The sequence below is a fragment of the Muntiacus reevesi genome, chromosome 12 (assembly GCF_963930625.1).
Source record: "Muntiacus reevesi chromosome 12, mMunRee1.1, whole genome shotgun sequence".
Classification (NCBI taxonomy): Eukaryota; Metazoa; Chordata; class Mammalia; order Artiodactyla; family Cervidae; genus Muntiacus; species Muntiacus reevesi.
The window spans coordinates 61,709,040-61,853,218 of NC_089260.1; the positions used below are offsets into that span (position 1 = coordinate 61,709,040).

Genomic DNA, 144,179 nt, shown 5'->3' on the forward strand with positions numbered 1-144,179 from the left:
ACTGAGGAGCTAGGTGGCTCTGCAGTTAAAACATAATTAAAGTGAAATCTGCCCATAAAAGGAAAAAACTATACACTTTACGCGTATAGCACTGTAAATACAATTATGTTTGAACACCATTTTCAATAGAGAAAGATGTTAAAAAATAATCAAATCCATTATACTGCCATTAAAAATGACATTCAAAAAAGTAAAGGATATGGCAAAGTATCCATTTACTGTTAAATTTTAATAATCAGAACAAAATCTTCACACTAACTATAAAATAACTATGGGAGACTATGTATGCATGGTGGACAAAGACTAGATGAAAACATTAAAAAATGAAATTTTCACATGAGATTATGGGTGAAATTTTTATGGTGTGTGTGGTATTTACATTTTCTTTAATAGCGTTATGACATTGCTTGATTACAAAATACAACAAACAGGGACTTCCCTGGTGGTACAGTGGCTAAGATTCCATGTTCCCAACACAAGGGGCCCGGGTTTGATCCCTGGTCAGGGAAATAGAGCCCACATGCCACAACTAAAGATCCTGCAAGACTGGAAGCAGCCAAATAAATGAGTAAATATTCTAAAAACAAACAAACAAACAAACCAAAACAAAACAATAGTTCCAAGGTCTTAAAATTGCAAATAGGCTAAACTATTTTTGGGGTCATTTGTCTCAAGCTGGAAACAAAATTTACTTTCTGTTTTTAAAGCAAAAACACGTGCTACCTAAACGTTTTTTCAGGGGGAGGAGGAATCTCTGAGTATGTAGAGCATTCAGGTGTATTCCTGACATTCTGGAGGGCTGCTGTCCCATGATAGAGAAATCAGACTGGTTCTAACAGCCCGCAAGAGCACCTCTAGTCTCCAGAGAATAGATTTAGGCCAAGCCAATTTCCATGGTTCTGTGTACTGGCTCTTGTACTGAAGGTCAGATGCTCCTTAATCAATTCACGATTCTCTCTTAATTCATCAAAAGAATTACATCATATTTTCTCTGCATAAAAGCATTTAATGGAAACAAAATTTATTTCATCACAGTATAAAACTACTAAAAGTAGTTCTTCTTACATGATCGGTAAGAATGTCCATTTAGCTCTTTACTATATCCCCAGGGCCAAACACAGTGCCTATTAATATTTGTTGGGGGGGGAAAGCTTTAAAATATATCTATATTTTGTATTATAGCATACATTTTCCTTCATTAAGCACTCATTTACTGAGGAGCTACACAAAACAACTGAGTTCGTTTTCACTGGTAAAATCCTAACTAACAAAGTACTTTAGTCATTAAAACATTAACACATGCTCAAAAACATTCTCATATAAAACATTTTGTTTATTAAAATACAGCAATGGATGTTCAACAAATATTTACCAATTTATCTGTAATTCTATTGTAACAAATCAGTTTTATGTATGAATAGGGTAAACCTAAATTTGTAGACTATATACAAACAAAACAAATTTGTAGACTATATAGGTGATAAATTCATTTCAAAGAATTAGTTTTGCGGTGGAATTCAGGAGAAAATGGCATACTTCTTATAAAGATAGACAAGTGCAAATCTGAACTTAGAACCATTATTTCTCTATAAGAGAAAACTATATTTTAATGATGTTCTGTATTTTAAAAGAGACTTAAAAACAGGTTCTCAGTGTAATACACTCTATAAAGTTAATGGATTGTTTCAAATTGTATGCTTGGCACAGAAAAAAAAAAGTCTAAAAAATTTTATAATTATACAGGGCCATAGCTACATTGAATTTCTAAGCCTCTATTTTTTGGCTGTCTTGTACTTTAAATTAAATGATTAACAGTTTATTGGCCTAGTTAGCCACAAAAGCATGTTATTTTGGTAAGATTTTATGTTTAGAAAAACAGACTTTGTTTTTTATGCTAATTCTGGGTCAAATAAGAACATTTAGAAGATTTTACAAGATAACTATAATTTTTAAGTATCATGTTAGTTTTGACCTAGTACCAACTAAATAAACCGTTCTTAAGGCCGCTAAAATACACAAACTGAGAATCCTTTGAAATTTGTATTCATACATATACTGAGAACTCTTAGGACTCTGTATTCAATTTAGTTTCACTTCTCCCTCTGTGAGTCAGAGTTCTGTTTAGCCAGCTGAAAATACTTACTTTTACGTGTTTGTATTCAAACTAAAAGTTACAAATCTACCAAAATCACAGAATGCCTGAAATATTAGTAGCAACAAAGAATAATGAATCCAAATGAAAACAAGAACATCTACCACTTTTTTTAAAAAAGGTATCCAAGAGAATACTTTTCTTAATTACAAATTTTTTTGGTCTTTACATAGCAGAGGCATTTTTCAAAGCGTTAATGTTAAAATATTTAGAAACAATAGTCAAGTTCTTAAAAAAAATTAAGTGAGAAATCTGACAACCCAAATTTGTACCCAAAACAAGAGTTTGTAAAAATTACTGTAAGCTGGAATCATTACCTGAGAGACAAGTTTCAATAAAATTGCCAAAATGGTCTCAAAATAATACAGATTCAAGTATCGAGGTGAATACAGACAGGAGTGAATGTGATCCAAGTAACAACACCTAAGAAACTGTGGCCAAAGATAATCTAATTTCAGAAGATCCCTTTGCTAATGCTAATTGAGGCTTAGAGGCTTAGAAACTCTATCCTCTCTACCTGTTTTTTCTACCTGAGAAAGCGGACTTCAATGCTGCTAAAGATTAAAAGCCTCTAAGTTGGACAGATTTCTCCAGGCAAGCTCTGACCCCAGATTTGAGGAGTGAAATGTTTTTTTGAAACATTTTTAGGCCACTAACATCCTGGTGGTGTACCTTCTGCTGGCATATAGGTAAGTATGTAACATAACCTGACAGTGAAACACAAACTAGTCATATAATGAAATATCTTATCTTTATCATTAAAGTTTGTGAATATGATCCAAAAGTAATTTTTGGCTGAAAGCAATTTCCCCCTTCTTTTCTCAAGGTAGTGTATTAAATCTTTAACAGAAGTCTAACACAAGAATGCTATTCTTGATCCCAAGTGACATTATCACTGAAAGGCTGAAAAGTCATTCATCTGTCCATTATCTTTCGCATTTGTAAAATAAAGTAACTGCTACCTACTTTACTCAGGATACAATAATTCAATTTGAGGGATAATAGTAATTAGTACTGGTAATGTCAACTCATAAAAAAACACAAAAATGAAAGTGAACTATCACATTAATAGTTATGGAATCTTTCCTAGTACTTCCTGGAATCATCTGCAATAACAAATGGACTAAAGTATAAGTATTTCAAACAGCATAACATGTAATCTAATGCTTCTCAAAAAGTCAATTTATATCAAGTAAGTAAATATAAAAGTAATTATGTACAAATATATTTAAATAGTGGTATGCTTAACCTAAATCAAAGTATTTAGTTATTAATATTTTAAATTTTATCATTGTAATTAACTATTATTAAAGATCTGTATACTAAAAATGTGTTTTCAGGAATTGTTCTTGACGTCTTGAAGCATTTTTCTGGATATAGGAAAAGAACAGCAAAATTTCCCCCCACAAAAGGTCTCTACCCTTCATTTGTCTGGTTTACCACTGTAATTACCACAGGTACAGTGCCTGATACACAATGGATTTCAGCAAATGTTAATTGAAAAATCACTTCTAAATATACCACATAGATTTATTAAGAAGTGTGATGCTGTTTCCTTTCAAATTAAAGCAGCCAATACTCCTACATTTTTAAAGTTTGAAAATACATTTCTTAAAAAATAGTTAAGAATATATCTGCTGCTTTTTAAAGGAAACCTTTTAAGACTTTAGCCAAATATAGTATCACTATATTAACTAAGCAATTCCGTCTCCAAGTTTTACCACAACAGAAGGATGGAACACATACCTGCCACAGTCTCCTCCCCATTCTGTTCTTTGACATGGAAGGGGGTCCCTTCAAATTAGGAGGTGTTTAGCTCAGGCCATCATTACCAATAGGTCCAAAGTACCTATCTGCCATCACCTACAAAAAAAGCAATACTGCTTTACTATTATAGATATGATTCAGTCTTATTAGGAAACTTAAAGCCTATGCCTTGGGTTTTTAAAAGCAAACATAACTTAAAAAAATTATTTTCCTCTTAGAAATTTTAAAAGAATCATCGAAATGCCAAACTCAGTAAGATATGCAAAACTGAAAACTTTATATTTTATAAAATAATAAAGTCACTATTATCCTGTCTTCAATACAGATTTTCAAAATGTGAAAAAAAATTTCAAAATGTGACTATATGCAGGGTATAATATGAAAGCTGAGATGAAGAAATTGAGAATTGTAAAAAATTAGTACCACACAAGTTATGAAAGAAAACTTAGTTAAACTAAGAGGTGGGAGAAGGTGTGTTTATATGTTTATATATAAGACTCACTAGGCTTATATTTATATCCTAATTTACTATGTATTAAGTGGAATGGATCATTAATGCTAGGGACAAGCCAATACTACTTAAATAAACTAGTGGTATCCCACTCCTAAACATATGGTATATCTGATACAATGATTGGTATTTGTTTTTGCAAGAAAGTTACTACTAAATGATTTTTTAATCAGTGCATTGTGAAACATTAGATGGTACAAGCTGAAAATCATTCTCTGAAAACTCAGATCTGTGTGTAAAAATGCTGTGGTATATTACTCAGAGGAGGTAAACCAATCAGGAGAATTAAATAAAAATTATCATTATTTGTCATATTCAATAACAGTAAATCATGCTTTTGAAGAGTTGAAGGATTTCTGTTATTGTTCTTGAAGCCCTGAAGCTCTGTAAACCACAGTGAATGAATATGAAGTAGGGTGATTTCCCTCAGTACCTATTCTTTTTGATTCCTGCCATTATGACACACAACTTTATGAAGAGCCCTTTTAAGATAAGAAATCATGTAAACACACTAGTCCTTCAGTAAAATACTTGTACGGTGAGTTAAAACTTCGACTGAAACACTGCTTTCATGAAAGCAAGAGAGCATTCTCTTGGTGGGTCCAGTGGAGCAATCCTGTTCTGTTTGTAGCCTAGGACTCTACAATTTCATTTCCTGGTGTCTCCTTGTTCGGACACTCCTTAGCCAGCCATCTACAGGACGTGGAGTAGAAGAAAGGATAGGAAACAGCTGCCAAAAGTAGGGAGGTTATTGTCCAAAACGAGTTATTGATAATATTATAGGAAACTGATAACCTATTTGAATCCATTCTTAAATCACACAGTAATCGCAAGATGTTTTACCAAACGAGAGTCTCCTGAGAAGAGCTGCCAAGACATGCACACGGCAAGCAGAGAATCAACAAACGAGTTCCTCAGTGTTTCTGGATGAAAAGCATACTTAACCTGATGTTATTTCAGTTTCTGATACTTGGATTACTTTAGGGCACCTCTCTAATTCAAAGTATCTTTTTAAAATTTGGGATTAAACTTCAAAAATTAAAGAAGTCATCTTGACCATATACATTATGTAATAAAACAGATTGGTTACTTTGGCACGAAAGGATGGACAGGAAATAAAGATGAAGGATTTGGGCTTTGGAATCACAGTGAATGGATTCAAATCCCAGTTCTGTCACTTACTAGCTGTGTGGTCTTGGATAAGCCACTTAGCCTCTCTGTGGCATAGCCCCCTTATCTGTAAAATGGGACTAATGATATTATCTACTTAATAGGGGTGCTATAGGCATTGAAAGGAATCATACATGTAAAGTGCTTGGAATATTTGCTGGCACATGATATACCTACAAATTAGACTTTTTCTGACTCTTATTTAAATTATACAACAAAGAAAGTCTTTGTTTAAATTTTGCTAAATTTTGAGATTGGCATAGTGTTCTGGGTCAGTTATACTTCAAAAAACAAACAAACCCATAGAAAAAAAGGTCAGATTTGTAGTTGTTGAGGCAGGGTAGGGAACTCAGGGAGGGGAATTGGATGAAGGTAGTCAAAATCTACAATCTTGCAGTTTTAAAATGTGCCATGTGCTCAGTCATGTCTTACTCTTTGCGGCTCCATGGACTGTAGCCCGCCAGGCTCCTCTGTCCATGGAATTCTCCAGCCAAGAATACTGGAGTGGGTTGCCATTTCCTTCTCCAGGGGATCTTCCTGACTCAGAGATCAAACCCCTGTTCTGTGCTCCTGCATTACAGGCATATACTTTACCCGCTGAGCCATTAAGTACTAAGGATATACTGTACAACATGATAGATATTAACATTGTTGTATGTACATGAAAGTTGTCAAAAGACTGAATCCTAAGTGTTCTCATCACATATACACACACTTTGCTAAATGCTGAAACAGTATAAACTCTTTCAAAGTCCACAAAACAATTTTATTTTCCATTTCATAGCTTTGAGCATATTAAGCAGTGTTAGAATAAGCTGGCTTTAACACTTAGACATTGATCAATCATAATTTATGCCTCTAACTCCAACATACACATATTTTCTGTGATTTAAGCCTCAAGATGAATCATTAATATATGACACATTTAAGGGGTGTTTCATAGAATGAACAAGCTTTTGATATAAATAATCTTATCATAGTAATAAAGAGAATTTTTCCTTTTTCACCAACCCCCACTCCCAAGTATAGTCTAAGTCCAGCCAAGTTTTAACAAGCTTCTTTTTTTTTTTTTACAATGTTCGAAGGTAAAGGGAATAAACTTAGTAAAGAAGGAAAACATAGTTATTAGTGAAGTGCTTAGAAATATCAGAATACTCCTATGTCTTTTCATTCTTCACAACAAAAAAGGGAAAGACCTTTAAAAAGGGGAAAAATGGAGCCAGAAATACTAAGAGAAATATTAAATCACTAAAATTTAATGACAAAGTTATTTTATTTTAAATGATAAATATGTATACGATATATCAACTTTAATGTTTTAATTTTTTAGATAAGCTTTGTTAATATGATTTTTAAATCTAAATTTCAAAGCTGAAAACAAAAATTCTGCATAAAAAATGATTTATTCAATTTTGACTCCCTTGAATAAATGTCATTCTTAATTTGCTCACACATACTTCTTTTTTCAAAGTATATCATCTTATTTGTTTAGACCAAAGGTACATAAGACCATGTTTATAACTTTTAAATACATTACAGGATACTGATTATATAAACTGCAAAGATCAAGTACCCTTTAAGACCAAAACCTGGCAACCTACATAAAAACTTACCTAAGTATTTGCTTTAAAAATAAATTAACTGTATAAAATACAAATCTCCAAAATATAAATGCAAATGTGTATATCCTGATTGGTAATCTAAATCAGCAGCTTCAGTCATACAACTCTTGTTACTTACCACTATGACTATATTAGAGCAACAGGATACAATAATATTAAGAACTAAAGGCTAGTACCATAGTTTTTTTCCTTCAAATAAATGTAATTCGAATTACTTTTGAAATTACACAAAATGATTTAAGAGGATTTTAAGTCAGAAAAAATTTAAACATACAAATGAATGTGCCATACTATTACTACAAACAGTATAATAGGTATTTCTGGACATCTCCCTGAATTGATCGAATACAATTAGATTAAAAACTAGTTTAGGCACTGAAATTTCTACACTGTTAATATTCAAATAAGAAGTCTTTTGAGTCCAAATCCACAATGCTGTAATATACATAAAGAGGTTATTTCCTAAGCTACACTTGAAATAATTTTAGTAATTTTTGGAGTACTTCCATTTGAGTATAAAGCAATAACTGAAAGCAAACTAGGTCCCAAATATCACATTTTTGTGCCTATTTAACATTACAAGAAAGAAAACGTATAGTATGTCATATATCACCTTTCAGTCTCAATGTGAAATATAATAATAGGGAAAAAAAACCTCCAAAGTGAGCCACCCACCTCACCTACTAACAAAAGAATTGTAAACCCCCCAAAAAACAATAACAACAAAACAACATAAAGAATTGTAAAACTTAATTCACATTTATTGAAAAAAAAAGAACTCAGAAGTATCCTTAAGGTGAAATAGTTGGACATCATTCATGAACTGTCCTCCAGTCCAGTGAAATAATCAACTCACTTGATTGGAGTGACGTCTACTAAGGAGAGCTCACCAGCACAGGGACATTTATGTTTTCAGCCTTACCATATTTTGAAACCATCTGGCAGCAATGCCTTTCTGGTTCACCCAGCTTAATCTGTTCAGAACTGAATATAAAACTAGACCTAAAAAAAACCCCAAAAAACTAGACCTACGTGCACTTTGGGGAAACCAAAGAACAGCACACATGAATAATAATGTTCTAAATGTGCAGCTCTAAACTAGTTTATACTTGAAAGGTGTTTTTAAAAACATTTCTATTGAAGATGTTAAAGCTCTTTTAAAAATACTAGAATGGTTCAAGAAATCTGTATGAATCATTGCTGCCGTCAGTTACCCAAGTCTTAAATTCTTTTTTTCTGATTTTAATCCTGAACACTAAATAAACCATTTGAAGAGGTTCCTCTACAAAGAGAGTTACTGATAAATGAAACACTATCAATTCTATAATGAAAGGACCCAAGGTTTTTTACAACTTACTTTGCACAAAATTAGTCTGCTTAGCCCTAAAATGCTCAGAGGAAGGAGGGGGAAACTAAGAGAAAAAAATACTCATGAAAGCCCTTTTTTCTCTTACATCCTGTTACGGCATTACTGTTTCTGGCAGCACTTACATTTCTTTTGCTTAAAATCAAGAGTCAGAATTGCTACTCAAGACATTTAAAAAAAAAAAAATCTAAGAATGTGCTAGGGTCAATATCCCTGTTAGAACCAAATTCCATCACCCTCACCAACTGGCATAAAAACAAACGACTTTTTCAGGATAATTTTTCAGAAGCAAGGATAATTCACACAGCACCATGTAACACAAGTTAAAGCTTTCAGACAAAGACTGAGAAACAATGACCAATACCAACAAATCTTAAGGTGCGTGCCTGTAGGTTAGGCACACACAAACACTCCAACCCAACAAACCACCACTGTTCCTGGGATAAAGCTGCTTCTCCCTCCCTCACTGGGAACCACTCTATTTCTCAATCCTGTGATTTTCCCTTTTCAGATAAACTCTCACTCTCCAAGAGAACTGCTTCTTCCTTTCAAGTTACATGGAACCTCAACTTAAACACGTTATATACAAATTCTCTATCAGTAGTGTTCCAGGCATGTTTTCTCCTAGCAGAGATGAGTCCCTTCTCATGTTTTTCTTTAGAGCTGGGGTGAGATGACAGAAAAGCGCGGTGGCATTCCCGCTCTGCCCAATCTCTTCCCCACATCCCTCCTCTATCCATCCGCTTTCCCGCTTCTTAATCCTCCTATCCCGAATCTCTCACTGAAGCCTTGCCAGAGAGTTTGATCCTTTTCTAACCTAAACTAAGGATACGCAACGGAACCTTTTTCTTCTTGGGTTTCTGCTTTTCCCTTACTATTACCCACAGAGAGATGGGGAGGGATATATTGGAACAAAGAATTTCAAGTCCCTTTCTCTAGAACTTTGGTGTAAATACACAGGGAAAGGGCAGCCCCCAGGGCTCTTCTTTCCTGCCACTTGACCCCCTTCCTCTCAGAGCTGCTTCCTAGCCCCTCATTCCCCGCAAAGGTCAGGAGCATGTTCCCTACAGGCCCTAAGGCTCGCAGCAGTTCCTGGTCAGCTTCCCAGTATCCCTCCCGAAAGGGACGGATAACATTTCCATTCTCTTTCATCAACTTCTCCTTAAGTCCCAGGGCTTCTTCAAAACATAATATAGTTAAGGACCCAACTCTGAGTCTTGCCCTGAAATGGGTGCCCAGTCTTCCCTGAAGTGGGGTACAGCCTCTCCCCGAAGGGTTTCTGGGGGGCTCCAACCCCAATGCCAGTGCGCTCAGCTCCGGCAAGAGAACCTCTCCTCTCAGGGAGACTGAGTCCCCACGAGGCCACATGCCTCCGCAGGTCAGGACTCCCGATCTCCCTCCCCTAGGACCCTCAACACTGCTGGGGTGGTCCACATCCCTGCGGCGCCTGCCCCCCTTCTAAGGAGACCCCGTTCTCACTCCCGTCAACAATCCCAAGTTGCTCAGTCTTCTCGTACGCAGGCGGGCTGAGAATTTTTCCTTACAGAGCCCACCCCCAGCTCCTTCCACGGCCGCAGAGACCCCGAGAGCGCAAAGGAGGCTCGGGGTCTGTCCCCCGACGGCGATCCCGGCCCAGGCAGGCCCGGTCCTTGCCCCTCGGACGCCCCGCGCCGGTCCGTCCTGCCACCCGCCTCGCTGAGCGCGCTCAGCCCCCCGGGGGCTCTGCCCCGGGGCCGCCCTCCTCCGTCCCGCCCGCGCGCCGCTCGCCTTCCCGGCCCGCCGCGCCGGCCGCGAGCTCTGCGCTGCCGGTTCCCACCCATAGCCCCGGACTCCCTGGGCCGCTCGTCGCGGCGCCCGCTCGGGCCGCTACCTGCAGGGGCCGCCGCGGCTCTCAGAGCCCCGCCGCCGCCATCTTGCATTTCAAACCGGCTGCACTTTTCAGGGAGTCAACTCTGACCTGTGAACCCTATACCCGGAACCGCTCGGTGGGCCGGCTCACGGCTTCGGCAGCGCGGCGGACCCGGCGGAGCGCGGAGAGTCGGGGGTGGGGGTGCGAGGCGAGGCGCGCGCCCCAGCAGCCGACCGGGGGCGGGAGGGGGGAGGGGAAGAGCCGGCCGAGGCGGGGCTCTCCCGCGCGCGCGCCCTCCGCGCGCCCCCACCCCGCTCCACGCCTGGCTCTCCACCCTGGGACCCTGCTGCTCCCCTGGGGTTCGACCCGGGTCTCTGCCCCCGGGATTGGCTCACGGCGGGAGGTAGGGAGCCGCCCCGCCCCTCTGTCAACAGAAGCCCCGCCCCCGTCTACAGAAGCTCCACCCTCTGTCAACAGAAGCCCCTCCTTCTCCAGGTCTCGGAGCGGCCCCACCCCCTGCCGGTGATAGCTCCGCCCGCTATTGGCAGAAGCCTGGTCTTCACTCAGGTCAATCCAGAAGGCACCTCGCCTTCTGCCAGTTGTGGCCCCGCCCCCTGGGCGCTTCGCCTTCCTAGTGTCACCGCTGAATCGAGAGAAACGCCCCTTGTCATCATGAGCTCCATTTGGTGGCAATACTACCCTAAGCCCCGCCCCTTTCGGCGGGAGCCCCACCTCCTGTCAATTGCCGCCCCGCCTCCCCTTGCCTCCTATTCGGCCAAAAGCCGCCCCTCCACCGTCTGACACCGAAAGTTCGATTCAACCTCACTTGGAACCGCCGTTCAAGACCAAGCCACCCTCTGCTCCCGAAAGCCCTCCTTTGCCTTCTCACGAGTCACTCTTCTGAAGGGCTTTCTTTTCAAGCTGTGGTCGTCAAATCCCGACAGCTTCAATGGGAACGAGCCCCGCAGCGAGGGACCCAGGCTTTGGGGAAAATGGCCCCTCCCCACCCCTCTCCTTCCCTCCGCCCCCCACATCATTTTTAAAATGGAGAAAAGTCAGACCAAAGCAAAGAGAAATGGCTCACCCTCAAGCTAGTCGGCTCAGATTCACGGACCAGAACGTGTGAGAACTCTGGTGGCTTAGTGTTCATTCCCCGTCGCCACCCCAGTCCTGGACCCTCTGTGCTTTGACAGCAGCGCTCCGCTGAGCCACATTAATCCCCAAACATGCAGTTGCTTAAAGTGAAAGCTTGATGGCTGAAATCAATGTACACCAGCTTTTTTCCCACTTATATGGTTCGTCTTAGAACCCCAGAACTTGTGGAAGCAGAAGCAAGCAAATCTTAATCTTGTAAACGTAGGCATTCAATCCTGCCATAGTCCACACCCTGTATGCAACAAAACAAAAATTTAACATTACTCTCCTGGAATTCAATTTATTGACATGTAAACTATGTACAAGAAACCACTGTAATAGTCTAATAATATAAAGGTGAGATAAGCAAAAGTAATGTACTTTTAAATATTATACTAGTTTCAGTAAAAATCAGAAAATATTTTTCACTGTGGGAAAACCGGGCACCAGTATGAGAACTACAATACAAAACATGCCCCCACAAAATTTCAACACGCCCCCTAGGGGGCAGTACTCTACCCGCCCCCCCCCCCCCGCCCCCCCCGAGACCTGTTTAGGCTTTATCTGAGGAAAGGAAATGCTTCAGAAAGGGAAATTCATCTTTTGTTGGAGCATTTAACAACTAGGTTTTTGAGTACCAGTGTATGCCAGGCACTGTGGAAGCTGAAAAGTTGAGTCAGGCAACGTTTCTGTCTTCAAGTAGATTACAGTTTAGTAACCAAGCAAAAAACGTTGAGCATAAAAACATCAAGCAAGGTGAGCAGTCAGAAAGATCAAGGAGAAATACATCAAGAGACCCCTTTAAGGGTATGAATTAATGAATATAAATCTTACCTTTCTCTCTTTCCCTCTCTCTCTCCCTCTCTTCCCCCCTTCTCTCTTTTCTCCCACTCCCCCTCCCCCTCTTCTTTAGCATCAATTTAAAGTAGCCTTCTTCTCTCTATAAGCTGTCTGCCTGGTTCACTGCCCAGTGCCAGCAGCCCAGAGTTCTCCCAATTTAGGGCCATGCCCAGAGGGCAGTTCTGTCCAGGAAAACAATTTCAATAGCTCAGTGCTGAGAACAGTGTCCTTAGCTGAATTGCTGCCAATTATTTGGTATCCTTGTACAAAGCAAGACTGTTATCATCACTCAAAAAAGAAAAAACTGGTTGCAGACCTAAGCAATATGAATATATGTTTAGCATAGCAGATTGTGCCAACCCACATAAATCTGTTTAGAGATCATGTTCACAGAGTAACTTGTTTTTATTAAAATAAACTCATTTGTAAAAATTGTAAATATGACTGATTTCAACAGCTGTGTGGCTCCAGAAGTAAGTTTTTTACCCATGGATTGGCACAATTAGAAGAGTCTAGATTTCTTTATGCATATGTTTTGTGATTGTTATACACAGTCTGGTATGACAAAACTTCAGTACTCTTATCCAGCAGGTTTTAAAAAGCACAGAATTTTTGCTATTCAGAGCTTCTTCCACCTTTGGAACAGTGGAAAAAAAGTATTGGTAGGAAATGAAGAGCTTTGAGTCAAAAGTTCTAAGCACTGGTGTCATCTGAAGAGGAACAGACTTCCAACACTACTTTTTGAAGTAGTTTCCTTCTGTTATTATTTTTCCTTTTTCTACTTTTGGCGAGAAAGTCTTCTTAAAAAAACATGATACCATGAAACAGATCGGCCAAAAAGACATCAAACCAAGACACTTCAAACTTTTAACTAGAGCCAGGTGAACCTGAGAATTTAGCCCTAGTGAAATACTCCCACTATTCCCTCTAAGGGCTACTTCAGAAGGTGAACAAAAACATTTCTACTTGAAGGTAGTTCAGACTGAACAAACTTTCAAAGTCCATTTAGGGTCAAGTCCTATTCCTATTAGAGAGTGCTTTGTGAAAATAATATTATTGATAACAACAGTAAAAACAAGTTACTATATTTGTAAATGCCCTCTCCACTATTCTGCTCCCCTATTTCTGTATCTGGCGGAAGTCCATATATAAAGATTATAAATGCAAAACAAAAAACAAAACCAAAAAAATAGGAAAAACTGATTTCCCAGTATTTTTTCAAAGAGCTAAATGTTGATACACTTAAAAAAATCATGGTGTCATCTGGGTTGGTTCATTCATTGGTGTGTACTCTATTTCCACCAAAAAGTGAATGTTTATGTCAACACTACTTCTGAAAAATGTGCTAGTGTATCTTTTTTGACCTAAAATCTTAGGACACAGATAACCCTAGGGGAACACCCAGAAACCAATAATAGAGAAAATGCAATGCATCCTGTTTTTAAAGTCATAGCAGAGGAATTTTAATATGCATTGAAATTATTGGGGAACTTTGATTAAAATGTAGATTCTAGACCCTGCTCCCAGTAATGTCTCATTCTGTAGGTCTGGAATGAGGCCATGAATCTTCATTTGACAGGCAGCTGGTGACTCTTATGTGAATGACCTGTAGACTTTACTTTGAGAAATACTGATCTTGAAAAAAGCTTATAATTGGGAAAAAACTTAACTGCATTCTTATAGAACTAAGAGTTATAAGCATGTAAAAAGTCACTATCTCTAAGAAGAGATAACCATTCCTAAAAATGTCAGTTGGTTGAACATCAACACTGAAAGTAAAACTCTATTTGAATTATCAAGAAATTTTGGACCCATTGCAAACTTCCGTCTTCCAGGAAACTTTAAGACCTGCTAAACTCTAGACACTGTTTTATTTTTCCTCTTTTTTTTCTTTTTCTATTTATGTATTTAATTTTGGTTGTACTAGGTCTTCATTGCTATAGTTGTAGAGTCACTAGGCATTCTCTAGTTGTAGCGAGTACTACTCTGTAGTTGGGATGCAAGGGCTTCTTATTGTGGTGGCTTCTCTTATTGTGGAGCCCGGGCTGTAGGCTCACGGGCTTCAGTAGTTGCAGCACGTGGGCTCAGTAATTGTGGCTTGAGGGCTCTAGACTCAGGCTCAGTAGTTGTGGCGCATAGGCTTAACTGCCTTGTGGCATGCAGAATCTTACCGGACCAGGGATTGAATCCGCGTGCCCTGCACTGCCAGGTGGATTCTCAACAACTGGACCACCAGGGAAGTCCAACTGTGGACACTTTAGATGTACTGTTTCATTTTACCTTTCTGGTGTCTCTGTGAGGCAGTTGGTATTGTTTGCAGTTAACAAAATGCCCAGTAACCTGCGAAGGAAAAGTGGGTTTTGAACGGAGACCAATCCCACAATCTAATGAAGATGCTACATATGGGGATTCTCAGCAGGAAGGTATTGCATTGGCCAGGCTACAGGGTGCTCAGCATATGACAGAATTCACTGGCGTGGAAGTCAGATGCTCTTCTGTTCAGGTCCCAGACCCTCCACACCAGTGGAGTGTTGTTGCTGCATAACAAGCCCACTGAAACATAAAGGCTTAAAAGCCTAAGTAATTATTTTGTTCATAACTCTGTGTGTTGGCTGGCTGGTTTGGCTGATCTTGGCTGGTCTCATTCATGCATCTGTAGTCAGCAGGTAGGTTGTCTGGGTGCTGCCTAGTCCAGGATAGACTCATTCATACACCTGGCAGTTGGCTGAGTGTCAGAGGAACATCTAGGATGGCCTCAGTCACACCACAGTGGTTGGCTGTTGATCACAGGGGTTATTGGACCACATGTGTCTCAGCTTTCATTACAGTAGCCTTCACATGCTCCTTCACATGCTCAGAGGTCTAAGAAATCAAGAAGCAGTACTGAAGACCTCTAAAGCCTAGCATCAGAACTGACAATGTCATTTACGCCACAATAATGCCAAAAGAAGTTGCAGGGCCAGCTCAGATTCCACCTCTTGTTGGGAGCAGCTATAAAGTCACAATGCAAAGGAGGAGGATACAAGAAGGGCAAATAATTGTGGCATATTTGTAATCAATTTACCACAATATGACTGAGGGCAGGTTTCTTAACATCTCTTTTCACTCATCTGTTGTGCCTTATCTCAAAAGCTTGATAGTACATGCAAAGGGCCTGGCTTTTCTCTTTTAAAAAACATTTATTTTTATTTATTTGGTTACACTATGTCTTCTTTGCAGCACATGGGATCTTTAGTCACTGAGTGTGGGATTTAGTCCCCTGCATTGGGAGCATAGAGTCTTAGCCACTGGACCACCAGCAAAGTCCCCTGGCTTATCTTAATTTCTCAGAAAATATTAGCCATGCTGCTGTCCTGTAGGGTTTTCCAGCCTGGAAGTCTTCTGGGTCTTCATGGAAGACAGGTTAGACTGATTTTTTTGGTGGCCCCTCAGGGCAGAACTTTGGCCTCAAGGTCCTCACTCTTTTTATTTCATGATGTTCTAGTTTATACCCTTCTGGTTGTGGTACAGAAACTCATTCAAGCTGGCTCCAGTGAAGAAGTCAAACCTACTGTTAGTCCCTGCGGGTCTACTTTTTCCTCTCCTCCTTCAACTCACTTTTTAAGACTCCTCTAGATCATGGTCCAGCCAGTGGCCTGAGCCAAGGAGTCCAATGTGACCATTCAGCTCTGTTCATTAGAGCTAAATGGTCTGGTTCTCAGTGTCCCAATTCCAAAATAAGAGAGAATCTGATTGGTCCAGCACATCTTTTCTTGAAGGTCAGCTTAGCCCAGTCTACCATGGCAGAAGGGGTGGGCAGTCCACCCCTTCTGGGTGAGAAAAGGCAACTGTATGTGGGCAACAGAGGCTGTGGGCAAGAGTGATCCCTTCAGAAGACGGCCATGAGCCAGAGGACACAATGACTTACATTTCCTGGACACAGACAGCCTTCTCTATTATTTTAAATTACATAGCTTCCCTGGTGGCTCAGACTAAGTAAAGAATACATCTGCGATGCAGGAGACACAGGAGACGGGGGTTTGATCCCTGGGCTGGGAAGATCCCCTGGAGAAGGAAATGGCAACCCACTCTAGTTTTCTTGCCTGGAGAATTTCATGGACAGAGGAGCCTGACAAGCTCAGACAAGACTGAGCGCGACTAACATAAACAAACATCAAATAGTCAAAGTACTCAAGTTTAAGGGCTTACAAAAACCCATCTTCTCTCTGAACATCTCAATAAAACAGAGGCAGTGTGGTTGTTTCTCCCACCCACTCACCAAAATCCTACCACACACTTTAGCTGTAACACAGGTACATTAGTGTTGTATGGCTGTTGTGATAAAGTAGGACAGACGAGGTGGCTTAAACAACAGAGATTTCTTTTTCTCACAGTTCCAGAGGCTGTATAAGTTCAAGATCAAGATCACGGGTGTCTTGTCCCAGTGAATTCATGTCATCTTCCATCTGTACATATCTGTGTTCAGATTCCTCTCTTACAGGACTTGCCGGGCACTGGTTAAGACTGTGCTTCCATTGAGGGGGGCACAGATTCAATCCCTGGTTGGGGAGCTAAGATCTGGAATGCAGTGCCGTGTAGCCAAAGTAAAACCAAAACAAACCCTCTCTAATATGGATATCAATCATATAGGATTAGGGCCCACTCTGAAAACTTCATTTTAATTCCCTCTTCAAAGACTCTATCTCCAGATACAAATTCAGAAGTACTGGGGTTAGGACCTCAACATATGAATTCAGAGAGACACACAGTTCAGCCCGTAACAACAGAAAAAGTCATCACCATAAACAACAGAAATGGTATCTGAGCCCATTCTTTCGACTGCAACATCACTGGGCTTATCGGAATGCCCTTCAGCCCCTGAGAGCGTCTAGCAACTACTTACTGACTCTTTGTGTCATTTATAAATAAGCCTTTTTTAAAGCTCCAAGTCTATGAAGTAGTCATCCTCGTATTGTTTGAAGGTTTTTTTTTTTTTTAATTATTAAGGCTTTATTTTAAATTAGGTGTAACCAAATAGTTTGTTTACACATTGCCTAAGGCAATCGTTCTCAACTCTGGCTCAACAGAATCACCTGGTATTTCTTTTTTAAATATTTATTTGGCTGCACTGCGTCTTAGTTGTGGCATGCGGAATCTTTAGTTTTGGCATGTGAGATCTAGCTCCCTGACCAGGGATTGAACTCAGGCCTCCTACATTGGGAGTATTGTCTTTGCCACTGGACCACCAGGGAAATCCCTCACCTGGTGCTGTCTAAAAAATGTCTATGCCCCAGTCTCACCTCTACAGATTCTGATTATTTGGTTTAGGGTGGGATACAGGTTGATTTTTTTCTTAAAGCTTCCCAAATGATTTTAAAATGCAGTCAGTGTGGGGAAGTACTGTCCTCAGATAAAGGACAGGGGAGGGAAACAACTCTTGTGAAGCACCTCTACCTGCCAGGTCCTGAGCTAAGTGCTTTGCAGTTCAATTTACTTTCAGAACAATCTTATGAGTATAGTATGATATGACCCATTTTATAGACAAGGAGACTGAGGCTCAAGATTATTTTGATCAAGTCCTACAAGTTGTGGAGACAAAAGTTTATTCTGGCGTAAATATTGGATAAGACTTATCTGATGTTCCAGTGGTCTGGAATCTGCCTGCCAATGCAGGGGACGCAGGTTTGATCCCTGATCCAGGAAGATTCCACTTACCACAACAGAGTCTGCCAGCTGCAGCTACTAGTAAAGCCCGTGCTCTAGAACCTGTGCTCCGAAACATGGAAATCCACTGCAATGAGAAGCCTGTGCACTGCAATAAATAGCAGCCTCTTGCTGAAACTAGAGAAACCACACGTGCAGTAATGAAGACCCAGCAGAGCCAAAAATACATAAATTCTGGGTAGCAGGGACTGGTAAGGCTAGGTCTGGAGGTTGGGCAGGTCTTTCCCACTGTTAGTGAAGTGAAAGACTTCAGAAAGACACATCCATTTTGGCTTTCTTTTGGCCACGCCATGAGGCATGCAGGATCCTAGTTCCCTGACCAGGAATCGAACCTGTGCTCCTCAAATTGGAAGGAAGGAGTCTTAACCACTAGATGGCCAGGGAAGTCCCAATTTTGGGCTACTTTTAAAAGCATATCTCATAGTCTTGCCTTCAAACTGATTCTTCCATCATGGGTTTAAGAACCCATCAACTGAATCTATTACCTCTATTTGTCAGAACAGACTAGGTTTAGCTGCTGTAACAAATACCTTCTGTTTAACATATAATGACTAGGACATCTCTGGTGGTCCAGTGGCTAAGACGCTGAGCTCCCGATGCTCAGTTAAAGGATCGGGACTGAGAGTTCAAGCAGGGGACCAGGGTTCAACCCCCGGTTGGGGAACTAGATCCCACGTACCACAACTAAAGATTCTGCATGCCACATCTAAGACCCGGTGCAGCCAAATAACTAAATAAACAAATACTTTAAAAATATATAATGACATTGATTTTTCTTCAAGGTTTCTTGTAGTTTTTTGTGACTCTCTGGGGCAACTCCCACCAAATGGTGACTCAGGGATCCAGCCTGCTTCCTCTCTTTGGCTCGTGTATCATTTGGAATATACATCTTGTAAGGGGCTGAGGACAACAAAGGTCCGTCTGGTCAAGGCTATGGTTTTTCCAGTGGTCATGTATGGATGTGAGAGTTGGACTGTGAAGAAAGCTGAGTGCCGAAAAATTGATGCTTTTGAACTGTGGTGTTGGAGAAGACTCTTGAGAGTCCCTTGGACTGCAAGGAGATCCAACCAGTCCATCCTGAAGGAGATCAGTCCTGGGTGTTCATTGGAAGGACTGACACTGAAGCTGAAACTCCAGTACTTTGGCCACCTCGTGCAAAGAGTTGATTCATTGGAAAAGACCCTGATGCTGGGAGGGATTGGGGGCAGAAGGGAACGACAGAGGATGAGATGGCTGGATGGCAGCACCAACTCAATGGGCATGAGTTTGAGTAAACTCTGGGAGTTGGTGATGGACAGGGAGGCCTGGTGTGCTGCGATTCATGGGGTCACAAAGAGTTGGACACGACTGAGCGACTGAACTGAACTGAACTGAACTGGCTGAGGAAGAGGGAAGAGAGATACCCACGTTATTAAAAGCTTTGGTTTAGAAGCGACACATGGTACTTCTGCTTATGGTTCTTTGATCAGCCCTAGCACAGGAAATATGGGGGAGCACAAGGACACTTTGGTGAGCAGCAAACTCCCTGCCATGTTACTGTAACGAAAGGCATCATGTTTGGAGAACATGTTCAAGAGGACATTTGACTCCACAGGCTCTGCTCCTCCACTGCACAGTGAAGCCTCTAGTCAGTCCTTCTATACCATGAATGATAAAGGCAAACACATCTTCTTTAATGAGGTATAAGGCAACTGAGGTGTGTTAACATGTAACTTTACCACTTTGCCCATTCTGTAGGGAGCAGGACATATCTCATTCTTTTTGTTTGTTTGTTTTTAATCTATCCTAGTGCCTTATAGGTTTTAGGACACATAAATATATAAATTCGGCAAATATTAACTGGACAAGACACAGTCCCTGCCCTCATGACTACGATTAAAACAGCCTAATAAGGACTTCCCTGGTGGTCAAGTGGTTAAGAATCCGCCTGCCAATGCAGGAGATATGGGTCAATTCCTGATCCTGGAAGATCCCACATGTCACAGAGCAACTAAGCCCTTGCACCACAACCCCTGAGCCCACGTGCCACAACTACTGAAGCCCTCACATCCTAGAACCTGCGCCCTGCAAGTAGAGAAGCCACCGCAATGAGAAGCCTCTGCTCGCTGCAACTAGAGCAAGCCCGCACACAGCAACAAAGACCCAGTGCCGCCAAAAATAACCAAAATGTTAAAAATCTTAATAATAACATCTTCAAGTTGTGTGCAACTACATTTGCAATGCAGTTTAACTACCACCATCTCATTTTAACAGATGAATGATATAAACTGAAAATGTGATTAGCTTGGATTTCACTTTGTCAATTTTTTAGTTATTTTGTAGCTAGCTCAGGTATTTTGTAACTTACTTCCTGCTTACATATTTCTTTGCCTCCTGTTTCATAGCTGGATGAGGTATACAGTTTGCAGCCAGCAAAGTGATAAACTGCTAGACTTATATAATGCATGTACCCAAAGGTTAAAATAGGTTAAGTATTTTCTTTCTGATTGCACAGATGGGATTTGCAGACTTTTAACAACCTTTTTGAGAAATATTTGCCCAAAGACAGTAGTGGGACAATATAACAATATATAAAACATGTGATTTTTCAGTTTAAGACACATAGGTTTTGTTTTCTGATCTTTTTTGCCTTTCATTAGATATTAACTTCCACAACTAGAATAAGAATTATAGCTTAAAAGCAACTTTTATATTTTTATAAATATTTTTGCTGCCAAAGAAATATAATCATTTTACAGAAATTAAAAAAAAAAAATAGAGGTAAGAATTCATTCATGTTTCTGCCTTCCTAACCACTATTAGCATCTGGTGTAATTCCAGATGAGCTATTTTCAGATGAAAAAAAAATGTGTTTAATTATCTGTTTATTCTCCTGCAAAGTTATTTGTTATAAGAATATTAGAAAACTGTCATTTTAGATAGACATTTTCATTTAGCTAATACTCTAGTGACTGTATTTCATGCAACAGCTGTGAGGTGAAGGTTCAGAAGAAACTACGGAATTCATCTGAGTGATGGTGGTAATTTACATTTTCTCCTTGGTGGGGTGGGCAAGGACTCTTAAGAAAAATTTAAGGAAGAAACAGAAAAGAGACATATGCTGTGGTCCTAAATATAAAATACGTAAACTGAATGAAAGAAATAATTACAGTATATAAGATTGGGGTAACTTATTTTTCTTCCTAAATAATTAAAGCAGGAACTAGAGTCTTTTTTGAGACCTTGATTTTCCTAAATATTCACCACAGTAAATAGCTATAATTAGGATTCATCACACGTAATCAGTTTCCAAATTATTTCATGAATACATTATCTATTGCAATGAGCACACCCCCTCCCCTTCTCCTCAAGTCAATCTTTAAGCCAGTTGAAGTTTCACAATAGGCCTTTAAACCAATGCTTGTAGCTCACAATGTCTGCATGTCCAGGGTACCCATGTTTGGCACTCTTTGATCCATTAAATGTTTTAGTCTCGTATCTTTTGGATGTTTAAATCATTTTGATTTGGCGTGTGCTCTGAAGGTAGTAGTATTCCAAGAGCCCTCTCACTGCATGTTAAGTGCTATTCTCTGACTCCCAGCCAAAGCTCGGATGTTGGCAGGGCTGACTGCTCAAATATAGTGATTTCAATTCCAACCTTTGCATACTAAAATTACATAGCCTAAACACAAAGCTTCCAGATTTTTTCTCTTAAAAACAGAGTAAAAACATAATTTAACATTGCTACAAGATAATTAAGACAATCTTTAAAATGGGAAAGAAACCGAAAAGGAAATGGTTAGGCTTTCACAAAAATATTGAGGAAATTAATGTTGGCTTGTGAGTTTGATAATTCTTGGGAAAACTAAAAAAATTTTATAACTATTGTTGGGGCATTTCGCATTTTTCTACTTTTATTTTGTAAAGGGAGCAAGTGTCTTAGGTTGTGTTCTTCCTAAAGCAGACGTGGAATAAAGGATGTGAGGAAGTGATTATTTGGGAGGTACTGCCAAAAGTACAGGCAAGCTAGCAAAGTGAAACAGAAAGAAAGGGAATTCATAGTCAGTTTCAAGCCCGTTACTGCTCTGAGACCTAGGGCTGAACCCTCATGGAGAACCTAAATGGTAGAACACACCTCAGAGTTGTCCCATAAGTGAGGGTGCTGGGGTATTCTTCATTGACTCCTGCCTATCTTTGTCTGAAAATGTTAGCTGCTCAGTGCACTCTTTGCGACCGCCATGGACTGTCAGGCTCCTCTGTCCATGGACTTTTCCAGGCAAGAATACTGGAGTGGGTTGCCATTTCCTTCTCCAGGGGAACTTCCAGACCCAGGGACTGAACCTGGGTCTCCTGCATTGCCGGCAGACTCTACCATCTGAACCACCAGGGAAGCCCCTGCCTTTGTCTGGTTGGCAGCTATCCCCAGGGATGTTAATGTCCTATTGTTTTCAGTCCACATCCAGCAAGGATCATGAGAACATCCTCAGATGGGGCTACAGGTATTTGCATTGGCACAAACCAGAATGTTGAATGCCAAAAGCCTACAAGGAGGGCACCTACAGTGTGCTCAGGGGAGGTGATTAAGAACATGGATTTCAATCACAGAGACCTAGTAGAGTCCTGCTTCTGTCACTTATCTGTGAAGCTGAGTAAATTAGCTAATCTCAGCCTCAATTTCTTTTTCTGACTATGCAAAGCTAAGACTGTACAATCATTAACTGGATGGGTTTCAATTTCATGAGGATGCCCAATATGTGGACAACTATTAGCAAACTGCAGTAAAAAACTGTTCTTTTTATAACCTTGAAATGGGATAAATCTAACAGAAGCAGCTTCTAAAACTATGACTTTGTATTTTTTTTTTAATTAGATGCTATTAGCTAGATTCCACTCTGCTTTTCTGAACTACAGGCTTTCACTCACAATAACCCCCTCTATTTCTAATAACTTCACTCACAATAACCCTCCTCTATTTCTAATAACTTCATCTCTTCCTGTCCTGCTCCCTTCATCCACTATGTAATCATTAAGTTGTGATATTTATTTAGTGTCAACTATGAATCTACTATGTAAGTGCTAGATCTATAATGATAAAAATGAAACAAACTTAGCTCCTAACTTAAAAAAGCCTATGACCTTGTGGTGAGGTAAATATTAAATAAACATTAGAGAATACATAGTAAAATATTATGATCAGTGTCATGTAAGACTATTAGCGATTAAATGAGATGAATGTAAGGAACTGGATTTACATTGAGAGGGAGTAACTTCTCTTAATTTTTTATTTTATGCTGAAAATAAAGGATAGGAGTAGGAGTTCGATAGGCACTGGGGAGAGGAAGGGCATTCTAGACAAGGAACAATAACATGAAAAAGTCCAGAGGTAGAAAAAAAGAACTGAAAAAAGTCTAAGTGTGGCTAGAGTGTCATGAACCAGAAGAGTAGGGAGAGGAAGCTGAGAGATAGGTGGGAGCTGTAACAAGGATCTGTAATGGGAAACAGTGAGTATGAGAAAATGGTGCTATCACACCTGAGTTCCTTCAAAGAATATTTTGGCTACTGAGTGGAGAATGGATGGCAGAGGGCAAAGAGCAGAAAACGAACCAGTCAGGAGCTCTTGCTGCATTCCTCCTCCAGAGGATCTCCCCAACCTAGGGACTGAACCTGTATCTCTTAATGTCTCCAGCATTGGCTGGCAAGTTCTTTACCACTAGCGCCACCAGGGAAGCCACAATGGAATTATCTTATTTAATATGCACTGTATTACTAAGCAAGGTCTTACTAAGTCTTTACAAAAATGCCTCCTAGGTTGTTCTTTTGACTCTTCTGTCTCTAGCCGGTCATTTCTCTAGATCATCTAAGAAAAGCTTTTAAGTCCATTTGGCCACGCCACCTTTGTGTTCAAGGACTCAGTGGTTCCTTCCTTTTTCAGCTTTTGCTTCCCATAAGCAACAAGCAACAAGATCTAGAGAAGATCCTAAGCATTAAAAACATTATTGTCCCTGAATCTTCCCATCATTAAGGTCACCTCACAGCCCCAAGATAGCCCCAAGATCCCAAAGAGGGGGATCTTCCAAAATATCTGACCAGTACTCCTCAAAACTGTTAAGTCATAATAAACAGCCATTACTGGATGGTCTTTTTCTTGTTGAGTTTTAAGATAGTATTATATTAAATTACATAATTATGTAATAATTATAACATAGATACTATATGTAGAACCATGAACATTTTTAATTTTGATGAATTTGATTTTCCTTCAGTTGCTAGAGTATTTTTTGAGCCACATTTAAGAAATCATCATCAAATCTGAGGTCATGTTTTCATCTTAAGAATTTTACAGTTTTACCTCTTAATTTAGGTCTTCTATCCATTTTGTGTTAAGTTTTAAATATGGTGTGGGGTAGATGTCCAACCTCATCCCTTGGCATGTGAATATTGCTTTCCCAGCACCATCTGTTGAAGACACTATTCTCTCCCCATTGAATGGTCTGGTGCACCATTGTCAGAATCAACTGACCACAGATATACACTTCTTTCTGAACTCTCAACTCTACTCCGTTGATCTGTATGTCGATCCTTTATGCCAACACCACACTGTCTTATTAATGTAACTTCCTGTAAAGTTTGGAGTAAAAAAGTATGAGTCTTCCAACTTCCTCTTCTTTTTTCAAGTTTGTTTTGGCTGTTCAGGGTCCCCTGCAGTTTCATTATGAATTTTGGATTGACTTTCCCATTTCTGCAAAAAGGCCATTGGGGTTTTGAAAGGTATTGCATGGAATCTGCAGACTGTTTTGGGAAATACCATTATTTTAACATTAAGTCTTCCAATACAGGAGTACAGGATCTCCTTCCATTTACTTAGGTCTTATTTAATTTCTTTCAGCAACATTTTGTAGTTACCAGTGTCCAAGTTTGCACCTCCTTGGTTAAATTTATTCCTAGGTGTCTTACTGACTTAGATGCTATTGTAAATGGAATTTATTTCTTAGTTTCCTTTTTTGCATCATTTGTTGCTAGCATACAGAAATACAACAGATTTCTATATTGATTTCTATCCTGCAACTTTGACAAATTTATTAGCTCTAACCAATATTTTGTGGATACTTTAGGGCTTTCCATATGTAAGATAACCTGTGAATATAGTTTTACTTCTTCCTTTTAAATTTGGATGCCTTCTGTTTCTTTTTCCTGCCTAAATTACTGATTATACTTTTAAATATAAGTGTATATATATATATTTATATATAATAGCCTGATTATATATAAATCTATAAAATACATATAAATTTACATATATATAAAATATAAATATATAATATGAAATATATTATAAAATATAATACATAAACATAATACAATATAAATATAACATAGTCATATTTATAACATATATCATAAAATATAATATATAAACATTTTATAATATAAATATATATTATAAAATGTTTTATATATCATAAAACATAAAATATATCATATATAAATTAAATATAAATATAAATATATATATATAGCCTTATTATACTTTTAAGCAAAAAAAAAAAGAAGAGAGAAAGACATTCTAGGTTTGCAATTTCAGCATGGTTTTGGAAGCCTACATAGCAATGTAGATACATTATTGTCCAAGTGTATACACAGTGTGTCATGCAAAGGACAGGAGCAGATTAGTCTTTGTAACTAAAGAATATATACATTCTAGTGTCAACAGCATTTTAAATTATGCATAGTAATAAAACAGATTTTTGCACTTGTTTCGCACTGAATTATTTTTAGGATATTATAAAATAATTAAGAAATAGAACTGAGAAGCAATTTTTACCTTTACAATTTATTACAGAAGCTATACATACAAAATAAAATCCTAATTACAAAAGAGGAATCTAGAATAAGTTACAATAAATTTCACTAAAAATGAAGACGTGTGTGTGTATGAGAATCCAGGAATATACATACACTTATATATTTTCAGTGACTAGTATTCCATTATGCATTACAATAGACAGTATCTACTAATTAAGGTATCTGAAATACTGAGTTTTAGAAGGCTTTAAATAAAATATCCAGATAAAACAACAACAAAAAGCAGTTTAGCTCAGAAACTGTATTAGAATCCAGAATATCTCATGAGATCATTATCCCCTATTACCCTCAAAAGAAGTTTTGCAAAGTAATACTAGAATGTCTCAAAGAAAAAGAAAATGGGGGAGGGGGAGAAATGCATGATGGTGAATGCTTTTATTGCTTTAAGAAATGCATTTTTGGTATCATTAATACAAAATTCATAATATTTACATTTATATAATTGTATACAAAAGGCATCTATAGAATACAACCTAAGAAGGATATAAATAGCTTTCATATATAAAAATTTTGCATTGTTAAAAAGATATTTAACAAAGTAGTCATTAATACATTTGTTGTATGTATAACCATAAAAGTAAAACAAAAATTTAAAATTTTTTATTAATCCAAATTAAATGATAAAAAATGTTTATCTAAAAAGCATTAATTTTGATAGTCAAGTACAGAACTGTGGTTCACCTAGAAGTTATTCAGGGGACCTCCTGCAAATCATGACTCAAGCATGAGCTTTTAAGTGAATCTGCAGAGGATGCTAAAGGCAGAAACGACGGCAAAGACACAATGGTTAACTAGTTTCTATCTAGTCTGACACAATAAACTATTTTTAGGAAGGATAAAATTAAAAGTGCTTAAAATAAAAACTATCAGTGTCACTAATTACTCCTAAGTTTCCATAAACATTAATTATCAAAATAAACTTTATTAGGAGTTGGCCACACTTTACTGATAACAATAGCAATAGTATTACTACAATGACTTGTTCAATCAAATATTTATCAGTTATCTCTGTAATTTATCTTACACATGTATATAAATACTAGAAAAGTTTAAATATTTTTAATTACTATTTTACTCCTTTCCTTAGAGATTCAGGATTTCATCTTGAAAAAATAAAAAATACTTGGTACCATGACATCATGATCTGGAACAACTGAAGTTTTCTACTTCTTGCTCCATTTTCTAGATAAAGGATAGGAGGGAAAAACAGTAAGTTTCAATGCAGAAAACACTAAAGAACATCACTCCACTGCTGGTTTTCTTTCGCAGCGAACAACCTTAAGGACATCATTACCCATGTATATAACTGAGAGAGAAACAAATTTTGCTCAGTATTTATGGCTATCACATAGACTGCTAACACTGATGGGACTTCATTATTAAATCCCTTTGAATTAAAGTCTGAGATGATTCCATCTTACATTAAATTATATAGTTATTAACCAAGGCACTGGTGTACTTACAGATATTAACAGTTTATAGTACTACTGTTACATATATTTATGCTATATAGATACCACAGTATACTTTACTAGATATACTAAATACTATATATATTACATACTAGTAGGTATATAGTAGGTACAAGTTATGAGTTACGTGTGTGTGTGTATATATATATTAAATACTATATAGGTATCAGTCAATATCTATTTTTTAAACATCAGTACTCAAATATCTACTATAAGGGCTTCCCTGGTAGCTCAGACGGTAAAGAATCCACCTAGCTGAGCAGGAGACCTGGGTTCGATCCCTGGCCTGGGAAGATCCCCTGGAGGAGAGCATGGCAACCCACTCCAGTATTCTTGCCTGGAGAATCTCATGGATGAGGAGCCTGGCAGGCTACGGTCCATGGGGTTACCAAGAGTCGGACATGACTGAGTGACTAAGCACACACATCCACTATAAAGCAGATTAAATAAAGACAAATAGGCCTATCTTAAGTCTATCTTAAAAATGAGCTATATATTTTCATTCATACACACACAAAACAGATTTTTCATAATTTACAGACACTACAGTGTTTCACTCCTTATTAAAGAAACACAAGCTAATTTAGGTGCTAGATTTTAAAAAGTACAAAACATGGTTGTACCAGAAATAATTCATAATCCCACACATTAAAAAATGGCATTTAGAAATTTTTATAATCAGTTAATTTCTCAAATAGATGAATTTACCTGAATAAGTGCTGTTTTGTCATAATCCCTGCGATGCTGATAAATACACTGGCTGATTACAGCATATAAATTTTCCAACTGAAAAATATTGTATTCTTGACTTTTTTTAACAACAATCTTCAAAAGATTCTAAAAGAAAATATAAGTGTTTACATATATGAGAGAAATTCCCAGAGACATTTTAATTTTGAAGATTTAGGGACATTTTTTAGCATATAAGCTACAGAGAAGGCAGATCAAGTCATCTGATAAGACACTGCAGTCTCTAACAGTGATTCTGACATTCAACTGCAAACTACCTTTATCAACATTCTATGACTCTGGCCTCTCATCCTAATACTACAGCTGAGGAGGTTGCCAATTTCAATTATAGCCATCAATCTCTTCAGACAAGTTAAAAAATAATCTCACACTAGACTAACAAGAAAAAAGGCACTTTTGTAGAATATTTTATGTCACTATGATTAATATATGCTAGAATTAATTGTTATGTGAAACAAAAAGAGACAGGATATAAATGATGAACTACTGCACCACTTCAAGGCTCTTTTCTTCAAAAAAGGTTTTCCATCTGATCAGGGTTTTTTCTCATGACTGAAACGGACCTACTGAATTTCTGTGATTCCTCAAGTCTGGTCCTATCATGATATTCCATTGCCTTGTAGTCAACAAAAACATGCAACCATGGTTAAGTAAAAACCAACTAAAATGGTCATAGGTATGGTCATACAAACGATATATTGGATAAGTGGTACAGACAAGTATTGATATGTTGAAAACAGTAATGCTAATATACTAGTCATCTTCAATCACTGCCTTAATGAAAGTTACCAAGTTTCACTGATAATGTCAAACTATACCAAGTTTATCTTTCTATAAAATATATTTATTGCAAGCCAAATTGAAATAATGTACTATTACAATCCCGCTTTTGGTGAGTTGTTTCTAATTCAACAATGAAAGCACTGTGATTTTAATTTACATACTTTCAGTCGCTCATGGTTCACAACAAGTGAGGGTGTAGGCTGAGAAAGAATTGCCAAAGCCTTTTCAACACTGATGAGCTGCTGTTGCTCTACTTGGGAACGTCTAGCTCGAGTCATTCGCAGAACACACATTTCTAGAATGAAAAAATAACTATTTGTTTGTTTCACAGACATTTTATAATGCCTAAAATAAACATTAGGCTGATTAAGTAGCAGGGCATATTTACTTAAACACAAATCCCTGTTCTCATTTATTAACTCTACTGTAAGATTAAGATGCTACCATTTACACACTCAAAAATGAAGGACCGGGAATTGCCTGGCAGTCCAGTGGTAAGGTGGAGAAGGAAATTCAAATTACTCCAGTATTCTTGCCTGGAGAAACCCATGGACAGAGGAGCCTAGCAGGCTATAGTCCATTGGGTCACAAAGACTGAGCATGCATATATGTAAGCCAATGCTTAGGACTATGAGCTTCCCTTGCAGGAGGCAGAGGTTCAGCCCCTAGTCACCGGGATTGAACTAAGATTCCTGCATGCTGTGTAGCACGTTAAAAAAAAAATTAAGGATATTTAAGAGTTGGAAGGGGCTTCAGTACGGACTACTACACATAAGCTAACCTGGCCTACCGCCACAATTCAAGTTCTATCAGAACACAGCCACACCCACTTCACAGTAAGTGTGTCAGTATGGCTTTTCCAGCAGGATTGAGTAGCTGTGACTATCTGCCCTTCATCCCTGATCTAGAACAATCTACTTGATTAAGAGGCCAAAAAACAAGGCCAAAGAAAGGTGAAGAGGTTTTTCTAAGGTCAACATACCTAACTGTTCTCAGAGCCAGGACAAGAACCCAAATCTCCTGACAAGTGTAAATAGGTGCCTGGTCTCACTAAATAGTGTTCTTATAGAAAAGATAATGATAAATGAAAAATAAATGCTGAACTTAAATAGAACATACAAAACTTTACAGTCAGAGGATTAACATTTTAAATATTTACACTCAAAAAGGTATATCCTAAACCACTCTAAGATTACTCAAACACACTAGAACTCATTTCAAGCAAGTCCTCGAAAAAGATTAACCTCCAGCATATAAGCCACTGAAGGAAACTAGTCTCATTAACTTAGTCAATACTTGTTTTTGACCAAAACAAATTCTTGACCTTGTTACCCTTCTTTTTGCTTTGTAAGACTAAATGTTCGGCTTTTCCAAAAACCAAACAAATCTAAGGTCAAAGGTTCAAGAAGATGCCGACAGAAGACAATTCTAAATGAAAATCTTTGGGAGCAGGACCATTAGAATAAATACAGTATAAATGATCTGGGATTTCAGCTACAATAGGGATAGAGGAATGATGGGGATGAGTAACAGTTGTTTCACATCACTCAGCAAGAAATCACAGGAAACTGCTTATCCTGCTTAAAATGAGAGTGTATCCTGCCAGGTTTTAAAAATTGTATAGCCAAGCACTTTGCTACATGCTTTAGATGGATTACTTTATTCAATCCTCAGAATACCTTATTACCTAGCACTATCTACCCCCAATCTCACAAATGAGAAAACTGAGGTTGATGGGGCAAGAATCTTAACCAAGGTCACAAGCTACTACGCAGTAGACTAGAGGCTCAAATCCAGGTCTGTTTGATGCTAAGTTGGGTTTTTTAAAAGAATGTTTTAGGTATTTGGCTGCGCCAGGTCTTAGTTGTGGCATGTGGGATCTTTCAGTTGCGGCATATGGGATCAGTTTCCTGTCCTGGGATCAAACCGGGGCTGCCTGTGTTGGGAACACAGTTTCAGCCACTGGACCAGCAGGGAAATCCCACTATAGTCTGCTTTTAACTACAGTCATTTACTGTTATTTAATAAAATAATGATATCTTATTACTATTTAATACTAATAATTTATCTTATTATTAATAAAATAACGCCACCTTCCCTAATTAACTCTTGTACTCTGAAAGACAAGGAAAAAGAGTAAACTGAGATGCAATTAACTGTTAAAGAACCTTGAATGAAACATCTTTTAAAATTAGTAAGTTGCTTCACTGACACTTACCTTTTGCTTCATTTTCATCAGAAATGTCTATTATCCGAGAGCTAGAAGCATCTCCATTACAAGCAATCTTATCTTTCCTCAATTCTGTACATGCTGTAGTCTTTCCAGATTCTTCAGGTTCATTCTCAATACAAGTACCTGAATTCTTATTTTCCAATTCTATTTTGCTTTTAGAAGCATTTTGCTGCTTTTCATTTACTTCCATCGAAGACTCCCCTGTGTTTCCGGTCTCATTATGGTCTACACTTGTATCTTGATTTTCCTCTGTATCACTCTCAACTCTGTCACTTGTGACATTTTGGCTGTCATTTTTTGCCTGTGAGATCTTCCTTCGTTTTGTTATGGTGCCCAAGTACCACTTTGATTTTTTGCGGATTTTTCTCTTCAACTGAGCTTCAAAGAATTTAAGAAAAAGAGTAAGAGAACACTCAACAACTTTTTAAAGCCTAAGTTAAGTGGAGGAAAAAATACCTCCTGAGATATTAAGAGGAAAATCTGAGATATCACCACAGTATGATATGGCTGGAATAGATGAACAAAAGTAGTACTGTGAGAAGGCAGAAAGTGGGTAAAGACTTGTCATTCTAAGGTATCTGGATTTTATCCTGAATAATTTTTTTAAAAGTTCAATAATTTTAAGGAGAGCAAAGGCAAGAGTTTTTTTTTCTTTAATTAATTTATTTTTCAATTGAAGGATAATTGCTTTACAGAATTTTGTTGTTTTCTATCAAACATGAAATCAGCCATAGGTATACATACATCCTCATTCTCTTGAACCTCCCTTCCATCTCAGGAAACTCAAACAATGGTATGAATTTTTAATGCACATATTGCAAAAGTAATTTCGGCAGTAGTATGAGGAATGAACCGAAGAAAGGGCAAGACTAAAAACAGCCTACACGTATCGAGTGCTTAGCATGAAGTAGGAACTCTTCTAAGGCCTTCATATGTGCTGACTCATTGAAATTCCACTTTAACCTGATCAGGTGTGCTACCAGTCCTCAACATCATTTTATAGATGAAGAAACTATGGTACATAGATATTAAAAATTCTGCCTAGACACAGTATAACCACTCTGCAATTTCATGTTTGGGAAAGTCATCCATAGTGTTGTATTTACTTGAAGTTTAATAATTCTCACTTCTGTATAATAATCCGTATTTTTCCATTCTTCTAGTTGATCGGCATTAGTTGGGCTAGTATGAATAGTTTCTATAAACATTCTGTTTAAAAGCACTGAGGAATTATGGCACCCAAATCTGGGAAAACAGATGAATAACTGGGAGGCTAAGAAGCTGAGGACAGTCTGATATTCACAGAGTTTTAAAAGCAAAAACTGGAAGTAGGAGCCTGCCAAGGAAGAGGCCTTAGGAAACCCACAGAATCTGGGTGGGTACTCTGTGGAGTTATACCCTAAGAATAAAGAGGGAACAGGAAATAGACTAGGATTATAGGAAGCAAAAATCAGTTTCACATCAAGTCAACCCACAATTAGACTGTAAACTGAAAGGTGAACTGGGATGGCAAACGGTACCTCACTGCAAGCATGGATTTATTTAAAGAATGCAAAGTTGCCTTAATATAAATGAAATCAATGTAATGAGTGGCATCAATATGGACAAAGGAAACTGAGGGAGAAAAGTAAACAGCATCAGAAAAGAATAAAGGCTAGAGTTTCCTAAGTAAAAATCGCCCAAGTGCACTTACCAGGAGTGCTGCAAGCCACAGGAGTACTGGGCGTCTTTGGCTTTTCACTTTGCTCTGGATCTGATTTTTTATCACCAGCAGGAGTGGAATTTTGCTTTGGCATTACATGGTAGTAAGATGGGGCATATCTGGAAGAGCTACAACCTTATAAATAGATATGCAGAATATCAAATAAAATTTTCAGATATAAAAATTACATGGAGAATTATGAGTACTCAATATATTTAAAGCATCTTTTTCTGATGTCAAATCATTTTTCTACCTCTTTTCTTTCTAGATTCCTGAATTTCTTCACAAAGCTGCTCAAAGTCTTCATCAAGTTCTTCTTTAATTATTGCATAAGCAGTATCTCTTAAAGCACAGGCTCTATGCCTAATAAGACGATCTACAGAATAAAGAAAGAACTTTAAAATGGTTTCCTTTTAATAATTTAACAAAAATTAATATTACATGTTGGGCTAAGATTACAGCCAATACTGTTTGTTTTTTACTTCCACCATGAATGGTAAAAGTTATTGGAACTGTGTTATTTCTGGTTTTGATGCTCATCTAATGTTCTGGACATTTGATTCCACACAGCAGACTAAACCCAATTTCATTGTCCTGTCCTACCTAAATCCCTTTGAAACACCAGGGAAAATGTAAGAATCAGTCAACAGCAAAACTAAACAACAATACGATGACACAAAAACAGCAAGGAAGGCAATCAGTGTCATGAGTGAACCGGGGATGTAAAACAATTTTGGAAGAGATATAGAGGAAGAAGTTATGACACTGACTTGAGAAACTAAACAAAGACAGTGAAACAGCAACACTACACAGGAAGCACTGGAAAAACTCCTAAACTGAGTCTAAGTGCCATGAACGGGAATACGTCTCAAGGTAAAGGCGGATCAGAAGTGAATGTAAATTTGCTTGAGCAGTTGATCAGTGCCCCCTCGCAGGGCAGGAGGCTGCTGCAGCATTCACACAACATTCAGTTTACAGTAGACAGGAAGGGCTGTTACAGCAGAAGGGATGCTGCCAGGGACTTCTAACATGACCTGAAGAAAGGCCGCGCCAAGTTCATTCACGGCAGCAGCCTTGGCACCATGTGGGAATTTGTCAGGATGCACATTCTCCAGTCCTGAATCTAAAGAATCAAAACCTGCAGAGGTGAGGCCCGGCCAGCTGCACCTTAGTATGTCCTGAAGGAGATGTTGGTGCTATCTCAAGTGTGAACACCACTGCCCAGAAGTAATTTTACATTTGTCAGAACGGTCAGAACGGGAAACAGCAGCAGTATGACTGCAAGGAAACAGAACAAGCCCACTTCCTCCAGAAGAAGCTTCCTTCTTTCTACAATTAAGGGGTTTTCCCAACTTGGCAGCCTGTTGCCCACTGCTACCTCCAGAACTCTGAACTGTGGGACAGAGCCTAGGGAAGGTAGGATAGAAGACTGGTGAGGGAAGAACAGTGGGCTTTTAAATCATTGGGTAAAGTCTCAGTGATAAAAATCGATCTAATTTTTAAGCACGACAAATTTAAAAACAGAATGCCAATGTTACAGAGTCAACACAGAAAACAGAAATATTAAAAAATATTATCCACCAAGACAGTTGAGGATAGGGCATTCATAAAGCAGCTAAGAAAAAGAACCTGAAAGAGTATTTTTTCAAAATCAGTAAGTTTATAACAAATATATTTGAATATATCATTATACATATAAACAAATCTATCACCTAAAAATCTTACTTTATACATTTTATTTAATAGCCTGCGTAGGTGAGGTAGATTGTGGATACATTCTATGCATAGAAAAGATCTGGAAAGATAGCCTTAAACTTAACAGCATCCACCTTTGGAGATAGGGCTTCCCTTGTAGCTCAGTCAGTAAAGAATCTGCCTGCAGTGCAGGAGACCTGGGTTTGATCCCTGGGTTGGGGAGATCTCCTGGAGAAGGAAATGGCAACCCACTCCAGTATCATTGCCTGGTAAACCTCATGGACACAGGAGCCTAGTGGGCTGCAGTCCATGGGGTCGCAAAGAGTCGGGCATGACTGAGCCACTAACACTTACTTACACTTACCTTAGGAGAAAGGAAATGGGGGACTTAGTCTGTTAGCAAGTATCATATTACTTTGTTGTAATAAAAACTGTAATGGTCTTAACTAAAAAAATCCTTTCAAACTTATTAAAAAGAGTTTTTATTTTCCTATTTTGAGAAAGAACATTGACATACAAAAAAAACCAAGCTAAATTGTTAGGCAATTACGTGTCTCATTAGAGGTTGTATCATATAATTGTTTGGGAGTGAAAGAAACTTGCACCCAAATTCTACCCTTGCCATTTCCTGGGAGTATGACCTTGTTGAGGACTGAATGGCACTGTGAATGTAAAATGCTTCTAATACAGCACCGAGTATGAAATCACCCTTCACTAAGTGTTAGCAGCCCTCATTCCACTCCTTGAGGTTAAAAAAACCAAACCAAACCAAACCAAACCAAACCCACTAGATGCTCACCTCCAGGATCTCTATCTGGATTGTATTCTAAAGCATTACTACAGATCAGATCAATATCACTCAAATAGTCTTTCACAGTTAGATACTTGTGGAGATCAATTTTACTGATTACAGATGAAAGGTCCATTGGTTGCTTTATTACGGTGACATAATCAGGAACCTAAAATTCAAACAAATGACCAAATCACAAACACTGAAAAATTTGAGTCAAGTTTTTCTTCCAGGCAAAACAGGAGAAAATATATACGTAAGAGATAATGAAAATATATTAATGTGAAACTCTGCATTTAAGGTGGCTTTTGTTTTGTATTCATTCTCATTCTTGGGCACCTATAGCTCTAGTAACACCTTAAGCCTCTTTGCTCATCCAAATGCCACCCACCCTTCAACGCCAACTTAGGACCGCATTCTTTACTGTGAAGGTCACAGGAATGTCACGTAGCATTAAGACATTCTCAAGTTACTTCTAGAACATTTGAGCTGGGCAAAGTTAATTGTCTAGGCTCTGCAGGAAAGGAAAACACCTTACATAACTCTTGAAGCCTCTATGTGCTGAGAACACTACTTGATGCTTCCAAATAAGAAAGCAAGTTCAGAGTGTACAGCGGGACGCACACAAAACTATTCAAATATTCTCTAAGTCTGAAGCATTCTGATCCAAAGACTAAATTAATACCTCATCAGGGTCAACAGGTTTAGTAAATATTCTGAATCGCTTGTCAATAGCAAGCCTATGTGTAACATTTCTTAAAAAAATCCTCAGTTCTCTAAATGTATCTTCCTCTTGCTCTTCTAGTCGTTTCAGTTCTTCTGCTGTCAGTGGTCTTGGCTCAGGTGGTGGTGCCACAGGGAGTACCTCCAGGGCCTGCAAAACTTTACGTGAACAGAAGTTAGTTATGCTCTCCCACCAGGTCAAGGGTGACAACATCAGTACACCAAGCAGACAAGCTTTCAGGGGTTATCCTCCTCCTATCTGTCAGGAGCCAAGGGATTTGGAATACTAAGTGCTACCATAATCTCACCCTCTACATCTCCTCCAGCAGTAACTGGCAGTTTGTAACTGGGAATGTGAATTGCTGAGTCATTATCATTTTAAAATCATTTAAGAGGCTATTAAAATCTTGAAAATGCCTATTTCCAGGACAAGAATATCCTAATTACTAAAAATGTCTTTCTCAAGAAGGCAGAGTAGAAGGACGTATACTCATCTCCTCCTGCAAGAGCACCAAAATCACAACTAGCTGTTGAACAACCACTGACAGGAGGATTCTGGAACCACCAAAAAAAGATACCACAAGTTCAAACACAAAGAAGTTGAAACAAGATGGTAGGAGCAGGCACAAACACAATAAAATCAAACCCCATACCTTCCAGGTGGGCAACCCACAATCTGGAGAACAACAATACCAAAGAATTTCTCCTATTGTTGTGAAGGTTCTGAGTCTCATGTCAGGCCTCCCAACTTGAGAATCCAGCAAAAGGATGGGGGATCCCAAGGGAATCTGACTTTGATGGCCAGCGGGATTTGATTACAAGACTTTCACAGGACTGGGAAAAACAGACTCCACTCTTGGAGGGCATGAACAAAATCTTGTGAATGCCAAGATCCAGGAGAAAGGAGCAGTAACTCCACAGGAGATTGAACCAGACCCACCTGCTAGGGAAGAGTGTCTCCTGTGGAGGTATGGGTGGGCCATGGCTTGGGGTCCCTGGCAGTAGCAGTCCTGGAAGGGGCCCCTTGGCCTAAGTCCTACTGGAGGTCGCCATTAACCCTACCAGGGCGCGCACAGACCCCAGGGCTAGGTCACCTCAGGTCAAACAACTAACAAGGAGGGAGCACAATGCCACTCATCAGTGGATAACTGGATTAGTTTTACTGAACACAGTCCTGTCCACCAGAGCAAGACTCAGTTTCCCCCACCACCACTCCCTCCCATCAGGAATCTTATACAAGCATCTCAGCCTCCTCCACCAGAGGGCAGACAGAAGAAGCAAGAAGAACCACAATCCCACAGTAGCTGGAACCAAAACCACACTACAGAAAGTTAACCAGGATGAAAAAGCAGAGTTTTGTCCCAGATGAAGGGACACGTTAAGACTGCAGAAAAACATCCAAATAAAGTGGATGTTTACTGGCAACTTTCCAGAAAAAGAATTCAGAATAAGTATAGTGATGATGATCCAGAATCTCGGAAAAAGAATGGAGAGAAAGATTGAGAAGATGCAAGAAAGACCTAGAAGAACTAAAGAAGAAACAGAAGAACAATTCCTACTGCTACAGAAGGAATCAACAGCAGAATAACTGAGACAAAAGAATGGCTAAGACCTGGAGGACCTAAGAATGGAGGACAGATGATGGAAATCACTGCCACAGAACAGAATAGAAAAAAGAATAACAAAAAAAATGAAGGCAGCCTTAGAGACCTCTGGGACAACACTGAACACACCAACATTCACATTATACAGGTCCTAGGAGAAGAGAGAGAGAGAAAGGACCCAAGAAAATATCTGAAGAAATAACAGCTGAAAAATTCTCTAACATGGGAAAGGAAATAGTCAACTAAGTCCAGGAAGCAGAGAGTCCCAGGCAGGATAAACCCAAGGAGGAATACACCAAGACACATAGTAATCAAAATGATGAAAATTAAAGACAAAGATAAAATATTAAAAGCAACAAGGGAAAAACAACAAATAACATACAAGGGAACTCCTATAGCTTACCAGCTGATTTCTCAACAGAAATTCTACGAGCCAGAAGGGAATGGCATGATACATTTAAAGTGATGAAAGGGAAGAACCTACAACCAAGGATACTCTACACAGCAAGACTCTCATTCAGATTTGATGGAGAAATCAAATGCTTTCTAGACATGCAAAAGTTAAGAGAACTCAGCGCCACCAAACCAGCTTTACAACAAAAACTAAAGGAACTTTTCTAGGCAGGAGACACAAGAGAAGAAAAAGACCTACACAAAGTAAACCCCAAACAATTAAGAAAATGGTAACAGGATCACACATACTGATGATTACCTTAACTATAAGTGGATTAAATGCACCAACCAAAAGACACAGAGTGGCTGGGCAGATCAGAACATGTGCTTACATGCACTTTCACTTACCACTTATCACTCTACTTAATCCCTAAATTGTACGAAATTATTTTAAAGTGTTAGGCTAATCCTTTATGGCTTGCAACTGTAATTATCTTTTATTTTTTGTCTGGCTCTTGACTGTGAAAACTGATAAACATCTTTTACTATTATGGTTATGTACTATTGTATCAAGATTGGTCAACAGAAAATAATAGAATTCTGTTATCACTAAACTGACCACTTTAATAGAAAAACCTGTAACTACTTTTTAATATCCAGATGTGTAACAGAATTACCTTAGAATTTTTTGAAAAATACAAATGCCCAGTTACTGCTATTCTTCTCTGAAGCTATAGATGTGCTTCTAATGAGCAGCCACGTTTAAAAACAACTGGACTATATATTTTATTTATCTAATTTTACTTCTTCTATTTCATATTCAGTGTTCTCATTTCATTTAGTTATGTTCTCCAATTTCTCCATCTCTCTTTTTGTTGTTGTTATTCTTTCTCAGGGCTTCCCTGGTGGCTCAGAGGTTAAAGTGTCTGCTCGCAATGCGGGAGACCTGGGTTTGATCCCTGGGTAAGGAAGATCCCCTGGAGAAGGAAATGGCAACCCACTCCAGTATTCTTGCCTGGAGAATCCCATGGACGAAGGAACCTGGTGGGCTACAGTCCCTGGGGCCGCAAAGAGTCGGACACAACTGAGCGACTTCACTTCACTTCATTCTTTCTCAAGCCTTTATCAAGTGTAGTAGAAAAGCTTTTGTATACACACATATATAGTATATATTTTAGAGAATTTATGAATTTTTGCCTAGATAAAAAAGTTTACGACAATTTGATTCCACTTGTTTGACTTAGTATGAACAGAATGCCAGATTTCTAATTTATATTCACTCAAAACTTTGATACAGTTCCATGCAGTTTAGTATCTAGTATTACTGCTAAAAGCCTAGAAAATTAATTATCTTAGTGATTTAAAAAAAAAATTGAATGAGGCTTGAAACATCTAATCCAATTCTGAGAATATAAAGAAATATTATGTTGTACAAAAAAACAAAAACCAGGAAATTAACATGTGATACAGTATTACTAACTACAGATTTTGTTCAAATTTCACAAAATTTCATGCTAGTGTCCATTATTTGTTTTCATATCTTATTTTAAGACTCCACATTGTATTTAACTGCATTGAGCAGCTTCAGTTGCATGCAACAAATTCTGGTAAATTCTCTTTTTGTCTTTATTCTATTACAAATATTTTGTAATTTTCCTTGTTATGGTTTCTTAGATATACCCATCATTTAAAAGTAGACATTTAATTTCCAAATACATGTGATTTTGTTTAAAGTATCTTTAATACTAATTTCTCATTAAAATGCTTTCTTCTCTGCAATCACCCTCTGTGTTTTTTTCAGCCTAACTTTATCGAGGCTTTTGATGGCTAAGTTGAAGATCTCTCTTGGTACATGTCACATCACACTTAAAAGTACATTCAAATATCTTTTGATACTGATCTCTAACATAATTCCACAGTGTTAAGAAAACAAACTCTGTATGATTTCAATACCTTTAGACCATGAAATTTTTGCACCGTGTTTTATGTCGCTGCATATGTTCCAATGTCTCATAGTTTACAGTCTATGGGAACCTGAACAGAATTTGTATCTTATCATTGTGTGAAAACTGTATAAATCTTCATTATGCTGACAGTGCTTTTCAGGTCTTCTATATCCTTCTACTTCTCTGTATATTCATTCTATTAGCTTTTGAGAGTTTGATATTGAAACTCCAATTAAAAATCTTAATTTACCTTACCTACTCAAAAAAAAATAACTGTATATATAATGGAACTCTATGTAACTATTCATAACCTTGTTCTGTATTTTCCAAGTTTCCTGTAAATGTGTTATCATACTTCCAAAATTTAAAAAAATTAAAATAAAAAAAAATTGAATTTCCCTGTGTGCGTGGGAGGAAGTCATTTCGACTAGTTGATTTTTTAGCTAATGAAAAATTGTGGTATGTTTCAAATATGACAAAAGTTTGAGTTTGTTTAAACAGAAATGCACTAATAATTACTCAGGATTAAAAAGGGAATATGAGAGTGCTGCCCCCATAAGTTGGCAATTTATTAAGGTAGTAAGAGATAATTATAACATCACCACAATGTCTTATCAGTAGTATGAAAAAAGTACAGAACATCATAAAGGTAGTCAATTAATTCTGTCTGATGTTAAGGAAGGAAAACATAAATTATACTAGAAGGAAAAGTAGTTCGATAGACAGAGACAAGGTTGAGGACAGACGCATTACTGACAGAGAACAAGCATGAATTAAATTATGAAAAGACACAAATATGCACTGAATGGTTTAAAGACAGAGTGCTTTGTAAGGAAAAAGACAGAAGAGAGCAAAGTATCAAAGATGGGCTTGGAAAGACAGACTGGGGCTATACTATGAATTCCAGCCCAAATTCCACAATGATTAGGGTTATACTATGAAAGGCCTTGTATGCTTTAAGAACTTTAGTCTATTTTAATAGGAAATACAAGGAAATATAGGTAAGAGGTATCAACCTTAGAAGCTTCCCTGGTGGCTCAGGTAGTAAAAAATCTTCCTGCAAAGCAGAAGACCTGGGTTTGATTCCTGGGTCAGAAAGATCCCCTGCAGAATGGAATGTCTATCCACTCCAGAATTCTTGTTTACAGAATTCCATGGACAAAGGAGCCTAGCGGGCTACAGTTCATGAGGTCACAGAGTTGGACACAACTGAGTGACTATTAGAAGATGGCAATGTCATTAACTGATATTTCATTTCCACTTTCTCAAAATGATTATATATTAACCTTGATACAGAAACTAACCTGCTTTCTTTTTGGATACAGGAGGCTTAGCAGCTTGCTTCAGAATTAAATCTTCAAAAAACTGTGTCCGTTCTTCTTTACTAGGTAACTGGACATTAAAAATTTCTCCATAGTCATGGATAAATAATTCTTGTACCTTAAAAAAAAAAAAACAAAAAACAGATGCATTATATATGTGTGTGTGTGTGTGTGTGTATATATGTTTGTATACACATACATACTATGTATCAATCATTCAATGCAACAGTAGATTATTGTAATGACAACCTAAGTTGTGTAATGAGCAATTTCTTAAATCTTTTACTTATGCTGAACTTACATATACATCACATATGCAGTGGATAAGGAACTAAAACCATGGGGTCTTCTTTAGAACTCAAGACTCCAAACATAATTCATACAGTAACTGATACAGTGATATTTTACTTAAAGGGTTTTGTAGTCATGTATGGATGAGACAGTTGGACTATAAAGAAAGCTGAGTGCTGAAGAATTGATGCTTTTGAACTGTGGTGTTGGGGAAGACTCTTCAGAGTCCCTTGAACAGCAAGGAGATCAAACCCGTCCATCCTAAAGGAAATCAGTCCTGAATATTCACTGGAAGGACTGATGATGAAGCTGAAACTCCAATACTTTGGCCATCTGGTGTGAAGAACTGACCCGGAAAAAACCCTGAAGCTGGAAAAGGCTGAAGGCGGAAGGAGACGGGGATGACAGAGGATGATGAGATGGTTGGATGGCATCACCAACTCAACGGACATGAGTTGAATAAACTCTGGGAGTTGGTGATGGACAGTGAGGCCTGGAGTGCTGCAGTCCATGGTGCTGCAAAGAGTCCGAGAGTGACTCAACTGAACTGAGATCAATTAATTCACTTTCACAACCCAAAGTGAGATATGAGAATGAGTGGTTGTTCAGTAAGAATAAAGGCTGGAAAATAGTAAGAACTGGTAAAAATATGGAGAAATTAGATCTCCTGAGCCAGTAGGAATTAAAAGGGTGCAGCCACTGTGGAAAACAGTACGCTGGTCCTTCAAAAAAGTTAAACACAGAATTACCATGTAACCCAGTATACATATCCAAAAAAATAAAAGACTCAAGAGGTACTTGCATAGCAATAACCATAGCAGGATTATTCAGGAGTTAGGCACGAGGTAAAGACAACTCAAATGTTCATCATCAGATGAGCAGATAAACAAAATGTGGTACAGACATATAACAGAATATTATTCAGCTTAAAAAGGAATGAAATTTGAACATAGGCTACAACACAGATGAACACTGAAAACACTATGCTAAGGGAAATAAGCCAGTCACAAAAGGAAAGATATTTTATGTATTTTTTCTATGCTGTATTTCTGTTCTTTCACTGTTACAAGTTTTAACAGACATATCTTTAAGCTTTTTTTTCCCCTATCAAACTGTAAAGTTAATCAACATCTACATACCAGATCTGAAGGTGCTTTTACTTCCTGATTCTCCTTCACGATATCCTTTCTGCCTGCCATTCTGAGTTCAGAAGCAAGGTCAATGTAGTTTCACATAACTTAAAAAAATGTTACTTGTTGGCAACTTCCTTCCTTGGATATCTGAGTGACCCAAGATCTTAAAGGTAACTTAAATACATTTTTGTGTATTTAGTGTCTATCATATCGATTGCATCAGGCTTAAAGAGTCTTCTGTTCGAAAAACCTGAGGCAATATTTTTCCTCTTCCTCAAAAAAAAGTTAACAAGCACAATTTTGTGACAAGTTTTAACTGTTTTCTTTGTGCACTGCTTCTTATATGCCACTTATGCAAAAACAACAACAACAACAAAAAATCCAAGAGGAGAAATTGTCTTTTAATAATTCTTTCAGTCAGAGGTTTGTGGGTAATAGTTTCTTAGGCACTATATGGTCAAAAATATATTTTGCTCTTTCACTCAAATGCTAACTTTGTTGGGAAGAAAATTACAGATTCAAAATTACTTTTCTTCTAACTTTGAAAATATTGCTCAGTAGCCTCCATAGTAGCTGGTGTCACCAGTGAAAATGTAGAAGCAATTTGATTTTCAGTCCTTTCTAGTAATGTTTTATTCTCTGGGAAGATTTTTAGATTTTTCTCTGTATTTTTGATGTTCTAAAATTTTATCTAGATATGGTTCTTTCTATATCCATCAGTTAGAACAGGGGACCTTTTAAAACTGAAGATTATGGTGTTCTTTAATTCTATGAAATGTTGTATTATTTGACTATTTTTTTCTTCTACATTTCTTTTCTCTGCCCATAAATCCCATTAAATAGATGTTAGACTTGAATCTATCATCTCCTCTATTTCCTTTAATTTTTTCCTCACTTTTTAAATCTCTCTGTCCTATTGTATTATGTAAGAATTCCTGACATCATGATCCCTCATCTTGCTAATTCACTCTTCATCTGTGTCTTTCTAGCCCTGCAGGGTTTTATATTTGGGAGGAGCTACTTCATTTGTAATGTCTTCAAAATGGTTCTTTTCCATAACAATCTGTTGCTGATGCATGGATATAATTTTCTATAGCACTGTCCTTCCTCAAATGCTTATTCATAAATTATCTCTGCCTTTCAAATATGACTGTTCATAGATGCTTTTCCTGTTTATTCTAGTTTCTATTTTCAGTGATTATTAAAGAAGGTAGGCTATATTAGAAACAGAATGTGCCTGTAATTTGTTTCCTGGACACAGGGTCTTCCCACTCCTCCCGTTCAGTACCTAGAGGCAAGTTACTGCCTTGCCACACTAGTCCTTGGTCCACCTTTATTGATTCAGCTGATGACAGACTCTGCCGACTACTATCTGGAATGGCCAGAAGTGAAGAAAGCCAAAAAACACAAAGTTGTTCAAGGACTCTCTTAATTCCCTCCGGGCACTGATCTAGGGCTAGAAATCACTCCCATTTTTCAAAGCAGCCCTTTGATGCACATACTCTGAAATGTGGTTACCCACATCCATCTAATCCTCACTGCTTGTGTTTCACAATTCACCCTAATTTCTAATCTATTACTGACATTCTTCCTCATTTTTTCATGAGTTGTCAGGGTCTACCAGTGCTTGTGCATACAGGTACTCTGACTGCAGCTTCGAGACGGACAAATTGTAATACATAATACTTCTCATACACACTACAGCCCAATGCTACATACACAATATCACTAGCTCACCAAGGAAAACAGAGACTACATAAGGCTGAAAGCAGACTTGCTTACTTGTATCCATAAAGACTATTCATTTTATGAAACCAGCAATTCTGGTCCAGTGCCCATTCCACCCTCCCGGATAGGGTGATGCTGGGCTACTTGACCCAGTTTACAATGACATACTTAGGAAATATTATCATAAAAAAGAAGCTATAGCAAAAAAAAAAGCCAAAATGTTTTAAGTACAGAGTTTCCACATTCTTGATAAAGTTATGCCAGATTAAACTGATTATGGCTTTTCAACCTCCCTGCTGCTGCTAAGTCACTTCAGTCGTGTCCGACTCCGTGACGCCACAGACGGCAGCCCACCAGGCTCCCCCGTCCCTGGGATTCTCCAGGTAAGAACACTGGAGTGGGGGGACTTCCCTCGTGGGCCAGTGGCTAAGACTCTGGCTTCCAATGCAAGGGGCCTGGGTTCAATCCCTGGTCAGGGAACTAGACCCCACATGCCACAACTAACAGTTCATATGCTGCAACTAAGACCCAGTTCAGTCAAAAACAAACAAACAAACAAACAAAAAAAAACACTGGAGTGGGTTGCCATTTCCTTCTCCAATGTGTGAAAGTGAAAAGTGAAAATGAAGTCACTCAGTCGTGTCCGACTCTTAGCAACCCCATGGACTGCAGCCCACCAGGCTCCTCCGTCCCTGGGATTCTCCAGGCAAGAGCACTGAAGTGGGGTGCCATTGCCTTCTCCGTTCAACCTCCCTCCATCCATATAAAGTTCAGCTAGTCTCCCTTATTACGAAGAGTATAAACTTAATTTGTTTTAAACCTTGAAATAATGTTTTAATTGACAGTAAGTACAATACATAAATGGTTAATGTGGCTACTAAATAGCAAGTCTCCTTTACTCTGTTAATCAGAACACTGCTAGAGTACTTAATTCATTCTGGGTACAGCCTTTCAAAAGGAATATAAAGAGAAAGACATTCAGGCGAGTGACTAGAATTTTGAAGAAACTAAAAATGTGTGATGTGCAGCAGAGCTTGCTCTTGTCACAGTTCATGTTCTCTTCCTTTTGGGCCCAGTGCTATGTCATATTCCCTAGTCTCCCTTGCAGTATGGTTCAGCCAATGGAGGTATGATTCAGCCAGCCAATGGAGCGTGAAAGGAAATGATGTATATCACTTTCAGACCAGGCACAAGAAAGGGCCAATCCTTTCAGCTGGGTGGAATGAAAACAATCTGGAGAGCCACGTGATGAAAATGAGCATGCTCTCCTAGTCTGAATGTCTGGAATAACTGCATGGCGGAGGGTACACCCATCACTCCAGTCATTTACCTGATATTGTAAGTGAGCAAGAAATAAACTTCCACTGTATTTAAGAATCCTAAGAAGTATATCTTATCATAGAAGAACTGTTTAGTGTGAAGAAGCCTGGGTTAAAGTGAGGAAATAGAAATGAATACAAAAGCATGTTCAAACATACAAAGAGCTTGCCATGATGAAGACAGATTAGACAAATTCTCTATTGTACCTGGGAAACAAATGGAGATTAAGAAATGGAAGCCTCTCAAAATAAGCTGATTTTTTTAGGAGTCAGAACTAACAAAATGAATTGTGAAGGTGTTATTACACAAAAGATAGAATTTAGGGTCCAGAACTAGGTGATTAAATTAGAAACTTTTAAGGACTCTTACCACCCTAAGACTTCCTTGGTGGCTAAAGCATCTGCCTACAATGAGGGAGACCTGGGTTCAATCCCTGGGTCGGGAAGATCCCCTGGAGAAAGAAATGACAACCCACTCCAGTACTCTTTCCTGGAGAATCCCACGGATGGAGGAGCCTGGTGGGCTACAGTCCATGGGGTCACAAAGAGTCGGACACAACTAAGTGACTTTACTTTCACCACCCTAAGAATCTAGACTTAACATACACTTAACATTCATTTCCCAATTTATTTAGTTTTTAGTTGAATAATTCACAACTACTAGAGCTGCCATTGGGAACATAACCTGGCCCCTTGATAGCTCCCTGGCATCAATCACTTCTCGGCCCTTCACTCCCTCTGCCCTAGTCACTCTAGACTTTCTGTGATTTTTCTAACACATCAGACTCACTTTTGCTCTGGGGCTTTTATACTTGCAAAGGCAAGAAACCTTTGTCCCTCAGATACCCAAATGGGCCACTACTTCACCTTTTCCAGGTATTTGCTCAAATGCCATCTTCTTAGTGAGGCCAACCCAGCAAATTTAACACTGTGACCATACCACACTCTTTTGGCACTGCTTAGCTACATTTTTCTCCATAGCAATAGGTTAGTATTGTATTTTATTTTTGTTTGTCTTTTCCCCAACTAAAATGTAAGCCCTAGGAGGATATAGATTTTTGTCTAAATCGCTCAGTGCTGTATTTCCAATGCCTATAACCATGTCTGTTGTAGAATAAGTGCTCAAAAGTATTTTTAGGTTAAACATTTGAATTTATCTTCCTACTAGTGTTCTAAAAACTGTACATCAATTCTGTTAAAGGTATGGAAAAACCACACACACATACTCACACACAAAGAAGCCTACAATATGTTTATTAAGAACTCTGGGGATAGAAAAGTGGAAAAAAAGTCCCTGACTTCACATATTTAACATTCTGCTAGGAGAGACAGAGTCAAACAAATTAATACGTTATGCCAAGTAGTGACAAAAACAAACCAGAGGGGTGGGATGAGGGTGGGCAGGAGGCTTAAAAGGGAAGGGATGTACGTATACATATAGCGGATTCATGTTGCTGTACAGCAGAAACTAACACAACACTGAAAAGCAATTATACTCCAATTGAAAAATAAACAAACTAATTGAAAAAAAAAGCAGAGTAAGGGAAAAGACAGTGGTGGGCAGAGGTGTTCCTGCCATAGGAGAACTGTATTATAAGCAGAAACAGAACAAACCTGGTCACTGGCAGTTGCCGAAATTGGTACAAATTTGAACGACAGTAATTTGGTACTATTAAAAATGTCAAGTGTGCATACCCTTCAAATAAGCTACAGTTTTTCCACTTTTAGGAATGCATGTTAAAAAATCCACATGGTAATGTTTATATGATTAAAAAACCCAAAATGCTCACTGTAGCAGTTCAACAGAAAAAAATTAGAAAATAGCTGAAATTTTATCAATAAGGACTTGGGTAAATAAAATTATGGTATACCAATACAACAGCAAAGGCTATGGTGCTCTTAAAATATAAATAAGACTTATGTATTAGAAAAACACATAAGATACATAAAGCAAGTTATGGAATAGTAATGTATCATATTCCATTTAGAGAAAAAAAATTTATAAAGTGGTCTCACTATGTGTGCTAAGTCACTGCAGTCATGTCCTACTCTGTGCGACCCTATGGACTATAGCCCGGCAGGCTCCTCTGTCCATGGGATTCTCCAGGCAAAAACAGTGGAGTGGGTTGCCATGCTCTCCTCCAGGGGCTTTTCCTGACCCAGGAATCGAACCTACATCTCTCACGTCTCCTGCACTGGCAGGCAGGTTCCTTACCACTAGCGCCACCTGGTCTCACTATACACACACACATATCCACAAGTGCTGACACATGTGCTGCCCAACAAACACATGTATCAAATAGCTAGCAATGGTATCTTTAATAGGAAAACTTTTCCTTATAATTTTATTCACCTCTTCAGTTTCTGAATATCTCTTTTAAAAATATAATGATTATGAATATCCCATTCTAAAGCATAATGATTTCTCCCACAAATTACCTCTTCTGGTAGAGTGGAATGGGGTTTGTCAGAAGTGGCAAGTAGTAAAACTGGAGCAAAAGAAGGAATATTCTGTAATAATGTGGTAAACGTGGCTTTGAGTGTTGGTCCAACTATTTCCCACCACAAGTGAATGTGAGGAACATACACTATACTTGGTGCTGTTCTCTTAGCTTCACGAATCACCTAGTAGAGAGAGAAAACAATTACATACACTTATAGAGTCAGCACATTAGCAGTGTGCTTTTTAAATCTGGAACAATTTAACTTCCAAGAACTGTCATATAAAACCCTTAAGTTTAAAAAATGCTTCCCCCAGTCCCACCATCTTGTTTTTAAATGTTTTCATAAAAGTTTCATTTTTAGAAAAACATAATTGCTTCAAGGAATTAGAAAACAGCTCAAGAAATCTAAAAGACTTTTCTGTTATGGCAACCAAGGTTAAATATAAAAATACATAAAACACTTTTACAAACTTTTAATATAACTATAGCAAAAACAGAAGCAGCAGAATATTTGCATACTTTTTGCATAGCCATCACTGTTTTAAGTACTTCACTCATTTAATTCTCACAACAGTCATGTAAGTAAAGTATTGATTTTTCCATTTTGCAAATGGGGAAAATGGGGCAGAGAGATTTAATAAACTTTCCCAAGTCTATATGAGGTGGAATAGGATTTAAAGTCATACTTTTTAATAACTAAGCAGTTAGGCATGGTTCTAATTTGAAAACCTGACGTCAGAAATCAGAAAGACCAAAAAAACACAGTACAAAAAGAATGAAGCAATTCTAGACTTTGTCTCTGGAAGACTACTTCACCTTACAGCTTATTTGTCTGGGCAACAATGAATTACCTGGGCACATGTTTCTTCAGGAGATGTAGCACTAACTCCAAAAAGAACAGGAATGTCTAAAGTGTATACTGCAAATTTTTCCAAAGCATGGATGACAGCTGGTGCTAAATGAGAACCCTGCCCAAATCCTGGTTCGCCCACTATCAGCATTCTTGGTCGAAAAGACATAGGTTGATAACAAGCATTTCTGAAAGAAATGAGTAATAACCTATGTTTTAGGAAAAAAAAGTTCAAATTTCTCTCCCAATTATCAATTATGAACTTTTATAAGCCAAAAGTTTTGACAATATGGCCAGTCAATCATAGCAGCATGGTTCATGTGGTTTTTGGAAACAATCGAACTTTACAGAAGTTTAGGAATACTTTATAGTTTCTAACATCATGAAAACTATAACAAAATATTTTCTAATATCTTAATTTTAAAAAAAGGAAATTAGCTGGCATCCTTTATCTTCTCAAGCATAATTTCATTTAGTTTCAGGGAATTCACACAAGAATGAATATATATAAATTTTCAAGGGAAACATACCTATTCAAATGAAGAAAATTAAAATTTTCTTTTGCCTTATTAAAGGATTTTTGAGAAAGTCCATTTTCGTACACTGATGGAACATCATCATCACTGTATGCCAAGTCACTTTCTAAGAGAGGACAAGAAATATCTGTAAAGCAAGCAAAAAAAGTGTACATTAGCAGCTTTTCTCAATTATAAAGTGGATCTTCACATAATGCTTCACTTTGCAACTCCAATGAGATTTTTTTTCAAAAAAGTTTGTGTACGTATAAATAACAAGTGAATTTTTAAAACGCACTTCAAACCTAAAATAGAGGAACTCTAGGGCAATCTGTGAAGTAAACTTCCTTCATATATCTAGGAAATGCAAGACCAAATTCCTTTCAAGAGGCTCTTTCACAAAGAAACACTACCGAGATGTACGAACTATTTAGCTTCACTGCCTGTGAAAGCTAAACAATCAGCTGAGTCTCCTACCAGAGCCCAACGCGCTCCGTGTCCCGGTTTCCGCGTGTGGAAACACCCTCTGCAGGGCGTCCAGGATCATGCGCACGGTGCTCTGCAGCAGAGGTTTCACAACGGTGGGCAGTGCCTGCCCCGGTGACGTCACAGCTCTCTGGGAGGCTGGTGTCATCTTTTGCATAGCTACCTCAAAGTCCTTAGCGGAGATATTAATTGAAGAGAGATCCAACTGCAGTTTCTCACTAGTGGTATAGATCTGTGGGTAGCGTCGACGCAGAGCACATAAAGCAGCTTCAGAGCATATTGACTTAATATCTGCACCACAGTATCCTATCAAAGGCAACCAAAAAAGAAAAAAAAAAAAAAAATTAAAAGTAAATCACCACTGTATTAAGCAAGATGAGGGCTAAAAGAAAATTTAAAGATCAGCCTAGCAATGTAGTAGCAAAATATTTAGGAGTAGCAAGGCTAAAATGTCTCTCATCCCCTCAGTGAACTCACATGGTTGACAATAACCCCTAACAAATCAATCAACTTTTGAGAGTGAAATACGCAAGCACTAAAAGCAGAGCGCAGGGCTCAAGAGCATGAGTTTTGAAATCAGATCATCAGGATCAAATTCCAGTTTGTCATTTACTGGATGTGTGATCTTTTCAGAGAATCATCTATGCTTTCTCAGCCATTTCTCTATCTGTAAAATAGGGATAAAGCTACCTACTTTACAGGATTGATGTAAGAGTTACCTGAAATAGCATATGTAGAATGCGTAACAGAATAATTAGAAAAATGTAAACAGATCTAACTTCATTCTCAAATTCTTTGACAGTCAAGATGTTAAGTACTATGTTAAGTACTATGTTAAGTACTACCTAGATATGGTATCTAGGACTTTATAAGAAAACATGTCACAAATTATAAATAAGAAACAAATCTAACTTTGTATTTCTTTAAACAAGAAACAAGGTTTCTTTAAACCTTGCCAAAACTCCAACTTATTCCATCTTTGAAAGGCATGTAATATTTCTTTTAATGCCTAAAACAGTGTTTACCAACACAGTTTTCTGCGAGTTCTTCCAGAAATATGTCCAGTGGTTTAGGATTCCAATTCCTCGTGTGAATTTTTAGAATTTCTTTTCGAGCCTACAAACAAAAACAATTTAATTTTTCTATAATACAGTGCTATTCAGATTAGAGTAACTTTAAGTTAATTGGGTTATCTAAAAATGTAAAGCTGTCAATACCTAATATAAACAGAAATATGAAACAGTAAAAATGGAAAAAAAATGATATATTTGTATGAGCTTAAGAAATTTATATTAAATAAGACTGCATTTTTAGTGCTCAAGTTCTAGTCATTACAAATGTGAATGAGAAAAATTAACGACCTACTGGATTATTGTTTATTCTGGTACATATTAAAAACTGTTGAGTACTGACAGCTCTACCCATATTTTCATACTTGGTTCTCAAAATATTCAGCAGCTTTAAAGTAACTGGGTAGAATTACATGGTTGTATCCATGAAAAAGTCAAGTCTAATGAACTGGCTAAGGACTGACTGTTAGGCCACATGTTCTGAATCAAAATAAAGTTATATGATTAACAAGCAAAGGCTCTGCTTGGGGTGGCGGGGAGGGCGCAGAGGTGTACGTCTAGGGATTCCCTGGTCCAGTGTTTGGGACTCAGCACTTTCACTGTCATGAGCCTGGGTTAAAATCCTGGGTGGAGAACCAAGATGCCACAAGGTACGCATTCCCAAAATAATAAATAAATAAATAAATAATTATCTGAGTTCTTTTCTTTAAATAATGCCTCTCTAAAAATACATACATACCTATTTGAATGTTAATTATACAACTTTGCTTCAGAACATACAAAACTCAACCTTCAAATTTGTACTGTACTAAGACTTGTTCAAGATAAGCACAATCAATTTTGTCAAAATTTGAGTGATGTTAAATTCTTACATCTTTATCAGGTAGGCTAAAAAGGAATTCTCTGTCAAAACGACCAGGCCTTCGTAAAGCAGGATCAATAGAATCCAGTCTGTTGGTAGCACCAATGACCACAATTTCTCCTCTGCTGTCCAATCCATCCATCAGAGCTAGTAAGGTGGAAACAACTGAACTAAATTTAAAAATAAGAGAGACGAGATTAACTATATAGAAGCCAAATACATCATTTCTTTTTTGTGAAGATTTAATACATTAAATGTGTGAATAAATCTTCTCAGAGCATCCCACTATTTTCAAGACTTTTAAAAAAGAAAATCTGTAAAATAGCATACTACATGGCACACAGACATTTAAAATCAATGGGAAACACACTTAATATGCTACAAATGGATCCTGGAAGCCACTTCATAAAATACAATTTCACATAGAACTTTGGAGTTCTCAAACAAGGATGCAACATCAAAAGAAAAAAAAAAAAATACAAGTATTAGGCAGATAAACAGAAACTTAAAAAAAAAAAGTTTCAAAAGTTTCATTGTGTACACTTTATCAAAGGATGCCAAAGTAAGACAGAATACAGAATATACTGGACTATGATTGTTTCTAGGGCTTTTTAGTGCCCAGAGACAGGAATTATTTTTTCTTTAAAAATAAATTTCATCATGAGTTCATACTGATACTCCAATTCAAATAAAGATGCAAGGGTTTTAATTTAACTTATTTTATATTTGCATCCCCTTTCTCTTAGGCTAAAAATCTTATTTTCTAATGTGTTCACATAATTACTTATTTGCACTATCCTACAATATTATCAGAAACAGTAAGATACAGAATACAGTTTAATCATGGCCAATGTGCTAACTTTTAAAAAAGCTTAATTTAGCAAAAACGTTTTTCTCTAAAATTTTTTAAGTCTTTGGAAGAAAACAAAAAAACTTGTATGATAAAATTTCTCTTAAAAACACATATTTGAAATGGCACGTGCTTGCTAAAATTATTCTGTATTTGTTGCTGAAATTTCTCCAATCCCTTTTAGAGTTATTTCAAACTACAGTAGTTACTCAACTGCTTGACTGAAAAGTGATGGTGCTAGTGTTATTCCTACTAACACAATGAATACAATATAGCTGATATTGAAATGAGTCATATCTAAAAAGTGTGTATCATTATTGCTAGGTATGAGCACACACAACTATTTTTATCATATAGGAGTAAACATTTTAATTTACTCAGAGCAACAAATAAAATTCTACAGCATCAAGACAAAGAAGGGTATAATATAGTAAATGTTGTTGGGCATTATAAAAGCCAAAACCTACATATCACTCATATTTTTACATCTTGTCCCTCTTTTACAACATCTACAGTAAAAATAATATTGGCATTATGAAGGCATGCAAACATTCGCTTTTGGGTATCCCGAATTAATTAAGTAGTTACATTTAAGAAGGTCTGCAGAACTGAAGATGAACTAGGACTAAAGTAACTGAGACTCAAGTTGAGGCAGTGGCACTAACGAAAACTGCTCCCTTGGGTACTCAGTTATCACAGGGGAGATGTAATTTTCTCATTCTGAAAATGAGGAAGTTGAGCGAGTATTAGAAACTTCAACTAGTGGCCATATACTAAGATATATTTTGCTTGGCTCAGGTAGTGCCTTTAAAGCATCTGAACTAGTTGGCAACATCTAAAAGATAGTTAACAGACATACAATTTAAGAAAGAGAAAATTTATTTTTCAAATCTGAGTCAGCTTTTACACTTCAACAGGCTGGAGCTAAAAGCAACTGGCTATGCTCTGACGATTGGACATTCAGACACACTTCTCTTACCCACTCACTGGCCTGCCTCACTCATTTTATCTGCCTTTATCACCAACTCGATAGGCATGAGTTTGAGTAAACTCCAGGAGTTTGTGATGGACAGGGAGGCCTGGCGTGCTTTTCATGGGGTTGCAGAGAGTCAGACACGACTGAGAGACTGAACTGATTTACCTCACTGGGCCAGTGGGCATTTAAGTCTGTATCACAAGTTAAATCTATAACCAATACTGTGTTTGAGAACATCCTACCATTTGGAACTGGTTCACTTTTCTTTTTTGTACTATACATTGGTTTCTACTACCAAACAACAACTGGTTTATAAAGTTTCTAACCATTTAACATTCTATCCTTCTTGCAACAGTAATACAGCTCAGAATATAGGGAGAAAGGCAGAAGCACCATCAAGCAAGTTTTACCTGTGAATTTGATCTTGCCGGCTTGATCGTACTGGGGCCAGACCATCAATTTCATCTAAGAAAATAATTGACGGGCGCATCTGATAGGCCTAGAAAGCAGTCCAGTGATTGCATGCTGTCATGAAAGACTTCAAATATGTAGACTCAATATAAACCACTTTAAATTCATTCCTACTTGCGCTTAATAAATTTTTAAAAATATAACTGTAAATTCAAGAATTGTGTTTTAAGGATTCAGACTAAATTATAACAGCGTATGATTTAAGTTTATTTGTATATTCAGCTGGAAATATTCAAAATTCATACTCCACTGGTTATATCCCTTAGATTTCATATAGCTATAATTATCAGGACACAAAAAACATCTATAGAAGACCAACTGTCAAAGCAAAACAAAGAACAGAAGACAGTGACAAAGCCTTCCTCCATGTCAGGATGAGAAAACATTTAACAAGATGCTATAGTTTAAAATCAATTTCAAAAAAATAAAAAAATAAAATCAATTTCAGTAAAAATTTAAAAAGCCTCAGTGAATTTTACAAAGAGATATTAAAGTATTTGCAGCAATATGCCTCAGTAGATCAGAATGTATTATCTCATAGCTAACTGTTAATACATCTGGGATATGAAACTGAAAGCCACTCGGGCAGAGCTAATCTTCTGCTTGCACACTGAAACATAAACTCACTAGTGTTATCTCTTTATGAAAATATCACTCTTTCTCTAGATACGAGACTAAAGCCTCCAAAGAATTTAGACCCAATTATTCTCTTCTCTTTTCTCTCTAAAGCTATTCGTCGTAAGTTGGTGTAATCAAGACATACAAAGGAAAATAATCTAGAAACATTATATTTTTGACATAATTACTTTGAGACTATTTCAATGAAAAGTGATTAAATGCAAGGTTTATCCAATCCTTATATACTTAATCTACACTGATTACAGATCTATATAGGCAAATTTTAAAATCATACCTGATCAAATAGCAATCGCAGCTGTCTCTCAGATTCTCCTACCCACTTACTCAGACAATCGGCACCTTTCCTCATGAAAAATGCTACTCTTTTATCCCCTTGACTGCACTCATTGGCAAGTGCTCTAGCAACCAGAGTTTTTCCAGTTCCAGGTGGACCATAAAACAAACAACCTCTGTAAAAGAGTAAGTATTATTTTTGCACTACATTAAAAAATTGGCTAAACAAAATTAGAGATCAACTTCATGAATATAACTACTGAATAAGAAAGCAAACAAAGACAACTGAAACATTTCAATACACAAAGCACAACTTAAAACCTGGGGATTAATATTCATACTACAAAATGAATACTGAAACTAAATAAACCCTTTATTTGAAACATTTTCTTTTATTCATTCAAATTTGTTCATCATATTACCTTATCTTCTAAAAAAGGTATGATTGACAGTTTACTTTTATAACATCAGTGGGAAGAATAGCAGATTTCAAGTATCATCCTTGGTCTGGGTGCCAGTAACATACAACACCAAAAATTTGGCAAAAAAATGGTGGGAATGACCATGAGATAAAGTAGGATAAAAGAGAGAAATTGAAGTAGTGGCTGGGTGATAGGGACCAGGACAACGTAAACAATTCACAATAATTTTTGGTGATATCACTGCACATGTCACGCAGTTTTTTCAACTATTTCCAAATAGCATAATTCTGAGAAAATGAGTTATATTCATAATCTTCGTTGAAATGATCAAGTAACTGCTCCTTAACTATCTAACAGTTATTTAATTAAAAAGTTAAGGAAGATCTCAGAAAAACAGAAACGACAAAATAAGAATGGCCAAACAAACAAAAAAGTGATAGATGAAATAAATCTATTCAAAATCAAGGATAAAATATAAAAGAAAAATTAAGAGAATTCCCTGGCGGTCTAGTGGGTATAATTCAGTGTTTTCACTGCAAGGGTCTGGGTTCAATCCCTGGCTGAGGAAATAGGATCCTGCAAACCCTGCGGCACAGTCAAAAACAAAAATAATAAGAAAAGTGATGGATGAAATAAATCTATTCAAAGTCAAGGATAAAATATAAAAGAAAAATTAAGAGAATTCCCTGGCGGTCTAGTGGGTATAATTCAGTGTTTTCACTGCCAGAGTCTGGGTTCAATCCCTGGCTGAGGAAATAGGATCCTGCAAACCCTGCGGCACAGTCAAAACAAAAATAATAGGAAACGGACATAGTAAATGCAGACAGGGGAAAAAAGAGCAATTGTTTAGAAAACCATCAGAATTTAAATGGAATAAATCAGTGATTTCAATGCACAAAAGCCAAGATAGAAATAGATTCTTAAAAATATATTTATTGGGCCAATAGTTTTATTTGTGAGATTGTATTTTAAAGAAAAAAGTATTCCCATAAAGAGGAAGCAATGGAGATGTTCATGGTATTGATATCTGTAATAACAAAAACTAAGGAGAAAACAAAATAGTCAGCAATAGCAGAATCAATAAAATGTGATACATCCACAAAATGGAGTATCATTCAGGCATTAAAATGGAAAGAGAACATACCATATAAAAACAGTTTAACACAATCATATGTTGATTTTTTATGAGCAGAAATGTAAGAAAGGAGAAATGTAAGTAAGTGGAAATGAAGAGAAAAAGTGGAAGGAACTGGTCTAGTTTTTTAAATAGAAGTGTAGCTGATATACAGTATTAAATAAGTTACAGGTGTAAAATACAGTGCTTTACAATTTTTAAAGGTTATATTCCATTCAGTTTTGATAAAATACTTGCTAGAGTCCCCTTTTGTGTAATACATCCTGGTAGATTATTTTACACCGAATAGTTTATACCTCTAAGCCCCCACCCACACACTGCCCCTTCTCAGTTCCCTCCCCACTGGTAAGCAGTAGTTTGTTCTCTGTATCTGTGAAGCTGTTTTTCTCTCATATTCACTAGTTTGCTGTATTTTTAGATTTCACATAAAAGCAGTATCATATGTATTTGCCTTTCTCTGACTTATTTCATTCAGCAAAATGGCCTCCAATCCCGTCCATGTCGCTGCAAATGGCAATACTGCATTCTTTTTTTATGGCTCAGTATTGCTCCACTGTGTATATATTAATAATATATACTACATCTTCTTTATCCATTCATTTGTTGATGTGGACACTTAGGCTGCATCTGTATCTTGGCAATTATAAATAATACTGCTATGAACACTGGGGTGCATGTGTGTTTTCTGAATTAATGCTTTTTTTTGGACATATACCCAACAGTGGAATTACTGGTATATGATGGTAGTTCTATAATTTTTTGAGAAACCTTCATACTGTTTCTCACAATGGCAGCAGCAATTTACATTCCCACCAACAACGTGTAAGGGTTCCCTTTTCTCCACATCCTCGCTAACATTTGTCTTTTTGATGACAGCCATTCTGACAGGTATGCGGTAACACCTCACTGTGGCTCTGATTTTCATTTCCCTGATGATTAGGGATGCTGAGTATCTCTTCCTGTGCCTGTAGGCCATCTGCATGTCCCCATCTATTCAATTCTTCTGGCGATTTTTTAATCAGGTTGTTTGTTTCACTGGTGTTGAGTTGTATGAACTTTTTATATTTGTTGGATATTTATCCCTTATCAGTTATATCATTTGCAAATATTTTCTTCTATATGTTGCCCTTCTCTTTTGTCAGTGGTTTCCTTTGCTGTGAAAAAGCGTAAAATATAATTAGGTCCCATTTATTTATTTTGGTTTCATTTTAGGAGATGAATCCAAAAAATATTGCTATGATTTACATTAAAAGTTCTATTTTTCCTTTTTTCCACTAGGAGTTTTATGGTTTTTGGTCTTAGTCTATTTTGAGTTTATTTTTGTATATGATGTTAGAGAATGTTCTAATTTGTCATTGTTCCTTTAATTCACTAAACCACGTTTTTTTTCCCCTTGCTACAACCCGTGGTTTGTGGGATCTTAGCTCTCTGACCAGGTATTGAACATGGACCCCCTGGCAGTGAGAGCGTGAAGTCCTAACCACTGGATTGCCAAGAATTCCCTAAAATTCACTAAATCACTTTAACTAGGTACTTCCAACATGTCCTGTCATCATTAAATCCTTATTATTTAATATTCTATATTTTTTTATTAAAATATTTTTAATTCACCAATGTTTACTATAATTGATTTATGCTTCAATTTAACTAAAATAATTTATGCTTTAAAAAGCCTACAAACTTTTAAAAGTTTACTTAAATCAATATTTCCATAGAGGGTGATTCAGGGAGAAAAATTATAAAAGGAAAAGAAAATCAGGAACTAGGGTTTAAAAACTGGTTGATAAGTAAGGTATAAAAACTAGAAGAAAGAAGATAAAAAAGGATGGTGATTAAAATTAAAAAAAGGATGGTGATACAAAAAACCCCTACCCTCCTGTCACCAAAACAGCAAATAATAAAGTTGGTGAGGAGAGGAGAGATATAAAAGAGAAAATACAATTATATATGGCTTGACTGCAACAACAAATATATACAGGCATAAAGCAAACACGGGAAATTGATTCAGTAAGTTTATATGTGTACAAATAAACTACTGAAAGTATTAGGGAAGGGGAATAAATATATATGTATGGAGGGCAGGGAAAGTAAAGGAGCCAAATAGCCACCGTTCATCCTTAGAAGTCTATAAATTGTGTCTTAATAGAAAAATGAGGGACTTCCCCAGTGGTGCATCATGTGGCCAAAAGACAGAAAACAAATTTAAAAAACAGAAAAATTAAAATGAAGAAGGGTTGAAGAGGGCCTACCCTACTTTTGTAAATTTTTCTTTGTGAAACTTAAGAGTGTTACTTGACTTTTAAAGTTATGTATACATATACAATCAACTTTGTGCACATGGGAGCTCAGTTGCCACCCCACAGACTGTAGCCCTCCAGGCTCCTCTGTCCATGGATATAATTCAGTTCAAAATAAAAATACATATATTAAAAAATTATGTGCATGTATGCACTTCCACTTACTACATCACTCTGCTTGACCTCCCAATTGTATGTAATTATTTTATGCTGTTATAAAATAGTAATTTATATTGTTAAGTTACTAATGTTCCCATTATGGCTTGCAATTGTAATTATCTTTTATTTTTTATCTGGCTATTGATTGTGAAAACTGAAAAACATCTTTTACTACTGTGAAAAAAAAATACATATTTTTTATTTAAAAAAATATATATATATTAAAAAACTATGTACATATATTACTTTGATATAAATTTAAAACTAAATCACAAAGCTGAAAGGAAAAAAGAGTATGTAAGACAGTAATTTTACTAAATGTATGAAAAGCCATGGGAAATGATTTTTTAATGGAGAATCAATTTTGAAACCATTTTTCACCTTAAACATTAAGAAAGTAAAAATACTCAAATCACCTAGGACCTTGCAAGGGCAAGTATAACAAATGACTCTAGACCCGGAAATTTTCAAGAGAGAGGCGGTTTCTGGACACAGCACAGGAAAGATTTTAGCGAAAATAAAATGTATAATTAAATTACCTTGGAGGTTGAATTTTGAATTTTTCAAAGACTTCTGGATAAAGTAATGGAAATACTACCATCTCTTTTAGAGCTGCAATATGATTAGACAAGCCACCAACACTATCAAATCGTACCTGTTAGTAGAAGGGAAACATTGACATTCTGAGATTTGGGAGTCAAAGCTAAAATCTTATTCCATTCTTAAATTCTATCCAAGCCACACATAGTCAACTGAGTAACAGTAACTTAACAAGAAGAACTGAGCAACAGTTGTGGCCTAAAGATTAAAAAAAATAAAAGGTTCTACAAAGATAAAAATTTCTTATAAAACGCTGTTTTCTTTTTAAATTTTAAAATAAAATAATACATCTCAGACTGTACTCACTGAAGAATCTAGTTGCATCGGATCAACATCGGCAAGGCTTGCCCCGATTTTCATTCGATCTTTATAAATTCCTTTTAATTCATCTTTGCGAAAATTTAGTGGGAGGCACCTAAGATTACAAACCCCAAACATTCATCAAACACCATTTTCCTCCCCCAAATTCCATGTTAGAATATAGACATTTTTCTTAAGAATTAAAAAAATTCCAAATGAGATTATGTGTTTTGAGTTCCTCCTTTTCTTTACAGGTTGAGAACTTCAGTGTAAGAAATATTTACATCTGAAGGCTTATTATTAAAGATATACAATCTAGTGAAAATACCACAAGGTACCACATAAAGTAATTCATGGTTGAGAATTCAGGAAGTATCAACATACATTATAACTGATAGTCTCTGACCTACAGACACTACCATTTGCTGGACACGGTTTTAGTTTAGGTGCTAAACAAGTATAAGGTCGTTAAATCCTCACAATACTCTTATGACATAAGTATTATTTTTCCCATTTTAAGATAAAGCCAAGGCACAGAAAAGGTTAACTGTCTTGCCCAGGATCACACAGATATTAAGTGGCAGATCTAGGAATCAAACCCAAGTAGCCTGACTCCAGATCTGCCACTACCCTGCTATTATACCTCTCGGCAAAATAAGCAGAGCCCACCAGCACCTGGATCCATGTCAACTTTTTCAAGCAAGAGTGAATCACTACTTTCCTAATTACTTTCAAAAACATTTAGGGTAGGTTACGAAAGAAATATACCTAGAAAAAGCTCTCGTTTTACAGATGGAACAATGAAAACGCTCATGTTAAAAGTTAAGATACTTGTACAAGAAAGAATGCCTAAGCAAAGAATGCCTGCTACTACTAAATACAAGTAAAAGCACACCATCTTCTCCCCAAGTGACAATTCTTGCTAGTTTCAAATTCCATGAGAAATTTATACTGCCAAGCCTAAGATGGAAAAGTTTTCAATTGTGGCTTTTAAAAAGATATTTCTTAAATAATTCTTAATAGAACGGCATAATATAAAAGTCACAGGACTGAATGCACATTTCTGTAAAATGCAGGCAAGTACGTAACTTTGGAATGATGTAACTCATTGCTGTCCAACAGAAATGAAATGCACACCAAAATGTATTAACCACACTAAAGAGTATACAACTAATTTTAATAATGTATTTTATATGTCTCAGTTAAGTCACTCAGTTGTGTCCAACTCTTTGCGACCCCATGGACTGCAGCACACCAGGCCTCCCTGTCCATCGCCAACTCCCAGAGTTTACTCAAACTCACATCCATTGAGTCGGTGATGCCATCCAGCCATCTCATCCTCTGTTGTTCCCTTCTCCTCCTGCCTTCAATCTTTCCCAGCATCGGGGTCTTTTCCAATGAGTCAGTTCTTTGCCCCAGGTGGCCAAAGTTTTGGAGTTTCAGCTTCAGCATCAGTCTTTCCAATGAATATTCAGGACTGATTTCCTTTAGGATGGACTGGTTGGATCTCCTTGCAGTCCAAGGGACGCTCAAGAGTCTTCTCTAACACCACAGTTCCAAAGAATCAATTCTTTGACACTCGGCTTTCTTTATAATCCAACTCTCACAACCATAAATGACTACTGGATAAACCATACCTTTAACTAGATGGACCTTTGTTGGCAAAGGAATGTCTCTGCTTTTTAATATGCTGTCTAGGTTGGTCCTAGCTTTTCTTCCAAGGAGCAAGTGTCTTAATTTCATGGCTGCAGTTACCATCTGCAGTCATTTTGGAGCCCCCCAAAATAAAGCCTGTCACTGTTTCCCCATCTATTTGCCATGAAGTGATGGGACTGGATGCCATGATCTTAGCTTTCTGAATGCTGAGCTTTAAGCCAACTTTTTCACTCTCCTCCTTCACTTTCATCAAGAGGCTCTTTAGTTCTTCACTTTCTGCCATAAGGGTAGAATATCTGCATATCTGAGGTTACTGATATTTCTCCCAGCAATCTTGATTCCAGCTTGTGCTTCATCCAGCCCAGCATTTTTCATGATGTACTCTGCATATAAGTTAAATAAGCAGACTGACAATATGCAGCCTTGATGTACTCCTTTCCCTATTTGGAATCAGTCTGTTGTTCCATGTCCAGTTCTAACTGTTGCTTTCTGACCTGCATACAGATTTCTCAAGAGGCAGGTCAGGTGGTCTTATATTTCCATCTTTTTAAGAACTTTCCAGTTTGTTGTGGTCCACACAAAGGCTCTGACATAGTCAAAAAGCAGAAGTAGATGTTTTTCTGGAACTCTTTTGCTTTTTCGATGATCCAACAGATGTTGGCTATTTGATCTCTGGTTCTTGTGCCTTTTCTAAATCCAGCTTGAACATCTAGAAGTTCACGGTTCATGTACTGTTGAAGACTGGCTTGGAGAATTTTGAGCATTACTTTACTAGTGTGTGAGATGAGTACAATTGTGTGGTAGTTTGAGCATTCTTTGGCACTAGAATAAAAACTGACCTTTTTTCAGTCCTGTGGCCACTGCTGAGTTCTCCAATTTGCTGGCATACTGAGAACAGCATTTCCACAGCATCATCTTTTAGGATTTGAAATAGCTCAACTGGAATTCCATCACCTCCACTAGGTTTGTTCATAGTGATGCTTCCTAAGGCCCACTTGACTGTGCATTCCAGGATGTCTGGCTTTAGGTGAGTAATCACACCATCGTGGTTATCTGGGTAATTTTGATCTTTTTTTGTACAGTTCCTCTGTGTATTCTTGCCACCTCTTCTTAGTATCTTCTGGTTCTGTTAGGTTCATACCGTTTCTGTCCTTTACTGTGTTCATCTTGGCATGAAATGTTCCCTTGGTATCCCTAATTTTATTGAAGAGATCTCTTGACTTTCCCATTCTATTGCTTTCCTCTATTTCTTTGCACTGATCACTGAGGAAGGCTTTCTTATCTCTCCTTTCTATTCTTTGGAACTCTAAATTCAAATATCTTTCCTTTTCTCCTTTGCCTTTCGCTTCTCTTCTAGTCATAGCTATTTGTAAGGCTTCCTCAGACAACAATATGTCTCAATATATCCCAAATATTTCATCCCACAAAATCAGTATTTAAAAACTGACATATTTTAATCCTCTTTTTTTGTACTAAGTCTTTGAAATCCAAGAGTGTATTTTTTACAGAACCAGATGGTAAACCTCAATTCAGATGAGCTGTGGATATATTTTAAGTGTCATGTGGCTGGCTAGTAGCCAGCATACTGAGTGCTGTGCTAAGTTGCTTTAGTCAGGTCTGACTCTGCGACCCTGTGGACTGAGGCCTACCAGGCTCCCCTGTTCAAGGATTCTCCAGGCAAGAATACCAGAGAGGATTGCCATTTCCTCCTCCAGGGGAACTTCCTGACCCAGGGATCAAACGCACAGCTCGTGCATCACAGGCAGATTCTTAACCGCTGGGCCACCAGGGGAAGCCCAGCATACTGAATAGAACAGAGCTAACATGAATTTAAAAAACACATAGAACTTAGGATATAAAAAAATGACTGGTTTGATGGCCCTTCAGTATGTTCTAGTTGCTTTATCAAACATTGTTTTCTACCCTACAAATATTGTATTGTTAGAAGCCAAGCACTGAATTTTTCATTTACTCCCCATATCTGTAAAATGGGATTAATTTTTGCCCTGTTTCTATGATTAATGAAATAAGTTAACCTTTCAAAAAATAAATTAATTAATTAATTTAAAAAAAAGGAAATAAGTTAACCTTTCAATTTTCCTGAAGAGTTCTACAGTAAGAATTTTTTAATTATAAACAGAAAAAAAATTTCAGTGAAAAAATAGTTATTTCCATAAGTCAGTGTTTACCAAGCAGCATTTTGGTTTTATAAGAAAACATATGCTCTGGACTTTGCTGGAGGTCCAATGGTTAGAAATCTGCCTGCCAATGCAGAGGACATGGGTTCAGTCCCTAGTCTGGGATGATCTCACATGCCACGGGGTAGCTGGGCCTACCGAGCCCATGTGCTGTAACTACTGAAGCCTGTGTGCCTAGAGCCCGTGCTCCACAAGAGAAGCCACTGCAGTAAGAAGTACTGCAAGGAAGAGAAGACCCTGCTCACCACAGCTAGAGAAAACCAACATACAGTAACAAAGATCCAGTGCAGCCAAAAATATATAAATTAAAAAAAGTATGCTCTAACCACAGTTAGTTTCAACTGCAGATATTTCAAACAAGAGGTATTATATATTAAGGCTTATATATTAAACTGGTATATAGTTTTTTAACTAATTTTTTAATATGTGCCAAGCTGTACATATTCCCAAATTATTCATTTTTCCTTTCTACTTAAAAAAGCTGGCAGTTTTAAAGAAATCAACAAGCACTTACCTGTTGATAGCTCTATTACGGCTCCTTTTTCTTCTCCTCTCAAACTGCTGTTCATCTTCTGAAGAGGAGGATGAAGTAGAGTCACTACTGTGAATTGCATGCCTTCGCCTAAAGAGGGAAACTGAAATCATAATGGAAGAAGGCAGGAGAAACATACAATACAAATATCAGAAATACCTAAATACCTAGTGATCCAAAAGTATTTATCACAAAATTAATACATTTGCTGAATCAATGAAGTGAGCTTTGTTGGTTGAATCTTTTGAAGGAAATAAAAGACTTGGAAAACTGAGAATGGAAAAGATAGGAGGCTATAGGCATCATTAAGACAAAACATGGTCCAGGAAGAGTGACTTCTTGTCTTAATATAATTCAGGTATACTCAAAGAGAAGGTACGATAAAGAGGGTTTTAGAATCTTTGGGACTGTAATTTTAGAAAGTATTTTCAAGATTATACTATATATAATTTACATTTGGAAGGGAATCACCTATTTTGAAATGTCAAACAATATTAAAAGGAGAACAAGATATTTTTTTTTCTTTAGAATTTTTAATGTCAACCAAAGGGGATCAAGAGGGATCAAAAAAAGGTAACACACAGTGAGAAAACAGATGGTATTTTATTTATAGTGTATCCTCAACTCTAAATTCACAACTGCCATTTAATGCTTGTGTAAATGTGGATGAATTACTCAACCCATATAAGCCTCTATTTCCCTACTTACAAAAAAAGATAAAAATAACCAAAATCTTAGCCTGCTTGGTAGTATCAGATGAAGTGTTGAGTGTTACAAACTCAAAAAAGTTTTTAAATCACTTCTACCTTTGGACAGTTGCAAACGACTCACAGAATAAAAGCAAAGAAATCTGGCTGGGAAAACTTTTAATCATTCTGTTGGCTCAGGGTGGACAGCATTTCCTGAGTCAGAATACAATCATGGTTAAGTAGATATGTCCAAAAATACAGACGTTCACAATCTATTATCTGAAAATTGAAGTCCAGAATCTTGTACCTAGAAAAACCCTGAAAACAAATTTTTCCATTATTCACTTAGCAGCAAAACATGACCTGAAATGTCACAAATGCAATTCACAATCTCTATTTGTCCCACTTACTATGATTATTCATATGTTTTGCTATAAAATTAATACATTTGACTATACACTGGGGGCCCAGAAACACTTACAAATGTTAATGTTGCATATTATGATTGTTGTATATTTATTACCTTTGTAACTCTACCCCTGGCCACAAATCTGAATTCTGAAACATAAACAGCCCCAGGGTTTTGATACTCCTCCACCATCCACCCACTCAAACATGCCCAAGATCAATTTTGCGATCTGACTGAAACTAAAAATATCTAGTACAAGTCTACAATTTTATATGAAAAACTTTTTTAATACTACCATTAATTAACATTATAAAGAGACCCGCACAACTACATAGTACACATAACTGTCTGTGAATTCAGTAGGTATGCACATAATTAAGACTAACAATTAATAAAAAGGACTAGTATTTACTGTTTCTTGTACCCAGTAGTTGACATATCTCATTTAAACAATTAAAACTCTTGACAAGTTCATATTAGTAGGCTCATTGTATAATCAGGGCCAATATGGCTCACAGTTCAACTAATCTGCTTAAAATGCAAGAATTAGTAATGACAGTGTCAGAATTCAAAACCTTTGTCTATTTAAAAAAAAATGGTTCACATTCTGTATACTACCACACTGATGATCTCCAGTTGTTTATTTCATAAATCAAAAAAGTTATAAGCAAACCACAAAATCTTGTGTACTCACAGTCTCCAATGTCTGATTTGCAAAGTAGGGATTACCTTTAACCATTAAAGTGCATTAACAAATGCAGCCAGTACTTAACATACACCAGGCACTATTTTAAGTGATTTACATGTATTAACTCATCTAATCTGCAGTACTATGAAATAGGTGCTATTGTCTCCATTCTACAGATCAAAAAGTTAAGCATGGATAGTAACTTGAAAAAGGTCACTAATAAGTGGTAGAGCTGAATTTACACTCTAGGCAGTCCTAGCTCTTCAAAATTAACTACACTACAGAAAGTCTATTACTTCAGTTGAAAAAAATTCTAAATACATATAACCCACGTTCACTCTTTTTCTTTCTTCCCATTTTACTAAGAAGTTTTGAAAATCTGACACAGACAGCACTGGACCTGCACTATGAACCCAACTAGAGCTTCTAGAGAGGTCAGTTCTAGCTCCTTGACAACCAGTAAGGTATACTTGGAAACACTGGTGAAGCAATTGTGCTATTTATGTTACCTTCTTGTTTAAAGGTGCTAGGTTTGTTTCAGAAACTGCAAACTGAGGCTAGAGAATAAACCTTAGATGAGAGGTTAGCAATCACAAGGAAGAAAGAAAATCCTACTTTAAGGCAGCATTTCTGAAGCTCTGCTGTGTAAGTGTGCCAAGAGACCCTTGGAAGATCCTGCATGGTGGCTGTAAGTTTCACTAAGAGCAAAGTTCCAACAATTCTTTGGATTTGTGTTTTGTTTCCCTGCCTAAGCAGGATGTGAACTATAAACAGAGGCTGATCTCTTCAAGAAAAAGTAAAAAGGCTAAGCAAAATGACTACCATTAAAGCTGTCAGAAGAAATGAGATGTTAACTCCACCCTGGTAAAGAAAATTGAGAGGAAAAAAAAGGTTTACAAAGGGCTACATTCAAAAGATCTGGTAAAGGTGTAGAAAAACTGAAATTCTAGTACACTGTGGGAATGTAAAGTGCAGCAACTATCTTGGAAAAATAATCTGGCAATTCTTCAAAAAATTAAATATAGTTAGTATCTGATCCAGCAATTTCATTTCCAGGTATATACCCAGGAGAAACCAAAACATGTTCGCACAAAAAGTTAACACATGAATGTTCCTAACAGAATTACTCATAATAGCCAAAAAAGTAGAAGCAACCCAAATGTACATCAACTAATAAAGGGATAAACAAAATATGGTACATTTATACAAAGGAATCTTGTTTGCCAATAAAAAGGGATAAAATGGGACTTCCCTGGTGGTCCAGTAGTTAAGAATTTGCCTGCCATTCTTGTTTCTCTTAAAAATGAATTTTGCCTTTGACCAGAGATTTGCCTAGGTAGGGATAAGCATAAGCATTGCTTCAATTTTCCGAGGTCTTGTGAGATAAACAAGATCAATTAAAAAAAAAAAAAAAAATTCACCTGCCAATTCAGGGGACATGGGTTCGATCCCTGGTCTGGGAAGATTCCACATGCTGCAGAGCAACAAAGCCCATGCTCCATAACTACTGAGTCCTCGTGCTGCAACTACTGAAGCCCGTAAGCCTAGAGTCTGTGCTCCACAACAAGAGAAGTCCATGTGCCACAACTAGAGAAAGCCCACGGGCAGTAACGAAGATCCAGTGAGGCCAAAAATTTAAAAAAAAAAAAAAAACAATTTTTAATTAAAAATTAAAGAAAAAAATTTTATTAAAAAAAGGAATGAAGTACTGATATATCCTACAATGTAGACAAACCCTGAAAATGTTTTAACAAGCAAAAGAGCCAGTCACAAAAAATTCCACTTATATGAAATACCCAGAATCTATACAGACAGACAGTAGGTGAGTGGTAGCTTAGGGCTGGAGGGATTGGAGTGATAACTAAAGACTATGGGGTTATTTTTTAAGGCAAGAACTGTACATTTTAAATGGGTAAGCTATATGGTGTGTGAATTATATCACAATAAAGTTGTTATCAAAATGAAAACGTATAAAGGGAGTTATCAAAACCAATACAAAGGTCACTAATATAACTCAGGGAAGTTAAATCTCTTGCTTCATACTTGAAATGTGTCAGAATCCACCACTAGTCTGAGATCCAAGGGCAGGATTTCTGGCTGAGCCATTTTTATATCCATAGTATGTGGCACATAGTAGTACTCCAGTATTTGTTAAATAATAGGAGGAGGGGAAATCCTGTACCCGAGGAGTTACACAGTAATGTAAGACACTCTCCATAGACAGTGTACCCTGTGAACCAAATAAGGGAACTCCAGCACCAAAGTGGCAAAAAAAAAAGAGAAAAACCCACCTGCTACCCATTGCAAGCTGGTGACTACAGAGGTTGTCAGTCAACAATTATGTTACTCCCAGAAATATAAACCCATTAAATATGGGAGAAGAAATTAAATTTCAAAGTAACTGCTAGCCTCTCACTTCTGTTGGCTCAAACAGAGGCCTGTACTGTGAGTCAGGCAGCCGCCCTGGGCACTATGCTAATGAGGACTCACTACACTTTACTCTCCTTTTCTGAGGATCATTAAATTTCACTATCAAAATACTGGTCTTTAACAATATCCTACATGGTCCATGAAAAGTACTGAGAGTATGGGCACCTTTCAAGTGCACTTTATCTCAGGCAGCCCTGACAGGTTGTCTTTCTCATCCTCTATCCTCCAGGCTGTGGTAGTATGAGAAGGGATGAAGAAACAAGAAATCCAGAATGTACACGTATGATTTTGAAACTCTAAAAATGAAATTATGAAGAATATGAAATTCTACTTGTGTCCTGCCTTTTTAGGCTTCCCCTATAAGCTTCCTCATTCATGAACTACTATAACGCTACTATCACCCAGAAAATTCTAATGCATCAGAAAATCTTTTATTACTCGGAATAATGAAGAATTAATAAGAATGATCTCATCAGACTTAAATATGACAGACAGACAAGTGTTAGGATGCAGAAGGAAAAGAAACCCACAAATAATCTTAATAGTCAAACAAAATTAATGTTTCCTACTATGTAAGAAAAACAAATTTGAAAAATAGATCCAAAAAAAGACAGGCAGAGTCGTAAGAAGTCTAAAAGCTATATAACTTAGAATTTGTCATGGTTAAGAAAGTATGTCTGGGAAAAAAAAAGAAAGAAAGTATGTCTGGGATAGTATGTGAAGACTATCACAAGACTAAACCTACACTCTAACTTAATGTGAAAATTAAATGAGACAGTTCAGTCTATGTAAAATGCTTATACCAAGTCAGGAATACAACACTGAAGGGAAAGTAGCTCTCTATTATTACTGTAGAACAGTTGAATAAACTACCTAACTTACCATGGCAGTTATTAATAATTCCTATCAGTGAAAGCAAAACCAAAAACTAGTCAGTAGTTGTGGAGAGCCTGAAGCAGTAAAGCCCTGAAGACACAGAGCTAACTTTCCAAAATACACAATTCTAGAATTCCATTCTGATAAACCCAATCTTAAGACTCTAGAATTCTACTCTAATACAACCACAATCATGTCATAAATCAATCACTATTTCAGAACCAAACCTGTTCATTCGTTTACAATAAGGACTTCTTGGTCCCGCAGAAGATAATCGATATCTTGGTCTTGCAGGAGAAGCTGGGCCAGTATAAAATATTTTGGGCTTTCTCTGATGACGAGGTTCTAAGAAAAAAATTACATGTACATGACAAGTAAATATGTATAAACACAATTTTGCTCTTCATCTACTTACAAAGGTGCTGTGTGCGCACGCATGCCAAGTGGCGTCAGTCATGTCCCACTCTTTGCAACCCTATGGACTGTAACCCACCAGGTTCCTGTCTGTGGGATTCTCCAGGCAAGAACAGTGGAGTGGGTTGCCATGCCCTTCCTTCCATGAAAATACTATTAATAGCACGTATCTACTAGAGTATATTTTACTGTTTGTGGTTTAAATCATTTATGCCTGCAAGGCTGCTACTGAAAGTATGTGTGCAGGACAGACAACAACCAACGAAAACACACACTGACCATCAACAACCATTGTGATTATCCTGATGCATAATGGCTGATTATCAGCCCTACATACATACACACACATATATAAACATATATATATATACACATATATATATACTTTTAAGGGTTGAGGTACAACTTTAACATAAATCAAAAGTGGTCCTATTTATACAAACTTATAAAATAAATTAAGTACAAAACTGTGAAAGTCAAAACAACTAAAGACAGACATGAAATTTCAAAATCACCCATTTATTTGCTTTGGTCAAGGCTAACATCTAATTTTTAAAAGATGCAACTTCTTAAGTCGGAAAGAGAAAAAGAAATACCGTGTAAAATTGCTTATTGTTTATCTAGAAAAATGGTACAGATGAACTTATTTGCAAAGCAGAAACAGATGCAGAGAGCGAACTCATGGATACTGAGGGAGTAAGCAGGTGATGGTGGGGTGTACTGGGAGGTTGGTATTGGCACAGACACAAGACTATGCACAAAACAGATGACTAATGAGACACTACGCTGAGCACGGGGACTCTGTACCCAAGGCTCCGTAGTGACCTAAATGGGAAGGAGGTCTAAAAAAGAAGGGATACATGTACCACTGCTTCACTCTGCTACACACAAGAAACAACATTGTAAAGCAACTATATTCCAATAAAATTAAAAAAAAAAAAAAAAATATATATATATATAAACACACACACACACACATACACACACACACACACACACACACGCACTCCCCAAGGAGGAAAAGAAAAAGAAATAACTTCCTACACATCTTGGGTAAGTTATGAAAGACAACAGCCATGAGTATTCTGTAAAATGAAAACCTGAAAAATAAGAATGACAATGGAAAGGCAGTAAAAATAAAGGTAACCTAATTATATCTTCTCCTGGAAAAAACATTAATAGATATGTCTTACTTTCCAATGGAGCCTGATAGTAAACAGTAGCCTTTCTTTGTCTAAGATAGTATCGCTTCTGATTATCTTCTTCAACATCCTCTTCATCTTCATCGTCATCTTCATCGTCATCATCTTCATCGTCATCATCTTCCTCTTCTTCTTCATCATCTTCATCTTCATCATCTTCATCTTCACCATCATCATCTTCATCTTCTTGGTCTTCACCCTCTTCAGATGACTCTACAAATTAAGAAACATTTACTTTCAGGCTTCTCATCCAAATGTTAAGTTTTTAACACAGGGGAATAGAAAAGATCCTCCTTTTAAAACTCATTTTTGAACTTTTGAACTCTGTGGGAGAAGGTGAGGGTGGGATGTTTCGAAAGAACAGCATGTATATTATCTGTGATGAAACAGACCACCAGCCCAGGTGGGATGCATGAGTCAAGTGCTCGGGCCTGGTGGGCTGGGAAGACCCAGAGGAATCGGGTGGAGAGGGAGGTGGGATGGGGGACCGGGATGGGGAATACGTGTAACTCTATGGCTGATTCATATCAATGTATGACAAAACCCACTGAAAAATAAAATAAATAAATAAATAAATAAAACTCATTTACTTCTAGATTGTCTAAAGAATCTTTAATTCTGCAACAGTAAAGATTGAAGATTTTGAAAAATGAAGTAAAAAACTATAGAATTAAAAATAACTAGAAGAAAGAAAAAAGCAGTTTAAAGGCCACTGTCACTAAGTACCAAACTAAAGTTTAAAGTATTACTGCTAATTCATTAATATAATGAACTTCTGTCACTGAGTTACATGACATGTAGTCTACTTAAAGATAATGTAAAATACCCTCAGCAAACATTTAAAACATTTCAGAAAACAAATTTTCATTCAATAAAATTTCTAAGAAATTGCAGCAATAAGTCCTAAAGAGAACAGTAAAACCTGGCATGAGGGTATAGATCAGCGATAGAGCATTAATGGCAGAATAGTAAAACGTAATTTTAATCAGTTTTTAACTAAAACAGGTTATCTGTAGATATATTATTATACAAGCAAACCAGTTTCATCTGTTTTAGAGTTGTTTATTTCAAACATATTCCCAACAATACACATTATCCTTTTATCTCCCTTTCACTTTTTTCTCTGACACTATGACCAACTCCCTAATTTATCACAAATTACCATGCATGTTATAGCTTCTGAATAAAAAGACTATATCCTACTAAATAAAAAGCATTGAAATTCAAACCCAGAAGACAGAACAAGAGAAAAGACTAACCGCCACTGCCTTCTTGATTGTCAGTTGTTTCTTCATCAGTTCTTTGAATATCTTTTTGTTTACCTCTTTTGTACATGTTAAGATTCCCCTAAAAATGTTTAAATAAAATCCATTATTGTTTAGTATGTTTATTTAAAGTAAATACAGTAGGACCTTTCAATCTTACTTAAATAATGAAGTTATTTCCAGTTATAAACTCTTACAACTCCAGTAATAACTCTAGCGACTGATAAAATAATTGCTGAATAAAATGAATAATTTAACAAAAAAAAAAAAAAAGGATAGGGGCTACAGAAAAAAGGCTAAACTGGAGATTATGAAATCATCCCTTTAATGGAAGAATATATTTACTTCTTCTGTTTCATTAAATACCTCCAAGTCTTCAAATTCTCTCATTCGCCGTCTACGCTGCTTCTTCATATCATCCATTTTTTGAAGCACAGCTTCAGCAGTGCTTAAAAAAATGATACAAACATAAGCTAAAATTGTAAAAGAGTAGTGTATATATATATTTTAAAGAGTAGTATATTTTTAAAAACTTAATTTTTCTTCCATTGTATTCTTCAACTGCTGGAATTTTAAATATCTTTACAAGAAGCACTGATTTACTACTATAAAAATTTTAGCTATTCTTTATAAGAATTTAAATACGAATATAGTTAAATGCACATACAGAATTATTACAAAGTCCTCTAATGATCACTTTCTACTTTACATAAACAGAATGCATTTAATATTCATGCTAGTCAAAATTTAGTCCCCAACTCAAAAATTTTTGTCGGCTAAATCATCTTGGTCTAAGTGATTTTTACTTACTTTGTTATAAGTTTGTCAAACAGTACAGACTGGTTCACACTACCATAGCGGCTTCTGATCCTACAACTCCGGCGAACTTCAACATCACCATTCTCTTCATGCAAATGTTCTGTTTTTTGAACTATGTTTCTAGTTCTCAACGACTGAGTAACTGCAATTGCTTTGTCTTCACAGATGTGTACATAAAAGTAAACAGAAAGATTTGAAATAACAGCATTTATAAAACAATTCTAAAGTCAACAACTGAAGAGCTACACTTTCATGTAACAAAGTTTTAGTTTCTTGAACTTACCCATCTAATGTAAAAATAAACAACATACACCTACCATAAGTCCGATCATACCACTCTCAAGAGAAAACATACATATATAAATAATACAAAAACTTGTATACAGTGTTTGAAGCAGTTTTGTGACAACCCCCCAAATGGAAACAACCCAAAACAAACGTCTATCAAATGACAGACAAACCAATTGTGAGCAACAACCTAAGTGTCCACCAGGAGGTGAGTGGATAAAGAATATGTGGAGCTGGCAATCTCCTGGTGGTCCAGTGGTTATTACTCCACACTTCTATGGCGAGGGTCTGGGTTCAATCCCCGGGCCTTGGTTGGGGAGCTAAGATTTCACAAAAGCTGTGTGGCATGTCACTATCCCCACAAAAACAAACCCAAGAAACAAACAAAAATCCCCCACAGAATATGTGGAATATACACACAACAGAACAGTGTTCAGTCATAAGAAACAGGACATCCTGGCATCGGGAGTAACACGGATGGACCTTGAGGGTATTATGCTAAATGAAGTAAGTCAGAGAAAGACAAATACTAAATGACATCACTTATATGTGTGATCTAGGAACAGAGACTAAAATAATGTTTACAAAGGACTGGGTGGGGATTAAAAGAAAGGGGAAGATTGTTAGTCAAAGAATACAAATTTTCAGCCAAAAATGATGAAGTTCTGGAGCTCTAATGTACAGCAGGCTGATTATAGTTGATAATACTGTACTGGATACTTAAAGTTGCTAAGAGAGTGCAGCTTGAATGTTCTCAGCAATAAGAGAAATGGTAATTATGTGACATGATGCAGGTGTTAGCTAATACCATGATAATAATCATTTTGTAATATATAAGGATCGAACCAACATTTCTTGTACTCCTTAAATTAACATACTGTTATATATATATATATCAATTATATTAAAATAAAGCTAAGGAAAAAACTGTGGTATATCCATATAATGAAATACTACTGAGCAACAGAAAGCAACTCTGTGGATGATTCTCAAAGAAATTATGCTGAGTAAAAGAAGCCAGATAAAAAGAACACATATTGTATAATCCCACTGACATAAAACTCTAGAAAATACAAACTACTCTACAGTGGCAGAAAGCAGATTGGTGGCCACTTAGAAACCCTGGAGCATAGAGGGCATGGAGAGGAGCTGGGGAAGCCAGCAGTGATTATAAAGGTGCTAGAGGAAATTCTGGGAAGTGGTTATCTTTACTACCTTTTCATGGTGATGATTTGACAGCACACACTTGCATCAAAACCAAACAAACTGTATACTTTAAATATGGACAGTTTATTGTACCTCAGTATGCCTGTAAACAAAAACTGAATGTTTAAGAAACTTTAAATGCCTTTAACATTACTTACCTTCTTTGCACTCTTCTTTTTTTTTATCAGCCTGCTGTCTGGCCAACTGCCTATATTAAAAAATATATTAAATAACTCAAGATAATTGACATAATTTTAAATCCTGTATTTCATAATATTATGAACTAGGACAATGGAAAAATATGTTAATATAAGTTATGGCTAAACAAAGGCTAAGAACCCTATTGTGAAATTCAATGATATACAGTTGTCCCTCAGTGTGAGGAAGGGATTGGTTCTAGGGTCCCCCGTGGATACCAAAATCCAATGATGCTTAAATCTCTTATAATTTGCATATAACCCATGTTTATCCTCTTGTATACTCTGTCATCTCTAAATTACTTGTAATACCTAATACAATGTAAATGCTACATAAACAGTTGTTCAGTTCAGTCGCTCAGTCATGTCCAACTCTTTGCGACCCCATGGACTGCAACACACCAGGCTTCCCTGTCTATCACCAACTCTTGGAGCCTGCTCAAACTCATGTCCATTGAGTCAGTGATGCCATCCAACCATATCATCCTCTGTCATCCCCTTCTCCTCCCGCCTTCAATCTTTCCCAGCATCAGGGTCTTTTCCAAGTAGTCAGTTCTTCCCATCAGGTAGCCAAAGTATTGGAGCTTCAGCATCAGTCCTTCCAATGAATATTCAGGACTGATTTCCTTTAGGACTGACTGGTTTGATCTTGCAGTCCAAGGGACTAGAGCTCAACGGAACATTTCATGCAAAGATGGCACAATAAAGGACAGAAATGGTATGGACCTAACAGAAGCAGAAAATATTAAGAAGAGGTGACAACAATACAGAGGAACTATACAAAAGATTCCAATGACCCAGATAACCATGATAGTGTGATCACTCACCTAGAGCCAGACAACCTAGAATGCAAAGTCAAGTGGGCCTTAGGAAGCATCACTACGAACAAAGCTAGTGGAGGTAATGGAATTTCAGTTGAGCTATTTCAAATCCTGAAAGATGATGCTGTGAAAGTGCTGCACTCAATATGCCAGCAAATTTGGAAAACTCAGCAGTGGCCACAGGACTGGAAAAGGTCAGTTTTCATTCAAATCCCAAAGAAAGGCAATGCCAAAGAATGTTCAAACTACTGCACAATTGAAATCATCTCACACACTAGCAAAGTAATGCTCAAAATTCTCCAAGCGAGGCTTCAACAGTTTGTGAACTGAGAACTTCCAGATGTTCAAGCAGGATTTAGAAACGGCAGAGGAACCAGAGATCAAATTGCCAACACCCACTGGCTCATAGAAAAAACAAGAGAGTTCCAGAAAAGCATCTTCTTCTGCTTTACTGACCACATGAAAGCCTTTGTGTGGATCAGAACAAAGCGTTGTGAGTGAGTGGTAAATTCAAGTTTTGCTTTTTGGAACTTTCTGGAATTTTTGGTTGGAAAATATTTTTGATCCATGGTTGACTGAAACTGCATATGCAGAATCAGTGGACACAGAGGGTCAACTGTATGCATTAAGTCTTAGCTAAACAGAATTAATCAAATCATAGTATCTTACTTAAAACATGAAATGAAATCCTTATCCTAGGTATTTAGGTATAACTGAACTGAGTAGTGGGCAAAGACAAGACAAGGTGTTTTACATAAGAATATAGTAGTCCCACATCCTTGAGGACCTATGAACACATCATAGAAATTAGTAACATGCTAATTTCCCTCTAAGAACATGTGGTGGCTACAGTCATCACACGACATGCATTATCATTCACAGGTAGAAACAGTAACATTTGTGAATCAGATATCCCATCTACAAACTGACATACAGAATCTGCTGGATTGAAAAGAACATCTTCCAAAGGCTTTTTAAAAAAGTATCTTCCTCTCATTTTCCCCTAAACCCACTGAAGCAAACAAAGCAGTATGTCTCATTCACTTACTTTTAGGGATTCAATTTTCCATACCTGATAGGCTATATATTCCCTGACAGATCAGTTGGTAAAGGATCTGCCTGTAAGGCAGGAAATCCCGGTTCATTTCCTGGGTCAGGAAGATCCCCTGGAGAAGGGAAAGGCTACCCACTCTAGTATTCTGGCCTGGAGAATCCTATGGACTGTATAGTCCAGGGGTTGCAAAGAGTCAGATGGGACAGTGTGACTTTCACTTTCATTAATCAACCTATAAATCAAGCTATTTGCAAGTGGGCTGGTTATACCCGTGGAATTTCAAATGTGACACTTTAAAACGAAACCATCTTATTCTAAACCATCTATCCGGCTAACTCGTGCATATCTTCATAACAATGTAAGTCATCATTACACTTCCTTAACTCTTTTGGAACACTTGTTAAGAATGAAGAACAAAAAGAAACACTTTTCAGCAATCCATTTACAGATCAAGGGCTTGTTTGTTGACAGGTTCATGTAGTTTCCTCATAGAAGAGCCTCTCTCTCCATATCATGTAGGTCTACACTTCTACAAACAAGGCCCCCTACTAGATGCTAGGGATACAAAGACTAAAGCAGTGTCTTTTTTCTTTTTTTGTCTGTAGGGGAAGGGAAGTAATTTCCTACTTGCAAGGGTTGCTATACCTTTTTATACACAGTTAGATAATAAATATTTTTGGCTTGTTAGCTGTACAGTTTCTGTCATAACTACTCACACAACTCTAATATTGAAGTAGGAATGCAGCCCTAGACAGAATGAATGGGCATGGCTGTGTTCCAATGAAACTATTTACAAAAACAGGTGTCTGGACTTTTGGCAGCTCCTGAGAATATGATGAAAGCTATGGGTCTTTTCTCCCTAGAAAAATGCATACAGACATGTAAGTTTAAACATTATTTCAGAGTTTTCATATGCCGCCTGAAAAAACACTATTAGTGGACCCTGGTTAAGAAGTTTAGACCAAACAAATATATAGTCTTCCCTCAAGCCACAGTTACTCAAATCTTTTTGTATTATTCTAACCTTGGTTCCCTGGTCTTTGAGTCTCAAATAGACTGAAAACAAAGGGGTAGTGGGTAAAAACACACAGAAAGCAAAAAATTACTATAATCAGGCAAACTGGCAACAGCAAACAGTCATCCTGGTAAGAAATAGGAAAACTAGATAAAGCAGAATTCAAAAATACTATAGGCCACGTTATGTAAGTCTTGTACAAACAGATCCTGATGTTATCTATATAAATTATAGCCTTTGTAATAATGATCGGAATACAGGGAATTCTTTTAAAGATAGGAATTATTCTCCACAGGAGACACATAAACAGCCAGCCAACAAGCACAAGAAAAATTATCCAACATTATTAACCATCAAGGACATGCAAATCAGAACCACGAGATACTTCATACCCACTAAAATGGCTAAAATCAAAGAGACAAACTATGACAAGTGTTAGTGAGGATGTAGACAAAGTGAGATCCTCATACATATGGTGCTGGTGAGAATATAAAATGGTACAGCTGCTATGGACAACAGTTTGGCAGTTCAACATTAAAACAGAGACCATTCAAGCCAACAGTTCACTTCAAGGCACATACCCAAAAACCAAAACTCTATGTCTACACAAATATCTGTACACCAGTGTTCATATCATTCAAAATAACCCAAAAGGGTAAATAATTCAGATGTTCATCAACCAATGAGTGGATAAACAAAATTTCATATAACGAAATCTTATAGGACAATAAAATGAAGTACTGATAGACACTACAATATAGATAAACCTTCAAAACACTGTATCAAATAAAAGAAGCCAGACACAAAAGGTCACTGTATGATTCTGTTTGAATAAACTGTCCAAAATAGGCAAATAGATAGAAAGTAGATTTAGAAATCTAAATAGAGATAAAAAGTAGATCTGCAGTTCCCAAGGGGCTGGGGATGGAGGGATAACAGGCACTGGGTTTCTTTTTAGGGTGAAGAAAATGACTTGAAATTAGATAGCAGCAACACTTGAACAATACCACTAAATATTCTAAAACCACTGAATCACACGTAAAAATCATGAATTTTATGGTATGTAAATTATATTTGAATGGTTATTTTAAAATAATAAAAAGACAGGAATTCAATATATTTGAGGAAGATTCTAATTTAAAAATACCAAGCCACTCATCTTTAAATCAAAATTAAAACAGCATTTATTTTAATACATTCCTTTAATACCGAGCACAATGTTTCACAAACCTGAGTAACATACAGAGCCTTATAACGATTTTGAGGATTTCCTATATTAAATTTTTTATGATTATGTACAAGCCAAACTAGATATAAATTCATTTAAGTTTTATACAAATAAAACTGTAAAAGCAACCATTGACAAAAATATTAACAGAATACACTGGAGGTTTCCTGACACAAATTCTGTTTGCTGTGTGAATGTAATTCAGATTGCTATGGATTTCTCTTGAGTTGAGCACATTACCTATCAAGCTTGTTGTGTATCTGGATGACTCGATTCATCCCCTTCTATTATCCAAAGGGCTCCAAACCTTCACCTGAACAGCATGTTATGATATCACATCACATAGTTTTCTCTTGGAAGCAGATGCATCGTTTATGTATCAAGATCAGACTGGGTTCTCATCTCATGACCCTGAGATAACTAAAGCAGTATTACTTGGTGCCAATTGTAAACATAAATGTAGAGCCTGAAATTTTATGGCTGTTATCTAAAAGGCAGCAAGTTGGATGATTTAGGACTTTTTTTTTTCTTCAGATCATGAAAGAAATCTTTAAATTCTCATTGAGAATTTATGGACCCTCCCCTCCCAACTTTACTCTAAGAAGACAAGTTTTAGAAATAATGGGTTAACTTAAATTGTGTTTCACTGATTCTAAAAATTGTAAAACTCCCATTTTAACATCCCCCAAACTGGGATGTATATTATAACTGATGGCACGTCATAATTTTAATTTTCAGTGTTTTTTCCTTTCTTACTGTCTCATAAAATAATGTTGCATGTTTCAATTGTTGCTACCTTGGATTCCATGAAATATGGTAGTAGGTGTTCCATGAATGTGCTCAATCATGTCCAACTCTTTGTGACCCCATGGACTGTAGGCCACCAGGCTCTTCTGTCCATGGAATTTTCCAGGCAAGAATACTGGAGTGGGTTACATTTCTTTCTTCAATTCCATGAACAGTAGATGAAATAAGAGGCAGATTTAAATATATATAATAATAGACCAAGTAGATAATTAAAAAAATAACAGTAACAAAGAAACAAACTTAAAAAGGGCACAACCTCACTTATCTGGAGAATCTGTTACACAATATAAGAATAAAAAAATTCTACTTGAGAGTAAGCAGGCTTACATTCTTTATGAGAAGAATTCATGTAAAAATAATTATTTCACCAAAACAAATTTTATTCTAATTGGCAACCCCCATTTGTATTAAGCCCACCAAAATGGGGAGAAAAGTGAAGGTTCTGAGCTAATTAAAGTTGGATTTAAATTTTCCCTGGGCCAAGTAAACCCAAGCTCCATGAAATACATACTTTCTAATTCATTGAAACTAATTCCTTGACTATTAAAATGGGACTCATTGTAAAAGTAATTAGCCTCCAACTAATAAAAATAAATGGAAAAATAAATAAATAAAATGTGATTCATGCTATCTACCTCAGGGTTCTTGAGAAATGAAATTTAAATATGTATAAAGCCACCTAGTCCCAGAGAACAAATCAAAAACCAAAACCAAAGAAAAAACATGTTCTGCCTCCTTTGTGAAGACAGTTTTAGAAGCATACCAACAGAGATATTCATAAACGACTTTCAATTGATGAAAAACTTGATAGCAATCAGAAATACAAATACTATCTTGAATAAAAGCTTTTTATACATGCTTCCCAGGTGGCGCTAGCAATAAAGAACCTGCCTGTCAATGCAGGAGTTGAAAGAGATCAGGTGTAATCCCTGGGTTGGGAAGATCCCTTGGAGGAGGGCATGGCAACCCACTCCAGTATTCTTGTTTGGAAAATCCCATGGACAGAAGAGCTTGGTGGGCTATAGTCCGAAGGATCATAAAGAGTCGGATGTGACTGAAGCAACTTAGCATGCAAAGCATAGGCTCTGAAGCAGAAGCATATGTCATAAGCAAGTTACAGTCATAAAGTCTCTTTACTCAAGTACCCAGAACTGATCCTGTATCAACCAACCTTGTCAGCTGCACTCACACACATAATAGATACTGCCTTTGAATAAGAAAATAACAAACCTAGTACATATTAAATTTTTAATTCAATAATATTCATTTAGTACAATTTCATTTCAAATAAACTTCATTTTATAACTCGAACTCTTGATCAGTTAAGAACACACTTAAAAATTAAATGCAAATCTTAAATTAATACTTTAAAACTATTTTGAATTAACATTCAAGCATCTTCTATTACCTTGTAAAATGTCTGCCATTAGCATGTTTCTCCGTTACCACCGTATTCTTCTCAAAACTAGAATCTGAAGAATTCTGTGCATTTTTTCTCAAGGACCTTAAAGGACGCGTCTGGTGGTAGGTTTCAACTTCCTTAACTGTAGACCCGTCCTTCAAAGAAAAATTTAAAAAGCCAGTTAAGTTTCTCTTCAGTCAGATATCCCAGTTAAACTCCTAAGACTTCTCTCTGATTAAAAAGTTTGTAACAACTGCTTTTGGTACAGTATTATTTTTGCATCTCTGCAAGAAAACTAAAATAGTTAATATCTAGAATAATCATTTTATGATAAACAAGTATGAGTAATGTCTATATGGTGGCTAATATAAGATTTATTAATGGTTTATAGTTCTATTTCATAACAAGTAGTCTAGAGTGAAATTTTCTATCACTGATAAAAAGTTGTAATAGTTCATAACAGTAAGTACTCCTCTTTTTTAAGGCTACAGAAATTAGAAAAATACACTCACAAACCATGGAACCACTGGCGGCAACTTTAAAATAACTAGACAATCAGAACTGCAATTTTGGCTTCAATGACAAAAGGAGTCATTACTATCTCACACAGTTTCAGTCAGATAATGTAAAAATGAATTAAAGACTGTTTACATATGTTGGTTGTTCAGTTATTAAGTCGAGTCTGACTCTTTATGACCCCATGGACCCTCCAGGCTTCTCTATCCATGAGGTTCTCCAGACAAGAATACTGGAGTGGGCTGCCATTTCCTTCTCCATTAAGTATGCTAATTTCTTGTAAAAACCATAGAGCTCCACGTAACTTTGTTTTTGCTCAATACTAAGTTAGTGGGTTGGCTTTATAAGCTACAGAGGTTCTGTCATAAAGTGTTCAAGATTTCATACACGCCTCTTAGAAATCACATACAGGTGTTTTCACATTAGAAGAGAAGCAAATGTACCTAACAACTCTATAATCCTAAACTTTACTACTTTAAAAATTTATAATTTTAGAAAAACAGGCATTTATTTTTTTTAATGAAACATCATTCCCCCGATGCTGCTTAGGCTGGCTTTACCTGGTCATTTCATTATGTTTTATTAGGATATTTTGTCATTTAATTTTGTTTCAGGAAGAATATGACTGGCTCATAAGTAAGAATATTTATATCATAACAACCTGTGTAAGAAACTGACAAGCTCTTAGAGGCATAAGAGGACAAGTTAAAAAAAATTAAGTTCTTCATAAGATATTAAATGATATGCCTGAGTTACACACTTTTATCAATGTGCCCATATTTCAAGATGTTTGAAAAAAGAACACCTATCCATTTAGATAAGTGCATTATTTTTAAAATGAATACCTACATCTTATATGGATGTGGTGTAACATAAGACTCCAAAAAAATTGTTTAAGGGTATCTATTTTCAGTTTCTCAACTTCCACATGTACTTTTTCTTAAAATGATCTAAGAAGACATCGTAACACAAGGCATCCTCTTAAATTTACCTTTCTCCCATTTTACAAAAGAAAATCCTATCTCTCATTCATTCTGAATCTATTATGGGCTGCTTCAAGGCGTTAAAAATCTTTGAAGAGCCAAACAAAGAAAAACACTAATGTAGGTGTTAAGAAAATGAATGACTATGCTAGGCAACAAATCCTTTCCTTTGTTAGATGATTCCCAATTCTTCGCTTTTAACAAAATTGAAAGGAGACCTAATCAAGCTAAGAGACCATTAAAAATGTTTGGCAAGTGATTTTCTGCACATAAGCCAGAAACACTTAGCGGCACTGCTAACAAAACTCCTCTCATTACTATCTATTTATTTATATGAACAATGTTTCTCAGCACTTACCTTTACAAAAACAATTAAACAAGATGCCAAAACACTGTCCTCAACAATAAATCAGATCTAGCCACAGATACATAAGCTAACTGGGTGGGTAGGGAGACTTCAACCACATGAAATCCTAATAAAAAATTACTTCCTATGTTCAATCAATTTAATCAAAATATTTTTTGTTGTTTTGATCAGTTGAGTATTAATAATTACGATAATTCAATACATAAAAATTTTATTTCTCAGAGCTCTGTCATGGAAAAGTGGAAAAAATCCAAATTTTGTTTTTACAAGTGTGAAAGGATAATTAACAAATGACTTTCAAGCATGAAAACATATCAAAATAAAACGCTGTTGGTTAAGTGGATGGGAAATAAAAATTAAAAAAGAAAAGAATCAAGGTAAAATTTCTGGCTGTTAAAAGAGCTTATTTATGTGTTAACTTTTAATGTTTCAAGACAGGTATCAAATAACTATGATTTTTAGATTCCAGGGGTTACTTATAAAAGTGTGATGTAATAGTTTTATTTTTTAATGTCAACTTTAAAAAAATGACAGAAATGATCTCCTTTTAACTATTTAAACTGGTGTGGGGGGTGGGGAGAACCTTAGAAGGCAGCTTAAAAATGTAAGAGATTATAAAGCTAAAAAAATTTAAAAACTCAGAAGAAAACATACGGAAAACTTTCATGATATTGGATTTGGCAACAATTCCTTAGGACACCAAAAGCACAGACAACGAAAGAAAAAGGTAAGTTGGACTTCATCAAAATTAAAACACTTTTTTACGAAGGACATTATCAATGAAAGGAAACCCCTGGAACTGGAGAACGTATCTGCAAATCATGACAATGACAAAGGACTGATACCCACAATATATAAAGAAATTCTGTACTGTCACAACAACAAAAAGTTAAAAACAGGCAAAGGACTTGAATGGACATTTCTTCAAAGAATATACACAAACAGCCCATGTACACATGAAAAGAAGCTCAACATAACCAGTCATAAGGAAATGGACATCAAACTCAATGAGGGATCACACTAATTAGGAAGGCTATTACCAGGAAAAAAAAAGAGAGACAAAGTAAGCATTGGCAAGAAAGTGAAGAAACTGGAAGCCCTGTGTATACTGTGGAAACTCATATGGCAATTCTTCAAAAAAAATTAAATACAGAATTACCACATCATCCAGCAATGCTGCTTTTGGGCATAATACTCAAAAAAAGTGAAAGCAGGGGCCTGAAGAGATATCTGAATGCTCCTGTCCATAGCAGCATATTCACAATAGCCAAAAGGTGGAAAGCAGAGTTCATCAACAAGTGAATGGATTAAAACGATAGGGGAAAAAAAACAAAAAACAATAGCTAGTATACACAATGAAATATTATACAGTCAAAAACAAAGGAAATTTTAACACATTGAAATAACACGAATGAATACTCTATGCTAAGTGAAATAAGTGAGTCACAAAAGAACAAATATTGTAGGTTTCTTCTTATGTGACTCCTTGCCAGGGGCTCAGAAGAGGGAAAATGGAGAATTAGAGTGTGTGTGTGTATTTTCTGTCCACTTAGGCAGGACCTCAGTTCTCTGACCAGGAATTCAACCGGGGGCACTGCAGTGAAAGCGCTGAGTTCAAACCACTGGACCACCAGGGAATTCCAGGGAGGGTTAGTACTAAGTACAGAGTTTGTTTTGGAAGATGAAAAATTCTGAAAATAAGAGAGTGGTGATGGGTTACTGAATAATGTCACTGTACTTAATGTTACAAAACTATATACTTAAAATGGCTAAAATGATAAATTTTGTTATTTATATTTTATTACAATAAAAAAAGTAAATGTCATCATACTCCTGGGAATAAAAAAAAAAAGGTTTGTTTCTACAGAAAAAAAGCAAGGGAGTGCTAAATACTGGGAAAAAAAGATTTCCTGAGAAACTCAGAAGACTTAACCTTTAAGCGGTCTAAGTGAATCTGTGATGTGCAGAAATTGGCTTAGTTCATCGTCCCTAAGTACTAAGCATCAAGAAAGGCTCTCCTTAACAGCATGGAGAAAAAAACAAAACAAGTGTTTTGAGAATCATCTGTACCCGGGCATACACTGGGGAATTTAAAAGTATAACTTTCAAAAATGTTCTTTATAAAAGCAATATAAAAATAAAAGTAATATGTGCCCATTACAAATGGGAAAATTAAGAAATATACAACAATAAAACTATCACCCTCAATTTCAGTTATCCACAGATAGAAATGGGTTAACCTTTGGATACACAAACCATTCTTTTCCTATGCATACACATTCCCACAATTTTAAAATTGAGCTAATATTATTTATGCTTTGTAACTTTTTTCTAGTGATACGATCATTTTCCCAAGTCATGAAGTATTATTCTAAAAATCTTTTTAGATGAATGAATAGTAATCCAGCCATTACATGAATCTATTTAACAAAATGCATAATAGTTACTTTACAGGGGAAACCTGGCACACAGCAAGTGCTATATACCTTGTAGCTATCAGTATTATAATCTTTTAACTGGTCTTCCAAACTCCCAGATTTGTTGTCTATACCTCATCTTAAACACTATCTTATCAGATCCCTGATCTAAAAGTTGCAACTTCTAAGCCTGAAATCAAGAGCCAGTCCAAAACTGATAAAAATGGACTACCTATTATTGTCACAAAACAAGTATACTCTCAAATGCAGAGTAGTCAATGCCAGGGAGTAACATTCACCACATGTCAAAATCTATCCATGCTTCGAGATACTTCACTGAGTTGTGCATTTTCCGTTATGTTGTGATATGCTTCAAGTTTTAAAAAATCTCCCATGGGTTGTATATATCAGTGTCAAGTCTGGGTTATCTTTCCAGACTTCTAAATAAATGTACAATTAAAAAAACAACAACCAAGTACCTTCTACATACTACAGTGTGTTTATTTTACCTAATAACATATAGAATAAAATGTACACAACCTAACCCTACTACCCATCCTTAAATGTCTCTTCAGCATGAGAAATAATCCTAACTTTAATGAATTGAAGAGACTCAGATCTGTGAAAGCCCAGAAGGACAATGGCTAGCCTGACTCCAAGAAAGGGGCATCCAAACTTATAGTTTAAGAAAATAAAATAAAAAAAACAGATTTAAAACAACAACAAAATATTTTCCAGGAACCCATACAGGTCAGGGGGAAAAAATCCTTAAGCCCAGTTGAGTGAGATCATAAAAGCAAAATGTGGTTAATAGGTAACTTTATCTTTAGAACCTGAATGTCAACTTCCAAGCTCAGATGAAGAAAAATATAAGTTAACGAATATGAATAAATCCAACTATCTTCATGAAAAAAAAGAAGAAAAAAAAATCCAACTATCTTCAAAAAGAAATCTACTCCAAGAAATGCTCTGTCAGTAAAAGCATGAATGAGACTAAGAAATACTCAAGTACAATGAGAGTGGACCAAGGAAATTTCTGAATTGCATGACTGATGTAAAAAGCAAGCTATAATCAAATCAAATCAAATCAAATCCATTGAATGTAAAGTCCTATAATTAGAAAATATTTCAATCACAAGGGTATGTTTCATTTTTTTGTATTGGTGAACTTCCTCAGCATGAACTTCCTCAAGACCCATTCCCATGCTCACTAAATAACGCTCTGGTTACAATCTATCCTACCGAGGAATACTATGTTTCAAAAAGGTGTAATAATCCCTACTGGAAATCCTAGACTGGAGAAAAGATCTTTTCTACCCTATGATAACCAGCCTAACTGCTAACTGCTCAAACACGACATACCACTGATACTGCAAGACAATCAACAACAAAATATTTACTGTGCACCTAATATGCTCTAGGCTCTAGGAGTATATACTGCTGAGCAAAAGTTCAAAATCCAAATCCCTATGGAGTTCCATTCTGATTTGGGGAGAGAAAAGAATATTTTAAAAGTAGGAAATTATACAATATTTAGAAGGTGGTAAGAGCTAGGGAACATACAACAGAGCAGAGCGGCCTGACAATGAGCAGTGTGCAATTTTCAGTGGGGTTGTTAGGACAAGGTAGTTAGCAAACACTTCAAACAGGTTACTTCATGCAGGTTCTACGTGGGACTCGCAGCTCTACTTCTTCATACAAAGGTGAACTGAGCAAGTTATTTAAAGTCTGTGCCACAGTCCTCTTAGTCCTCTTCCCTGTTAAACAAGGATGCCTATCTTATAAAGCTATGAGGAGTGAGTTAATATTTGCAAGATTCTTGGAACACGTTAAGCACTGAATTCTGAGTTGTTGTTGTTGCTTTTAATTTTAAAAAATGTAAAAGGTAAAGGAACATCTGATACAGATATCCAGGGAAAGAGTATTCCCAACCCAAGGTAGAGCAAGTGCAAAGGCTCTGGGATTCAATGAGCAGCTAGGCCAAAGTGGCTGGAATAGACTGGGTTTTTCAAAAGGAAGAATGGAAGAGGATGTCATCATAAAGGGAAGGGGGCAAGGATGTATACAGGGCTGCTTCTCAACTTTATTCTATTTAGATAGGGATTTTTGAGCAGAGTGATAAACTGTTACGACTTTTAAAAAGATCCCTCTGTAAGCTATACTGAGAACTCAGACTTTCAAGGGAGGAGGGCATTATATGTAAGGATGGCAAATAGGGAGGCTAGTCAAGAATCTATGTTAATAACCCACGGGAATTCACTGGTGGTGCAGTGGTTAGGACTCTGTGCCAGGGCCTAGTTTCAATCCCTGGTTCTAAGATGCCACAAGCCACCCAATGTGACCAAAAAAAAAAAAAAAAAAATCTATTTTAATAATCCAGGCAAGAGATAATAGTTTGAATCAGCAAGGCAACACCAGAGCAGCTGAGAAGTCGTCAGATTCTGAATATATTCTGAAAGTGAAGCCAACAGAATTTGCTAGTATGAACTGAGAGAAGAGTAAAGGATGACTCTAAGGTTTTCAGCCTGAGAAACTTCAAAGGAAAAAAAAGTGCCCATTAAAGCTGACTGAGATGTTAACAGCTGACAATAACTGAGCCCTATGTATCAGCCGAGTGTCCAGGGAATCACCTTACATGCATGATCTTACATGCATGATCACATTTAATTCTCATTATCCATGTGGTGGGTTTCACTCCCTTTCAAAAAGTACAGAAACCTGCTGATATTGGTAAGCTGATGGTAAGCTGATGGGTAAACAAAGAACATTTAAAAAAAATTAACTTCTTAACTGCTGAAGTATAGTTGATTTACAACGTTGTGTTAATTACTGCTGCAAAGTGACTCAGTTATACATAAACATACACATTCTTCTTCATATTATTTTCCATTATGGTTTATCACAGGAAGAATTAACAGTTGTTTTAAGCGCCTAAATTACTTAACCACTACTCAATACATCATTATGGTCACAGGAACTGGCACTGTCCTGAAGATAATAAACAATATTTACTGAAATTAATTAGTTCTTCTGAACAAAGGTTAGTAAGTCAAGTGACCAAGTTCATTGAAGAAGTGTCCAGCATCCCTAGATCTCTAACAACGTCAGCCTGTGACTGGGAAACAGATCCTGAAGGTCAGGAAATTGTTTGATTTTTCAATTCAGAATCACAATGTCAGAGACTTAATGGGCTCTTTCATTCCCCTCGGTTAAGAAATAACTCTGATGAGGCCTCTACAAGAGATTCTGACAATTTCATATATCGATCTCTCCCTTACCTGTGTTTTTCACTCTCTCCCACCGTCCACACCTCGCCTCAGCTTCAGTCTGACTTACCAGTTCTAACCCTATCTCCCGTCCTGTTTTTCCTACCCCCATGACTACCCTTCGCTTCAGCAGAACTAGATTACTTCCTGCTGCCTTAACTTTGCTATGTACTGTTGCTTCCTCAATTACTGTAACATTTTGTGAACGCGGTATCCTCCATCTGTGTCTCTTTCAGCAGCTGGGGGTGGAGGAGGGAAGGTGGAGGGACTCTCTCCGTCGGACTTAATTAAATCTACCAATCAAACATCCCATCTGTACATCAGACCTAGGAGAACTTCTTTCAAGACTATACTGCTCCAGCTCCATGGAAACCTACAGACCTTGTTTATAGCTGTTTTAACATAAAAATAAGGGAAAGGGAACGGGTTGTGGAAGCGGAAGATCCAAGTTTCAACTTTCGATCTACCACTTCTCGAGTCCGTTTTTTCCATCGGTAAGATACGTAACTATCCATTCTCATGGTGCTGTTATGAGGCTCAAGTGAAGAAGACATAAAAGAAACGTCGCTCTCCATCCCTCCACGTTATGCAACCTGGTGTTATTCACGGCGTTCGGAGTAACGAACTTCTCTGGATCATAAACGCAGGTCAGGGAACCTGAGTCACAATCTTTCTATCCCCTCGCAGCTCCTAAGACACTCATTATGCACACAAGTAAGCGCTCGGTAAACGCTCGTGGCTCGCGATCGCTGCGAACCTAGGGCGGCAGCCTGGGCCATCGGTCCCCGAGGTGTGCGAGGTGGGGGGCGGGGCAAGCCGCTAACCAAGGTGGGGCCCCGATCTGCACTTCGGCTGCTGAGACCTCCGGTTTCCTCTTGAGTCAAATCAGGTTAATACACCCTCCCAACAGTCAGCCCTTCTCTCCACCCGACCCACACACCCCTTCGGGCTCCGATCCTGAGAAGCCTTCCATTTTACGTGTCCTTGACAAATACTTCTCCCAACCTACCCCCCCTCCTCTGCCCCACCCTCAGCCAACTGTCACTCGGGTCCCACCGCCCACCCCCATCTCCCAAGGCCCTGCCGGGCAGCAGGCAGCGGGCAGTCCCCCAGGCCCGGCCCCAGGGGTCCGCCCCAGGCCCGTACTCACGCCCGCGGCGGCCGCGGTGACGGCAGACTGCTCAGCGGAGCCGGCCGAGCGGAGCCGCCTCCGGCCGATCTGCTCCAAACTGAGGAATTCGCTGGACAGGTCCAGAGAGTCCGTGGCCGAGGCGGAGGGGTGGCTCTGCAGTTCTAGGCTGCTGCGAAGGACCACCATCTTCTCTCCCTTCTCGCCCAGCCGTCCGCGGCGGGAGACGGACCAGACCTCGGGCAACGGCCGCTCACGCGCTTCCGCGCTCCGAATTCTGGCGCCACTCGCGCCGCGCCGCCGGCCGCAGCGCGCGCGCCCGGAATCCCTCCGCCACCAGTCCCGCCCACGCTGCCACCCCTGCCACAGCCGGCTCGAAACTTTCCTTTCCGTAGCGCGGAGGGCTTTGGGCCGAATTTGAGCAGGACCCACATCGACGGTATCAGGGACCCGAGGCGATGGTGACAAGAGACTGTTCACTCCTTTTTCTTAGATAATTTCGGCTCGCTGAGCTCAGCGGAGGGACACTGCGGGTAGCGAAGCGACATTCTGTTTGGAATTTTGGCGCGTGGACGCCGGCGGGGGGGCGGGGAGGGAAAGGGAGGATCTCGGCCTTTCTGATTGGCTGGCGGGGCCTGGTGGCCCCTCCCCGCCCCTCCCGACACCCGCTCTCCGCTTCCCGCCACGCGGGATTCAAATGGAAAATGCGGAGTCCTTGACTGGGGCAGGAGAATGCACTTGACTTTGGCAGGTTTTGACTTTGCTTCTTAAGGACTCTTACTGATGACCCAGACGAGTTTAAGAGACAGTTAGAAGCGAGCGGGTAGAGTATTATAGTTAAAAGCAGGTTCTGTAACCCAGCGCCACCGGTTCCCGCGATCTTGAGCAAAAGATTCGCCCCGCCTGGTCTTAAATCTCCTAATCTGTAAATTAACTCTAATTTTTAATACCTAAGGTTCTAAGATATTATTATGCCTTATATGTAAATGTTGGCTACTATTCCCGAAGACAATAACTTATCTGAAAATAAAGCAGTTACACGACTACTTTGATAATAGCATGCTGAATGATCAGAATGTGAGCGGAGCCCCAGCAAAACAGAAATACTATTTATTGATTTGGACGTCTGCGTTTCCTTAACTCGAGGTGTATTAAATATTTATTGAGCACCTATTACGTGCCAGGCAGTATTCTAAGCAGTCGGAATGCAGGTGTTAACAAAAAGCAAAAATGCCCTCGTGGAACTTAAATTCTGGTGAAAGGAAGACTAAATAAATACATGATATGTTTGTTACAAGGTAGTAAGTAACACAGAAATGTGAAGTAGGGAAGGTGAACGGAAGCTGAGATTTTAAATAGCGATTAGAGAGAGTTTCATGAAATTTAAGCAGAGATTTAAAGGAGGTTACGTATATCTGGGAGAAGAGAGATGTAAGCAGAAGGCGGGGGGGGGGGGGGGGGGGGGACAGCGGGCCAGTGAGATCAAAGAGGAAAATGCTGCTAGAAGCAGATCCTGCAAGGCCTCAAAGGTTTTTTTGCTTTTTATTATAAGTGAGATGAAAAGACATCACAGGGTTTGAACAGAGGAGTGACCTATTCGGACTTTTGGAAAGAATCCCTTTCGCTGCTGCCTTGAGAATGCAATATTGGGGACAAACTTATGTGTTGTTTTTTTTTTTTTAAATGAAACTCAGTTTTAACTGGGTCTCCTGTATTTTTTGGTAAATCTGGCAATTATACCTAGGAGGGCACCAGGATTATCCAGGCAACAGATGAAGTGACACAGACCAGAATGAGAGTCGTGGAGGTAATGAGACATGGTCAAATACTAGACATGTTTGGAAGAAAAGAGCCAACTGAATTTGCTCATTAATTGGATTTAGGCATGAGGGAAAGAGAGGAGTCGAAAAAGATTACCCCAGTGTCTGGTTGCTCGTTTGCTTCAGCTAATGGCAAGATCAAGCTGTACTTAACTTAGAGAAAGCTATGGCTAAAGCAAGTTTGGAGGGAATATCTGAAATTCCTTTCCATTCACACCTAAGATACAGAGGTTATTAAATACTCAGCACTTAAAATTTGACCTTTTAAGAGTTTTTAGAAATGTATGCACCGTGATATTTACCTACCACAGCATTATTTATAATGTCAAAAAGCAAAGAACAACTTGAATGGCCCTCAGAGGATCCTTGAGAAGACTGCAATACAGTAGAATTACAATGCAGGACTTCCCTGGTGGTCCAATGGCTAAGACTGTGTCCTCAAAGCAGGGGGCCCAGGTTCGATCCTTTGTTAGGGATATAGATTCCACATGCCACGACTAAAGATCCTGTATGCCATAACTAAGACTTGGTACAGCCACATAAATAAACATTTTTAAAAATTATGACCTGCTGTTTTAATTACATGGAAAGTTGTGCATAATGCATTGTAACTTCTTAAGAAAGTACAAAGACTTATGTATCATACAATTCCATCTTTGTTTAAAAAAAGGATATGTGTATATTCGTATATTTGCATTGGAAAAAGTCCAAAAGAAACTACAACAAAATATTAATGGTTAGTTTCTGGATGGCAATATTATGGTGGTTGTGTAGTTTCTTTGTACTTTTATCAATTTTTCTAATTTTTATTTTTGCACTAGATATGTATTACTTTTACAACAGAAAAAAAAAAAAAAAAAGCTTTCAGATGATTGTTTACCCAATATAAATGAAAACAAAAACGAACAAAAAAAAAAAATAATAAAAAAAAAAAAAAAACAAAAAAAAAACGAACAATATTTAAATCAGCCTAGTCTGTTCCCTTTTCTTTATGCATTGCTGTACCTTGATTGTTGTTAAGAGCCCCTAAGTCCTGCCTGACTCTTTTCCAACCCCATGGACTGTAGCCTGCCAGGCTCCTTTGTCCTAGGGATTTCCCAGGCAAGAATACTGGAATAAGTTGCCATTTCCTTCTTCAGGGGATCTTCCTGGACCAGGGATCTAAACTGTGTCTCCTGCATTGGCAGATAGGTTCTTTACCACTGAGTCACAAGGGAAGCCCTAATACCTCGATAAGCATTTATAAAAAGAACTTCCACCCCCAAAACATGCGCATTTATGATTTTGTTTGACACTACCAAATTGACCTCCACAGAAGTTGTCATTTTAGGTTTTAGTTTTGTTTTAAATAAGCAATGAATAAAAATTTCAGAACACCAAGAGACAGAGGCAGCCAAATGGTTTTCTCTGTTCAACATTAAGAAATATCACACTTGCTTTAGCCTTTAGTTGATGTAGTGGGTGATATGTGTACCCCAACAGGATACATCCAAGTCCTAAACTCTGGCATCTGAAAACATGACCTAATTTGAAATAGGGCTTTTGCAGATGTAATTAGGATCTTGAAATGAGGTCATCCTGGATATATCAGTTCAGTTCAGTCACTCAGTCCGACTCTTTGCGATCCCATGAATCGCAGCATGCCAGGCCTCTCTGTCCATCACCAACTCCCGGAGTTTACTCAAACTCCTGTCCATCGAGTTGGTGATGCCATCCAGCCATCTCATCCTCTGTCGTCCCCTTCTCCTCCTGCCCCCAATCCCTCCCAGCATCAGGGTCTTTTCCAATGAGTCAACTCTTCACATGATGTGGCCAAAGTATTGGAGTTTCAGCTTCAGCATGAGTCCTTCCAATGAACACCCAGGACTGATCTGCTTTAGGATGGACTGGTTGGATCTCCTTGCAGTCCAAGGGACTCTCTAGAGTCTTCTCCAACACCACAGTTCAAAAGCATCCATTCTTTGGCGCTCAGCTTTCTTCACAGTTCAACTCTCACATCCATACATGACCACTGGTAAAACCATGGCCTTGACTAGATGGACTTTTGTTAGCAAAGTAATGTCTCTGCTTTTTAATATGCTATCTAGATTGGTCATAACTTTCCTTCCAAGGAGTAAGCATCTTTTAATTTCATGGCTGCAATCACCATCTGCAGTGATTTTGGAGCCCCCCAAAATAAAGTCTGACACTATTTTCACTGTTTCCCCATCTATTTCCAATGAGGTCATGGGACCAGATGCCATGATCTTAGTTTTCTGAATGTTGAGCTTGAAGTCAACTTTTTCACTCTCCTCTTTCACTTTCATCAAGAGGCTTTTTAGTTCTTCTTCACTTTCTGCCATAAGGGTGGTGTCATCTGCATATCTGAGGTTATTGATATTTCTCCTGGATATCTTGATTCCACCGTGTGCTTCTTCCAGCCCAGCATTTCTCATGATGTACTCTGCATATAAGTTAAATAAGCAGGGTGACAATATACAGCCTTGACTTACTCCTTTTCCTATTTGGAACCAGTCTGTTCTTCCATGTCCAGTTCTAACTGTTGCTTCCTGACCTGCACACAGGTTTCTCAAGAGACAGGTCAGGTGGTCTGGTAGTTCCATCTCTTTCAGAATTTTCCACAGTTTATTGTGATCCACACAGACAATGGCTTTGCCATAGTCAATAAAACAGAAATAGATGTTTTTCTGGAACTCTCTTGCTTTTTCGATGATCCAGAAGATGTTGGCAATTTGATCTCTGGTTCCTCTGCCTTTTCTAAAACCAGATTGAACATCTGGAAGTTCACGGCTCACGTATTGCTGAAGACTGGCTTGGAGAATTTTGAGCTTTACTTTACTAGTGTGCGAGATGAGTGCAATTGTGTGGTAGTTGGAACATTCTTTGGCATTGCCTTTCTTTGGGATTGGAATAAAAACTGACCTTTTCCAGTCCTATGGCCACTGCTGAGTTTTCCAAATTTGTTCTGCAACACTTTCTCAGCATCATCTTTCAGGATTTGAAATAGCTCAACTGGAATTTCATCACATCCACTACCTTTGTTCGTAGTGATGCTTTCTAAGGCCCACTTGACTTCACATTCCAGGATGTCTGGCTCTAGGTGAGTGATCACACCATCGTGATTATCTGGGTCGTGAAGATCTTTTTTGTACAGTTCCTCTGTGTTTTCTTGCAACCTCTTCTTAATATCTTCTGTTTCTGTTAGGTCCATACCATTTCTGTCCTTTATCAAACCCATCTTTGCATGAAATGTTCCCTTGCTATGTCTAATTTTCTTGAAGAGCTCTCTAGTCTTTCCCATTCTGTTGTTTTCCTCTATTTCTTTGCACTGATCACTGAGGAAGGCTTTCTTATCTCTCCTGGCTATTCTTTGGAACTCTACATTCAAATGGGAATATCTTTCCTTTTCTCCTTTGCTTTTTGCTTCTCTTTTTTCACAGCTATTTGTAAGGCCTCCTCAGACAACCATTTTGCTTTTTTGCATTTCTTTTCCATGCTGATGGTCTTGATTCCTGTCTCCTGTACAATGTCACAAAACTCTGTCCATAGTTCATCAGGCACTCTATCAGATCTAGTCCCTTAAGTCTATTTCTCATTTCCATTGTATAATCATAAGGGACTTGATTTAGGTCATACCTGAATGGTCTAGTGGTTTTCCCTGCTTTCTTCAATTTAAATCTGAATGTGGCAATAAGGAGTTCATGATCTGAGCCACAGTCAGCTCCCGGTCTTGTTTTTGCTGACTGTATAGAGCTTCTCCATCTTTGGCTGCAAAGAATATAATCAATCTGATTTCTGTGTTGACCATCTGGTGATGTCCACGTGTAGAGTCTTCTCTTGTGTTGTTGGAAGAGGGTGTTTGCTATGACCAGTGCGTTCTCTTGGCAGAACTCTATTAGCCTTTGCCCTGCTTCATTCTGTACTCCAAGGCCAAATTTGCCTGTTATTCCAGGTGTTTCTTGACTTTCTACTTTTACATTCCACTCCCCTATAATGAAAAAGACATCTTTATTGGGTGTTAGTTCTAAAAGGTCTTGTAGGTCTTCATAGAACCGTTCGACTTCAGCTTCTTCAGTGTTACTGGTCAGGGCATAGGCTTGGATTGCCATGATAGTGAATGGTTTGCCTTGGAAATGAACAGAGATCATTCCGTCATTTTTGAGACTGCATCCAAGTACTACATTTTGGACTCTTTTGTTGACCATGATGGCTACTCCATTTCTTCTAAGGGATTCCTACCCACAGTAGTAGATATAATGGTCATCTGAGTTAAATTCACCTATTCCAGTCCATTTTACTTCACTGATTCCTAGAATGTCGACATTCACTCTTGCCATCTCTTGCTTGACTACTTCCAATTTGCCTTGATTCATGGACTTAACATTCTAGGTTCCTATGCAATATTGCTCTTTACAGCATTGGACCTTGCTTCTATCACCAGTCACATCCATAACTGGGTATTGTTTTTGCTTTGGCTCCATCCCTTTATACTTTCTGGAGTTATTTCTCCACTGATCTCCAGTAGCATATTGGGCACCTACCGACCTGGGGAGTTCCTCTCAGTATCCTATCTTTTTGCCTTTTCATACTGTTCATGGGGTTCTCAAGGCAAGAATACTGAAGTGGTTTGCCATTCCCTTCTCCAGTGGCCCACATTCTGTCAGACCTCTCCACCATGACCCATCCATCTTGGGTGGCCCCACACAGCATGACTTAGTTTCATTTGAAGAAGGAATTCATAGGGCCTGGACTCCAACTCAGGCCTGTCCGTGCTGATCGTGCTCGGCTGCCTCTCCAGTGGACTCTGAACTCTCTGCTTAGTGCCTGTGGGAATGACAATGGAAGGATAAGACCCCCTCCGGACAGGGGAACCTTGAAGATCATATCCAGGTTACTCATCGCCTAAGAGAAAACAGACACTAATCACCCCTGCCTCCGGACACTATCTATCAGAATGTAAGCACAGGCTTATCGGTTATTAACTGTTTGGAATGTAACTGCGGGCTGATTGATTATTGACTGTTTGAACACATAACACGGGAATGATGGGGTTATTGTAGTTGTGTTTACCCTGCCTTTGTTTATGTAAGTCTCAAGGGAATTGAGGTGGTGGGTTTGGACACGTACACATGGGGTAGGTGGTGGGTTTGGACTCGTACACATGGGGTATAAAAGATTTTCACAAATGCTGGACCGGGTCCTTGGCTAAGAGGTGACTCTGCCTTGGGCCCGCCGGTGTAATAAACTGCACTCCACTATCTGCATTGTCCTTCTGAGTGAGTCTGTTTCCCGGAAAGCGTGGCTATAACACATTGAGTTAGACAAGGCTGTGGTCCTGTGATCAGATTGGCTGGTTTTCTGTGATTATGGTTTCAGTGTGTCTGCCCTCTGATGCCCTCTCGCAACACCTACCGTCTTACTTGGGTTTCTCTTACCTCGGATGTGCGGTATCTCTTTACGCCTGCTCCAGCAAAGCGCAGCCGCTGCTCCTTACCTTGGATGAGGGGTATCTCCTCACGGGGTCACCCCTCCTGACCTTGAACCTGGTCAGGAGGAGGAGGAGGAGGATATATGGTGGACCCTAAATCCAAGTCTGGTGTCCTAACAGAAAGGAAAGGAAGCTTTGACACAGAGACACACGTAGGGAAGAAGGTGATGTGAAGATGGAGGCAGAAATTGGAGTGGTGCCTCTGCAAGCCCAGGAACACCACGGACTGCCAGCAACCACCAGAAGCTCAGAGAGAAGGACAGGGCATTCTCTCTAAGAGCCTGCGGACAGAACCAGTGGTACTGACACCTTGGTTTTAGGCTTCTGGCCTCCTGAACTGTGAGAATAAATGTCTCCCTCTGTGTGTGTGTGTGTGTGTGTAAGGCACATGATTTGTGGTAATTTGTTACAGCAGCCTTAGGAAACAGAATTGGTCTGGAATTGGTCTTTATTCTTGCTGAGTGGCTATCTAGTCCAACTCTTGCGACCCCATGGACTGTAGCCTGCCAGACTCGTGTCCATGGAATTTTCCCAGCTAAGAACAGTGGGTTGCCATTTCCTACTCCAAGGGATATTCCCCACCCAAGGATCGAACCAAATCTCCTGTGTTACAGGTGGATTGCCTGGAACTGGTATTTAGCAAGTCATATTTCTTTCTTTTGCTGAAGTCTTAGCTACGGTTAATAGGAATGTCTTTAGGAAAAGAGGAGGGGGAGCAGAAACTCAGGTTCTCTCCTCCCCCCCCCACTTCCTAAAGAGGGTCCGTGTTCTTAGCTCACATGAGACAGAAAAGAGGGCTGAAGTCAGAGTTAATCATAATTCCATTACCTCATTTTGAGATGAGGTCAGAGGTGGGACCCTTTCTGTTCTTCAGTAACAATTAGAAAGCAAATATCAGTTTGAAGAGGGATTTCTCTCAATGTTATAAATCTGACGTTACTTAAATTTGATAGCTAATTTCAGTGATTTCCCACAAAAGAGGAGAAAATCATTAATCATGTGGGGTGGGGGCTGCAGTTGACATTGTCTGTTTTTCAGCTACTCCAAATTTAAACATCTCTCCTACGTGAGAGATTTTCTCTTTGGGTGGGTTTGGATGAGGAGGGCCCACGTCCTTCGATGGGAATCCCACAGGGATTGATACTTCATTTCCCTGTTGACCTGGCCTCCAGGGCTCAGGCATGTTATCTCATCTCAATTACTAAGCCTCTCCTACTGAGACATTCATCACATCTTGAAGAAGTGACCCAGCGATTCAGGGACAGAGATTATTCACCACCACCGTTCTTGGATCCTTGGGGCATTTTATCTGTGTGATCTGGCTGTGCTTCCCCAAGCCCCACCCCACTCTCCTCCCCGTTCTTCTAGTAAATTTGATTTCCTGTTTAAGTCAGCCAGAGATGGTTTGTGGGGACTTTCCTGGTAGTCCAGTGGTTAAGACCTCATGCTTCCAATGCCAGGGGTACAGGTTCAATCCCTGGTCGGGGGACTAAAATCTCACAGGCCTTGTAGCATGGCCAAAATTTTTTTTTTCAAAAAAAGAACTCTGGTACAGACGCTTCAGGTCAGAACAGAGACTTTTACCAGTGGTTTCCTATAAGGGGCACAGACACCCCTATCAGATGTGGAGGAGGGAGGGCCAGGAGAGAGGATGTGAAGTGAGCCAGACAGACATGTCATAATTCTAGGATGTGGTTTTCAGACATTTTCTCTTTATCAGCCTCCCCTGAATATACTTCAGTTTCTCAATTTGCCCATGTAAGGTGTGGTACACAGCCCTGAGGCATAAGCACGGGTCCTGGTACTATTGCTTCCTTTCCACCCCATTCTAAGTAAGATTGGTAATAGTAGTATTGCATTCCAACCCAGCCCAACTCCCCACCCTCAATGATGAGGTGCTACACCCCTGCCCAGAGCTCACATAGCACATGGCTGCCTTAGCATTTATCACTTTATGTTAAAATTATCCTTTAACATGGGAAAACTGAAAGTGAAGTAGCTCAGTTGTGTCCGACTCTTTGAGACCCCATAGACTGTAGTGTGCCAGACTCCTCTGTCCATGGGATTTTCCAGGCAAGAATACTGGAGTGGGTTGCCATTTCCTTCTCCATAACATGGAAAAGTCGTAATCAGATAAATGCAAAAGAAATGACAATAGAAATGCCATATTTTGCCTATATTTTTATTTTTTTAATAAACGTACTCAATGTGATATTGAGGTAGAGGTTTGTTTCTTAAAAGTAACATAGCCACATATATTAAGGGACCTGGAAAATATTTAAAGCTGTTAATCCAGGAATTCTACTTCTAGGACTCCTTCCAAACATAAATAATCAGAGGCTCAGAGGTGAGGATGAAGGTTTATGTGCAAAGATGTTGAGTGCAGCTTTGTTTATAATAGTAAGACCTGAAAACAAACTAAAGGTACAACAATAGGGGGAAAGTTGAAGCTGCACAGGTGGCTCAGTGGTAAAGAATCTGCCTGCCTATGCAGGAATGCAGGTTCAATTCCTGAGTGGGAAGATCCCCTGGAGAAGGAAACGGCAACCCCCTCCAGTATTCTTGCATGGAGAATCCCATGGACAGAGGTGCCTCATGGATCACAGTTGGTGGGGTCACAGAGTCAGACACGACTGAGCAACTCAACAACAAGGGGAAGAGCTAAGTAAACAATAGTCTGTCCATGTAGCTTTTTATATTGATGTTGATAACTTTGATTTTTTAGAAACGTATTAAAAAATTTATTAAAAAAGTATCCCATGTGAAAAATTCATTCAGTACAGATGTGAAAAATAAAGGTACAAGTCACTCTGTGTGATTGCCATGAGGAAAAAGAAGTTCTCTCTTTCCACAAGGGTTGCCAAGCTTGGAAAATATGAATAGGGGGTTGCCAGTGGCCATCCTCCTACAGCGAGAAGTGAAGTCACGTCAGGATGAAGCCAAGCACTGAGCAGACAGAGATGGGGAGCAAGAAGGCCTGGGGGAAGTGAGTGCCACTTCTGGTCCTTTGAGACCCTGGTTTCTGCAGCTCATCTTTCAACTGTGAGAGCCACTTCAGTGTCCTTCCTGTTCAACAGACTAATAAACAGCCTCCCTGCCTTGACTTTTAACTGACTGAGTCATGACTAATACAATAGGGACAGCTGCTGTGCTGGAATCAAATTATATTCTGTTTGTGCTATAATCCTCTTCTAATGATCAATTAATTCTTCCAACAACATGAAATGAGGTCCATTTGGCATGAAGTGGGCTTGGCAAATCAGTAGAGGCCTCTAAATAATAACCGTTTTTTTTTTCATGGTCACAAATCATCCCGGGAATAGACATCAAGTTCATCAGGGTGTAGTGTCTGGAATACATATATTTTTTTTTTCCTTTTATGAATCTGAAGACAGCAACTATTCATATTTAGTCTTATGTCATCTTTTCCAACATACTTTCTCAAAGATCCATAAGAAAGGCTTTGGGGTCATAAACTAAAGCACTTTATAAGTATACTGGAATGTAACTCATCTGAGTCTAAACATTTTTTAACCCCTTTAATGCAGCTTGGTGATTTCTACCACTGCACCTATCTTAGCTTTTTAAATTTTTCCCAGACTTTTTATTTTGTATTGTGGTAGAGCCGATTAACAATTATCTCGGCTTTAATTTCCTCTTACAGCTATTTTCTTTATTCTTTACAGCTTGAGGATTTTTTTTTTTTTTTTTTTGTGACTTTTTTTTTTTTTTTGATAGAGAAAATGCTAGCAAAATAGACACTGGGTATTTCTGTTTTCTTTCAGTTGTCTGATCACATCATATCATTTGGTCTCAAGCAATGAGATTCTCTTTCTTTTTCTTCTAGCTCTTAATACTGAGCATTAAAATACCCCTCCCCTAACAAGAAATAAAAGCCCCTTTTGTTCTTAAACCCGACTGTATTCCTGAATCTCCCCTTTCACGTCTGTGGCCCTTTTTTGTATTTTCCTTTGTTAGGAGTTACTCCTCCAAACCCCTGCCCTTTAACATCCTGATTTTATTGGGCATTGACTTGTGAGTGCATCTCTTTTCTTCCACATTCACATCACTAGGGTTTGCAGGTCAGAATCTGGGTCTACGTACTTCCCAACTCCTCTGAAACCATACTCTTTTTAATAGACTTTACCATGAAATCATGTGTGTTTTAAAAATACAAACTTTTATCCCCCCAATTTAAAGATTAATTGCTGCTTTTAAGAAAAGGTTTAGTAGCTTAAAGAAAGCACCTTATCGCAGAGACTTCTGACTCTCTGAATATCCATCCTTCCTTCTGCTTGAGATACTGTTGTTACCCGGGCTGCCCAGAATCCACCCTACATCTCCTAATCTCCCTTGCATGTGGATGTGACCTTGTGATTATCTTTTAGACAGTGGAATGTGAGCAGAAGTGATATGTACCATTTTGTGGATTTTTGTTCTTAAACCTTCTGTTACTCCTTTTTCCTGATTTTGCTGGCCAGAATGAAATTGCAGCTGATTTGGTGGTGAGCATTCTTCAACTAGGCTAAACTGTAAAGAATCTGCCTGCAATGCAGGAGACACAAGAGATATGGGTTCGATCCCTGGATTAGGAAGATCCCCTGGAGGAGGGCATGGCATTCCACTCCAGTATTCTTGCCTGGAGGACCCCATGAACAGAGGAACCAGGGGGGCTACAGTCCATAGGGTCGCCAAGAGTCAGGCACGACTGAAGCGATTTTTTCTAAACTATGTGCAACCAGGGCAACATCCTAGATATGGTCTTCCATCCAGATCTCAGGCGCCTGGGTACAGACACTGTGGAGACAGTCTATCGGCTCTGGAATGTAAACATCTAGGGTGTTCTATAAGAAATGCATTTGTATCTCCCCTAAACCAAATTTTTGGGTTTGTGACAGTAACCTCACTTGTATCTTAGCAAAACAGTTGTTAATTCAATAGGGATTTATCCCAGTCACAGTGCTTACACTTTGTTCACAAAGAAGCATAATGATGATGATCATAGTTGCAACACTTGGTAGTTGTTTACTACATAGGGTACTTCTCTGTTGTGCCAGGCACTATGCTTTTTGCACAGATTAGTTTATTTAATGCTCATGACAACTTTGTTAGGTAGACACTATACTTGTATTACTCTCATTTTACAAAAAAAGTTTGACACACAGGAAGATTGGTGAATTGTCTAAGGTCACACAGGACAGTTAGCCGAGAAAGGATTTGAGTCAGTCTGTCTGACTCTGGAGCTATTATTTTGTACTGTCTCAAGACAAGACCATGTCATGGTGCTGCTCATGGCAGATCCTGAGACAGGTCAAGTTACTTAGCATGATAATAATAGTAAAGACATATGACTAAAATGTTGTGGCAAAACAGAAAAAAAAAAAAAGCTGTGCAGAATTGGAAGGCAGCAATGAACTTTCCCTGGGAAAAGCTGAAAATAAGGAAAGTGAAAGAGCACACATTAGATAGAAGATACATGCATCTTCTGCAAAGATTTATCTGAGTAGTAAGACACTCAGTGATGGGAATTAGGATCTATTGGAGATAATGGAGTGAAACTATACCACAAATCATGACTGCTACCATTTATCATTATGTGTTGGGCTTCCCTGGTGGTTCAGACGGTAAAGAATCAGCCTGCAACAGGGGAAACCTGGGTTCGATCCCTGGGTTGGGAAGATTCCCTGGAGGAGGGCATGGCAACCCGTTCCAGTATTCTTGCCTGGAGAATCCCCATGGACCAGAGGAGCCTGGTGGGCTGCAATCCATGGGATCGCAAAGAGTGGAACATGACTGAGCGACTAAGCACGTCATTATGTGTCAGTACATATTCATTCTACTTTATATACATAAATTCAATCAGTCCTCATAACAACCCTCTGAGGTAGGTGTTGTTATCATTAACTTCATTTTAGATGAAGACACTGAGCCACAGAGAGGTGAAGTAACTTGGCCCAAGGTCACACAACTAGTAAGTAATAGAACCTACTAGTTTGGCTTCAGAGTCCTGCAGCAGTCTAGGTCCAATCAGAAGAAACCACATGGTAGGTTAAAGAGGGGATGTGAATGTCAAGAATTAGATAAAAGTAAAATGTGAGATAAAAGGAAACTATGGTATCTTGGGCTGAGGGAGGGTCCTCAAGGACAAATTTGAGAGAGGTTTGGATCTCATTGGAGAGAGCATGGGTTGGCTACGAGATAGCAGAGACATTTGCTCATTTAGCAGGTTGGAGGCAGTCCAGGTAGCTGGGTAAACAAGAGAGAAGAGGGTGGAGGAGCGTGATCACTAACCAGCCTCATGGGGAGTCATGGGAATCTGGGAGTCGGCAGGGACAGAAGACCTTTAAGATGCTGGGGACTGGAGAGATGGAGGCAGAAGCACTGCTAAGTGCATCACCCTGCTCCCCTGAAAGGCTTGCTAGGTGGCTGCCTGCAGCCCTTGCAGGGCTCTAGTTTCTGCGTCAAGAGGGCTGCATAAAGGTTATTGCAAGGCTAGAGCTGCAAGGTCACAGAAGGACAGATCTTGGGGCTGTGGCTGGAGCAGACCCTATTGGATGTTTTTGAGACCACACTCCTAACCCTGGTTGGTTCCCAGAAACCGCAGGAAGCTTCTTCCTTCAGTGCATTTAATAGAGAAGGTTTAACACTGTGCTCATTTTAAAGGATAAATGCTTAAAGGAATTCCATTGTTTATTATTAAGTCTATTGAAGTATGTATTTGGACCTGAGAGGTAATACATTGATAACTGACACAAGACTTATATTAAGTCTTGAGGACTTTGGAGCTTTAGAACTCATGAGACTGGGAGAATCGGACTGCATATAGACCATATATATGGTCTATAATCCAATCTAACAATTTCGGTTTTCAGAATCTACCCGATCAGCTGTATATGTCCCTTGCAAATATAAACATTCAGAAGGATACAAATCTAAAGTGAAAGCCCTCCATGCCATTCATTGACATGGGAAACACTTTTAACCATCTGGTGTTTTTCCTTCCAGACTGCTGGCAAATAAATATATGATTAACACTAAATGGGCACTATGAGGACTTTCAAAACTGTTCGTTCTTACTCTATGAAATAATCAATATATCTTTTTGAGTCAGTATATTTGGAATGAACATCCCCCCACCATTCCACCATCCTTTTCGCTCCCCGCGCCCCCTCGCCTCTCTCAAAAATAAACCTTTTTCACATACAAGATCCTCTTATTTCACTTGCACACGTGGAGTCTTCCCAATCTCATCGGCCGCAGCTGGCAAGGGGTTAGAGGGTGTCAGACTCCTCCGAGACTCAAGAAGTACCGTTTACCAATTCCAAGCCCTCCCCTGACTCCCCTCTCAAGCGGCCAGGCGGTGACCTCTTTTTTTCCAACGCTGATTGTCCGTTCCCAAGTCTCCAGCACTCTCTGCACACTGCCGCTCTAGGACCACGTGCCGCGTGGCCCCGCCCCTGGCCCCCCGACCCCACCCACCTGGCGGGGTTTCGCAAACCAGGAACCACAAGATCCTCCACGTCCCTGGCTCCGCCCACTATGAACTCAAGCCTCTGTCGCTCAGACTCCAACCTCAACGGCACTGCCACGGAGCGCCTCGAGCTCCGCCCACCTCTTTCCGCGCCAGGACTTTGCATCGCTGGCCCCGCCTAAGCTCCGCCCACCAGAACCTGCCCAGCCAATCCAGGGCCGCCCGACTCCAGCCACTGACAACAACTCTCTTCATTCCCAGCACCACCCTCCCGGGACCTGCCACGGGCTTCTCGAGCTTCTGCGCGGGATCTTGCGCTTTCAGCCACTCAGGCTCCGCCCACCCTGCCCCAGGCCCCGTCACCCGGGGGCGCCACCGGCGGCCTCGGGCTCCTCCCAGTCCGCCCAGCGAACCAGCGCTGTGTGTAGTGTGCCGGCTCCTCCTCCGAAGCTCGCCGGCGGGGCCGGTCTGTTTTCGTACGCCTCTGGCCCGTGCCCAGGCCCGCCATGGAAGGGGAAGCCCCCGTCGCCGCAGCCGCCCACTACCAGCCGGCCAGCCCCCCGCGGGACGCCTGTGTCTACAACAGCTGCTACTGGTGAGGGGGCGCGGGGGCAGCCCCCGGCGTCTCCCCGGCCCACTCGGCGGTGGAGACGCCGCCGGGCTCCGCCTCTTCCCGGCCCCTCCCCGGGGGCGCTCTGGGCCTGGCTTGAGGGTTTTCCGGTTTGAGGGGCGGAGGGAGCCAGAATGGCAGCGCTAGAGTCTTGAGTGGAGCGTGGGCATTCGGAGGGTGTTGGGGGAGGGGGGTGGTATCCTCCAGGAAGGGTCGAGTCGCTGGTGGTTTACTTCTGCCTGGCCTTTTTCTCCTGGACCTTTCTCAGGGGATCTCAGTGCTTGGGGGCGCCTGGAAGGGGAGTTGGAGGCGAAGGGTGGAGGGTAGAGAGCCTTTGAAAATTATTGTACTAAATTAAAGCCCAAGTGGTTTCGCACTGATGTGAAGGTCATTTTAATTTTGGAAGAGAATGAAAGCACAGAGATTTTGCAATAACATTCCCAAGGTCACTCATTGAAGGCAGCCAGGATTCCAAGTCAGGCCCCGTTGTACCAGAAACTAGGAGCCTAAAGACCACCACGTCGTTACTATAATAGTGGTTACGTTTACACGTGGTACTCAGTATATGCCGAGCATTGTTCCCAGACGTTTCAGTAAACGAATTCATTTCTCCCTACAGTGCATTAGAAGGAAGGTACTATTACTCCCGTTTTAAGGGTGAGCATGTCGAAGCACAGAGGGTTGCAAGAAATTTGCCTACTGCCGCATAACTTGTGAGGGACAGGGAGGCCTAGCTATAGTCCATAGGATGGCAAAGAGTCAGATACAGCTTAGCGACTGAACAACAATAGCATAGCTTGTGAGTGAAGGAAGGCAGATTGGGAACAGAGTCTGCACACTGTACCCCTTTCCTAGACTTCTGTGATGGAATTACAACCCTTAATCTTGGTCTTTCTCACTCCCACGCCTACCATTCCCTTGCTTGAATGGAGACTTCCAGTCCTGCACAAGAAACCTCAGGGTCCTCTGAAACTACCTTTCCTCCTTCAGCTGGTCACCAAACCAGTGCTACCAAGAGCTGGAGTTTGTTCAGCTCTGACTGCATGTCAGGCCCAGTGCCAAGAACTTCCTTTCAGGCTTAGGAGATAGATCTTTTATTATCCTTTTTCTCATTTCCTTTCCTATTGAAAATACTGAATCACAGGGAGGTCTTTAGTTTGCCCACATCACACATCTAGCAAGGGCTTCCCTCGCGGCTGGGTGGTTAAGAATCCACCTGCATTGCAGGAGACCGGGGTTCGATCCCTGAGTTGGGAAGATCCCCTGGAGAAGGGAAAGGCTACCTACTCCAGTATTCTGGCCTGGAGAATCCCATGGACTGTAGGGTCGCAAGGAGTGGGACAGGACTGAGTGACTTTCACTTTCACACATCTAGCAAGTGGTGGTGCTGACTACATTTTATTTCTGCCCCTCCTCTCACCTCAGTCCTCTTAGTTCTTGTCTCTGAGATCCATTCATTTTTTATTCATTAATTCAATAAATGTTTACAGAGGATGTGAAGCAGGGTCCTAGACACTAGGGATACTGCAGTGAACAATGTAGACATATTCCCTGGTAAGATTTCATAGTTCTTACATTTTTGTTGGGGGAAAGCAGACAAAAGCAAGTTTAACCACACTTGGGTGTGTTGAGTGCTGTGAGAAAAATAGAACAAGATAAGAGATGATGACTCACTATATTATTAGGATACTTAAAGACGTTGATAAAATGACATTTGAACAGAGAGCTGAAGAAAGAGGGCAGGAGCTTTGTGAATATTGGCAGGAGATTCCTCCAGGCAGGGGGACAGCAGGTACAGAGGCTCTCAGAAGAAAGCTGGCGAGAGTATTCGAGGAATAATAGAGAGGCCGACATAATAGGAGTGCAGTGATCCAGTGGAAAAATACTAGGAGATGAATATCTGTTCAGTTGATCGTCTCCTCTTGGTTCCTTCAGCCATAGATAGGTCTGTCCCTCCCCGGGTCTGGCCACTGGGGCCTGTTCTGGTTCTTCCTAACAGGCATCTCTGCCCAGCTCTCCCATAGCCCATTAAGTCTTTAATTTTCAGCTGGCTTCATACTGCTCAAAGCCAGTCTAAATTTGAATGTACCCAGAGAACCACCTGGAGCTTATAGAATATGCAGATCTTAGGGTCCAACCCTAGAGAGCCTGGATGTGTGAGCTGCACGGTAGAGCAGTCTGAGTCTGGCCCATTGATCCTGTTTCAGGATCTCAGGGCCAGACAAAAAAGTGTCCTGCGTATAGCAAGCACTGTAAAGATCTGGTCACCATCTGTTCCTGCGACCTATTCGTGAACCTGGCTTCTCTGCTCTGCCCAAGGGTTTCTCAGCCTTGCCTCTGTTGACATTTTGAGCATGGAGATTCTTTGTTTGGGCATCTGTTCTGTGTAGGGCAGGCTCTACCCATTAGATGCCCACCCTCCCCCAGTCTGTCACAACTCAAAATGTCACCAGCTATTGCGAGATGTTCCTTGGGGGACAAGATTACCTCTGATGGAGAACCAGTGCTCTATCCTGTCCAAACGCATCAGGCTGGCGCACCTTTCTGTCTGCTCCTGCAGATTCTTCGAACTTGGAATAAATCCTTCCTCTTGATGTCTGTTAGCTTCTGTCAGATGTCACTTAGCTTTTAAGACCCAGCTTAATGATAATAGTGGTAGATAATATTTGTGTTTCTGTGCAGTTTGCAAAGCATTTAAAAATTGTTTATTTGGCTGCACCAGGTCTTTGTTGCAGCATGCGGGTTTTTAGTTGTGGCATGTGGGATTTAGTTCCCTGACCAGGGCTCAAACCCAGGCCCCCTGCATTGGAAGCACGAGTCTTAGCCCCTGGACTACCAGGGAAGTCTCCTGCAAAGCATTTTTGATTCCGTTGTAATTGTTTCGGATTTTTCAAATAGTTGTTAAGCACTTGTGTCCCAGAGATCCTCCGCTTCTGCGTGCTTCTCTATCAGCTCATCACCAGTCACCCCTGCAGAATCCCAGTCCCAGTATTGCTTTGTCAGCGTCTCTGCTACCCAGATACTCAGCTGACAGCCTGGGGTGTTATTGTTATCGCCCCTCCCCTGCCCATTTTTTTAAACCAATTAAATGAGTTGCAGGACTCATAGCTAATCTGCAGCACTTTCTATTCCAGTGGTGACTCCCAGCATTTCCGAGGATGAGGCCCTCTTTTTTTTTTAATTAGCATCAAAAGTTTTATGAGATCCTCCTTCATGATATTAGTTGTACTCTTGAAAACAAAATTATTGATTAAAAGGGACTACAAATTCAATATCTCTTAGGTTTAATTTTTCTCTCTGTGTAATGTTCACTTATGTTTGAAAAGTAATAAGCAAAATATGTCCAGGCTACATGTGTATTTAGCCAACCAGTAGTGCTCATGGTACATATGGCTTTGAGGACTTTTGGGGTTAACTCTGTGTCCATTCTTGGGAGGGGAAAGGGGAACACACACGGAGAACCCGCTGACCTATTTCCTCCATCATCCTGTATCCCTCAAAATGAATGACTCCCTCCTCTGTACTTGCTCTATGCATCTTTTATGGTCTCCTGCGATGCTCGATTATTTATGGATATGTGTGGCTCCTCTCATCGTCTGCGACTCTGATTTATCATTCTAAATTCCAAGCTCTTAGCACAGTGATTTGTACATCACCGGCTGTTGTTGGTAGTCGATGCTCCTGAATGTCTCTAGGTTGGAAGGACAAATGTCTTCTCAAAGCTCTGTCTGAGAACATCCAGGTTAAAAAAATTTTAGCTACTACATTGTTATATGTCATATTGAAACAGTTAACATAGTATTACTCTATGCTGCACGTCCCATAGAATTATTAGCATTCTCCTGTTGGTATCTCTGCCATCATTTTTTTCCCCATAAGACTTCTGAGATATTCTAGGGAAAAACAAAATCATGGGGAAAAAATACAGACACTTAACCGGTACTTTAAGTCTGGCTGTGTGAAGTGTTGAGACAAGTGGACAAGGGCAAGTCTGAGTGAAACGTGTGTCTGCACAGATTTGTACCAGTCCTCACTGCCGCTTCCCGGTTGCGTGGTGTAAGTGGCTGGAATTAAGGTTTTGACAAATTGAGTCACTTGTGTGAGCAGAATATTGGCGTAGCTCGTTTTGAGCAAAGCTGCTGTGTGCCCCGATAGAAGGAGACAGGAATCCAAAGCTTGGGCTATGAATACCGCCAGGAGTGCTGGAGTGTGACTGCCAGCATGGCTTGGCTTGATGCACTGGGCATTGCTTTACTTCAGTAGTTCTTACCATTGCTTCATAACAGCTGAAGGCCTCTCATACAGAAGAGAGATTCTTCTAGAGTAGGAGAATAAGAAAGATGGATTTCAGTTCAGCCTGAGGAAGAGCTTTCTAAAAGTCAGGACCTCCTCCATACCAGAGGGGCTTGGGGAATAGCATTCACAAGAGGCTCCCTCCAGAAGAATTCCTGGACATATCCCATAACCGTCCTGATCTTTTCCAGGCAGGAGCCCTCCTACACAATACCCATCCTGCTGTTTCCAAAGGGAAGCAGCCAATCAATGTTAAGATTTATTGAGTATTGATGATATGATTATGCGCACTTTACAGAGGAGAAAATCAGACACTCAGAGAGGTCAAGGTGTCCAAAACTTACTACCTTGTAAGTGGCTGAACTGGAATTCAAGTCCCTGGACTTAGAACTTTTAGAATATTGATGGAGCATTTGAGCACTTAAAATGCCTCTGGTAGCAGAGGCAGTGAGCTCTGTGTCCGCAGAGGGGTCCACGCACAGTTCAGGTTGGTAACAGCTGTTGCTGGGAGTGTTTCAGAGGAGGTATAATTAATTGTTAGCCAGTTTTTGGAGGAGGTGGTGTTTAAGGTCTCTGCCAACTTTTTTTTTTTAATGTAATAATCAGTCTTTTGTTCAAATGTGAAAGACACTGAGTGTTCTTGCTTAATTATATTGCTTAAACAATTATTTTATTCCAGTGAAGAAAATATTTGGAAGCTCTGTGAATACATCAAAAACCATGACCAGTATCCTTTAGAAGAGTGTTATGCTGTCTTCATATCTAATGAGAGGAAGATGGTAAGTTGGGGAGTGATTACAGAAAGAACACAAATTCAGGATGACATTTGAAGCTAAATAGAGGATGGGTTTAGCTTATTCTAAACTGTGCTTTAAAAAAAAAAATAAAATGTGCTTTATAAAATATGGCAACAGTTCAAAGTTTGTTTTTGTTTTTTTTTTTTTTTTTTTTTTTTTTTTTAAATATTATTTTATTAGTTGGAGGCCAATCACTTTACAACATTTCAGTGGGTTTTATCATACATTGACATGAATCAGCCATATAGTTACACGTATTCCCCATCCCGATCCCCCCTCCCCAAAGTTTGTTTTTGAATCAGATTTTTTTCCTACAAGGATGTAGTTAAGAGTTTAGTTTCTAACTTGCAGGTAGGGAAATATGTGATGGTATGTTTATGCAAATTCAGTTCCCTTTCTTTAAGTATTAAGTTAGAGCTTTTTAAAATGCTTAGATTAGAAGCACATATGCTCAGGTTTGAAGGAGAAGTTTCTTTCCTGAGTTTTATGGAACTACATTAAACTTCTATAAAGTATTAAAAAAAGAAAGTAAACTCTTCATAGTTTGTAAAGCACTTTTGTGAGCATCATGTTGTTTGATCCCAGTGGATACCTTGTGAAGTAGTCAGGGTCTGGACAGCTGTTTCCGTTTTGTAAATGAGGAAATAGAGACTTGGGAAGATTCCATGAATGACTAAGTGGGAGAGCAAGAGGTGAACCTGCCAGGACTTCCGATCCCTAGTTTGGGTCTCTTTCTACTCTCCAGAGAACATCTTAACAATGAATTATTGCTCTTTCATCATTAAGGACCCTTGGAAAGATTTGGATTTCGTCTTATCTGTTCATTCTTCCACCTCACTTGTTGGTTGTTTTGAAATATTTTATTTTCCATGTGTGTATTGCCTAAAAGAAGTGGTTGCTCTGTAAAGTTGTGACTCAGGAAGTGTATTGTATTTGTAGATACCTATCTGGAAGCAGCAGGCAAGACCCGGAGATGGACCTGTCATCTGGGTAAGACGGTCAGCACAGACAGCCTCTGATGCAGCAGTACTTGTAATCCAGGAGCGGTCTTTGTGTTTTGGTAAAGCAGAAATGATGGGGCAGTAGAGAAAGACTATGATAGTTATTAATAATTTGACCTTTGGATGACAGATGTTATTTGGTGTAAGGCAGAAGCACTGACGGGCATGTTTTCTTTTAATTTTCAAATTATTATAGAAGTGATTTTAAATGGCTGATGTAGCAGATATAATTGTTGTCTAGACTCTTGTCTATCTAGCACTGGAAGGAACTTCAGCAGCATCTCATCCATTTGCACAGTAGAGTTATCCAGAGACTGTGAAAAATACAGGTTTCTGGGAATTCCAGTGTTTAGGACTCAGGGCTTTCACTGGCAAAAGTCTAGGTTCAATCCCTAATTGGGAAACTAAGATCCTGCTTGTTGCCTGATATGGCCAAAAAATATATATATATAGGCTTCTAATCTAGTTGATCTAAAGGTTTGGGAATTTGTGTTCTTAGCAAACTTCTGAGAGAGCATGACTGGCATTTGAAAAACACAGATCTCTTCCAACCCATTCATTTTTCAGGTGAAGAAACAAGCCCAGAAAGGCAAAGTGACTAGGTCAGGGTCACCTGGCTGATCGGTGGCAGAACGGGGTCCTTTCCAGCACACATCCGTATGTCACCTTAACCTGAAGAATGGTGCCCTGAAGAATGGAATTGTTTGTGCTAAGAAACATGGAGATAAAAGAAAAGCTCCATTCATGATAACGTAACAAGCATCAAGTTTCCGATGCATATTTAGGATAAGACATCATTTGAATCGGCTTCATTTATTTATTTAACATATATGTATTGAGTGTTTGTTATATACGAGGCACAAAATAGACTGAAACTCTTGGCCTTATGGAGCTCACACTCTTGCTTCCTTCACCAGCAGGAGACTCCCTGCTCTGAAGCCTGAATCCAGCAGCGTTGGGCTGGGAGTACAGGCTGAGTGAGGCACATTGGGGTTAAGCCCAAGTCCCCTCCTGGTGGGCTGTGTGGGCTGTGTGAGCTGGACGGATTAGTTACCGTCCTTCTTTGGTGTCCTCTGGTCGCCGGAGGCCTCAGGGAGATGCTTATTTGAAGCATCACTCTGGTATCTGCACCAGTGCTCTAAAAGCGCTAGCAAGTTTTGTTAGCAGAGCAGTGGAAGCCCAGCTGTGGACTGTCCATCTGCCCTAGCGTCATGCCCCTTGCTGAAGTGCTCAGCTTCCGGGCTTCAGGGAATTTGCAGGGAAAGGACCTGTGGTCATGCCCTCCTTACACAGCAGCTCATGGCAGCTCCTGCTGGAGAATCCTGTTTCAGGAAGTCGCCCACAGACTTCCTGTGTGGAATACACCTCTGGCAGTTGATCTGTGCCTCACTGCTGTTCTGTCGTAGGTGATAGGTGAGCCTCCCTCAGTGGGTGGAGACCAACCCCCCCCAGGAAGAGGTCACTTTCTAAGTGGGCGCTCCTGCCTCTAGCCTGCGGTGTCTTTCCCAGGCGTTTGGACAAGCTCTTCACCTGGCTCAGAGAGTGACGCTGCTTCTCGAGTCTGTACTCCTTGGTCCCCATCTCTGCCTCTCCTCGTGGAAGTGGCCTGCTTTCCCTCTTGAGTTCATTGGCCATCTGCTATGTAGGAACATAGACCTAAGCTAGCCAGAAGAATATTCCTTGTTTATGCCTTTCCTTTTTTTAAAATTTTTTTTGCAGCATGCAGGATCTTAGTTCCCCAACTAGGGATCATACCTGTCATCCCTTTGGTAGAAGAGCAGAGTCCTAAGCACTGGACTGCCCAGAAAGTCTCTGTTTATGCTTTTCCACAAGCTATGTCCTCTTTCTGGAAAACTCTCCCCTTTAGGCAAGATGCAGCCTTTCCTCAGTGAAACTCCCCTTATTAGTTGGGTCCCCGTCCCCCTTGTGGGGGCCCCCCACCACTTTGGTTGGTTTTTAAGAAGGCTGAGTATTTACATAATAATTTCATTAATTCTCTCAGTAACACTGTGAGTAATACTATGAGGTAAACGCTACAGGTGGGCTTCCCTTGTGGCTCAGCTGGTAAAGAATCTGCCTGCAACGCAGGAGACCCTGGTTTGCTTCCTGGGTTGGGAAGATCCCCTGGAAAAGGGAACGGCTACCCACTCCAGTATTCTGGCCTGGAGAAGATTCTAGCGGGCTACAGTTCATGAAGCCACAAAGAGTCGGACACGACTGAGCAACTTTCACTTTCAAACACTACAGTTATCCCCATTTTACAGAAGAGGAAATGGAGGCCGGTTGGTGGTGGGGCTGAGGTTGAACTGGGTGATCCCGCCTCACATGCCCTAACCCACAGGCTCTCCTGCCTCCTGCCTTCCCTCATCCTCTCACTCCTCTGCCACCGTTGACTTGGGATTCCCACTTACTTCTCCAGCAACTTTTTGAATGTTTGGACCTATCTTTCTCATCTCCGTATCTGTATTTTAATAGCAGGGTTTCCCACAAGTAATTGGGAATGTGTATTTAAAAAAAAAATAACATGAAGTAGATGTCAGGAGAGAACCCGATTTGGGATATGGCAGAGACTACTGCTGGCAGGGATGGGAGAAGATCAAAGATGGACTCCTGGGTGGGGAAAGCATTTGAGCCGGAGCTGGAGTGATGAATTGGGGGAGAGCAGTTGAGACGGCAGTGCAGGTGGAATGGAATAACATGAAGAAGCCCAGGGGGCCGAAGTCATGGACTGTTATAGTGGAGGGTTGGATGCATTAAAGGGAGGATAGGGGAGAAGCATTCATTTCTGATGCTCTTTCTGCTTTCCTAAGATAGAATTGGAGCCAAAGGAAGCACTTTGGGCTCTGATGGCGCAGTGTCTCCAGTCTCAATTAATTGTTTTCTCCCTACCTCACAGGGTCAAATGAAACATCATTTAAGAAAGTGCTTTGTAAGCTCTGAAGTACTAAAAACGTATGGTATTCTTAATATTGTACTAATGTGATTGGACTTTTTAATCTCACAGTGCTGTTCTCTGTGCGAGCGTTTTTCTGAGGCTCTCTAGGCATCAGACTGCCCTCATGTCCATTGATAAATCTTCCTGACATCCTTTCCAGCTCATAGCTGGCGTGGGCAGTACCCTGTGTCTGGGGGTGAGAGTGAGAGTTCACATGCATGCTGGGATCCAACTGTGCCGGAGAAGCTCTCCGTGTCCTTTTTAATGGCTCCAGATTAGGGCATGGCTGATTGAAAATCAATAGCAGCAACATTTTAAAAAATTTATTTCTTCAGCTACTCTGGGTCTTAGTTGCAGCACGAGGAATCTTTTATCTTCGTTACAGCATGAGAACTCTCAGTTGTGGCATGTGGGATCCAGTTCCTTGACCAGGGGTTGAACCCAGGCCCTCTGCATTGGGAGCATGGAGTCTTAGTCACTGGACCACCAGAGAAGTCCCTGCAACAACATTTTAAAGTCCTTCCCCTCTCCAGGCTGACCTCAGGCCGTTCCCCTTTGTTAATGGTTTCGAGGATATCCTTATAGACTTTTTCTCTGTACTCATATGCATGCCTGTGTACTTCTGAATACACACATCCGTCTTTATATACACATAAATTTTAAAATAATGTATGATACATAATCTGCAATTTGCTTTTTCCATCCAACTGTGTAACACGGAGTTAATCCAGTTTCCACAGAAGTTTACCTAATTCTTTTTAGCAACTGCACAGTACCCCATCTTACGGCTGCCTTGTAGTTTGTTAGCCTTTCCCCTCTTGGTGGACTTCTAATTGTTCCTGAATCTTCACTGTTAAAAACAGCACTTCAGAGATTTTCTTTGAATATATACCTTTACTTGCATATGGCAGTTTTTCTCTAGGATGAATTCCTAATGGTAAAATTGCTGGGTTGAAGGTATACATTTAATGTACACGAACATTTCCACTTTGGTATAACTGTTCCCTGTCACTGGACATCTGGTCTGTTTTCAGGGTTTTGTGTTTGCTTTGTTATTTTAAGGAGGGCTTTATTAGTCTTGTATATATTTTTGGTGGTAGATAGGCATTATTACTATAACCTTGGAATACTCCATCATAAGGTAACCTGGTTAACTTCAACTTTTACTTCTAGGATTACCATGTTGTCTTGCTTCATGTTTCAAGCGGAGGACAGAGCTTCATTTATGACCTTGACACTGTCCTGCCATTCCCCTGCCCCTTTGACACATATGTGGAAGATGCCTTTAAGTCTGACGAGGACATGCATCCACAGTTCAGAAGGTGAGGAAATTCAGGGTGAATTTACCTACTTTTCTGAAGTTAGACTTTGACGATTATGCAGTTACTTTCTTTGCATGTTTGTTTCTCCGTTGGTTTTGTAAAGATTGCTTGTCTTGGCTTCACCATTGAGTTGATATTTGAGAGTCATGTACTACACAGAAGATTCAAAATATTTTGAAGTTTTAAAGGTTGTCCGTCATATGAAAGGCTGGCAGTCTTTAAAACTTTGTATGATGAAATCCAAAACATTTTCTTTAAGTCAGTTTCAGAATGTCTCTCATACTCTTATTTTTGGGTGTGTGGGTGGTGGGGTAGTGTGGGTTGGGGGAGCTGGATGCCATATGATGCCAAAATTGGGAGGACTATGATAGACTTCCTTGGTAGCTTAGATGGTAAAGAATCTTCCCACAATGCAGGAGACCCAGGTTCAACCCCTAGGTCAGGAAGATCCCCTGGAGAAGGGAATGGCAACCCACTCCAGTATTCTTATCTGGAGAATCCCATGGACAGAGGAGCCTGGCAGGCTCCAGTCCTTGGGGTCACAAAGTGTCCGACACGACTGAGTGACTAACACTTTCATGATATCAGCACCTGAAAATTATGCCCTTGACCCCTGATATATTCATTGAGTAAGTAAAGGCAACTGGATAGATTTCCATGCCTTTGTAGTTTGGAATGTCAGCTGATCATTTCTCATGGCATCTTTAACAGGTATTATAGCCACATATCTGTTTGTGTATCACTGATAGTGGAGAAGGAAATGGCAACTGACTCCAGTATTCTTGCCTGGACAATTCCATGGACAGAGGAACCTGGTGGGCTATAGCCCATGGGGTTGCAAGAGTCGGACAAGACTTAGCAACTAAACTATCTGCCTGTCACTAATAGTAAAAAAATGTCTGCCTAGTTTTGCGCATGTCATAGAAAATGAGTCTCTATAAGAACTGAGGTAGAATTTCAACTGTTACATAAATGAGTGTTGGTTTACGTGCAGGAAATTTAGAGTGATCCGTGCAGACTCGTATCTGAAGAACTTTGCTTCTGACCGATCTCACATGAAAGACTCCAGTGGAAACTGGAGAGAGCCTCCCCCGTCGTATCCCTGCATCGAGACTGGAGGTAAGCCAGGGACGCCCTCTCAGAGGGGCTTCCCATCAGTGTGCTGGTGAGCGAGTTCCCTTAACCAAGGACAGGAAGTGCACTCTCGTTTGGGTAAGACTCCCGGAGTGGTCAGGAGGTGAGAGGGAGTGCAGTTGTGTATATTTATCAGACTCAGGAATGGAGGCTCAGAGAGCAGGATTGGACGGTTTCATGGGAGAGGAAAGGCTTCAGGGAGCCAAACTGCAACCCTGTTGCCGGAGTATCAGCCGTCCCTGCCTCTGGTCCACCAGACTTGGGGAGAACTGTGTTTGTGCCACTTCACCATGGGACTTGTAGAGCCTCCCCGTGGTGGGGCTTCATGTTATGGTGAAGGGAATCCCCTGGTGCTTCTTTGAGACCTGTGAAATCTCTGTAATAAAATCTGCATTAGAAAGGCAGTGAGAGCTAGCCGGTTTTATTGTCCCGCTAATCTCATTTATGTTCTTTTAGGCATCAGTCCAGTTAATAATTTCTTAAGACTTAAGTAGATCAAGGGTTCTTCACCATATTACTATTGTCTGGCATTCACCTGGGTGAATTTATGGTGGGAAGTAATTCACAAGGTTGCCATTAATTGGTAAAAACCATCCTATGATGAGGATGCTGCTGTCTGAGTCAAGATGCTCTGCAGGCTGTAAAGGAGGCCAGAGAAATAAGACATTAGAGTTCAGAGTTCAGCAGGGAAGAAAGTAAAAAGTGTATTTGGTATATTTGAAGGAAGTGAACACTGAAGGAGGATTCCGTCTCTGATTTTTGAGGCTCTCTGTGGAAAGCTGTCATGATTTTTAAAGTTCACATTGGCATTGCTTCGGGTCCACCAACCTGGTTCCCAGGCTCAGCATCAGAACTGGGCTAGCTTAGGTCAAGAGAGGGCTTGGTGGGTCTTGCTTTCATCTCGCACACCCTACTGGGTGTGGTCTGGACAGTGCCCGTGTGGCTCGCTGTGTGCCTCTTTGAGAGGCACTTCGCTTCCACATAGGAGCGCCGACACAGAAGCTGACATGTCGTAAGCCTTCAGCAAACCTTGTCAGCCCCCGTCCTGTCTGAGGTGTTCCTTTGGCTTTTGGTGACTGCTTCCCAGGAGGTGCTGTTTGTGCCAGCCCCCTCCTATCTTATGTTCGTCTCTTCTTCACTCGGCCAACACGAACACTGGAGCCCATGGAGGTCCAGCCCTCTGCCTGCCCCCGGGCACAGCTGGAGGAGGGTGGCAGGGTCTGTTACCTCCCTGTGCTCAAGAGCAGGGAAGGGGATGTCTTTTTTTGCCCCTGTGTAACTAGCTCATCAGTGGCCTCCTGAACTTGAGGTTGGAACTCAAAAGAATCTGCTCTGAAGTGTGGGGTAAACATACTGGTTTCTCATGTAGTAATTTAACCATGTGGCCATGTTCTCTTGTGTGGTCAATCCATTAATTCAAGCCCTGTATTTATCAATTGAACTGACCCAGGAGTGGACCTGGGGTCTCCTGCATTGCAGGTGGATTCTTTACCAGCTGAACTGCCAGGGAAGCTCCATTTATCAAAGGAATGTGTTTGAAGCTGGGATAAGGGAGAATTACTTTTAACTCAGTTGTGTTTGACTCTTTGCAACCCAATGGACTATACAGTCCATGGACTTCTTCAGGCCAGAATATTGGAATAGGTAGAGCTGTTCCCTTTTCCAGGGGATCTTCCCAACCCAGGGATCGAACCCAGGTCTGCACTGCAGGCGGATTCTTTACCAGCTGAGCCACCAGGGAAGCCCCGTTTATCAAAGGAATGTGTTTGAAGTTAGGATAAAGGGGGATTACTTTTAGCTAATTAGTATTGCTTTATTTCTTAAAAAAAGTTAAAGGTTCCAAGAAGACATCAAACTTTCATAGCAGCTGTTTTAGATACTTTCACAGCAGCTTTACTTGGTTCCCTGCATTTAGTTGTGGAATTGGCCCTTAGGGGCTTAAAATCTATCACATTTCATACATTTCACATTATATTTTGGCCCCAGTATTTAATAATTTTGGTGGCCATGTGTCTGCAGGCCCCGTTTTTAATTTAGCGTTTAGTGTATTTTAGATAAAGGAAACTACCCCCTCCTTTTTTGCCCATCTCTGATAAGAAGGAAACCGAGATTCAATCTTGCAGCCTTGCCCTAAAGGCTCGGTTCCAGCAGCAGCCTTTGATGGCTCAGTTTTTAAGGACCTTTCCCAAGTCTTGGACTGAACTGTAGGGTACACCATGACTGTCCCTTTCTCTTTCTAAGCCCTTTGCTGCCTCTCATCCTTTCATTTCCTGTTCTCAAATGATGTGTTATAGTGACACTGGCTCATTTGAGCTCAGCTGGCGGATCAATGTTATACGTAAATAGAAATATTATAGTGGCTCTTAGGGAGGTACAGGCAAATGCTGATTTGTTACACACTGATCTTTAAAAATTTTATTTTATTTTTTATACACTGGTAGGTAATGAATGCCTGCAGCTAATCATTTTTTATTTAATTACATTAAAAAGTCCTAGAAAATGAATACCACTGTATTTCAGAACTTGAGGTTTCCTTTAGCCATTTGTTAAAGATTTTAGCTGACTTACATGGAGTAAGTCAAGGAAGTAAGTACATCTACCCTATGTAAGCAAGAACTTTTGCCCCTTTTCTCCTGGGAGGCGCATGTGTTTCCTTTATTTTGGATTACTGGTCATCCGGCATCCCTGGCTGTCTGATCACGTCAACAGAAGTCCTGGTTTTGCTGATTATCTAGCCTTTTTGTTGTAAGACTCTGTTTCTCGTGTTCTGTATCCTGTTTACCTGCATTTTTGAAAAGCTGTATTTGTTAGATAATATACGCTAGTTTTACATGTTTTTTCTTTCAGTTTTTTAAAAATGTCTTTCTTTTTCTGCTTGCTTAGTTTCTGATCAAGAAGCGTGGCGTTGTTCTTATATTTGTTTCTCTAAATGTAGTGTATCTCCCCCCACCCCCCCGGCTACTTTTTAAGGTTTTTTTCTCTTTCTTATTTTCAGCAATTTGATTATGATGGACTTTAGTTTTCTTTAGACTTAGTCCACATGAGGTTTGTTCAGATTCTTAGATTGGTAGATTTATGGTTTTCATCAAATTTGGGAACATTTGGCCATTATTTCTTCAAATAATTTCTTTGACTGCCACCTTTACCTCCCCTTTTAAAAATAATTCTTGTCCTTCACCTGCACATATATTAGATGACTTGTTCTTATCCTCTTAAGTCAGTGATCACTTTTTTCCAGACTTTTTCTGTATGTGTTTCATTTTGAATAATTATTTTGTCTGTAAATTCATTCATCTTTTTTGCTGCGTTAATTTGCTGTTAAACCCATCCAGTGCGTTTTTTTTTTCATTTTACATATTTTATTTTTTCATCTCTAAAAATTCCACTTGAGGCTGATTTATTTATTTATTTTTATTTATTTATTTATTTTTGCAATCTTTTGCCTCAAAAAAAATCTGCAGAAGGTTCTCTTCCACTATACAATATTCTGGGACAAAAAAAGGAGGAAGAGACCTAAGGAAGAGGAATCCTAATACCCTAAAAGGGCTGCAGACTGAGGAGACAGGATCTGATAAGGGTCATGAGAAGGAGAAGTCCTGGAAGACAGTATAAGTAAAAATTGAGGAAAGGAAGAACAGGGACTTCACTTAAGGAGGGCAGGTTTTCCCTAATGTGTGCCTGAGATGACATATCACATCATGGATTCCTGGATAGTGGCTTTGGGAGAAATGTTCTAGACTCAAGAGTCCTGTGAGGCACTGATCTCACCTAGACCCCATTCTGATCCCAATTATTTTGCAGCTATGACAGATGACCAATTGCTTGATAGCAGCTTTATTCTTTTGAAGTCTAAATTCACCCCCCTTATCAGCAAAGTGACGAAACTGGACTGACTCTTTCCAGCAGATTAAATGAGGAACATGAAATAAATCCCAAATTCACTTATATTTGTGTTGATCTACCCACCTCTACATAGCAGTCTCTATAATTTTATACAGATACATTATTTCCGTAGCAACTAAACCCAGATGGACTCCACAGAGTTATGAAACTAAATATTGTAGTTCCTTTGTCAGACCAACACTGCTATAATTCAGTACTATCTATGCAAACTGGATTCGTAATATAGTCAAAAATCTTATCACCTATTGATTCTGCTCTCCTGGTTGCTTTTATATTTCTCCCCAAAGTCAGACATACTTTTTGGTTACATAATTATGCAATCTGGCCTAGCCCAGGTGAAATCCCTGTACCTTCCAAGAGTTTCTGCAAGCTGCTCCGCATGACATGGATGTTCTCAATGCTCATGAACCTGAAGCGAATATTGGCATAGTTGTCTTCATTTTCATACCCCTTCCCAGCTGCTCGGTTAGCCAAGGCATTTAACACGCAAATTCTCCAGCAACGCAGGAACATAGCCCTGAGCGTCAACATACAGGCTGCCCAAAGTCACACCTAACACATAGACCCATCTCAAAACTCACTACTGGACACTCCATTGCACTCCAGAGAGAAGAAATCCAGTTCCACGAGAGGCTGATTTAATATCTCCCATTTCTCTCTGTTGTGCCCATGTTTTCCTCTACCCTTTTGAATGTACAGAGTGTGTTTATAATAGCTGATCCTTGTCTGCTGGTTGCGTTCTCTCTGTTATTTCAGTCTGCTAACGTTGATGGATTTTGTTCCTGATGTTGAGTCGCGTTTTCCTGTTTCTTTGTGTGATTCATGATATTTGGTTGGGTGCTGGACTTGGTGAATTTTACGTTGTTAATTGCTAGATCTTGCTGCTGCTGCTGCTAGGTTGTTTCAGGCGTGTCCGACTCTGTGCGACCCCATAGATGGCAGCCCACCAGGCTCCGCCGTCCCTGGGATTCTCCAGGCAAAACACTGTAGTGGGTTGCCATTTCCTTCTCCAGTGCTTGAAAGTGAAAAGGGAAAGTGAAGTCACTCATTCGCATCCGACTCTGTGTGACCCCATGGACTGCAGCCTACCAGGCTTCTCCATCCACGGGATTTTTCAGGCAAGAATACTGGAGTGGGGTGCCAGTGCCTTCTCCATGCTAGATCTTGAGGTACTTTTAAAAACAATGTTGGATTCGGTTCTGGCATACAGTTAAATTACAGGGGTCAGGTGGGTCCTTTCAAGGCTTGCTCTTTTAGTATGGACTTCCCAGGTGGCACTAGTAATAAAGAACCCACCTGCCATTGCAGGAGACATAACAGGTGTGGGTTCAATCCCTGGGTCGAGAAGATCCCCTGAAGGGGAAAATGGCAACCCACTCCAGTATTCTTGCCTGGGAAATCCCATGGACAGAGGAGCCTGGCTGGCTACAGTCCATGGGGTCGCAAAGAGCTGGACACGACTGAAGTGACTGAGTGCAGATTCTCAGCAGCCTTTCACCCTGCGCTCATTTAGCCCTGCTACTCAGGTGTAACCTTTCTGAGGATTCTGCCAAATGCCCATGTGTTACGAATTCTCTCCCCCGTGGCTGGTGGGGACCGTGGAAGTTCTGGGAGTTACTAGACCAGCTGCTTTCTGGGCTTCTTTCCTGGCTTCATGAGTTCAGTCCTTAGGCAGACTTGGGGGTAGAGGGTGAGTCCCCTCTGCAGAAATCTAGAACACTGTGTGCATAGTTCGTCCTCTTCCACACTCTGTCCCCTGCACGTAGCTGCCGTGCCCTCCTGGACTCCGGTCTCTGTCTTCCCATGGGCAGAACCCCTGTGCTGTTTGTGTGGCTCCTTCTGTGCTGTGGTCTGGAAATGCCCCCTGGGCAGTGAACTGGGGGATCCTAGGGCTCCCTCCCTTGTTTCTGCTTTCTTAGCAGGCAGTCGTGTTGCCCATTGTCTGACTTGTGGAAAGAGTTGCTGAATATACTTTGTCCACTTTCCTGACGGTTTTTGATAGGAGTACAGTTCTGTAACTATTCTTGAATGAGGACAAGAAGAAATGTGTACACACTTTTAAAAAATGTATGGTATGAAAAATTTAAATAATAAAACTAGACAGAAAATTAGACTTTCAACAGTTATCAGCTCATGGCTGATAGCCCATCCACTTTCCCCCTTCTTGCATTATGTTGAAGTGAATTCCAGATATTATGTCCTTTTAACTCTAAATATTTCAGTATGGATCTCTAAAATATAAGGATTAGTTTATTTAAAGTATGACCACAGTGTCATTATTACAGCTAAAAAAATTAACGGTTCTTTAAAATCAGCATTTATCTCTCTAGTTAGTGTTTAGATTCACAGTTATCTCATAAAGTCATAATCTTTTTCTTATAGTTCATTTATTTAAATTATTATCCAAATAAAACCCCTACCTTATGCTTAGTTGTTATGTCTCTGAGGAGTCTTTTTTTAATATGTAGAGATTCCTAGTCAAGCTCTTTTTTTTTTCCTTGTAATTTATTTGTTGAAGAAATGAATCTGGGAGAAAAGATCTGGTTTTGCGGATTGTATCTCTTGTATCCTCTTAATTTCCTATAAATTGGCAGTCGTATCCAGTAGATCAGCAGTTTATTTGTGCATTGTTTCATCTAGCTTTTTATTTTGACATAACTTCAGATTGCTAGAGAATTGGGTAAAACAGCACAGAAAGTTCTTTGTACTTTTTGCTCAGATTCCAGGGTATCTGAGAAAACCATGGCATAATTATCTAAAGAAAGAAAATAATAAATCAATACAAAAGTATCAGTGCAGCACTGTTCACTTACAGACCTTATTTATAGTTTGCGACTTTTACCCCAATTTCTTTTTTCGGGTCCAGAATCTAATCCAGGATGTTACATGTAGTTGTCACGTCTCCTCACACTCCTTCAGTCTGTGACAATTTCTTTTTTCCTTTACTTTTACACTTTTGCCCTTTCAAAGGGGCTTCCCTGGTGGCTCAGCGGTAAAGAATCTTCCTTCCAGTGCAGAAGATGTGGGCTTGGTCTCTGGGTTGGAAAGATCCCCTTGCGATAGAAATGGCAACCCACTGCAGCATTCTTGCCTGGGAAGTCCCATGGACAGAGGAGCCTGGTGGGCTGCAGTCCGTGGGGTCGCAAGTCAGACACAACTTAGCAACTAAACAGCAGCCCTTTTGAAGGATGCTGATCAGTGACTGTGTGTGGTGTCCCTCAGTTTGGGTTTGTGTGATGTTTTTTTCATGATTCAGTTGAGGTTATACTTGGAGACAAGAATATCACAGAATGATATTGATCCCTTATGAAACCTTTGAATAATTTTCCCTACTTTTGGTCTTTGGGGCTGTTAAACCAGAGTTGTGCCTGCAGTGGACATTTCTTTCATGTATTTTTTTAGATTCCAAGATGAACCTGAATGATTTTATCAGCATGGATCCTGAGGTCGGATGGGGAGCCGTCTACTCGCTGCCTGAGTTTGTACATCGGTTTAGCAGCCAGAACTACTGAACTTGACCTCGGGATGTGGTGCTGCAGAGAAACACTAGAACCTGAACCATCCACCCCTTCATCTGAGACAGCAAACATTATGGTACATTTGGCTTGGAATTATGCTTTCCCCTTTTAATTCAGTTGAGTTGAAAAAAATAAATAGAAACCATTTTTTCGATATGTCAGGTTGAAACTTGATGTAGTTGCTCAGATATTCCTACTGTTCATTTGTTAAAACCTGTGAAGACTTATGCCAGTAATTGCTTTTGTTTTGATATTGATACATGGACTTTGTGTCTCTTTTGGATGTATCATGTCTCTCTAGCTCCACGGTAAGCTCCTTGAGGGCAGGGCCGTGGCCCATTGCTTTGTGAATCTCTGATGCCCATAAAATGTTTGCTTGTAACTGTGCTGCTGCTTGAAGAGGGCTGCCATTGTGAGCTGAATCAGCAATAAATGTTAGTCTTTTGGGACCATTATGTTCTTAGAAAAGTTTGCAACCCTCTCAGGCTTAAATGTTCTTTGGCCTATTTATATGTTTTTAAATAAAATTGACGTAAATTAATTTTGTTTTGAAGATTTTGTGTCCCTCTTGATAATCTGGGATACTCAAGACTGTCTCAGTTGTAGACAGGAACCCTTGCTTCAAAATGCATTGATCAGTCTTCCTTCTTGAAGATGTGTTTGGAACTTTGGCTTTCATCATCTAATTCCAAATAAAAGACGTTTGGCATTAAAGCAGCATATAGTGATAGTTCTCATTCACATACTCCATGGTTCTGTTCTAAAAAGGAGCTCATTTCTTATAATAGGGCTATGCAAGTGTTTGTTCGTAGGTGTGTTTTCTGCTTACTAAGAAATAGATAAATAGAAATGGAGAAGGCACTGGCGACCCACTCCAGTACTCTTGCCTGGAAAATCCCATGGACGGAAGAGTCTAGTAGGCTGCAGTCCATGGGGTCGCTAAGAGTCGGACACGACTGAGTGACTTCACTTTCTGCTTACTAAGAAACTTCCATTCATATCCCCTGCCTTGTGTTTTGGAGGGACACCTGCAGTCATTTCCTCGAGAATCAGTCTCAGGAAATACCACGTATCCATCTGGTTCAACTGACCTGGAAAATGCTGAGAGAAAGTGAATCAGCTCTGGTAAGAGGAATATAAATACAGCCTAGATTATGTTTATAAATTAGAGTTCAATATAGACCCTATACTTGAATGACTTCGTTGAGTTTCAGATGGTCATTTAAAAAGTACATGACTACAATAAAAAAGATAAGTTTTGGCAGGTTGGACCCCAGAAATACTTGAGCAGAAACATTCAGAGGGAACAAAGGATTGTGATCTGATTTATAAATTGCATCTCTGGAGGTTTTTCCCCCTTGCCAATTAGTGAGCAGGTTTCCAGTCTGGTATTTTAAATTGTATCTGGTGCAGACCAGTCAGACAATCTGTGTGTGTTAAGTTTGAACTTTCCAGCCACCTTGCCTTGAAATTGAAAACCCCCTACTTCTAACCAGTGTGGAGAGCAAACTTTATAGGTTTTGTCAACATATCCAGTGGCCATTGTCATGACTTGCTGGAGGAAGTAGAGGGCATTTGTTTTTTTCTACCTAACACTCCTACAGTACCCTTTGAGAAACTTCTTCGCATATTTCATAGAGTCCCCATGGCCATAAACAGAGGCATGTAGCCTAAGCTGGACCAGGCATGGACCCTAGCCCTGGACAAGTCTAAGAGTGACCTGTCCCAGGGTTCTCTGGAATTGCTGTGTTGACATTCAGAGAGAGACGTTCTCGCTCCTTCTGGGCTAGGGGCCTGGGAGTCTGGGGCTGCTGGGGGCATGCTGACTGCGGGAGAAGGACCTGCCTGCTCACTGCAGCCCAGCAGAGCAGGTGCCCAGGGCATTTCTCAGTGCCTGTATCTTCCTGTGCTTCAAGCCAGCCCCAGCTTTTGAACTTGCTGGTTACACAAACCAGAAGGTTCCTCTTCCTCTCCAGCTTGTGTGAGGAGGAGTGCTGTCACTTCTAACTGATGGGTAGCTTCCCTCGCAAGAATTTTTCTTCAGAACGGTTGATTTTGTCAGAAAACTGTAACCATTGTCTCTCTGTGCTTTTCTTTTTCTCTGAGGTCAGATTCGCTTTTCTTTATCCTTAGCGTGTGTGAGGGAACTGAATAAATACTGATAAATGCTGTGTGGAAAGAGGAACTTTCAAGAAATGCAGGGGACTAAAGTAGAATTTATTTTTTTGGGCTCCAAAATCACTGCGGATGGTGACTGCAGCCATAAAATTAAAAGACGCTTACTCCTTGGAAGGAAAGTTATGACCAACCTAGATAGCATATTAAAAAGCAGAGACATTACTTTGCCAACAAAGGTCTGTCTGGTCAAGGCTATGGTTTTTCCAGTGGTCATGTATGGCTGTGAGAGTTGGACTGTGAAGAAAGCTGAGTGCCGAAAAATTGATGCTTTTGAACTGTGGTGTTGGAGAAGACTCTTGAGAGTCCCTTGGACTGCAAGGAGATCCAGCCAGTCCATCCTAAAGGAGATCAGTCCTGGGTGTTCATTGGATGGACTGATGCTGAATCTGAAACTCCAATACTTTGGCTACCTCATGCGAAGAGTTGACTTGTTGGAAAAGACCCTGATGCTGGGAGGGATTGGGGGCAGGAGGAGAAGGGGACGACAGAGGATGAGATGGCTGGATGGCATCACCGACTCGATGGACATGAGTTTGAGTAAACTCTGGGAGTTGGTGATGGACAGGGAGGCCTGGCGTGCTGTGATTCATGGGGTCACAAAGAGTCGGACACGACTGAGCGACTGAACTGAAAGTAGAATTTGTAGTTGGCTCTGAAAATAAGAGAAATAAGACATCTCTGGGAATCTTGACAGGGAAGCAATCACATGATATAAAATGGCTCCCAGGTCAGTAGAACTGACTATAGCTGATTGTGGGTATAACCATGGCTTTTACAAATGATTGTGTCTTTCAGAAGAAAGGCTCATTAGCAGTGGAAGTAAAGACAAACTCTGTGGTTTTTCTCAGCTTAATTTTTAATTGTTGTTTAGTCGCTAAGTTGTGTTTGACTTTTATGACCCTATGGGCTGAAGCCTGCCAGGGTCCTTTGTCCATGGAATTCTCCAGACAAGAATACTGGAGTGGGTTGCTATTTCCTTTTCCAGGCTCTCTTTCCCATGCAGGAATCGAACCCAAGTCTCCTGCATTGGCAGGCAGATTCTTTACCACTGAGCCACCAGGAAAGCCTCTCAATAGCTTTCTTGAGATGGAATTCAAATAATAAGCAATTTACCCTTTTCAAGTATACAGCTTCATGGCTTTTAATTTGTTCGGAGTTGTGTGTCAATTTCAGAACACCTTCCTTACTCCCAAAAGGATCCCTGCACCCCTTAGCTGTCACTCTCCATTTCCCCTCCCTCCACCCCAGGCAGCCACTAATCTACTTTTTTTTTTTGTCTTCGTGAATTTGCCTGTTCTGGATATTTCACATACATGAAATAAGATACTGTGTGGCCTTTGCGGACTGGCTTGTTTCACCGAGCATCATGGTTTCAAGACTCGGTCATGTTGTAGGGTGTGTCACTGGCGAATAATTAAATTATTTTAAAATAGCTGGTACATGCACATTGTACAAATCCAAAAGAGAGGGGAAAGATATATGATAGAAAGTACTCTTCCCTCCCATTCTCACCTTAAATTTCCCTTTTGATTTCCCTACCCAGAAGTAATGTGTTTTCTGTTTCTTTTATGTCCTTGTGGGAATGTTTTAGTGCCCATGAAAGCATATATGTTTAATGTATTACTTATTGTGTATTATTATTATTAGTTATTATGTATTCTGATTTTTGTTTTCTTCCACAAATGGTAACATTCTAAAAGTACCATTCTGCATCTTTTAAAAGTTAATATATTTGGATATTTTCCAATCAGTACATGTTGAACTTCCTCATTCCTTTTAAAGGATAATTGCAGTCTGTGGTGTGCATGGTTCATAATTTAAGAGTCCTGAAGTTGTTTTAGTCTCTTGGTACAACCAAAAAAAAAAAAAGTTCAAGGAGTATTTTTGGTTATGCATCTTTATAGCAGTTTTTGAGATAAGTTTTTAAAGTGTAGACTGCTAATTGTCCCACTGAATCCATTCTTTTTTTTTTCTAGAAAAGGGGATACAAATGTTTTCTATTAATATAAAGGGCCAAATAGTAATTATTTTAGGTTTTGCAGGCTACAAGGTCTCATCCATAGCTAACTGCTCAGCTGAGCCTTGGCCTTCCTAGCAGGTAAGCAGCCATAGTCAGTGTGTAAATGAGTGGGTGTGGCTGTGCTCCATAACACTTTGTAAACTCTGGGTGCTGGAGGATTTGACTGTTGGGCTATAGTTTGCTGTCCCCCGTTCTAGAGTCTCAGAGTTGTAGCTGGCATTGTGGCTGCTCTGCCAGAGACTACATTTCCCAGTGTCCTTTGCGGCTAGGTGTTGCCATGTGACCCAGGTTCTCAACTTGGGATCTAAGGGGAGGGGGGTGCATGCCACTTACAGGGCTGACTTGTGAAACATTGTCCATCCCCTCCTTCACATCTCTCCCCCTTGCCTATTTCGTGATATCTAAAGGTTGCTGCTAAACCACAAAAGACACCAGGATTCTTGGCCTCCAGAGGAGAATTCAATCCAGGGCCAGTGAGACTTGATTGCTCAGAGCTTTTGTGTAATAAAGTTTTTATTAAAGTATAAAAGAGATAGAGAATACTTCTGACATAGACATCAGAAGGGGGCAGAAAGAGTGCCCCTCTGCTAGTCTTTAGCTGGATGTTATATACCTACTAGCAGTCTGCTAAGTAGGGAAAGGAAATGTCTCAAAACTCAGAGAATGGCACCAGGCCCCTCTCCCACAACTTGCATTGAGATAACATTAGCACCAGGTGAGTCATCCTGGGCCTTAAGACAACTGACATGAATCTTGAAGGAAGACAGATTTCCAAGCAATGCGTATTTTCATTAACATAGATTAGGAGAACTATGTAAGAGTAAAAAATACTGGTTTGTCAAGTTGCTTGAGTCTTATTCAGAACTGACTTGACACAGTCTAGAGTAAATACATAGTACATTAACATAGCTTAAGACAAACATTTTCATGAGAAAAGCACATTGGTTAGCTCAAGGTTTGAGAAAAGTTAAGTTCTGGTGGAGCCATTTGTCGTTATGGCAACACAGAATTTTAAGAGAAACTTCTTTTTAAATTTGTATAGAGAAGGGGAAAAAAATCTAACACTTGTTTGTTTCCTCCTGGCACTTAAGAGAGAGAGAAAATGTCTGACACTTGCAGCCTGTTTCCTGTGTTTGGAGACCCCTGGCCTTCCTGCCTGTTACCCTCTCGATATGATGGTGACTAGAATGACCTTGGAAGCCACCCACTGAAGATGGCAAAGCCACTATCAGCCTGGATTCCTGAATGACCCCGTGGAGCTGAGCTGCAGGCCTGCCTGAAGAGTGTGTTGTAGAACACTTCCTTAAGAGACACACTCATGTACCTTTTTAAGTCACAGAGTTATTGATGCACCTTGATTCTGCAGTTTAGCCACCACCCCCGCTAATTAATACAGAGCCCATTCAAGACTTATCAGGGTATTTCTACAGGGTTGGAAATAAGATTGATGTTCCAGGTGGAGTTAGATCCATGGTGTTCTCATGCAAGCTGCCCCTTCAGTGTCCTACAGTGTTTGTGGGATTATTGACCTTCACAGAATGTTCAGGAACACTGCCGTCCATCCATACCTTTTGCATGAGGTTCGAGTGCCTTGTGGGAAGGAAGCCAAGTGAATCTTGTCTTTATTTACAGTTTAGATATGTGCAGGCTTGTCTGATGGACTAGGAGGCCTCTGAGCCGTCCTAGCTAGAGGAGAGGAAAACAGGTTCCTGAGAGAAAGTCACCCAGAGTGAGGAAGACGCCCAGCTGAGTGGACCAGACTGGGCAACGGAGGCCTGGTGGTTAGAGGGACCATGGGTGGCACAGACAGCATGGGGTGTGTTCCTCACTGCTCCCTTCATGCAGCACACCCTTGGCCCCACTCCTACCCTCTTGGAAGCCCTGTCCTCTGGGAATGAAGGGACTGAACCGTGTCACTAGGGGCCCAGTTCGGCCCTGGGGAACCTTGAAAGTAGCTGGTCTTGGGCGTCAAAGGAGAACAGTGGAGGCCAGTGGCCTGACAGGCTGGGATATGAGTGGTTGACTCAGAGCAACAGAATAGAAGCATGATAAAGCCTGAGGCTGTGGCTCTTATCTTCTGTGAAACTTTCATCAGTCCTTTTTAGGGAGTTGCTCTTCAGTTCAAATGGACCTCTATTGAACCCACATTAAAAGGGGGCATAAGAGTCCCCTCTTCTGTATGGGTACAATTCCTGCTATTCTGTTTGTCCTCATACTGTATGTCTCACTATTTTTTGCTATTATTCAAACTCCTATTAAGGAGTGGTAGGCTTGTTCACAGGCTTCCTTGGTAACTCAGCTGGTAAAGAATCCCCCTTGCAATGCAGGAGACCCCAGTTCGATTCCTGGGTTGGGAAGTTCCCCCGGAGAAGGGATAGGCTACCCACTCCAGTGTTCTTGGGCTTCTCTGGTGGCCCAGCCTGCAGTGTGGGAGACCTGGGTTCGATCCCTGGATTGGGAAGATCCCCTGGAGGAGGGCATGGCAACCCACTCCGATATTCTTGTCTGGAGAATCCCCAGTGGACAGAGAAGCCTGGTGGGCTGCAGTCCATGGGGTTGCAGAGAGTCGGACACGACTGAGTGACTCAGCCCGGCACAGCACGGGTTTGTTCAGAGGCTCAGAATCTCTGTACAGAGTTGGGGTTAGCAGAGTGATGGTCACAGCTAGTGGAGAATTTGCTTCCGTTTTCAAAAAAAAAAATACAACACTGAGCCAGACTTGTTTCTTCCCATGAAGATGCTGGGTTTATCTAGGGGTTCAGTCATGGGTTCTTTGGAAAAATCAGCAGTGATGTCATCATAATCTACTTCTCTGTGTGAAGAGAATTGTAATCAGCGGTGGCCTCAGTGACTTCTTCAGAACTTGGGGTGTTTAATTCCACCTCAGCAGACAGAGTGAAAAGTCTGTGTTCATGTGTGAATTAGTGGTCGTTTCCACCTCGTCAGTGAAGCCTTGGTCAGTAGTTCAGGCTGGTCAGTCAACAGTCGACTCTAGGTCGGTGATGAATTTTGGGAGCCCTGTGAGGTGGGGCATAGCCGCAGTGAACCAGGTGGAAGGGAGTGGGGTCCGTGGGTGCCGGCGGGAAGTGGGGGTCCTTGTGAGGGTGAGGCGGCCAAGGGTGTCTGCACCTCATCAGGACTTTGAAGTAGAAAATGACCTTACATAGGATTGATGAGCTAGTGGGGGGCTTGCTTACGTTTGGTTTATAATAGCAAGAACCCCGGAGAATGCACAGAAATTGTTGGTGGAGAATGGTTTTAAAAAGCTGGACCTAGTGATGGTGAATATGTGCTTAAATCATCAAGATTTGGAATTACTATAAAAGTGACAGGTTTGTCGTCACTGATATTTAGAAGCCTGAGACACACCGGGTACTTACCATTCAGGGAAGAGGAAGTCGTGGTCATTTGCCTTGAATACATTTTGGAGAAGAGTTAGAAGTTACAAGGTGACAGGTTCCATCCCTCCTTCCCTTCCTCCATCCGTCTGTCCATCCACCCACCCAGGGTGTATCACATGCCTACCATTTGCAAAGCTAGGCCCTGATGAATAAGACAGAACTGCCCTATAAGAGAAGACAGTGGAGAATGTTCAGATTCAGGGGACAGAACCTCTGTCCTTTTTTAGTATGTCTTTTATTACCTCACTCTCATTCGCTTGTAAAGCAGAGGGCGAACCTTGAAGGAGCCTGTTGTATAGCAATCTTTTGGTAAAGACTTGGCGCTTGGAGATTTCACTTCGAACAAACATTGTATGTAAGCCAAAATGAAGAACTTTTCTGTAGTTACTTAAAAGGATCTTGAAGGAAGAAGTGATTATTCCAGTACAGATGTTACAGAACCAGAAAATTTGGGAACACATGAGCATCCCTAGGGCCAGAAAAACAAATCCAGACTGGGCCAGAATCATTCACTTGGTTCCCCTGGTTAGGGGTTACCGTCAGCTCTTCAGTGGGCGAGAGCCGGAGACTCACGTTAGCACCGCTGCCTCTTCTGTGTGGTGCTTGGTTACAGGTGTATGTATTTGAAAGTGAAAGTTGCTCAGTTGTATCTGACTCTTTGCGTCCCCATGGAGTATACAGTCCATGGAATTCTCCAGGCCAGAATATTGGAGTGGGTAGCCTTTCCCTTCTCCAGGGGATCTTCCTAACCCAGGGATCGAACCCAGGTCTCCCACATTGCAGGCAGATTCTTTACCAACTGAGCTGACTATATTATTCATTCTGGAGGTTAATGACAATTTCTCTAAGCAAGTCCTTTTGTCGCCTTCATAGGACCTGAGTGAAAGAAGCTGTCTAGTTATAACTGCAGTGTGGTGTTGAGGCTGTGTTATAACTATCCCAGATCAGCTTCTGATACGCTGTGGACAAAAAGTGCTAAGTAGTCCCCCGTACTGTTTGTCTTTCAGCGTGTGGCACACAATAGATGCTCCATGAGCATTTGCTGCATGAACGCATATATATTTATGAGGTTCTCTCAGTGTGTTTCCAGTGGCGCTGCTTGTTATAAAATCAATGAGATGGTGTGTAATTGTGCACATAAAGCAGCCGCAGTTGGTCGATGAGTTGTGAGACAAACAACTGTTACTACTGTTTTTTTCTCTTGGCTGAGAAATGACGGGAATGCTCTGCGGGAGGGATTATCTCGGCCTATTCTTTTGCCCTTTGTCCCCCTGTTTTCCCTCCTGATCCTGTTTGGACGTGATTGTTTGTGCCATTTCTGAGAAGAGTGTTCAGAAATACCCCGGCTAATGAGAACATTTCGTCAGAATATCTATCAATACTTCCCTGTTTGCCTTGACCAAACAGACGTAGAGAAGGAACAATATCGCTGTATTTCACCCTGGTGAACTGCATAGTAGCTTTAGCCTGTTGGAATTCAGCAAGGATGCTATGCCCTGAATATCTGTATCTCCCCCAATCCACTCCCTGAACTCATATGGTATAATCTTGACCCCCAAAGGGAATGGTATTAGGAGGTGGCATGTGTCTGTGTGTGTGAGGGAGATGAGATTAGGACGGGGGTGGGGGGGACTTCCCTGGTGGTCCAGTGGCTAAGATTTTTTGCTTCCAATGCAGGGAGCCTGGGTTTGATCCCTTGTTGGGGAATTAGATCCCGCATACCACAACTAAATATCCTGAGTGCCTCAACTAAAAGATTCCACATGCCACAAGTAAAGATTCCACATGCTGCAACTGTAGATTCCATATGCTGCGGTGAAGATCAAGACCTGTGTTGCAACTAAGACCCGGTACAGCCAAATAAAATAAGTATTTTTTTAAAAAGATTAGGAATGTGGGGCCCTCATGAAGGGGATTAGTGGCCTTATCAAATAAATCCCCTAAAGGCCCCTAGCCCCTTCTGCCATGTGAGGATACAATGAGAAACCTGCAACCTGTGATTTTAGCCAACCATGCTAGCACCCTGATTGGACTTGCAGCCTCTAGAACCGTGAGTAATAGATTACTGAGGCTTATTAACTACCCAGTCTGTGGCATTTTGTTAGAGCAACCTGAATGTAAAGCGTCCCTAACCTGGAGTCCTAACACACACTGAGTGTGTATATGAGGGTATTTTTCTGGAGAGAGAACCCCTAGCTCATATTATCTGTTTATTCATTTAACAATCTCTAGGGACTTACTTGGTGGTCCAGTGGCTAAGACCCTGAGCTCCCAATGCAGGGGGCCTGGGTTCAATCCCTGTTCAGGGAACTAGATCCCACAGGCTGCAACTAAGAGTTCTCACACTGCAATTAAAAATCCTGCATGTTGCCACAAAGGGTGAAGATCCTGTGTGCTGCAGTTAAAACTCAGCACAGCCAAGCAAATATTAAAAAAAACACCAATATTATTGTTTTTAACCTATTGAGGGCCTACTCTGTAACCTCAGGCCCCAGGATAGATGCTGGTAACTGAAACCAGAGTAGCTTCTGCTCGCCTGGAGCTTATAGACTCATGATGGAGAGTAGCAGCAATCAAATGACTGTGCGATTGCATCTGTGAGAGCGCTGTCATGGAGAGGTAACAGTTCTCAGCATGTGTGAGCACGCGTGTGTGCGTGCATGCTCAGTTGCTCAGCCGTGTCGGACTCCTTGCGACCCCATAAACTGTAGCTCGCCAGGTGCCTCTGTCCATGGGATTTCCCAGGCAAAAATACTGGAGTGGGTTGCCGTTTCCTTCTCCAGAGGATCTTCCCAGGGACTCAGGGATGGAACCTGCAGCTCCTGCTTGGCAGGCGGATTTTTTACCATTGAGCCACTTGGGAAGCCCCATTAGAATGTGTAATGGGGGAAATTATCTGGTTAAAGGGGACTGGGAGGGAGGCTTCCTTGAGAAAGTGTTTCATCCATTCAACAAGCAGCCCTTACTATGTGCCGAGCAGCATTCCTGCCCTGGTGATTGAGCAGCGAAGAAAACAAGCTCCTGCACTCACAGAGACCACATTCTGGTGGAGAAGATGGACAGTGGACACACACTGTGTGGAAGAATGGTGGCTACTTACCGAGTTGGGGAAGATGGTAGGTGGAGAAATCTTGGGGAGGAGGAGTGTTGAGGAGGATCAAGTTTTATTTTGGGCATCTTAAATTTGAGATGTTGGTTAGATGTCTAAGAAGAGATGTCAAATAGTTGGATAAAGGCATTCAGGGGAGAGGTTCAGGCTGGAAATATAAAGTGGGGAGACTTCAGTTAATAGTATATAAAAGTATGGGACTCAATGAGATCATTGACTGAAGGAGTGTAGACTGAAGACATGGGGGCCCTAGCCCTGGGAGCTTTTACACTTTGAGATCAGGAGATGAAGAGACTCCAGAAAGAGGATGGAAGGAGGGGCTGGTCAGGGTAGGGAGGGGAGAAGATAGGAAAGCTCAGAGAAGAAGAATTCAAGAGGGAGTCAGATGTTGCTGATCAATTGAGTAAGCTGAGGACTGAGATGACCACTAGCCTTGGCAAATGTCTTCAGAGCAATTTCAGAAGAGCGGTGGGGATGAAAGCCTCCTTGAAATGGGTTTAGGAGAGAAGGGGAGGCAGGAGGCAGAATGGTCTGATGAAAGGAGTAGAGAAGTGGGACTGTCCTGAAGTGGGATATGGGTCAAGAGGGGGCTGCCCTGATCATGGCCATCATCAAATTCTTCCTTCATGATGAACAAATTTACCACTTCTAGCCCTTCAGAGAGACCTCGAGGGACATCAGAGACCTGTCCTTCAGGTCCACCATTCTCACTCAGGGTGAACACTTCTGTGTTCTTGACTAGATCCATCCATCAGTTCATACCGCCTTCCTCAGCATCTGCTGGAGGAAAGTAAGTTGGATACCCCAGAGGGATAGTCATCCTTTGATACCCATGGGGAATTGGTTCCTGGACCCCTGTGGATACCAAGCCCCTTGGATGTTCAAGTTCCTTATATGAAATGGTGCCATACAGCCGGCCCTCAGCAACTGTGGGTTCCACATCAGTGGACTCAACCAACCACCAATGGAAGATTGCAGATTGGAATCCACAGATGGGGAACCTGTAGGTAGAGCGCTGGCTATGTTTCATCCAGGTCTTAGAGAAGTCTAGGCACCACCCCTAATGGACTCCCTGCTTTTTCCTTTGTCCCCTTCCCACCTTTCAGTGTTTTCTCCACAAAGCAGCCAGAGTGATCTTTTAAACATATAAACAGATGATCTCACTTCCTTGTTTTGAAACAACCACCACTACCAGGACTTCACACTAGCTTCAACATATACTTAAGATAAAATTCAGGACTTCCCTGGTGGCCCAGTGGTTAAGAATCCACCTGCCAATGCAGGGGACACAAGCTTGATCCCGGGTCTTGGAAGATCCCACATGCCACGGAGCAGCTAAACCCGTGTGTCATAACTACTGAAGTCTGCTCTCTAGAGCCTGTGCTTCACAACAGGAGAAGCCCCCACAATGAGAAGCCCACACAATGAGAAGCCCACACACAGCAACTAGAGAGTAGCCCCTGCTGCTGCAACTAGAGAAAGCCTGTTCATAGCAATGAAGACCAGCAGAGCCAAGCATAAATAAATAAGTGAGCATGCTTAAAAAAAAAAAAAAAATCAGTGTTTAAAAAAAGGGGAAAAGATCAAATCCACTGTTCTTACTCTCGCCCACAATGCCCTGTAGGGTCTGGACATGACTGCCTCTGTGATTCCAGCACTCCTGCTCCTGGCCGTTTCCTGTCATGCCTCACTGGTGAGTTTGCTATTCCTAAGAAGGAGGAACTCATTCCTTCTTAGGGACCTCACATGCTATTTGCTCTAATTTGACCCCTTTTCTGCCCCTTCATATTTTCTCTTGGCTGTTGGCTCCCTGACAGTTGAGCTAATCCTTTCCTGGTCACGTGTCAGAATCTGCCCGCCCCAGTCAGTATCAGACTGCTTCACCACCTCCCCCTTCCCAGCAGTTATCACTTAACTGAAGTGATCTGCTATATTTATTTGTGTAAAGTCTGTTTTTATCTCCTGTCACTAGACTATGAGCTCTCTCTGCCTTGCCTAGCATGTTGTCTGCCACTGTGTAGGTGCCCAACAAACATGCCTGGAACATTTAATGAAGGAACAGTCCCTGCTACCTCAGGGGTCTGGAAGATCAGGCTTCCCTCCCACCCCCCCGCCGTCCGATCTCTGGGTAATGCCAGAAGATTGTTGCTAAATACTTGCTCTTTGCATTCTTCCTTTGGACCAGATTCTGTTCCATTTTCAGATTGTACTGTCCTTTTGCAAACGGACTGTACTGTTTAGGAAAGGTATATCATTCTTATTTAGATGGTATTATCCTTTTTTCTGTTTTGGTCTCCCAAGCCTCCACTCCACTACTCTTTCACTTTTTGGTCTAGGAAGGACATCACAAATGGCAGATAGCAAAGATTATTGTGAGTTGATTTAATCGGCGTCACTCTCACACTCTTGGTGGGTTTTTCACTCTAGTCTCCCGTTGTAAGCATATATTGAAAGCGCCTTGTCCTGTGTGTCTGCTCGTGACAGTTAGGGAAGGCATTACTTTTTCTTTCTCTCCTCTAAACTTGACCACGTAGGCTAGCATCAGAGGGTTATTTCTTTTCGCCCTGTCAGTCCAAAGAGAATGTGGCTCTCGCCATGAGCTATAGCAGGCTTCCATTTGAGCCAGGCTTTTAATAGCATCCGTTTGTTATCAAGGGAGCAGTCGTAGCAGCATCACACGTAGAGTCAATAGGCAGTCTTTCCAATGGTTTCCATGGGGACCTGGAGTTTTAGAGCAATTTCTGGGAAGAACGTTGGAAAGAAATTGACGGTAAAAATGTTAATAAAGTCACACTGTTCTGACAGACACCATTTCTAGAAACATGGGTGATATATGAGTCATTTTCCACTCAAGGCCCATGGGGTACAGAGCTGTGTGTGACCTACTTGGGGCCAGGTACAGAGGGGACCTAGTGCCTGCACTCAGAATGCCGGAAAAATTAGATTTGAGTCTTTAGTCCCCATTATAATTGTGCTTTTGTTAGTCACTTGCTGTGTGACCTTGAGGAAGTCACTTAACCTCCCTGGGCTTTCATTGCTTCATTTAAGAAAGAGTTATTTTGTTCTTCCCTGGTGGTCCAGTGGTTAAATATCTGTCTGCCAAGGCAAGGGACAACAGCTCGATCCCTAGCCTGGGAAGATCCCAAATGCCACAGAGCAACTTAAGCTCCACAATCACTGAAGCCTGCACACCTAGGGCCTCTGCTCCACAAAAAGAGAAGCCACTGCAATGAGAAGTCCATGCACCACAACTGGAGAGTAGCCGCCATTCACCGCAACTAGAGGAAGCCTACACACACACACACACACACACACACACACGCATAAAAGGCTGATGTTCAGAGCCCTATCTGAGAGGTGTTGATTCAGTAAGCATACCAGTCAGGCTTCAGTTACAGATAACAGAATTCATTCTTGCTGCTTCAAGCCAAAAAAGGGTTTGATTCAAATCACAGAGAAGGGAGGCAAACATTTGGAGAGGGGATCATTGGGTGTAGCGGCCAGAGATGCTTCACACGTATCCTTTGGTGCCAGGAATTCTGGCAGCACCGTCATGGCTTACTGCATTCTTGAGGACGGGAGGTCAGCATCACCAGGTGGTGTCTCTCAGCTGGTACTGTGCCTAAGCCTTCGACAGGCCATTTATTCTATCTTCCAGAAGATCAGCTACTTCTGGATTATGAGGAGCATGGTAAAACCAGAGAATCCTAGGGTACCAAATCACTGACTTACTCCTTTTGCTGTAGGTGGATTCGTGATCAAAAGTAATGTTGGCTTTGGAACTTCACTGGTGGTCCAGTGGTTAAGAATCCACTTTGCAATGCAAGGGATGTAGGTTTGATCCCTGGTTGGGGAACTAAGCCCATAAGCCACAACTAGAGAGCCCATGGACTGCAGGGGAAGATCTGCTTGATGCAGTGAGATCCTGTGTACTGCAACTAAACCCAAGGCAGCCAAATAAATAAATAAATTGCTGCTCTTGCTGTCTAGTTCTCAGTTGTGTCTGACTCTCTACAGCCCCATGGACTGCACACGCCAGGCTCCTCTGTCCGTGGAATTCTCCAGGCAAGAATACTGGAGTGGTTGCCATTTCCTTCCCCAGAGGATCTTCCTGACCCAGGGATCCTGCGTCTTCTGCATTGGCAGGCAGATTCTTTACCACTGAGCCACCAGGGAAGCCCAAATAAGTAAATAAATAATAAATATATATATACATATACACATATATGTATATACATGTAAGTAATGTTGGCTTTAAGAAAGTCACTTGATTGTTTTTCTTAAATTTATTTTTAATTGGAGGATAATTGCTTTATAATATTGGAGTAAGTCACTTTAACTCACTGTACTTATTTACAGGAATGCCAAATTCCGGAGGCTGTGACATTCCATTTCATAGTTCCTTATAATCTGACAGTGGTTATATTTCCAGATAAACAATTCAGTTAATAGTCAACCTACTTATTCCTGATGCTATTAAATGTCAAGAGAACTTACATGTCACAAGGACTTTTATTTCAAAACTTGGAGCACAAGATGCACTTCTTAAATACCTAAAGCATTAGTCATTTTTAAGTAAACAGAATTACAATAAAGTGTTGCTGAACTTGATTAATTACATAATTACCTCATTACAGGAAATAATTATTTTGGTCAGTTCTGAATAACATCAACCCTTACAGGAATTATGCCAGAATAAAGTGTGTACCTGGACTCTTTACCAAGTATTGAAGGAAAAGCCAAGAGTTGCTTTATGTGATTAGCTCAGGGTGAAATAAAAAAATGATATTTAGCTCATCCTTTGAAAAAAATGTCACTTTAAAGTGATGATTCTTTCACTTTCCCAACCTCTTAGCTCTGTAACTTAAATGATGTTGCCAAGTATTAAACTTCTAGGCATCTTGGAAATTTTCAAAAATAAAAAAAATCAATTTGTTTCAAACTCTGTGGAAGGCAATCCCAAATCACTGCATATGGTGAGTGTAGCCATGAAATTAAAAGATACTTGTTCCTTGGAAGAAAAGCTATGACAAACCTAGACAGCATATTAAAAAGCAGAGACATCATTTTGCCAACAAAAGTCTGTATAGTCAAAACTATGATTTTTCCAGTAGTCATGTACAGATGTGAGAGTTGGACCATAAAGAAAACTGAGCACTGAAGAATTGATGCTTTCAAATTGTGGCACTGGAGAAGACACTTGAGAGTTCCTTGGACACTAAGGAGATCAAACCAATCAATCCCTGAATATTCATCAGAAGGACTGAAGCTGAAGCGCCATTACTTTGGTCACCTGATGTGAAGCTGATTCTCTGGAAAAGACCCTGATGCTGGGAAAGATTGAGGGCAGGAGAGAGGGAGACAGAGGATGAAATGGTTGGATGGCATCACTGACTCAATTTACTTTAGTTTGAGCAAACTCCAGGAAATAATGAAGGACAGGGAAGTCTGGCTTGCTGCCATTCTTGGAGTCACAAAGAGTTGGACCCGACTCAGCGATTGAACAACAACATGGAAGAAAACATCATGAAGCTACGAAAACAATTGAAGCTTATGTTTCTTAAGCTGACTGGTAGTGTTTTTACTCTTTAAGTTTATATTATATTCTTTCACATGTATTAAATATTTAGTAAAATTAAATTTAAAAAGCGATTGAAAAAGTGTGTATTAAAAGAGAAAATAATAGGGACTTCTCTGGTGGTCTAGTTGCTAAGACTCTGTGCTCCCAGTGCAGGGGACTGAGTTTGATCCCTGGCTAGGGAACCAGATCCCACATGCAGCAACTTAGAGTTTGCATGTTGCAACCAAAGAATTCTACATGCTGCAACGAAGACCCAACACAGCCAAATAAATGAATAAATATTTAAAAATAGATAAAAGTCAATCCATCTTTACTTTGGAAGGACCCTAGAACATATATGTATCTGCTACCTTTGTGTCTTGGTTAAAGAAAAAAAAAGAGAGAGAAAATAGGTATTATATTTGCTTGTATTTGTATAGAACATCTAAAAGAATATTGAATATCCCAAAGAAACTGGTGATAGTAGTGGCCTCTGGAGAGGAGAACAGGGTGGCTGGCATCAGAGGAAGAAGGGAAACTCCATCATATATCCTTTTGTGTTTTTAAGAGTCATGAGCCTCCTTTGCTGTCCTGAAACTAAGACAACATTGTCAATCAACTTGTTACCGAAAAGTATGCATGGGGGTCTGGCTGCTCACCATGGCTGCTCACCACTCAAAAGCCAAAAACAGGCCAGGTTGGTGGAAAGAAAAGTTTACTGTATTTCAGATGCTGGCAACTGGGGGAAGGGTGGCAGAGACTCCCCCCGCCGCCCCGCCCCCACTGCCACCCCCTCCCTGCCCCTGACAAGCAGGGGGTGAGAGCTTTTATAGACAGAGTAGGGGAGTTCACATGCAGAAACAGCACAGTCATCTCTAACAGTCATCTTCAAATTGGTCATCACTGGTCTGACTAGCATCATCTTCGTTGTTTTAGGTACAGTTAATCTTCAGTTCCGGGGTGCACTTGTTCCCATTTCCTTGCAACTAAAGAATTCTGCATGCCGCTACTAAGACCCAACGCAGCCAAATAAATGAGGAAGTATTTTAAAATGCATTGTGGCAGCTCATATCCTGGGTAGTCTGGTCATCATGCAGTTAACTTTTCTACCTGCTGTTCTAGTGTCTGTAGGACAGCTCACAGGATATAGGTCAGAATATTCTCTATAGCACTTGAGAAAGAACTGAAGATCCTTGATTGTGCTTAATGACAACATTACCATTATTTAGTCTCCTTTGACTGTTTTCCTTTGTTTCCACATTTCCACATTTCTCATTTCTCTGATTAAACTTATTCTTTGACTAAAGTTTTCCACAGGCAAAAGGCATGCAGAGGACGTGGTGGTGGTGGGGACAAGGACCATGTGGTCCTGCTCCATTTCACACTGTACCCTTATCAAAAGCAAAAAAAGTTGTGAGCCCCATCAAGAATTTTACTCATTAATAAATAAATAGTATTTTATTTAAAATATTGAAAATAATAATACAATAAATAATAAATAAAATTTAAAAATATATAAATTACACCTTCCCTCATTCACACATTTACCCATAGAACCTTTTCTTTTTTAAAAATAAGCAAAGCAGAGCTTTTAACAGTTGCATCCTCAGGTGTTCTCTGGAGTGAAAGTGGGGCGGACCAGCAGCACGGGAAGCCAGAATGTGTGACACACACCTAGAGAACTTGATAGCAACGCTCACCCGCTGAGAGAGACTGAGTAACGGGGAAACATGCCTCCAGTTGTTTTCCTATCATCCGGATTTCAGCCTTCTGCTCAGCAGTGCTAACCTTTGATTTGGCTGCTGTGGGTAAAGGTGGGACCTTTCAAGGGTTGGCTGAGGAGCAGTCTGTGCTCATGAGGAATGTGTTCTGGTGCCTTATATGGCTTTGAGCTGCAGCCTAGGGGCAGAAAGGCTCAGAAAACATGAGCTCATGCAGAGAAAAAACCTTCTTAGTAGATAGATCACTCTTGAATTTAAGAATCTTAAAATAACCCCTTGTGGGAACCCATCATGATAGCCAGTATTTATTGGGCTCTCAGTTTGTAACAGTGCGGGTCAAAGCTACTGCTTGTATATGAAATGATTCATCCTCACAACAACCATATGAAGTAGGGATTATTATTATCTATCTCTCAAGTGAGGAAACAGGTGCGGGCAATGTTCCCCAAGGAGCACAGTCAACACGCAGATGAATGTCATCTGAACCTGGGCCTGACTCCAGGGTTGCTACCCCCGAGATGAAGATCCAGTCACGTTGGAATAAATCCAAAGCGGAATTAGAGCATTGCTTCTCTCGCTGGTCTCAGGACTGAGATGCTGAGTGGGTTATAGAAGTGAGAGCCTGGGGAAGTAATGGGGTGGCCTGTCTTTGGAATGTGGTGTGTCTTTACAATGTGAGAGCCTCGACAAGATGAGATTTAGGGCTTAATCATCTTTTAAAAAATTTATTTGACTGCGCCGGGCCATAGTTGTGGTATGCGGGATCTTCCGTCTTTGTTGTGGCGGGCAGGATGTTTAGTTGAGGCTTGTGGGATCTAGTTCCCTGACCAGGGATCGAACCTGGGCTCCCTGCATTGGGAGTGCAGAGTCTTAGTCACTGGACCACCAGGGAAGTCCCATTAGGGCTTAATCTTATAGTAAAAAAAAAGGAGGGGGGCCTCTGGGGGCAAGCTCTTAAACAGGGGAGGGATGTGGGGAAACTAGCATTGTGTAGGGTGTCCTTGGACTGTGATTGGCAGGTGGGGGTGTGATTGGCAGAGGGGAGACCAAAGGAAAGAGGCCTCTGCATACAGACAGAAGAGGGTCAGGACTAGGGAGGCCGTTGTGGAAATTGGAGGAAGGATAGATCTGGAAGATTTTGTCTTGAGGGCTTGGTGGGGCTCATACCAGTTGAAATCTGAAGAGGAAGCAAGGAGATAAGAACATGCTTAACATGCTCTGTCACCCAGGGGTCGGTGGAGGAGGTACTTCATCCTGCTTTTACATCCACGTGCATTTAATGCTTCTGTTCAGGGCTCCCTGAGTTTCTCATTTGTCCACAAAACAGTTCTTCTAGAAGGTGTAACAGCTGCTGTCAGTCCCTCCCTCCCATCGAGGGCCCATCTCCCCTTACTCTTTCTCACCTGAGTGAAGCCCTGGTGCATCCATGAAGGGCTTTCCTTGGTCCTGGTGCACTTGACCCTGGCTCGGGCAGGCTAGATACAGGAAGGAGTTAAAGCGTCTAGAGCAGCCTTCAGCCTCTGCTGATATGCGGAGCTGGTGGATAAAGGCTTCTGCTTTCTTTCCCCTTGAAGGGCACAGCTCCCAGTGGGGTGCTGCAGCTTCTTCCAGGGCTACGCAGCAGGGTGAAGCCCCCACTACCTGCTCATTGCCTTCACCGTAACCCACTCCCTTGCCTCTCCCACCTCACTTCTCCACTCCAGGCTGCTGCTTCCTAGGATCACCTCCCAGATAAACCACCTGTACTCCAGCCCTGTCTCAGTTCCTGCTTTGGGGGAACCCAACCTAAGACAGTTGAGAGATGGTATGTCGAGGTCGCTCAATCATGTCCAACT

The 144,179-nt window shown here is 39.8% G+C and overlaps 3 protein-coding genes, 1 long non-coding RNA gene and 1 other non-coding gene across 6 annotated transcripts in view; 2 read left to right on the top strand and 3 right to left on the bottom strand.

The window, feature by feature from the left end:
- The window catches only part of ZHX1 (zinc fingers and homeoboxes 1), a 23,168-nt gene extending 12,391 nt beyond the window's left edge, over positions 1–10,777 (bottom strand). The window contains exons 1-2 of one of the 2 annotated variants that reach the window (XM_065902856.1): positions 10,546–10,777; positions 3,899–4,015 (exon numbers count right to left, since the gene is read on the bottom strand). The gene's annotated coding sequence lies outside the window, so the exon portion shown is untranslated. Of the gene's footprint in view, positions 1–3,898; positions 4,016–10,458 lie in introns of both variants that reach the window. The other variant, XM_065902855.1, reaches the window with a different exon arrangement.
- A 15,131-nt stretch (positions 10,778–25,908) lies between these two features.
- Positions 25,909–90,379, bottom strand: ATAD2 (ATPase family AAA domain containing 2). The gene is made up of 28 exons (XM_065902639.1): positions 90,085–90,379; positions 81,392–81,540; positions 75,020–75,069; positions 73,359–73,524; positions 72,915–72,996; positions 72,543–72,630; positions 71,275–71,496; positions 69,895–70,012; positions 64,558–64,665; positions 60,196–60,304; positions 59,829–59,944; positions 55,278–55,452; positions 54,304–54,392; positions 52,078–52,237; positions 51,161–51,251; positions 50,127–50,441; positions 49,665–49,797; positions 49,136–49,322; positions 48,280–48,465; positions 41,352–41,487; positions 36,067–36,263; positions 35,391–35,550; positions 33,150–33,272; positions 32,888–33,031; positions 31,180–31,572; positions 29,123–29,256; positions 28,137–28,265; positions 25,909–27,138 (listed from the first exon to the last, which is right to left on the bottom strand). Exons 1-28 carry the CDS (start codon positions 90,250–90,252, stop codon positions 27,094–27,096), a joined length of 4,173 nt encoding a protein of 1,390 aa, XP_065758711.1. The 5' UTR covers positions 90,253–90,379; the 3' UTR covers positions 25,909–27,093.
- Positions 90,380–105,115: 14,736 nt separating this feature from the next.
- Positions 105,116–124,896, top strand: NTAQ1 (N-terminal glutamine amidase 1). Its single transcript, XM_065903232.1, has 6 exons — positions 105,116–105,437; positions 110,425–110,524; positions 111,482–111,532; positions 115,652–115,800; positions 116,795–116,919; positions 124,240–124,896. Exons 1-6 carry the CDS (start codon positions 105,349–105,351, stop codon positions 124,347–124,349), a joined length of 624 nt encoding a protein of 207 aa, XP_065759304.1. The 5' UTR covers positions 105,116–105,348; the 3' UTR covers positions 124,350–124,896.
- Positions 124,897–134,945: 10,049 nt separating this feature from the next.
- The window catches only part of LOC136145068 (uncharacterized), a 24,101-nt gene continuing 14,867 nt past the window's right edge, over positions 134,946–144,179 (top strand). Inside the window, exons 1-2 of the long non-coding RNA XR_010658675.1 lie at positions 134,946–135,070; positions 136,688–136,756. This is a non-coding gene — a long non-coding RNA (uncharacterized lncRNA). The remainder of the gene's footprint in view (positions 135,071–136,687; positions 136,757–144,179) is intronic.
- On the bottom strand, positions 143,164–143,236 carry TRNAG-CCC (transfer RNA glycine (anticodon CCC)). The gene has a single exon. It is a non-coding gene; the product is annotated as a tRNA-Gly (tRNA).

Excerpts from the sequence above, each read along its gene's own strand:
- NTAQ1 (XM_065903232.1), top strand. The coding sequence starts at position 105,349 with ATGGAAGGGGAAGCCCCCGTCGCCGCAGCCGCCCACTACCAGCCGGCC. Across the intron at positions 105,438-110,424 it reads GTCTACAACAGCTGCTACTG|TGAAGAAAATATTTGGAAGC; the intron begins GTGAGGGGGCGC and ends ATTTTATTCCAG. Across the intron at positions 116,920-124,239 it reads TCCCTGCATCGAGACTGGAG|ATTCCAAGATGAACCTGAAT; the intron begins GTAAGCCAGGGA and ends GTATTTTTTTAG.
- ATAD2 (XM_065902639.1), bottom strand. The coding sequence starts at position 90,252 with ATGGTGGTCCTTCGCAGCAGCCTAGAACTGCAGAGCCACCCCTCCGCC. Across the intron at positions 60,305-64,557 it reads CGTAATAGAGCTATCAACAG|GTGCCTCCCACTAAATTTTC; the intron begins GTAAGTGCTTGT and ends TTGTAATCTTAG. Across the intron at positions 51,252-52,077 it reads TTAGCCTACCTGATAAAGAT|GCTCGAAAAGAAATTCTAAA; the intron begins GTAAGAATTTAA and ends TTTTGTTTGTAG.